At 42.3% G+C, this 144,179-nt stretch overlaps 1 protein-coding gene across 1 annotated transcript; it reads right to left on the reverse strand.

Moving 5' to 3' along the window:
- Positions 1 to 1,345: 1,345 nt before the first annotated feature.
- PARM1 (prostate androgen-regulated mucin-like protein 1) lies at positions 1,346 to 109,053 on the reverse strand. The gene is made up of 4 exons (XM_014865121.3): positions 108,680 to 109,053; positions 38,851 to 39,552; positions 16,566 to 16,644; positions 1,346 to 5,551 (listed from the first exon to the last, which is right to left on the reverse strand). The coding sequence occupies exons 1-4, from the start codon at positions 108,720 to 108,722 to the stop codon at positions 5,467 to 5,469; spliced, it is 909 nt and encodes a 302-aa protein (XP_014720607.1). The 5' UTR covers positions 108,723 to 109,053; the 3' UTR covers positions 1,346 to 5,466.
- Positions 109,054 to 144,179: the final 35,126 nt, after the last annotated feature.

A 144,179-nucleotide genomic window follows, 5' to 3' on the forward strand; every position in this document is an offset into this window, starting at 1 on the left:
CGAATGAATATTACATTCCTTCATTTTTATAGTAAATATTCAGTATCTTGCTTAAAATAGAAACACATTTGTTGACCCAAACTGATTAACGCTTTTTCAGCGTGGTAAATGTAGTCCATTCTACACCTGCCAAAGACTAGAGCCTTTAAGAGACGAGATCATTCCTCTCACAGGTTTGACCAGTGCTTTGCAGGCGTCATTTATGACTCAATACTTTCTGACAAAGATCAAAATATAGTTAACTATTGGTTAGTATATTGAATTTTAGGAGAGTAAAAGATTGCAGATAGGTTACTAAACAATCAAAGCAGATTATGATCTAACTTGGAAAAGTTATAATACAGGAGAAAAAAATCTTGATTTGGACCCAAAATTCATAATATGTAAACACTACATATTATTATTAGGCCTTTTCTTTCTATGCACATTTAAAGTGCTGACTGACCTAGTTCAGGCAAGGTTGGAATAATGGAGTCTTCACTTGCTTTTGTGCCCATGGCAAGGCCTCAAGAAATGACTGAGGGCCAGCTTAAGTGGTTAGGTTTGGTCTGCTCTGCTTTGGCAGCCCAGGTTTGGTTCTCAGGTGTGGACCCACACCACTTGTCAGCTGCTGTGGTGGCGGCTTGCATATAGAAAGAAGACTGGCACAGATGTTAGCTCAGGGTGAATCTTCCTCAGCAAAAAAGAAAAGAAATGACTGTAATCAGTGGGGAAGGGCCTGTTTCACGTTTGGTCCTCTTTCTCCATCTCAACTCTTCCTCCATGCTCTGCCCCTGGAAGCCAGGTAATTAAACTTACTAAATCTGACCTGAAGTTTACATCCACTATCAAGTCAATAAGCTCTAGGGGCCGGCCCAGTGGCGCAGTGGTTAAGTTCACACGTTCTGCTTCGGTGGCCCGGGGTTTGCTAGTTCAGATCCTGGGTGTGGACATGGCATCGCGTGGCAAGCCATGCTGTGGTAGGTGTCCCACATATAAAGTAGAGGAAGATGGGCACGGATGTCAGCTCAGGGCCAGTCTTCCTCAGCAAAAAGAGGAGGATTGGCGGCAGATGTTAGCTCAGGGCTAATCTTCCTCAAAAAAAAAAAACAAAAGAAAAATAAGCTCTAGTTTGCAGGTGGTTCCATTTCTCTCCTATGTTGCAAAACGCATGGGCTTTGTTGTTGCTCTTTTCTTCAGAATCAGAATAATCTTTGGTTAGTTTCTGGGGGTTGAAATTCTATTCCGGATGATTGAAACTCCTTGCTATTTAACAGTCAGATAAGCATGGGTTTGCTGAACTTAATTTTTGAAGAACAAAGTAAGTATCGAATGTTCTATTAATGCCAATATCCCTTAATATGACTTGATTATGTACCACTATTTATTGAATCAAAGTGTTTATTTTTACATCTATTTTACAAGGCATGGTGTATAGTTAAAATCATGCTTGGGAAGTTTCTTCATTTCTGACATCCTTCAATTCTGTTTCAAGATCAGAGAAACCTTCGTGATCTGCAGAAAATATTATTTATTGATGTGGGATAAATATTCTTTAAGAACAAGCCAGGGCTAATTAATACGAGAAGTACTGAGCATACCAACTGAATGGCCTCAATAACAAAACATATCAAAATGTGAATCACCACTGTCAGATGCAAGCTTTTAACAACTTTAATTGATATAATTATAATTAGTATGCAATGTCTTACGACAAATGTAGATACAGTGACATCAAATATCAAAGAAGTTGCACATCTTTCTATCTTTAAATGTCGGCTAACTCACCCCAAGAAAGCAATCTGGCATTGGTCTCTTGGTTAGCACAATTACCAATATCAACTAGCACTTTAAAATCAAAGTTGAAATGGTACATTCATTTGCCAAAAAGAGGTTAAAGGCAAAGAAGGTGAACCAACGTGCAAATTAGCATCTGGCCCCACTGAAAAATTTATTTCCCAGATGCGAGGGATTGAACCATGCACCCTTGCAAGCAAGATGAAGGGCAAATAGATGACCTCAAACCAAAATTAACCCCACAAAGAACCTAGAAGACTTCAGGATGGTAAAGGCCAGAGGTATACTGCTGTTAGTGTTCAGGTGTCAATACTGTGTTACTCCAACCTCCTGGATCCTAACTCAATAGTCCATGAGACCTATGTCCTGGGCCATCCTTTCATTTGGAGATGAAAACCATCCTTTGTGGTCCCAGGCTCGGTTAACCCTGCAGTCAGTCAGCTGTTCTGGCGGGTAGCCCAGAGTTGTAACAGCTGTCTGATGTGGCTACGATATAGCTGTTTTATAGATTTAAGTAAAAACAACACACCAGTATAACAACAAACAAGAAACTGAGATCCCTTATATATCTATGTGATACTTAAAATGTCCATAAATATTTTTCTCCAGAAACTGAAAACACTGTAGACATGATTTTATTAGTCCTCACAATACATTTGTGAGGTAGCATGGGGTGAGGTCAATATGAAGGCATCACCTCCACTGAAGAAATGACGACACAGATGTCCAGAGAGAGCAGGAGACTTCATCAGGGCCATGGGGAAAGACAACAAAGTTGAGTCCCACTCTCTCCTCATCTGCCATCTACGGTAGAGAGGAGGCGGCTTGCCTCCCTCCTGCTCTGACATTCTCTCCAACCCTCTAGGACTACTCCTATCCCTGCACGGCATGTCCTTGATTTAGATCCACTGGAGCCATTTCCCTTGAGGAGACCCGAACAGACTCTCTCCCTGAGGTAAAGGACGTGAATTATCGGCATATTTTTCGGGGGTGGGGGGCTGTGTGTGTGTTTTAAGCAACGTTTGTTGAATACAGTTAAAACCTTGTGGCCAACTCAAAAAACAGAAAAAATGCACTTGGAAACATACGGTTCAACCTATAGGTATTTTAAACTAACACAACAAAGAGTGTTAGAGTTTTTACGGGAAGCTGTCACCTTGCTCAGTATATCTGCTTTAGGTCCAGATCCCTCTCTTTGCCATAAGGATTTGGAAGTTAATAAGAGCAACAAAACCATAAAGTGCTCTTGCACAATAGCAGTCTTTAGTAAGGAAAGATGCTGAGTCTGTGGTTTATAATTGGCCAGGATTCCCTGGGAAGAGGCCGGTCCTCCACCCAGTGTTTCTGACTGAAGCAACATCCAGAAGAGCACCTCTCCAAAGGTGTTTCGTGGACATTTTGTCAAAATGCTTGTGGCTGAGGGAGAAAATATGTATGGAATGTCCTCCTTTTATTGAATTGTCCTTTGGGAAACTGAAGGTGTCTAAAGGGGGTGAGGGGGGGGAAGAGGGACAATTATTCAGGCCACGCACGACCAGAGGGGCACCCTTGATCATTCCTGGCTATTTTTCTGAGAGTGTCCACTTGTTTTGTTTTTTAATAATCAGATATATCAGAACTCCTGGAAACTGACTTCTTCTTCCCCACGCCTGTTGTGAAACACCTCTGGGGGTTGCTCACTCTCATTTGATATCTAAGGAGTTGAGGAATAATTTCTTTTCAGAGTGTGGGATGGCAGGTTGTGGAAAGTGGCACGGATCCTAGTGTCTCTGACACCAGGGAGGTTTAGAACAGCATGGCAATGGGGGTTTTCATGTCAGGACTTTGCTGGGCCACAGCGAGTGGAAGGATGAGCTGAGGGTCAAGTTTCTGGAAACTAAACAGAGTCATGGCAGCAGGTCCAAGTTTAGAAATAAAAATTGATCCAGTTTCAAGTTCTTTATGACACTGTAGGACAATATAACACATTTTGTAATAGGACCCAATATATGTTTCTATTCCATGAAATCAGGACATAAGACGCCAGTTGCTACTATCAGGTGTGACAGGAGGACAGAGTTAGAGCCATGAAATAAAGCTATCCAGAAAACAGAAATGAAAAGGCAACCATGCATGCCAAAAACAACCCATGAGCCAACAAACTAAATGCTTTTTAGATAGAAATTTAACAAATCATTTCAGTTAGTTAACATAAAAAATATTACTAATCTGGGAATGTCTCGTTTTGTCACAACGGGCATTGTAATAAATCAGGGTTTCTTAAACTCAGCACTATTGACGTTTGGGCCAGACAATTCTTTGTTGTGGTGGGCTATTCTGTGCATCATAGCATGCTGACTACACCCATGGTTTCCACCCACTAGCAGCACCCACAACCTGTGGCACTCAAAAACCTCACCGGATATTTTGAAGTGTCCCCTGAGGGAAGCAAAGTCGCCTGCTGGTTGAGAACCACTGCAATAAATGGATGCCTGCAAAGATGACCAGTTCTTAAAATTCGTGATGCAGAATTTTAAGACTATACCCAGGGGTGTTCATTTATTAAACAGCAGAATTAACATGGTAAGTGTATGGGAAAAATAAATGGATTAATCAAGGTATCTGTTTCCTTTGGAAATGCCTCACTGAGCAATTACAGATAGACTAGCGCTTTAAAAAATTTTTTTTAAAACAGTTTATAGCCATTATCCAACAGACAGTAAGGCAGCGAACCAGTTGCTTTGTGGGTATAAAGCCAGGATTCTGTGGGCTCGTCCAAGGAATGGATGTCTCCGACAGTTACCGAGGGCTGATTCCCACTTCTCTAATGAGGTATTCGATGCACGTCAGCTCCCTCATTTACCTCCCACCCCCTCCACTCCCCGCTCTACACCCACTCCACATGCCTCTCACTTCTCTTCTATAACTAAACTCATCTCATAGCCTTCTCCTGTGGAACCACAACTCCGCTGAAGGCTTGTGGGCTGGGATTCCAGCTGCAGTTGACCAGAATGGGCATCCTTAGCAGAGAAACGTGGCCTGGAGGGGAGCAGAGGTAGAGGGCACGCTGAGACCTGACAGCAACCTGCCTCTCTGCCCTCGGCCTGTGGCCTCCTCCGGGGCACTTCTAGTTTCTTCTTTCATTAATTAGGCAGCTAAGAAGCTGGGATCCAGCTTGTAGAGCCAAGCAGGCATCCTGTCAGACACAACCAGATAAACAGATTGAAAAGGAATCTGAGAAACCCCTGCTTCCTTATCTGTAGGGGGAGGTCCTCCCAGTACTCATTTCCTTTCCCCTCATTGAGATTTAATGTAATTTCCTAAATGAAAGTTTAAGAAACACCACAAACAAAAAGTTCCCCTGAAAGTAACCCCCAGCCAAACAGCTTGATCCCTCTTCCTCAGTCCTCTCGCAGTGGGTCCTGCGGTGGGTCCAGAAGCCTCCGCCATGGTGGTCTGGCCTGGCTGGCTCAAGGTTGGCTCATCTCAGCTGCAAATCAGCCTCCACCCACCTTTAAAGAATGATTCTTTTTGTACCAGAAAGGGGAAGTTGTAGCAGCCGGTGGAGAGGGAGGAAAACAAAACAACCATACCAACAAAACAGGGCTTAAGATTGTCGCTCAGTGTGCGTCAGGTACTTGTTATTAATCTACTGGATAAGCACTTATAAATAAAGGACAGTTCTTCCTCATCGCAGGCCACGTTCCTCTGTTAGGAGTCGTCGTACAGAGGGTTGTTGTAGTTTCCCCAGGACCCGTAGTCGTGGTCATCCAAAAGCCTTCCGTAGGAGGAATGCCTGGTGGGAAGGAGGAGAGGGTTGTGGTTATTTGGAGAAGTTGCCCATCTAGGTCAGCCTAACACCCTGCAGCCTGAACGGGGAGGCTCACAGGGCCCACAAGAGGCATGACATGATTCTTGCTAGGACAACCCCTTGGCAACAGACCCACCCACCGTGGAGCCCCCAGTCTACGAACATTCTGTAAGTTACAACCGATCAGCTGGGAGCCTGACGGGCACCTTCCACGAGATCAGCGTGGTCCTTGTCTCTCTCCTTGACCTCCAGTCTTGGAGAAGGAGGAGGCCCCACTTGCATGGCTATTTAATAAGGAGTGGGAAAGAGAAGGTTGCATTCCTGGCATTTTGACTTAGGTGCTGGATTTAATTTTCCCTGAAATAATGACACAACCACAACCACCATTGCTCTCACCACCCCTCCTCACATTTATATAGTGCTTTACAATCTACAAAGTGCTCCTATGTTCTGTTTTTATTTGATCCTTAAAATAAAGCCATGGGGCAGGTATTGCTCATCCTTATTTCTCCGATGAGGAAAATGGGGCTCAGAGATGTTAACTGGCACACCCAAAGTCACCCACTGGAGCTGTGAGTCAAATCCCCACCTCCTGGATCTACGTCCAGTGTTCTGAGCTCAGCTTCCCAGAGTCTGATCAGCACCTTAGTTTAATGGCAATATGGATTTTACAGGCTTTCGTGGGTCATTGTGGGAACCTGCTCCACAATTAATACTATTTCTATTAGAAACTGAAGTCAGATTGTTATTACTCCTCTGTTCAAAACCTTTGAGTGGCTCCTCATCTCACACAGAGTAAAAGCCAACCTCATTACTGTGGTTTGCACAGCCCGACAGGATCTGGCCTCTGTTACTCTTCTGAGCACGTCAGTCCCTCCTGCTCCCTCTGCTCCAACCACACTGGCCTCCTTGCTCTTTGCCCTCATGCCTGGCACAGTCTTGCCTCAGGGCCTTTGCACTTACCGTTCCCTCAGCATGGAACAGTTGTCCTCCAGATCTCCACATAGCTCATCCTCTCATCTCCTTCAAGTCTTTGCACAAACGTCCCCTCCTCAGTGAGGCCTTGCTTAAGAACTGTTTAAACTTGCAACTCCCAACCCCCGGCACTCCCAGTTTAATTTTTCTCATAGTATCCTCACCTTCTAACATATTATACAATATACTTATTTACTTTGTTATTGCCTCTCTCCCCTAACTAGACCATAAGTATGGAATACTTGCCTGTTCTGTTTGTTCTTAGCTCTATCTCCGGCACCTAGAAGAATACCTGGCACAGAGTAAGCCCTCAAAAAATGTCTGTGGAAGAAAAAGTGACTGGAAGAACAATACATCCTGAGAATCCAATCTGTTCACAGATGGGGAGAGTATTCCTGGAGAGTATTATGGTCATTTTAAGACTAAAACTAACACCAGGATTGGGAGAGCACCGCAAAATGAGCATCTGGTGCCGTGGAGGTTCATGCTAGCATGTGAACTATGACAGTTTGCCAGTGGAAATCCGGTGTGCTGTACAAACATGCCTGCTCCCCTTCATTTTTTTCTGAGTTAGATATGAAAATTAAACAGACTGAAAATACAGTCTGAGAGGCACAAAAAGCATTTGTTATACTTCTATCTGTTGCTAAAATAATGGCTGTCACTCGTCGGGAGCTCATTACATCTGCCAAGTATTTGAGAAAAGATGATCTAGTGTTTAAAAGAACCAGACCCTTGATGTACTGGTTTCAAACTCTTAGCCTTCAAAATTCTAGTTTCTGTCTTGAAGGCCGGCTCGCCTTTCCCAGTCCATACACTTGGAAACTGGAGGATGTCCTACAATATGCTTTGTTTTCTCTAAAGGCCCACATTCATTTCTGTGGGTGTGAGAAGGAAAGAGATCATAAACAGCACACCCCTGATCTTCTGATGGATGGGAATAAGGGAGGCCAGTTTTGGTAAATGAGGTCACCAGCGGCCATCCATCGCCAACTCTCCCCCTGCATTTGAAACCTCCAATTCCAATCAAATCCTTTAATAGGATGATTGAGAAATGGAAGCTGTAGAATAAACAAGTAAAAACCTGGGGGTTACAAGACTGGAGCTGGGCCTAAATGCAGCGTGACTTACTCCTGCAAGCCTGGCCAACAGCTACCTAACAACCATGCTCCTTTGTTGACAGGGCACTTCTGCCTCACCTTTGTATGGTAATTTAACTCTCCCAGCATTTTTATATCTAGGATATAATTTTATTTCCATAAAGTGTCAGTTGGGCCAATAAATGTATGTCCTTGAATGCTTTTAACCCCCTGCTTCTTCATCTATGAGATGGAGAAACTTAAAAAAAAAAAGGTGTGTTAAGGGTTGTTGGGAGGATTAAATGAGGTAACGGCTATGAAATGCTTGGCACATAGTAAATTCACAATAAATGTTGGCCGGTATTGCTTTTTAATTTTTATTGTAATGAAACTTACACAAGCACATGGCAAATCTGCAAACGGTAAAAAAAGGAATTGAATGAAAAGTGGGCTTCCCTCCTACCAGGAACACCTGAACCTACGCCCCAGGCATAGTTATAAAACCAGCGCCTTACATTATTGTGATTGGAATTTTTAAAAATTATTATCACGCTTGAGTGGGGTTAGAGGATTAAAAATCTTCTGGTCACCAGGTTTTACTGCTGATGGTTATTTTAGGCGACACGATTTGATCAGAGCCGTCCTTGAATCTGTGGTGTTATTAGAGCCGTCTAGGACACAAACACTAGTAAAATAAAGGAAAAAGATGGACCGTTCATTTTCTTTGCCTTATCATTTGAATGAACAGTGAGTTGAGCAAAATACTGATAAATGAGGAAAGCAAAGCAAGAGATACAGAAAAACCGCATCTGGGAACGTACTGAACTCGTAGGGCTTGTTTCAATATATTAACGAGTCTAAACAAGAAGAAGCGAGTGTGCTGGGATTCAAGCCAGGTTTGGAGAAATCCTACAATGCTGTAGAAAGAGTAAGACAAACACATTTGTGTGTGTGTGTGTGTGTGATAAGGGAGAATAATTAATGATCATTTTAAACTATTTCTCCATGCCAGAACTTCTTAAATCACGGTAGATGGAAATGGGGGAGGTTCTCAGATTGGCATTTGTGGAGTCTAAGAGGTGAAAAGGCTGCCACTCCCGAGATTAGGAAAGCGGGGTTCAAGAAACCTAGATGAGTTTTTCATGAGACTAAATAGTAGAGCTGATGTCACATCTAGGTCTCCTGGCTCTACGATGCGACGCTGCTTCATCGCATTTCAATCTGAACAGCAATCTCTAAGGATGACATCCTCATCAGACCAAAGCAGTTTTGTTTACTCAATTTCCTAAACACTGGCACCCATCCAACACAGCTCTGTTTTCTACTTGCTGCGCCTTGGCTCCCCTCGGATAGCAAAGCTCTTGGGGGTAGACCACGTCTTACTTTTCCTCTAATTTTCTGAACATCTAATATGTTGCTCTTGATGCAGTGGTTCATTTATAAATATTTGATGATAACTGCTCACATCCAGGAGTGTATAAATAGTATATATGGAGCTCGCTTGGTCAATACCAGCAGCGATCAGGATGGCCTGTGGTAATTCATTGAGCAATATAGCTGTGGCAAAATGAAAACATCTTATTAAAGAACACAAAGGGTCAAAGCCACCATTTTGACCTTAAAGATAGCAAGAGGCAAGAGAATTACAGCTGAGTCTCTCCCAGGCGATGCCGTGCTTAAAGCCCTCAGCACAGTGCTTACAGCCCCTGTCAATCGGTGGCACTGTGCTTATCGTCAAAGCGGTTCTACTGTATCGTACCATTTAGTTTGCTGGAAGCAGAACCTGTCAGGACAAAACAGGGAATGACTTATGTTAAGCCCCTGCCTCACCGCTTCCTTCTCAGGGGGCTTGGCTCTAATAGGAAGCTGCCCTCCCTACTCCTCTCGCCCCCTCATCCGAATTGCTGACGCCTTGTTGGTGACAACTGGTACATGTGGTGGAGACATTTGTGGTTTGAGGCCTTCTCCACAATGATGAAATGGTACCAATTTTAAGATAGCTGTAGCATTAATACTTAATGGAATGCAATTGTCTTTGAAAATGAATGAGGTGTTTTAATCTCCTTGTGTTGAAACAAACACATTTTAGAAAACACCTTCTCCTTTATAAGGGTCAACCCCAGTTCTCCATCAAGTCTCCAACCTTGTTTATTGCTACTCCTCCCAAAGTCCTCTCCTCGCGAGCCTTGCCGTTCAATCATGAGTGCTTATTACGTGCAAAGAAGGAGGGATATAAAGATGAATAAGATATGGCTTAGTGCTGGGAAAACACAGCTGAACTTGCAGCTCATTAGTCATTAGTAATTAAGCCTTAGACTCTTATCATACATTAGCAAAGCTACTTGGTGAAGCTGTCACTGTCTCCTTTGTTTCCAATGGTGGCTTTCTTTCTATGATTGTCATTTCTCTGCCTGAATCCTTTCATTTAACTATTCATTGAAAACTTAGCATCTATCAGGCTCTATTCTGGGGCCTGGGGGATATTTCAGTGAATAAAAAGAGCAAAATCTCTGTGCTAAGGGAGCTCACATTCTAGTGGGGACAGACACAATAAATAAGACATGAAAAATAATATGGCTGATGGTAACCAGTGCAATGGAGGAAAATAAAGATGGAAGGGGAAGTGAGGAATTCCCAGTGGGAGGTGGGGATTGTAATTTTGAAGATGGTAATCAGGGAAAGTCTCATTAAGATGACATTTGAGCAGACACATAAAAGAGGTGCAGATATACCACAGAGACAGAGAGAACAGCAAGTGTAAAGGCTCTGGGGCAGGAGCAAACAGCACATCTGTGTGGTAGCTACTGAACTATAATTTAAAAAAAATAAACTACTTATATTGGAATGATTTTAGATTTATAGAAGAACTACAAAGATAAATTTCCATATGCCCTTCACCCAGCTTCCCTGGATGTTAACATCTTACATAACTATGGCACATTTGTCAAAACTAAGAAATTAACATTGTGAGCTACGATTTTGAAGCTAAGAAAACTGTGACCATTAGGAGTGACTTTATTTGCCCACAGTTACCATAGCAAGTTAGTGGCAGAATGAGTACCATAATTCAGGAGTCCTCTCAGTTCTGTCTTCTTTCTACCAAAATCCCAATGATGGAATCACTTCCAAATATTCATTTTCAAAGTGCTCTTTCCATAGTCTGGGTTTCTTTTAAAAAGCAGTTACTTTCAAACTAATCTTTAAATAATCGCCTTTACTTTGAAGGGGCAGATAAAATTTATTTTGTTTTTTAAAATTATCTGCCAGATATCATATTGGCAGATACTCAACACGGAGAAGTCCTGCACACTGGAACACCTGTCTATTTGTAAACAAGTTCAGAGTTGTGGGGGAACTAGAACAAGTCTACGGTTTAACAGATTCCCATGGCTTCCCCTTCTCTGAACCTAGTTTCTCCAGATTTGGAATAAACAAATACTGCTGCCACACCCCAAACGTCCCTACCCAGAATCCTTCACTCAGCCAGCGAATGTTTATAAAGCAACGGTTATATGTCAGGTGCTGCTAGGACTTTATTTCCTGCTAGTGGAGGAGACTGGCTGAGAACACAGTGATTCCGGGACAGAGAAGCGAGTGGTCCAAAGGAACCCACTGTGGAGACGGTGGGAGGAGGCTCCCCAGAGGGTGTCTCTTTTGAGCTAGACTTGAAATTAGCCAGATAAAAAAGAGGCGAACCAGACACCTCCGGCAGAGGGATCGGCATGTTCAAAGTAACAGAGGCATGAACAGCTGGGCAGTATATCCGGGAAAGTGGAGAGCAAAGTGTGTGTTTGGAGTGTCAGGACTGACAGTAGAGCAGGGTTACTCAAAGTCTGGTCCTCAGCCCAGCAGCGCTGGCATCACCTGTGCACGGGCCCCATCCCCACCTAGTGAATGAGAACCTTTGGGGATGAATGAGATGAGACTCAGGAAACTACGTTCTTAATAAGCTTTCCCATCGATTCTTATGCACATTAAAATTGGAGAACCACTGAGGTAGAGAATCAAGTCAACTAGACCTACAGAAAGCTGAAAGCTGATCTGAAAAAGTCAGCCTGTAGGTAACAAATTCTGGAAGCTCTCAGCCTTTATGGCTGGCCAAGCCTACTCTTTAAGCCTAACTACCACCAGAAGGAATCCAGCTGTATAAAATGTAATCGCTAGAAGACAAAGCAAAACAGGTGACTTCTAAGAAAATGCCTTCAAAGCCAGGCTTTGTTGTGTCTATAAATCAAGGTCACATTTATTTTTGTGCAGGGAACAGCCCATGTTGTCTGTCTGAGTTACCAGCACACCTAATTATAGCAGATCCACACTGCTGGTGATAGCAGATACGATCTCCCGCGCGGGGGATTATCTCGTGGCTCAAACAGTTTTGAGCCCATTTAAACAAAACCAAACCGACTTACCTCATTCTTCAATCATCACTAATTAAAGACATCCTTCTCAAGAGGCAGGCAGGTCCTTTGCTTGCCTTTAAAGTTGCAAACAAACCCTGGAATAAAGACTGCTCAATGATCATTTCCATCTATGAATGGATAACACGGAGGCAGCTTCACAGGCCTTTAGAAATAGCACGGTTGAAACAGCCAGAATGGAACATGGAAGCCCGCACGTCAAGACATGATAGAAAACTGAGCTGCTCTGCCATCTTCCTCCTCCTCCTCCTCTCCCCTCTCCTTTGAATCCTGCTGAATGGGACTCTTGGTGGCTACCATCTTACTGAGCGCCTAAGTAGTAAGCACTGTTGCAACAATGACAACAGTAACAGTAGTTAGCTCTTCCATCACCCTCATCTAGCACCCAGCACTGAACGTTTATCTGTATCATGACTTAATCCTCATAACCATCCTGACTTAGGTATTCGTATTACAGTCCCATTTGACAAATGAAGAAACTGAGCACAAAGTGATTCATAAACTTGCCCTCAAGTATATATTTTTAACCACCATGCTTACAGTCCCTGCAGGTACGCTACGTTGATTCTTCCTGTCATCTTCAAAACAACCTTGAAAGGTAGGTGTTGTCAGTGCTATTTTGGCAGGTGAAGAAATTAAGGATCAGGGAGATTATAATTGGCCCAAGGCCACCTAAATAGTAAGTAGAAGGGTCGATATCGAACGTGACCGCAAAGCCCACGTTCCTCCCTCACACCACACTGCTGCTGGCTACAATGGAAGGCCGACAATTGAGAAGAGCCCCGGGAGGGTCAGGGCAGTTCATTTGTATACGCCGCATCCAAAAGGGGCTTAGGTTACAGAAAGATGTGGCTCTCCAGGCAGGGGACACTGTGACAAAACTAGGAGTCATGGATCCTCAAAGAACAGGAGTGTGAAAACAGAGTTTACCAATGCCTTCAGAGGGAATTAGAATTTGGGAGAAAGGGGAAACTACTGAGCCACTGCTAGCAGAGCTTGCGAGGCATGTCCTTTTCCTGGTTGTGAGGCTGCCCTTTCAAGCCGCCTCTTCTTTCACATTTGCAGGGATGCTGGCTGGGCCCGGCCATAGCCCGGGGTTACAGGAGAGAAGCTAATGGCTCCCTTATGGGCTGCTGAGTTCAGTCACTTGCCGCTCCAGCCAAATGCGGTAAAAGACCACAGACAACAGACCTCTTCTCACGTTATTGTTCTCAGAAATCTGGGATGATAGGAGCAGAATAAATTTCCAGCCAAGGCAAAACCCAACTTTAGGTATACACACACAGGGACACATGCATGCACGCGAGCACACACACACACACACACACACACACACGCGTCAATTGAGCCAAATGTGTTTTTAATTAATGATTAGTGGGGCTTTCCAAGAACCTGGCAAAATAACACTTGAAGGGGTTTTAGCATAGCCTTAAGATTCATGAGAGTGATTAACCTCCTTATGTTATCATTTTGCCGAAATAATTTATAGAGCAGCAGATAGGGGTTTTCCTTTGGGGGTTTCTAAACAGGAGTCTGATCGTTTTATCCACCCTTAAGTTTGTAATGCCAAGGATAAACAGCAACCTTATACCACTGGGGCCCTTTTACTTTTTAAGAGGGAGGACCTATATGGGGGAGAGAAACAGTGGCTAATTCAATTTAATCATTCACTGAATTGATCTAGTGCTGAGAATGCCTGGAGAAAATATACTTTAAATTTTTAAAATAAAATGTTATACAATTTTAATCAGCACTCATTAGAACCAATTTTAATGGCCTGCTAGAAAAATTTTCCAAACACAGTAAGTTCTGGGATGGCAGGACTGTGTCTCATTGTGATGTGAGCCCGATGCTGAGAGGAGTGCATGGTACATGGCTAACACTATCCATCAAGTAACTGCCCTGCTAGGGTCCCTTTCAGTTGACCACTTTGATGATGACAATGATGATGGTAGTGCTATGTACTTGGGAAGCAGTGTCCCTTAGACCTCCCAACAATGCTACCACGTAGCTAAAATTACGGCCCTTATTCTACAGGAGAGGGAAGTGAGGGTTACTGAGGTTCTGTAACATGCTCAGGTCACACTAGAACCTGCCAGAAAGTGATAGAGCTGGGATTTGAACTGAGGTCTCCCCGTTTCTAAATCTGAGTTCTTAATCACTGCTCTAGACTGCCTGACTATAGCCAGTGGAAGGTTTGAAGTGGTAAACTTCACTTCGTGCCCAGAGTTAAGGGGAAGAGTCCTTAGGCTATTTCAACATCATTTCTGATAAGTGTGTGGCAAGAGGGAAGTGTTCCTATTTCACTCTACACTCCAGGGGAAGTTTGTATTTTTGGTGACTTTAGCCCTTCAAAAATTCACCACAGGTGAGTCCAAAATGACTCTAAAGTTTACCCATAAGTTTCTTTTTTTTGAGCCTCCTTCTCCCCCCAAAGACAAAGAGAAACTCTGTTACCAACTGGCAATGAAGTTCCCGGACTAGTTCATAAAAGCCAACTTAACTCATAATTAAAATACAGTGTATCTGCAGTGATAAACTAGCAATTAAGACAGATGGAAAAGGGCATCATTCAGTAAGATACAAATCATAAAATTAAAAATTAAGTTTGCTGCTTAAGGAAATACAGACTTAATGAAAAGATTTTTTTTCTTTTTAATGTGAAGAAGACCTCTGGATTCCTTTTTGTTGTTGCTGCTGAGGAAGATTTGCCCTGAGCTAACATCTGCTGCCAGTTTTCCTCTATTTTGTATGTGGGTTGCTGCCCACAGCATGGCGGCCAGTGAGTGGGGTAGGTCCATGCCTGGGAACTGAACCCAGGCTGCCAAAGTGGAGCGTGCCAACTTAACCACTAGGCCACGGGGCTGGCTCCCTGGATTCTTTCATAAAGGCTTTTAGACACGGGTAATGTTGGCCCTTTAATTCCAATTTCTCTTTGAAATCTGGCTTTCTTGTTCTTTGCATCTTACATAATGGTGATATTACAAGGCAGTCTCATACTTGACACCATTATTAGATTGATTTGGTGCACATTTAAAACAAAAGAAGGAGGGAGATAAAAGGGAAGGCGGAGGGGAGAGTTCCCTGGTGGGTGCTGGTCTGGATTGGGGTGACTAGAGGAGATGAGAGGGCAGCAAAGTGGAGGTGTGCACAGAGACGAGAAGTTAAATACACGAGCTCCTGTGGGGAACCAGGACAGGAGGGAAGCACTGGGCGGGCACAGCCTCTTGAGGAAGCAGTATGGCGGTGGGGAAGAGAAATCAGTCAGGAGTGTGCGGGTATGCGCGACAGTGCCTGGATGAAAGTAACTGAGGCACTAAGAGAACAAATAACAGGGCACCAAACTGGACGGAACATCTCTTGGAGGACATGACATGAAAGTCATGAATGAGGGAAAGCTAGAAGAAAAGCATTTCATGGAGAGTGACCACCAAGAGCCAAGAGCCAGGACAGAAAAAGAACCTGCTATGTTCTAAGAATTGGACAGGAAGCCAGTGTGACTGCAGCTCAGCGGTTAAGAGGGAAAGAAGGATGTGATGAGTGAGAAGAGGTAGGCAGGGGCGGGTCCATGAATGAACTCCAGGGCCAACCTGAGGGGTTAATTCTAAGTGTGCAGGGAAGCCACTGGGGGCTTTTGAGGGAGGGAGTGACAGGGTCAGATCCGGCTTCCATAAGATGGCCGGTGAGAGGAGAATGTATTGAGGTCAGAGAGTGGCTGTCCTCATCATGGAGACACATGTCCTACTGTCCCTTGTTACAGGCAGTGCCCAGACTGGCAAATCAGACTGTCACTTGCCATTTGGCATTTTACAGCTGAAGCACACTCAGTGTGAGTAATGTGGCTTTGAGACTTTGGGACTTCACAGAGCAGTAGACAACAAAAGCGAGGGACTCCCAGAGTACTGCAACTTTCTATGTGGCTAAGGAAAGCAAAAACGCAGCTACCACCTGTGATCATCTTCACTTCATAAAATAAGAGATATTTGAGAACCAAAAATATAAGGACATAATCTCAGGCGAAAAATCCCAATTTATAGAAAATGCTACACTTTCCTTATATTTTCAAGATTTTGCCTTAGAACCAGTGAAAACCTTACAGACGGGATACACATCCACACACGGTTGTCCAGAACATCAGTAATCAGGAAGCACTGAGCCCAGGCCTCTCCCTCATACCATAGATGAGACAACTTGAGGTTCAGGAGGCGACTGGGTTTCTCAGGGTGAGAAGGTGAGCTAAGGGCAGATGGCCACGGCCTCGGTCTCCTGACTCTAGGTTCATTCGTGTGCCATTACATCATCATGCTGTATATTCCAGCTTATTTTTTTCTGCTTTGCCAATTTTCAGATACTGTACCATCTGTTCTTGTCCAGCGTGGAGTACGCTGGCCATTTTCTCTTCCCTGCCAATATTTCCGAGAGCTCAGATACTTATCAAGGAAAAAGCACTCGGCAAAACAGCTCTCAGCCTGGAACCCGACAACATGGAATCCTGTTCTTCATAAAGAAGAGTAAGGTGCATCTCACCTGATCTTCAGATACGCTGCGACTCCAAACACCAACAGCACGACGGCAATGACGGTCACCGTGATGGCGGCGATGCTGCCTGTGAGGGAGGAAAGGCATAGGAAAGAAGATGAAGGAAAGGCATACATTTGAGATCATGATGCATAGAAGTCAGAGCTAGAACGAAACCCAGGATCTTAATACTGTTACCAAAATGCTTCTCATGCTAAGTGAGGTTGAGTAAATGGCCAACATTTAACACCTTTTGGCTGGCCTGGAATTCAGAGAACAGTCCACAGTAATAGTTGATTATCTTTTAAGAATGACACCAATCTGTTGCTGCTGCTGCTATTGTTTGCAGGGGTAGTGGATTTAAAATCTTCTGATGTCCTGTTTTCTTCACTTATAGGCTCTGGCTCATCTTTCTACCACTTGTGAAATACTGGAAGACTTACAATGTTTTACCTGAGGGTCGTGACAAAGTAATGTGGTTGGTTTTTTAATAAACCAGAACCACACAGCTACATCAGTAGTGTCTACTTCAAAAGGGTTATCTTGGTAGGAGATGAACTAATTTTAATGATGTCATTAAATCAAAGCGTTTTTTAAAACTCCTCTTTGGGAAGTGTGTCCAGTTTTCATCCTTGAAAGGTGAATTTGATTTTGTAGAGAACAATGTCAAGTTTGGTGTGAAAAATAAGGTCAAGTCTGGTAGCTAACTCTATTTTTCATTTGTAGAAATAACCAGGTGCAATTATAAAGTAACAAGAATGTTTTATTGTGTAGTTTGAAATCTGGTTCCAAAAGCAACTATTAATGGGCAGTTAAAAAATACAACAACTGTTTGAGCACATAGCCTGGTAAGAATAACAATACTGCTTCCAAAGATTACTGCTTTGAAGCACAACACTCTTTTTGTGTGAGCTTTGGACTAATAATGTATATACTTCAGTTTTATTTCACCTTAGAAATACCAAGAATCAATTGGGCTCTTGTCCCATAACAGTTAAAGCTTGGGCACTGAAGCTGGTGTTAGGGTCTCCATTTACTCTTTCAGGCCACTGGGAAATTATTTACTACTTCAGCAAATGAACGGGACTCTGAAACACATTGGAAAGAGCATCAGAAATCTGGAGTCTGAATATGTGGATTCAGGTGTGGTTCCACCATTATTAGCTGTGTGACCACGGGCTATTTACTTAACCCTGTCCACTTGTATACCTCTCACCTGCAGCAACAGAGGGAGAAGAGGCACTCTGCCCTCTCATACAACTTGAGGAGGATTAAATGAGATGCCGTGCGCACCAAGCTAAAGTCCTATTCAAAACGTACCATCCTGGACCAGTGTCCATTTCTTGTGTACCGGATCTCAAAGGTATGGCTCTGCCCCACATTTTTGGAGACTTATCATTTCTAGATTATTTTGCCATTTCTTCTTTTATTTTTTTCCTTGTCTTACGAACGACTTTTGTCTGTTGTTCTTCTCATTAGCCCTTCCACCAAAGGAATTAGAGCAGAGCTAAGAAGCAAATCAGTCTACTTATTAACTCTAGTAACTCCCCAAAAGTTTTGGGTGAAAGAAGGCTGCATCAGACATACATGCTGCTGCTGGTTATGATTTCCAAAAGAGAAGCAAGGAGGTTCATTGCTACCATCGAGACAGAGACCAGAGCTTGCTCAGATACAGACCGACCATATAGCGCCATTTCAGAGCTTCCACACTTAAGGATACTCACATGCCCATCTCCTTGCTCCTGGAATGCTTTAGAGCCAGATTGAAATTATCAATTCATTTCTCTCCCTTTTTACTGCTGGAAAGATAGTAATGAGGATCAAGGCTGCCCCAGGGAGAGAAGCCCAAGGTGACCTGCCCTACATACTAACCTATATCATCCTCCCGGAAGCATAGCATGTCCTGACTTAATCTGATCTCATTCTTATCTGAAATTATAGGACCGCCCAATAACCAGATCCTACCTGCACTGATACCATTTTAACGATTTTTTTCATGATCTTTCCTGTGTTTTGTAAAGAAATAACTCACATACCTATGCCTTATAAATTTAGCTCTAACCCTCAACACATTGCAGCTCTTCACTGCCCATGGGTTCTGTCCCCATGCTACTCCATGCTATTCTCTGAATAAAAGAGCACTACCGCCAGACCTTGAGAGTCCAAGAAATCTTTCTTTTGACTCCTCGACTCAATGAGCCCGCATCAGATAGAATTATGGCGCTGAATGCTCAAATGTGCAGACTGGATCAAGTAGAAAAAGTTCAAGGTCAGGTCCCCTTGTGGAAAACCTCCACTCCTACGTTGAAAGGCTGCACTTGGCTTCTTGGCCTCTAAACTGTGTTAAAAATTAGAACAATTCATAGTTCACTGAAGCCTCTTAACAGCTCTTTAAGAGCTTGTGAAATGAGGATTATTACTGCAAGATAAGGTGATGGGGGTATTTCGAGATTCAAAAGGATACAGTGATTGTAATTCGGAGCAACTTTAAAAACGGACCTTTTAATTTAACTTTCCCCTTTTAAAAAAATGGCAAAGGAGGAATATAGTGGATTTTGCTATAAGACTCTTCTTTCTTGTCCCAGGGATAGCTTAATATAGGAAATCGTAGGGTTGACCTTTCTCAAAGTTTCTTCCCTTAACTCTAAGCAGTTGGATTTCCTCTAACTCTGCGACTTATTGAATTTATTTATATACCACCTCTTTCTAAAGGTAAGTCAGGAGTTCCCCATCTCAAGTGCTGTTCTTTTTTGCAAACAGCAAGTGATAGTGTGACCAGATTTCCCTCTGTGGGACTGGTGACTGTCTAGCTCTGAGTGTAACCCCAGCTTCCAGATGCGGCTGTTTAAGGCCACACTTTCCTGTTCACAGAGGACAGCCTGTGAGACCAGAGCTGGAATTAGCAAGGGATTTTTCACCTGATGGGCCCTTGAGTGCAGCTGAGCGAAGGGGCCCTTCTGAGGGTTGGTACTGCCCAATCTGAGGCCAAAACATGTGAGGTCAATAGATTGTACTGAAATCTTTGGACCACCTTATTCACGATTCTGCCACCCACGGGCTCTTCTCAGAGGGTGGCAGCATGGGATTCAGGGTCCTTTGAAACAAGATCTTTATCAGGCCCCATGCCCAGGAGGTCTTGTTTCCTGTGCCAGCTGCCACCTCTGCGGCAGCTGCTACCTTCAGAAGCAGCGGGGCACCTCACCCTGGGAAGTTCCACACCTCAGGGCATCACCGTTTGAGCATATGAGAGAGTTGCTGAGGCAACATTAGCACTTCAAATGGTAACTGAAAAGGCTGGATTTCCTCCTCGTGAAAACAAATGCCATTTCCTCCCGGGGTTCTGTGTAAGCTAGCCTGGAATTCCCCTTCTCCCCTGACTCTTCCTTTTTTCAAGGCGAGGCAAGGAGAAGGAAAATGAGGAAGGTGTGGCTGGGGCCGGGGAGGCTCTGCCCTATGAGGAAGGTGTGGACGCTGGGTAGGCAGTGCTCTGGGGGTGGGGGATGGGAAGGTGGCTCGCATTTCAGTTCCTCCTCCTTGGGATTTGCCAGTTACAGACTGAGTGTGACTCACAAGGCAAAGCCCTGGAGCCAGAAGAAATTAACAGAGAATTAGAGGAAACTTATCTGTATATTTTATAAGCCAATAAGCAAGAATATTCCACTGTGCTAGCACATTCCACTGTGTTCTGCCTGACTAGAGGGCTGCTGAAGATCCATGACCCAAAGCCTGCTTGAATTTTGGGCCTCTCTGAAGGCTGGGATTTCTGGGAGGCCCATTTCACCACTTTCCTAACAATCCTCAACAGAAAATGGGAACAGGCTGAAAAACAACCTATTCTACATTTGTAGGTGCTTACTTTGGACTGGAACTGTGCCAAGAGCTTTGCAGCTCTCATCTTGTTTAATTGTGTTTATGAAATGAGTAGAATTATTCCCATTTTATGGATGAGAAAGTTAAGGCTCAGAGAGGTTAAGCACTTGATTCAGGTTTTACAAACTGGTAAACCATTAAGCTAACATTTGAACCTAGGGCTGTTTCATTCCAGGGTTTGCATTTTTCATCACTACTACACAGGTTACTTCTCCTGGCCCTTTTCTCAGCTTGGCCAACTTCTTCTCTTTCTTCCTGACAAGTAAATATCAACGCTTCTGAGAAGTCCTCCTGACACCCCAAAGCAAATTACAGTGGTGCTGTGTCTTCTCAGCTCTGTGTCTGCTTGTTCACACACTCTGTGCTGTCTTTATGAGCTTCCCCAGGCAGGTTCTGATCATATTCATCTTGTTTCTCTTCCCCCTTCTTCCCACACTCTTAGTTAGCACCAGATAGTCTCTAGCGCATAGTGGGTACTTAACTCATTGATTTATTTAATGTTGAAAGAATAAGTGTAATATTGGCGCACACACACACAAAGGTAACTGGCAGTTTGGCAGTTTTTGAGCCCAATCATGTGCCAAGAAAGTTCCCAAGCAGCAGGCTCTCCGTCTGTCCATCTTGGAGTCCCTGCTGCAGGTCTTCCCTGAGGCTTCATTCCTCTGACTCTACAGCTGTGGTCCAACCACCGCAGCTGGCAAGTCCCCATGGAAGACCCAGCTGGAGGAGAGTTATTTAGGAATAAGTGTCTGAATGGATTCAGATAATCTCCTGGCAGCAGCCAGAGCAAACTCCCGGAGCCCATGCCCCTGGTCAGGCCTGGAGCACCACCTGAGGAAGGAGGTGCCCTGGAGGTCGCCACTTGCCCTGCCCTGACTGTGTTCCGTGTCCTGCGCAGCCTGGAATAAACTGTGGCATCATTTTAAGGGCTCTCTCCCCCCACACCTACCTCTCACGCCACAGACATGCCTCCCATCCCCCCATCACACTCCTACCAGCCCTGCACAGACTCGGCACGTCTTCCACACTCAGAAGGGGCTCTGCTCCCATCCAAACCACCGCCCCCTCACTTGACCTGGAGGCGCCCTCCTGTCTTCCTGGGTTTAGCAAGATTCCCAAACCTCAGATGTCCCTCTGGGGACTCTTCCCACTGGGGGACTTTCTTTTTTTCCTCACTTTAAACATGAAAGAAATGTTTCATCTGACCTCTTTGGCAGGATACTTGCCAATTGTATCCAAAATGAGACTATTAGCATGTGATGGGGATGAACTGGAACAGCCTCTGAAAGAAGGAGCTGCACTCGGCTCTTTAAAAATGTTCTTGCTCTGAGAGAGCCGGGGTAGACAGGCGATGGTGGGACGTTCTCAGGGGGCACAAAAACAAGGTGAGTGTCTCGCTCCTCTCCGTAGATGCCTCCTGAACTCCATTCTCCTTGGAAATTCAAGAGTCAGCTTATTTAGAACGCCTATGTAAGTACTTTGACCAAGTTGCTGGGTAGGGGTGTGTGTGTGTGTCTGGTCTATTTTGAGAAGTCTTTAACAAACCTCTTGGCTGTTTTTCAATATTCTTGCTCTTTTCTTTCCTCCTCCCGGTCCAGAGAGCAGGTAAGAATGGAGGAAGAGAAGCAGGTGGCCACTTCAGAGTGTGTGGTGGCTCCTTCAGTCAAGGTCACCAAGAGGAAAAGAACATTTTGTCTCAAAGGAATTCTTTCTCTTTAAAAGCATTTGTCTGCGTATGTGCTGGAGGAGAGAAGTGGGTGACGGGGAGGACAGGGGCTTGAAGGTGAGACCTCTGTGTGTGCCTGAACCTCTCTCATCTTCACAGCAATAGTCTCACATCACAACTCCTTCCTCTAAACAATGATAACAGTAGTAAGAAACAATGACAACAATAAAAATACTAGCAACTGACACTTTCTTGTTACTGACTCTGTGCCGGGGGCTGTTCTATGAGTTTCAGTTCATGTAATCCTCACGAAAACTCCGTAAGGTAGGTACTCTTGTTGTCTCCATTTTACAGATGAGGAAACTGAGGCACAGATAAACTAAGGGCCCAGAGCCACACGGTTGGTAATTAGGAGAACTGGGACACGAGCGCAGGCTCCAGAGTCTGTGTTACCACCCACGAGGCTTTCCCGCTGCCCTGGGGTCTAGCGTTAGATCTGAGTTTGCTTGTAGATAAAAGCTGCTGCTCTGGCACATGCTCTCTGCTTCTGTCGGCTGTCCAGGAATCAGGGCCTGGCTTGGGGCCGGGTGGTGGTTCGGGTCCACTTGTCGGTACTGGTGAAGGTGGGTCAAAGCTCAATCATTCAGATTAATTGGGAGCAGGACTAGAGAGAAGCAAACAGTCACAGAACAGCGACCCAAGAAGGTCCATGTCATTGGTTTTTAGCATGTGTTTTGGTCCAAAATAACTGCGGAGAGAGCCGCCAAACGCTGTCCATTGCGGTGTGTTTAGTCAGTCAGGGTGGGTGGCAACTGCAATTGCTTTGGGGAGTGGGTCTGTGTGTGTGCACGAACATGTGTGTAGGTTGTGATGGGGGAGGGGAGTGAACAAGAACATCTCAGTTTTGGGATCCTATCACCTAGGTGGACCCTAATGTTACCATTATTGAAGGTCACTTTGACTTCTGGCCTTGAATGCTGCTTGGATGTCACTCCCATGTTTCCTCCCACTCTACCCTGTACCAGAGAAGTTAAGCTTATCTTCCTCTGGCCCCAAATCAATCCCACAAGCTTCTCCTGAATGAGCTCCGCAGGTTCCTCCTGAGCGAGGACAGTGCAGGGGGTAGAGAACAACAGGCGGGGCTTGGAGGTTTCATTACCCAGCTGTGGACAAGTGTCAGGCCCAGGAACCAGACAGGGGAGTGCAGGATGAGATGGACAGACAGGCAGGGAGGTGGGAAGTGGGTGGTACCAAACTCTGTATTCCTGCCTCTAACTGGGGGGGAGTTTTGTCTATAAAAGCTGAAGCCGACTTGAGAAAAGGTGGGAATGAAGCTGTTCTTTGAAGGATGGGCAGACCTTGAACAGACAGCAATGCAGGTTTGGGTTAGGAACCAGCTAGAGGGAGAACAGACACCTAACACTGCCAGGCTTGAAGGGTTAGCACTGAGTTGGGAGACAGAAGCACCTCAACTGGTGTCCTTATGTAAAAAATGGGATAATCCCTGTCCTCTCAACTTCCTAGGGCTGTTGGGAGGATCAAACGAAATGAAGTGCTTTGTAAATGAGCACAAATGAAGGGCACTGCTGAGCTGCTTGCACAGCCCAGCGCCTTCACTTTATGGATTAGGAGACTGCCATGCTGAGGGATTCACTGAGTGACTTACCCAAGGTCATATAATTTACAGAGGTGACAATATTAATGCAACAGTCTACATAAGAGAGTGTAGTGGAAATTAATAGGGACCATGAAATGGTTGGGTACTCAGAACCAAATCATGGAGAATTCTGAGAGCAAGACACAGTGTTTGGGCTTGCCAGTGTGGCGAACGGGGACCATGGAAGGGTTTTGGGCAGAGGGAGGATTTGCAAGAGCGTTCTCCAGTCCAGTCTTCTGCAAATCATCCCCAATGACGTCTGCTCATAATGAGCACTCTTCTTCTAGATGTTTGCCCTTCTACTTTGTACGGCACAATTTAGTAAACTTATTCTAGTATATAATTAATACTGCACATGCATGGCTGTGGTGGTTATCCACAGGCATACAAGATACAGACGTCTGAAATACACTGTTCTACGAATGGTTTCAGGCGAGCACGTTCTGGCTGCTCTCTAGACTGAAGGTCCCTAAAGCCAGGAATACCAAGTATACTTCTTCACTTGTCTAGGCACAAAGTAGGTAATTCATAAAATAACTGATTTCTTCTGAAAGTATAGTTTGGTTTTTTTTCTTTTAAAAACTGAACTTTATGAGTAGTTATGATGCAAAAATAAAACTCCTTTATAAGGCATACAGTTTGCACACAAATATGCTACAGAAGTGTTTTTAATGAACACAACCCAAGTTCGTCTCCGGGAAGTAGTCCTTCTCGCTTCTGCCCCACCCCCCAAATCTTTAAGGCACTGAAGTACTGCGTAGTCATTTCTTCGCACAGAGTGGCAGAGGTAAACTTTATCAAAACTAGTCAAATAGTACCATAACCAGAACCTTTACGTCATGCTCTATACTCTTATCTAAAAGCTCGTAGGTGGGCAGAACTGGTCAGTGGGCAGATCTGGGACTCAAACTTTGGGACAGGATCACCAATGTCTATATTTTTCCACTTCCTGTAATCAGAAGACCTGGCTTGCGGCCTGGCTTTTCTTTATCTTAAAGCCTTTTACCTACTTAGGTAGCATGTAGCTAAGAATGTCTACTAGAAATATTAATCTCTGTTGAGCTAATAAAAGATTTGCACTTCCCCGAGCCCAGTGCCGTTCCTCTCCCTGCATTTCTCTCTCCTGCAGGCCCACCTGCTGCACTTTAAGGATGCAGGGAGCACAAGCTGACAATGAACTCGACCCAGGGCACACGAGTTGGCACAGCCCCCGGTTACCATGGTTTTCAAGTTTCTTCACTTCTCTTACAATTACAATCTTTCCCAACACAAATGAGGCCTCTTTCCTACCAGGAATTTATTGTAACTACCTGTTTAGCTTGCCCGGTCCCAGCTCTCCTTTGACACCTGTAATTGGAACTAGACTGGTTTCTAAGAATAGCAAACGGTGTTCCTCATCCCCTTTTCCCACAGCATTAGGACAAGCCAATTACCATACCACAGCTTCGGCAGGTCAATGGCCGGCAGCGTTCTTCTCATTGAGTTGACCTAACGCTCCCTAGATCAGGAGGCTGCAGGCGATGAGAATTCCTCCTGAAACATGGGCGACCCCTCCACCTGGATGCTGTTAACAGAATCTCCTTAAAGTCTGCTGGGAATTCAGTCCTGGCATAAGAACAGTTCTCAGGGGACATCTGTAGTATTGTGCCAGAACAGTAATAAAAGCATTAAGAAAAACACTCCTGGTCATAAAAGTCATAGCAGCCATCCTTTACTGTGGTTCCCCGTGCCAAGCACGGATTCAGGCAGGGCTGGCTAGGCATCTCCATTTTGGAGTTTAGGCAATAGAGGCCCCAAGCAGTTAACAAAAACCTGCTCAACTGGTTAGTGGGCAGAAAAGGGATTTAACCTTCAAGGCTGGATTACCTGAACCTATGCTTTTCTACTTTCTGTGATCAGAAGACCTGGCATGGAGACTGGCTTTGTATACGCACGAGCTGAACAGCCTTGGGCAAGCCACTTTATGTCTCCCCACTCCACGGCCTCTTTTGTGTCCGTCTCTCTCCTTGTAAAACAGGGATTCATTCAATCTTTCACATAGCTGATGTTTATTGCTTACAATATGCTGAACTCTGAGGAAACACTCCCTTCCTCTCAGAGTGCTTTTACAAATCGAATAGAGTACTGAAAATGCTCTGTCCATCATGAAGTGCGATACAAAGGTCTCACTCAGGCTCCGCGTGCCTCTTACCCATAAAAACTTTGGAGCCAGGAAGGAACTGTGAATCCAGAGGAGAGTGGAGCCAACCTGGGTATGAGAAATGACTTTGGATCTCAAGTTCAAGTTTCGCTTCCAGCGAGATCATGAGCAATGGGAATGACGTAATTTTATTGTTGAAAGGAAACTCTAAGAAGTTGAATCTGACCACTTCATTTTACAGATTAAATGGAAGCTTATAGAAATTAAGAGGTTAGGTTGAGATCAGACTGCCTTAGTGTCAGAGCTTGGACTAAATACCTTTTGATTCCTGGTTTGCATTCTTTTAAATTCTCTACCCTTTTGTCTCACCCCAAGTAAAAGCCTTAAAGCGTTGGTAGCTGAGGCAATAAATAAGGACAAGACCCCAGCCTTTACTTAGAGCAATGTTTCCAAAATTCATACATTCTCAGGTTTTTTGCCATGTCCACACCACCAATACTATTAGTTTCTTAACATGTGTCTTTAAATCAAGTCATAATTTTCTTTAGATACTTACCACATATAGCTTCATGCTAAACAATAATAGCTACGGAATCATGAATTCAATGTGCTATTTAATTCTTTTTTCAAATTCACATTAAAACAAAAATACAGTTTTTATTAGAATACAGAAGGTTCATCATCTTGCATATGACCCATGTAGGGACTATACTTTTGGGAACACTGTTCCCAGGACACCAGATTCACGAACAGCCTGGGGGATGAGATGCTGGGATGAGGGTACATCGGCTGCCCTCAGAGCCCCTGGAAGAGGCCAGGAAGAATGGAGGGCAGAGAGTCCGGGCCAGCAGTGTCAGTGTCAACACCTGCTACTGCTCTAGGGCATGTGGCAGATTCATGAATACTACTTCTTGATGAGGGCCAAACCTGGAGGAAATGTGGCACAGGAGGGTCAACTGTCCTGACTCACCCACTCCCAGGAGTAGCACTGCAGACATGAACAAGACTCCACTTGTAGGTCCCTGAGGCTAAGCCCTGACGTCTGTCCCTTCACATGCTCCATGGCAGTTTCTCCTCTTCTCATATCTCTCCTTTTAGGAGTGATTCGCAGTGTCTGGCATTATAAGCCCATCATAACTATTTAAAAATTACTTTATATAGTGAATATAATTCAGCCTAGGCTGCATTATAACTTCTACTGGGCTAAGAGAACCACACTTTGACATGGGTGGGCATCTCAGCTCTGAATCAGCCCTACCCCAGATCACCTGGGGGATGCAGGGGGCAGGGTTGGAGGGATTTCTGAAGAATAATTGAAAAAAAAAAAAGAAGAAGAGAGAATCCTTCTTTTTGTGTTTGTTTGTCTTGGATGAGGAGATCTCCTTTTCCTCTTGAAAATGCTGATCTATAAGTGTGCGTGGGTCAGCTGTGTCATTTGTCATCTCATTCCTTGACCGGAGGACATAGGTATTTCTATTCAGGAGTCAAGTCAGAAAGAGGAAAACAAACCCCTAAATCTCTCTGCTATCTGAGTATTCTTAATGCAATTAGCATTGAAATTATCAAAATTAATTCCCTGGGTTTTTTTTTTTTTTTCCCCCAGTTTGGGACAACTAACTGCATGGCAGGGCAGAAGGAGGTATGTGTAGGCTGAGAAGTCGGCCTTTGGAGCTTCTGACTTTCAACATGAAAGGCCAGGTTGAGGATCTCAAGTTCAAAGTCATCACTTTGTGACTGACGCATAGAGGGGAGAATGATGTACTGTGGGAAGCATGACACTGTCTTGCTCAAGAGCCACCATTTATCTCCATGAAGACTGAAAGAGGTTTTTGGTTGTTGTTGTTACTTCCTCCTTTATCTCTTTAATATTCTAATGATGAAAATGAGGCATGACCATGGAAAAAACAATATGGGAGGGCTGGGGGTGGGGAGTAAACCAGAAAAGTTGGCATATGCTCTTTTTGAGATTCATCCAGCCTGCAGGTGAAGGCTGTGCTTTCTTTGGGGTTCATCAGCCTTAGCATGTAAGACCTTAGTATTTTCTTCATTCAGAGGACATAAGCAAGAAGGAAGGGAGGAACTTCTCAGAGCTTGAGACAGAGTCCTACCTCTATTTGCCAAGTAGTGTTCAAGTTTATCATTTGTATCATGGGATGGGGGGAGGAGCAGAGAGTCACAGTTTCAGGTCACGTGTCCCAACACCTTGGCCAAGAACAGTGACATCAGTATAATTCCTGCAGCCCAAGGACTCAGAGGTCACCAGGGAACCATTAATGTAGCCTTGCCTCCGTGTAATTAATCAAGGCCAGGTAGGAGCCTGCCTTTGGATACTGTATTTTACCAAGTATTAATTTATCCCAGACTCAGGATCCCAAGGTTTTAGAGGTAAAAACTTGAGAAAGAAAATAATTTCCAAACTTTGATGCCAGTTAAGGGAAAAGGGTAACCTCTAGCTCTTCACTGTCCCCCCTTAGGGGTAAGTGGGGCCGAGGCAAAAATCCCATAGCTCAGCTTTCACATCCTCCCCATCCCAAGATTTCTTTTCTCCCAGCTAGAAAGCTCCAGATATTTGCACTCTTTAACCCCTTCCATCAGATTGCCCAAGTTTCATGAAAGGGTTACTATTTCAAATGCGAACACTTATTTGTCTCTTTCACACATTTTTGATTATCCTTTTCTGTACTGTGTTATAGGCAGTTTCTTAAATGGATAATTATTACCTAATACTTAAAGTAATAATCCTTTTGGGAGTCTTAAAGTATCTTACAAAACATTCTATTTTTACAAGTTAAGAAAATCAAAGTCCAAAAAAAAAAAGGAAAATCAAAGTCTGGAAGAGTCACGCTCTTGTTGGTATTCACATTGAGAGTTAGGTACCCAATCATCATAATAATAAGAGCTAACATTTATTTAGTGCTAACTATGTAAGAGACACTTTATAGCGCAGTACTTTTATTATCCTTATTTCATAGATGAATAAATTTGCCCGTGTCTCCCATTTAGCAAATGACATTGGTGAGATTTGAACCAGGAAGTCTGATGCCAAAGTCTGTACTCTTAGTAGGCTTCTTGCCTTTCTGGAGTCTGGCTTTGAAATGATCCCATAATTTCTCCAAACAGAAATATAGCAAAGTGTTTTTGATGGCCCATTTCCATGGACTTATTGAGATATTATGATTTTAACCTAAGTTCACCTTCATTTCTAAGCCTGTGGTCCACACCTGAAGGCTGTTAGTCTGATGATAAAAGCAAAATCCTGTTAAATAAAATGTTACTTCTTATTGGCCAGTATTTTTCTTTCCTAGGACCTGAGAAACAAGGCATGCTGAGGACAATATCAATTTAGCATCCATTACGTGTTCTCCTAATACAGTATTCCTGACTCAACATTCTACTGTGGGAGTTTTAGATCCTTCTCTGATAAAGATAATGGATTAGCACTGATCCATTCTCACTTTCCTGTTGTTCTTTTGTAACTAAAAAGACATGCTCTTCTGAGTCAGAAGATTCTGTTAAGCGTTCAGTCTGGGTATGGAATCAGGCATATTCCACTTTTCCCAATGAGCCAACAAGCCACAGATTCATTAATGATATCAGCTGTGATTATAAGTGAACTCCCACTTTCTCAGTAAGCATTTCTAAAGTCACTTTAGTTATAAGTGACTGGTGAAAGTATATGAAACAGAAAAAAAAGAAACTATTCCATGGAGACAGAAACTCACCAAATGTCATGAAAGGTGATGTTGAGACAATTAAAATATGTTGTATTTATGTTCTAAATATGCTGCATAGAGTTGTATTCTACTAGATAACAACATAAATGGTAACAAGTTGATTTTATTACCTCGACATATATTTTTCAAAGGATATTTTGGAAATATTTCAAAACTAGATTAAGATTTAGGTAGTAAAAATAAACCAAAGGAGAAATAAAAGTAGTAGAGATAAGATTGCAGAATAATTTTTACCCAAAATAAACTCTGACAGTTGGAGCTCCTTATGGGAGTTTACTTGGCTTTAGCAAAAACTGAGGGTTAGCCTAAGTTTAAAGCATTGGGCACAAAAGAAAAAATATGAGTGAGGGTTTATAACAATCCCAAATCTTGTCAGCCCTGAAGTCCGTGGGAACCAAAGATAGGATTAGGCATGATGGGAAAAGAGAGGTGTGGTGGTGGGAATGGGGGTGGGCAGAAACTCACAGTGGCAACAGAGAGCCCTTGAGGTGGCCTGTAATGACGTATTAGAGAGGTATCTTTGTGTGCACAGGTGTTATGGACTGAATGTTTGTGTCCCCTCCAAATTCATATGTTGAAATCCTAACCCCTCAATGTGACAGTATTAAGAGGTGGGGCCTGGGCCAGGCCTGGTGGCCTAGTGGTTAAGTTTGCCCCACTCTACTTTGGCAGCTGGGGTTCAGTTCCTGGGTGTGGACCTGCACCTCTTGTCTGTCAATGGCCATGCTGTGGTGGTGGCTCACATACAAAAAAAAAAAAGGAGACGGGGACTTAGGAAGGTGATTAGGTCACGAGAGTGGAATCCTGGTGCATGAGATTTGTGCCCTTATAAAAGAGATTCCAGTGAGCTCCCTCGTCCCTTCTGCCATGTGAGGACACAATGAGAAGACAACTGTCTATGAGTGAGGAAGCCAGCTCTCATCAGACACAGAATCTGCCAGTGCCCTGACTTTGGACTTCCCAGCCTCCAGAACTGTGAGAAATAAATGTTTGTTGTTTAAGCCACCCAGCCTATTTTTTTTTTTTTTAAGGAAGATTAGCCCTGAGCTAACATCGGCCACCAATCAGCCTCTTTTTGCTGAGAAAGACTGGCCCTAAGCTAACATCCGTGCCCATCTTCCTCTATTTTATATGAGACGCCTGCCACAGCATGGCTTGACAAGTGGTGCGTAGGTCTGCACCCGGGATCTGAACCGACGAACCTTAGGCTGCTGAAGCGGAATGTGTGAACTTAACTGCTGTGCCACTGGGCTGGCCCCCTAGTCTATGGTATTTTCATTATAGCAACCTGAACAGATTAAGACAACAGGTGAAGGTGTTTAATTTTTCTTCATTCTCAATTCAAAGGTCAGGATTTCTGAAGCTAACAAAATGTGAGAACTTATGGTCTAAAGCTTGATATTTAGTCATTAAAAGTCATTCATTTACTCATTCATCAAACATTTATTCAGCACCTTTGCTGAGCCAGGCACTGTTAGGTGCTGGGAATGTATTTGTGAGCCCAAACAGACAAGGCCCCAACCTCATGTACCTGCAAAAGCAATGCAAGCAATAAACCAAGAGCCACACTAGTACGTGTATAATCACACGCTGTGAAGAAGAGATAGACCTGAATTGTGACAATTGGTAACTGAGAGACAGGAGCTGGACTGGGGGCCCCGGGAAAGACTTCCTGAACAGGTGATACTTGAACTGAGACCTGAGGAATGAGTTGGAATTAACTGGCCGAAGTGATGTATTGTGGGTTCCAGGTAGAAGCGTCCGAATGAGGAAAGGCCCTGTGTCAAGAGGGAGACCAGTGGGTTCATGGAACTGAGAGCTGCGTGCGAGGTGCAGAGGGTGAGGTGTAGCAGGGTGTGATGAAGCAGAGATGGCAGGCAGAGACCAGATCCTGCATGGCTCTATGGGCTTGAGGATTTCATCACAAGAGCAGCAGGATGCCCCAGAGGGGCTGGGATGCTGGTGGCAGTGAGGCTATGTGTGACCTGATCAGATTTGTGCTCAATCATCACTCTGGCTGCTGTGGGGGAACCCCAAGGCGGGGAGACAGGAAGGGGAAGACATGACGGGACCAGTCAGGAGGCTATCACAGTGGCATTACGGCAGCTTTGACTTGAGAGTGAAAGTGAAGAGAAGCAGAAGAAATGGGAGCTGCTAAGAGTTTAGAATCAACAGTTGTCAGTGATGGAGAGGACCCTGGGAGTGAGAGAGGGAGAAGTGAAAAGATGCAAGCGTCATTCACTGTAAGAGGCCAGGCCTGGGCACATGCAATAATATAATACTTGTAAAACTGAGCCTAAGATACAATACTTTTAGGATTATTGCTTCCTGATACATTCTGGGCATTCCAAAAGAATCTGATCAGTAGATGTCCAACCTTCTTTTACATGGCCTCCTTACCTATATTTTTAAAATTAAACCATTTTCCCCTTTAATATATTTTTAATATGTCATCTCAGTATGATGGTTATAAACTTACTACAATAGGCATTCTTTACGCCTAAAATTTCTCTATGTATACTTTCAAAGTCTGTCGGTTGTCATACTGTGGTGGCTGTGTGTTGCTGTGATGCTGAAAGCTATGCCGCCGAGATTTCAAATACCAGCAGGGTCACCCTTGGTGGACAGATTTCAGCAGAGCTTCCATACTAAGACACACTAGGAAGAAGGACCTGGCCACCTGCTTCTGAAAATATTGGCCATGAAAACCCTTTAGATAGCAGCAGAGCACCATCTGATGTAGTGCTGGAAGGGGAGAGGATGGTGCAAAAAGACCGGGCAGGGTTCTGCTCTGCTGTCCACAGTGTCGTGAGGAGTCGGAATCAACTCAATGGCACTAATGCAACAAAAATACTTTTAAAATTATTCTTCCACCTTTTCTAGGAGTTGTCTTCTTTCATTCATCCTAAGAGTTAATCGGGAATAAGGAGACGTGTGGAGAAGAAAGTCCCTTGCAGGTGTAGACACAGATGTCTAGATGTCTGTCCCTGCTTAGTGCCCTTCATTTAAAGGAATTTATTAGCACAGTTCATACTGAATGAATCTTGGGGTTCAGACTAGGAATTTAAAGTTCAAAGGCCTTCGCCAATTTTCATAATTGTGTGTCCTTCTCTCTGTAATGGAAAGTATAGGATACATAAGGCCAGTGGACACTTAGAATTTACAGACAAAGAGAATGTCCACTTTGCAACCAGCAGGGTGACTATACTTTTAAAGCTTGCACACACAACAACTGATGACGTTTTGAGTGTCACTTGGTGCCCAATGTCAGTTAACCCCTCAAGCATTTGCTGGGCAGTGAATTGTGCACAGTACCATTCAGTTTAGTTCAGGGAGTTAAGAACATTCTGTAGTCATAGTTTCCGCCCTTGAAGAGCTCTGATTTAATAACACAAGGCAACTCAAATTTAACACATCACCTTTCTCTTTCTTTCTTTAAAAGCAAAACAAAAATTGAAAAATGAAAATCAAAACTCGTGTCTCCTGCACAGCTGCTTTCAGATGGCCGCTACTACCACCTGCTTTTCCTCCCACCAGGCAGCCCCACCCCCGAGACCCAGCCGGCAGCACGTGGCATCTGACTACACCTCATGTAGCTCATTTCCACAGTAGTTTTGTGGCCATCGGTCCTCCCCCAACTTTTCATTTCTACTAAATCAGGTAGGATGAGTGTAGTGGAAGGACCACTTGACTTAGGATCAGTCAGGAGAACTGAATTTGAATCCTGGCCTGTTCACTCAAGTAAGAACTTGAGTAAGTCACTTAATCTCTCTGGGCCCGATGTCACCTGTAGAACAGATAGCATCGAGCTCACCTCACTGGACTGTTCTGAGGATTAGATGAGGGGCCACCTGTGTCACTTGCTAGCCCAATTCTTGGAATATATATATTCTCAGTAGTCTTCATATGAGTATGAATCTCATTTCTTCTGCATAGGAGAATTGTAACAAACAATTTTCATGGTATGATAGCCAAAAGGATCTGAAAGATTGTCTCTCTTGTATTCAGTTTATAGCAAAGCGTCCTTCAAGTCAGAGTAGTTAAGTGACATGATCTCTGAGTGACAATGGCAAACCAGAAACCAGGTATAAACTGGTCTACATGTTTCCAGTCCTGAATTCCCTGCAATTTCCTGCCAGTTGAGCACTCTTAAAAATATAATTCTCAGCATTTTCCTCCCCCGATCAAAAGCCTTCAGTGACTATCAATTGCCTGTCAGATGAAGCAAATCATCTCATCCTGCTACTCAGGGTCCTCTAACACTTGTCCTGAAATCTTCCTTCCTGCTTCTTCTGCAGTGGCCCCCTCCACGTATCCTGGGATCCACCAAACCAGGCTACTTGCCGTGCTGTGTACATGCTACAGTGCAAACTCCATGAGAGAGGGGACTGTCTTATTCACGGCTAAATCCCTAGTGCCCAGCCAGATGACTGACTCATAGGAAAAGCTCAATAAGAGTTTCTTGAAGATGGTGGGCACTATGATAAATATAATAATAACAATAATAATAGTATTCACAATAGTGAAATAGTAATAATAATAATGATAATGAAAGCAGTAAATAATAGTAAAATAACAATCATAGGTATCAATTGAGCCATAGCTCAATAGCCACTAGGATGTAAATTTATCATCTCAACTAAACCTTACAATCCCATCATGTGGATACTCTCCTTATCCCATCTTACTGATGAGAAGACCAAGGCTCAGAGATTAAATAGCTTCCCTGTTATTAGCTGACTGACTCTTTCATTCATTTATTCAACAAATGTTATTAAGGGTCTACCGTGTGTCGGGTTCTGTTCTAGGGGATGCAGATGTAACCTACATCTTCCTCTTTGTGGACAAGTCCTTGCTTTCATGGAGCTGACAGTCTAGTGGCAGAAAGACACTCACTCACCAAATCAACGAGATAAAGTCAGAACGTGGTAAATGATCAAAAGGAAAACAAAGCAGCGTAAAGGAATCAGCCGTGATGGGCTTAGTATTTCAGACAGGGGTATGAGTAAAGGCTCCTAAGGAGATGACAGCAAAACAAAGTCTTGGTTGATGAAAAGGAGCAAGACATTAAAGCCCTGGCGAGAAAATATTTCAGGCAGATGGAACAGTAAGAGCAAAGGCCCTGAGGCAAGTGTCCTCAGTATGTTCAAGAAACAACAAGAGAGCAGTGTTTGCAGGTGAAAGTGGAGGAAGGTGAGAGCAGAGAGGGAGGGCGGGTTCAGATCATGCTGAGCGTGGTAGGCATGACACAGACTTTGGCTTTTGCTCTGATTCAGAAGGAAAGCAGTTGGAGTGTTAGAGCTGAGAAGCGACAGGCTCTGTCCCAGGTTTGAAAAGGATCTCTCTGGCAAGGCTCTAGTGAGATCAGTCACAGGAATATTAAAGTCATACACTGAGAGATGACAGGGCTGAGAGGAGATTGGGCTCTGATGGACTGGATGTGGAGTAGTGAGAAAGAAAGGAGTCTAGGATTAGTCCAAGGTTTGTGGCCTGAGGAATCAAAAGAAGAGAGGGAATGACTGTGGAGGAGCAGGCTGAGGGTTGAGGAAATCAGGAATTCATCTCATACATGCTAAGTGTGAGATGCTGGTGAGCCACCTACATGGAGATGATGAGTCAGTTGACAGCTGGCTATACATGTCTTTAGTTGAATGAAACAACACAGGGACAGAATTTTATATCTCAGAGTTACCAGCATATGGATGGCATTTTAAGTCCTGAGACGGGATGAGATCATCTCAGAAGTGAGTGTGGAGAGAAGAGGAGAGCGTGAGAGAGGAGGGCAGTGTTGGTGCAGGGCTGCTCCAGTGAGGAAGGTGAGGGGTGAAGTTAGGCAGCTGAGACTCAGAAGGAGCGTTCAGCCAGGCAGGGGAAGAACAAGACAGATACGTTCTGGAGGTCAAGTGGAGACAGTGCTTTAAAGATGAGGACAGTGACCATCTGTGTCAAATGCTGCCAATAGGTTGGGTCAAGCCAGGCCTAACAATTAACCCCTACACGTGGTACTGTGGAGGGCACTGGATACCTCGACAAGAGCGATTTCTGTGTTTGCAGCTGCTGGGTGGACTCTGAACCCAGGCAAGTGCAGCATTAACTACTTTGCCACTGGTTCCCAACCTTTGCATGCAAGTGGCTGAATCTTCCTTGCCCTGTCTCTCCTTAGGCTCAAATTTCCCTGCATCTCCTACAACTCAGCTCATGTGCTCCATCCACCGTGGAACCTTCCCTAATCCCTCTAGTTAAATTTAACTGCCATGGCATTTGCCTTGCTTTAGAATTATTCACTGGTGACTATGTATAGATTTGTTGAATGAATGAATCCTTGGATTAGTAGAAATATGCTATGTGAACTCACACAGAATAAGACAAAATGCCAAATAAAAGCATGGTATTATTACTGCCACTATTAAGGCAGCACAAGAATTTCTAAATGAGAACATCACCAAATAGTAATCTGGGAGCACAGTGTCCCAGGCTGCTGCTTGGTCTGCTGGGCTGAGCAAGGAGCAGGGCAGCAATGCTGGCACTCAGAGAAGACTTGACTGTAGTTTCAAGGATTTGGGCTCTGGGTCCAGCTCTGCCACTGGGCGGTGTGACCTTGGGTGAGGCACCCCAAACTTCTGGGATGTAATTTCTTCACTTTGAAATGAACAGATTGTTATCACATCCGCTCAAAGATCCTTCCACCTATGTCGGTTCATTGTCAAATTAGAAACTAACGAGTGGTACTGAGAGTTACTTGTGTCAGTTCTCTCTACTTAAACTACAAAATCTCAAAGAACACCTCTTAGACTTCTTATACCTCTTTGCATCACGCACAGGGCCTGGGTAGATGCACAATAAATATTTTTTGATTTAAGAGATCATAAGGGATAAATCCTCTTTGGCCTATGAGATTGCACTGGCCTGTGCTCAGTGATCGCCCTCTAACCTGCCACATCTCTCTCTTCTCGAGTCGTTCAATCATTCCTTCATTCATTTACTCTGGAGTTGCTACTGGGTGCAATATTGCCTAGAACTATAAAGGTTCAGGATCCAGCTTTGTCACTAATTTTGTGTCTCTCGACACACGGTCTAAAACAGAAGCCAGAACATTGGAACAGGACTGTCTTGGATAATCTAGCCCATGAAACTAGAGTACTTGTAGAAAGCAGTAAATTGCATCAGATTACAAAGATTTTCGCATGCCAAGCTCAGCATTTGTGCTCAGGAAAATTAATCCACCATGTCTAGGGTATCTTGGAGGGGGCAGAGAGTGGAGAAAGGGAGATCAGTTAGAAAACTAAAGGAGCAGTGCCATGTTGTTGGCGGTAAGGGCCTGAACTAGGAAACAAAGAAGCTATGGGGGTCACTGCCTGCAAGCCTGAACTTTGATGGCACCTTTGTTAGGGACCATCTTTAAGACACTGAGTTAAGTCAACACCCACTCTGTTCCAGGTACCTAGTCTATGCTAGAGATGTTCCCTGCATGTTGGGAGAACAGAAAGTACCAGGCAGAAAGTGGGGGCCTGGGGGTTGGAGTAGAGACAGACAGAAAGTACACATTTAAATGCAGTGTGATAAGTGCTGGCCGGAGGTATAACCAGGGTGCTAATGGGGATGGGGGCTGCACAGAGGAATCAGCATTTGAAGTAGGTGTGCCATATTTTTCCCTTTTGCCTCTCCAGATCCATTTTCCATCCTTCTCCACTTTGCTCTCTGACCTGCCCTCCAGGAGGCTGACTTGTATGGATCACATTAATGGGTTTCCCTGTCCTTGGCTTCTGGCTGCATATCTGAGGGAAGGCGGTGAGCGAGGACAGATATGGATTCCCTTCACTTCCAGGAGGTTAGCCTTAGGTTAGCTGTGCCCCTCAACCAAAAGTCACTATTCCTCTCGAAGTGGTGCAGTCCACAAGACTCTCTCCTTCTGGGTTCTGGTCACTATTCTCTCCTCCTAGACCTGACTCATAACAGCTCTGCTATTATGATCCCCTGTGGTTCCCCTCTACCCCAGCCATACACTTTGTAATTCATTCCTTTGTCCCAATTTGATTGTTTCCCTCTTTCTTGTTGGGACTCTCACTGATCTACTGGGCCTTTGCAATAAGAAAGTGCAATTCTTTGGGACTTTATCCCCTTGTAAACTGTGAGTTCTTCCGTGAGGAATCATGGCTTGTGAATCTTAGCGCTCTCTCTCCCCACCTCCACTGTCTAACAGAGTTTCCATTCATGGTAGTTGTTTATTAATTGTTTGTTAAAAGGTGTTAATTTCTCCTCAGTCATAGCCATTCCTTTGACCCCAGCTGGTCACGCATGGCTTTGTCTGGAATATTCCCCTCTCAGTCCACGGCCCTGGGAAGGGGCCACAGTTCCATTTTCTTCCTTCACCTTCTGGCTCTTCCCACCTCACTGCTTCTCAATCAAGAGGCCAAACGCTCCCACTCAGGCCTTTTCCTGCCCAATACCCTCAAGTCCACAGTCTTCACGTCAATGTTAGATGCATGTGACCTCAGAGAAGACCCTAAATCTCTCTCCACCATAATTTCCAAGATTGCAGGACCGAGATAAAAATAATACTAACTTCAGAGGATTGCTGGGAGAATAAAAACAAATGTGACGTCCTGTAAAATTTACTGTCTTTCCCATGAAATGTATCAGTGACTATAAGAATAGGCAAGTTCTCTACACCCCCGAGCCTACATGAGGTTCCATGAGGTAAACACCTTATTTCTACACTGAGCAGGATAATAATAACACGACATTTCCTGAACACTTACTTCCTGCCAGGAACTGTTCCAAGCACTCTATAAATCATCTCATTTAATCTCCACAAGATCTGTGTACGATAGAGCCTCTTTTGTCCCCATTTTATAGGTGAGGTAAAAAAATGGGAACAAAGAAATGAAGTAACTTGCCCAACGTCAGGAGTCAGAATTGAAACCTGGGAAGCTTGACCAAAAGCCACGCTGTTAATCCCTTTGCTTATATGGTCTCATTCGTTTACATTCCCTGTGACATATGTGAAGACAAATCATAAAGACTGGCCACAGTTAATGAGATAGTATGTGAAAATTGCCAAGTGACTAAAAATAAAGTTTACATTCTTGTGGAAATTCTCGTGAATTATAATTCAGCTCAGGTGTTGCACTCCAAAATTCAAACTTACTCAATTGATTTGGTAACTGAACTGCATTCTTAACAGCTCAGTGTAGTCAAGAACCCTAGCGTTCTAGACCGAGACTCACCTGAACTCAGTGCATGCTCCACTTCCTGCATGATCACCACAGAGGAGGTGGTGGTCTCCATGTCTAGAAGCACACAGGTCACTATGGCTGGCACAGTTGTTTGGGGTGTTGTCTCTGTGGGCACTAGCTCAGCTGTGGCATGTGAAGTGGGTGTGTGGCTAGAGCTGTGCTCCTCCACTGGGGACTCTGGTGTGGTTGGGCCTCCTGTGGGCTTCGTGCTGGTCTCAGTGGAGCTGTAGTTGGTGCTGATGGAGGCAGAAGGAACCTCTGGTGGTGGTGAGGTTGACAAGGGTGAGGGTGATGAGGCTGGAGCCTGAGGGGAGGTGGGTACGGGAGACTCAGTGGTGGACTGAGACCCTGTAGCTGGCACGCTCGCTTCAGGGGTGCCTGAAGTGTCTTCGGTGGACGTGGGTGTTAAGTGGACCCCACCACTTGTTGGTGAGGGGTCTGGGTTTGTGCCTTCCCAATTCGAGGTTGGGTTGGTGGTTTCCTCTTCTCTGGGCTCTATGGAAACGTTCTTGGGGAGTGGAGCTGTCTGGACTGATGCTGTAACTGGGGGCACCGAGTTGCTGGACGTGCCACTGGTAGGGGAGGCAGGAGGGCTTTCTGGAGAGCTGATCCAGACGGCTGTCGGTGGGGTAATCTCCTCTGGCAGAGAAACAGGCAGGCGAGCTGGTGTAGGCATACTCTGGACCCTCAGTCCTGTGGAAAAGCCAGTACAAAAGTGGTTAATGTACGGGAACCTGAGAGGCAAGGCTGTGTCACGTATTTCCACAGGTCTTTCTCATTTTGCATCATGCCTCTACAATTGTGAAGGTGACTTTTTAAATATTTTCTTCTCACTAATTGCCCTCTCCTCCCTTTGTAACTATCAGTAGGAACCAGCCTGAAGGCTCAGCAGGAGCAAATAGTGGGTCAGTCAACACAAGTACAGCCAATACATGGATTGAACTATCTTGTCATCTGCTTGCTTAAAACCACGCCCTTAAAAACTGAGACCCTCTGGGAACTGACTTTATGGGAATTTGTCTGGACTGTTGAGGGGCCTGCTTCACAATGCTGAGGAGATGCCCAGGGTATGTGTTGGGGGAGGGGAAGGCATGGCTGGTGAGTGTGTGTGGTGACTGGCAGGAGAGGAGGCAGCCTCTGCAGAGGTCCCTCAGTCCTGCCTCACTCCTGCCATTGCAAAGCTAGAACTGCTCACTGATTGGCTGTTCCCCATCAGGGGAGCTCACTGATTGGCTGTTTCCTAACACAGGTGCTCACTGATTGGTTGTCCCCTGCCCCAGAATTATGCACAGGGATGTGAGGGCTATGGGCTTGCCTTTATGGGATGAATAAACGTGTGATCACATTCCCTGTGGAGCAGGAAAGGAGGAAGGTCCCAGAATAAAAGCTGAGCGCAGGAAGAAATTTGAGGTTTGAACATATTTTCTGAGACTAGCACCTAGTTATCCCAAATTCTAGCCTGGGGACTTTACAATCATTTTGCCACATAGTCTCTTTTATATTTTATAAAATTTAGTTAGTTTCCTTCCTTTCTCCCTCCATTTATTCATTTAGTTTAATTAATTAATTAATTAATTAATTATTCAAGTATTTAATAAATGGCTTCTACATGCTAGCCCTCCGCTAGACACTGATTTTATGATTTCACTTTTTTTGTAACACATCTCTTGATTGCCTCCTCATGCCCCTGACCACTCTCCAACTAGCTTTCCCCTAGTCAATTCCATCTCAGAGGATGGCAACCCCTTTCACTCAGTTATTCAGTTAAAAACTGAGACGCCATCGTTGATGCATCTCTTTCCCTCACACCTCACATCAAATCCTTCAGCCAATCATGATGATTCTACCTTGACAATATATCCCAAACCAATTACTTTTCACCTCCTCCTCTATTATCTCAACTTCACTGGGCCACCAGTCACTCGCCAGGACAACTGCCAGTGCCTTTTAATTGATCTTCTAGCTTCCAGGTTTACCCCTTTCTGTCTGCTTTTTACATAGCAGCCAGTATGATCTTCTCAAGTAGTAAATCAGATCATGTTCTTCAACTGATCAAAACCCTCCAAAGGTGTTCTGTTGTACTTAGAACAAAACCTAAAACTACTGCCCCATGTCATCCCATGTTCTCCTCAGTGATCCAGTTGGTCTCTCCTCAACTGTCACCTCCTCCTCAGAGGAGCCTTCCCACACAATCCTAACTAAAATTATTTCTACCCCAGCCCCTTGCTTATTTTTTAAAATATTTTTTGGAATTTTTTGCTGTTAAAATACACATAACACTATTTACCATTTTAACCATTTGTAAGTGTACAGTTCACTGGCATCAAGTACATTCTCATTATTGTTCAACCATCATCATCATCTACCTCTAGAACTTTTTCATCTTCCAAAACTCAAACACTGTACCCCATCAAACAATACCTCTCCATTCTTCCCTCTCCCTAGGCCCTGGAAACCACTATTCTACTTTCTGTCTCTATGAATTTGTCTGCCCTAGGTACTTCATATAAGTAGAATCATACAGTATTGTTCCTTTTGTGACTGGCTTATTTCACTTAGCATAATATCCTCAAGGTTCATCCACATTATAGGACATGTCAGAACCTCCTTCCTTTTTAAGGCTGAATAATATTCCATTGTATGTATACACCACATTTTCTTTATCCATTCATCCATCGGTGGATACTTTGGTTGCTTCCACCTTCTGGCTATTGTGAATAATGCTGCTCTCAATATGAGTGTACAAATATCTGTTTGAGATCCTGTTTTAAATTCTTTGGGGTATACACCCAGAAGTGGAATTGGTGGATTGTATGGTTAATTCTATGTTTCATTTTTTGAGGAACTGTCACACATTTTGCTCATTTTGTTTTTCATAACAAAACCTGGTCTTATTCACTGCTGTTTTCTCCAAGCCTAGAACAGTTCCTAGGTCATAGTAAGTGCTCAATAAGTACTTGTGGAAGGAAGTGAGGAAAGAAGAGAGAGAAGGAGGGAGGGGAGGAGGGAGGGAGGGAGGGAAAAAATGAATTAACTTAAGAACTTGATTCAAAAATACTCCAGCATCTCTCTTCTACATATCACTTAGTATGACCACATTGCTAATAGCTGCCTCAGGGGTGGCTGCCTACTGGTGTTATCTGAGGGAGGAACTTCACTTAAAAAGGCAACCTCACCCTGTCATTCCACCATAACATATACCTATGCCTGATGTCTTGTTAGGTCTTCAACTATTGAACCCTCCATACTCTGAGGAGATTTCCCTGAGGGGAACATATAGGTAACAGCCAACCACGATCAAGATTCATAAAGAATAAAACATGGGCTAGATTCTAGCATGGAGGAAGGGGGAAAGAGGAATGGAGAGGCCTTCAGGAACTTAGGATAAACTGCTTACTTCATTCTGCCAGACAACCGATTCAGTAGCTGATGGAAAGTCTTGCTACAGAATTTATACTGGAAACATAGTTTTCTCATTACTTAACTGAATTTAACATTTGGATTGTTATCAAAGTAACTGGTTTTATTTTATTTAAAAGGAGTTGGTCTGGTCCATAAACTATAGGAGAGTTACTCTCCTAGTAAACAGGAGGATGGATCTCTCAAATCAGGCCACATAATAGTCCATGTTGCTCTGGTGGACTTTTGGCAGCTGTGAAGTGTCAATAATTTCAGGATGAATACAGATCAAGAGATCTTTGAAATATGGAAAAAACAACAATTGGGACAAATATTATTAAAACACCGGATCTTCATATGTGACCTTTGGAACTTTTGGACCTGGCTCTGCACCCTGGTAGCTCCCATGGCTCATTAAAGATTTGAGGCCAAAAAAAAAAATGATAATGTTTAACAGCTATTCATAGTATCAAATAATAGATGGGGCAGATGGAGGCGGCGAGAGCCTTAGTCGAGCAGAGGTAGCCAAGTCAGTCTTCGGAAGCCTGAGATGAATGAGGAGTGAATCATATACAAAGGAGCATTCATTCATTCATTCATTCAAGCTTTTATTGAGTAGCTTCTATGCACATGGCTTGCCCTCAGAAAGTTCACTATCTAGCAGGAAAGAAAGCACACCCGATTTCATGTCATATGATGTGATAAGTGCCTTATGGAAGTGAAAGCAAGTTTCATTGGGAGCTGTGAGGAAAGATGAATAAATTCTGTATGGAGACCATGAAATGTAAAAAAGATACAAAAGTCATTTTCAAATGACATTTAGAAAAGTCAGAGAAGAGATGGCATTTGAATTGGTTCTGAAAGGATGAGAACACACAAGATGCCATTAAGGTATATGATGTTCAGGGTGACACTTGCATTGTCATTTCCAGTGGAGCTAAAAGCTGTACCATAGAAATCATTATAGTGCTGAAAATGACACACTCCAGGAACTGGTTTTGTTACTGGAGACATCCATTTTCTTGTTTAACTCTAATATACCTTTATAACCTACCCTTCCTGCTTCCAAGGAGGTCTGGAGGTGGTCATTCATTTTTCATGGCTGCTTACAGGGTACTTAAAGTACTTTACAGTCTAGTTCAGGCAATTCCTACTTCTAACAAAACAAAAATGCACGAAATTGTGTGACAACACTGGTTATCTTCACTTGAACAAGGCATTAAAAGCCTCTGCTTTGCCTTATTTGATGGTACATTCCATATTGCTCTGGCTGCAGGAGAGTGGGTCTTCTTTCACGTGAAGCTATTCAAGGCTCAGGTGCCATGACTATCCTAGAGAATGCCTGCTGTCCTAGTTGGTTCAGGCTGCCAGAACAAAATACCATAGACTGAATGGCTTTAACAACAGAAAGTGACCTCTCACAGTTTGGAGGTTGGGAAGTCCAATCAAGGTGTGGGCCAATTCAGCTTCTGGTGAGAGCTCTCTTCCAGGCTTGAAGGCAGCTGTCTTCTAACTGTGTCCTCACCATGCATGCCCATGGAGAAAGAGAGAGAACAAGCTCTCTGGTATCTCTTCTCATGGTATCTCAAGGTTCATCCTTGTTCTACCATGACGGCCCCTTGTCATGACTTCATCTAACCCTATTTACTTCCCCAAAGCCCCATCTCCAAATACCATCATATTGGGGATTAGGGATTCAACATTCAGAATGACTGAGTAATAGTCTCAGGAAATATCATTTCTGCTTTCTTATATGTAGGACCTGTGTTTCCACAAGAAAACCAACTGAATAAGTCAAACAGGTAAGGATGTATACTTCCTCAGGATTTCAAAGAAATTTTTAGAGCTAGAGAGGGCCTAACTGATAAGTGAGTATAGCCCCCCATTTGGTAAATGAGGGAACAGACACAGAGAGGGGAAGTGATGTACTAGAATTTACATATCTAAGAGGAGGAGTTGGGCAGTGTTGCCTGGAAAGAATCATGTAGGGACAGAGTTAGAACTAGAAATTCCACCTTCTGACCCTCCCACCCCCACAACAATGAGACCCAGCCTCAAAAAGGCTGGTGGAATGTACTGTAGCAACCACCCTTACAGAGTAAGCAAGGAGGAGCCCACAGGAGACTGGACAACTGTAGAAGTTAAAATAATATAGTGCCCCAATCTGGTATCAAAATGGCAGCGTAGGTGGACTCTGAACTCACCTCCTCCCAATCATCCCTGAGAGAGAACTGAAAACTGGATAAAAAGAACTCCCACAATAAGAGACAGTGCTGACTGAGGTGGGAGAGGCAGAAATTCCTTTCTGGAGAGAAAAACACCAACTTCTTGCTGTGGTGCTTCACAGCCAGTTGGAGGCAATCCCAAGGTACAAAGTCTTCCCTAGAGGAGTGGGAGCTCTGAGGGGGGGAGTGTTACCACAATAAGTAGCTTTTGGACTCAGCACAACCAAGACAAGTGTCATAACATCTGGCTTTTCTGGCTATTAACAACAATGGGGAATACCCCCAGAAAAGTTATCAGATGTAAGAGGAAAAAAAGCCTGCTCTTAAGGGGCCCACACACAAATTCACCCATTTCCAAAAGCAACCTAAAATCACCAGAAAGAAAGGTGCACAGTCTTCTGGTGAAAAGAGACTCACTTGATAGGCCCTGGGTGCATCTTGATGAGAGGTGAGACCTCCCAAGATTGGGACCACCTCCCCAGGGACTGAGACATTGGTGGCAGCCATATTGTGACCTAGTATAGGCATGCTGACACAGATGCTGGCAGAAACCACTGGAGCTTTTTGCCTTGCCTGTTCAGGGGTCTGCCCCACCCACTAGAGCACTGATTTAATCCAGCTCAGCCAGGGCAGGCAGCCTGCCCTAGGGACTGGCTCCACCCAACAGTGAGCCATTGGGCAACTTGTGGGCCCACATAGGCAGGGTGCTTGGAACCTCTGCAGCTGGGTCAGTGGGTCCATGTCTGCAGGGCAGGGCATGCATGAGGGGTGGGCCTGCATTGGGACAACTGAGTCTGCTTCAGGGGGTTGGGGTATATGCATGGGGCAGGACTGTGTTGACTAGGTGTGCGGTGCTGTGGGCAGCAGGGCTTGTCTATTGCAGGATACTTGTGCTTCTCAAACAGCCACATAGGGGATTGGCCCTATCTTCCAAAGCCTGAAACAAGTGGGTATTCCCATGCCTGGGGCTGGTCCCACTCAACCGCAATCCTGAGAGAGCTGACAACAGCCTTACAGGCCAGAGGTGTACAGCAATTGCAAGCGCCTGAGCCTAGCAACCAGCCACAAGGGGGATATACTCACTTAACAGAAAGACTGCAACAGGAATGTGCTATTAGACCTTGCAGCCAATTGTTCTGGGCCTCTCCATGCCCAATAGTGACTGAAGGGATCATAGCAGCCACACACAGCTGAGCATTACAACCAGATGGCCAGGGGGACAGCCTAGGCTCCCTGAGCACCTGCAGCGAGAGCAACCCCGCCACAACAGAAGGATACATGCAACTCTCACAGGGGACACCCCTGGAATGTTTGGAACTTGTGACGAGAGAGAAGCACATTGCTGGGCCTCATAGGGTATCTCCTACATAAGGCCACTTCTCCAAGATCAATACATAGCTGACCTACCAAATAAATATATATAAGCACAGAGAAAGAGGCAAAATGAGAAGGCAAAGGAATACATTCCAAGTAAGGAAACAGGACAAAACCACAGAAAAAGAACTAAACAAAACAGAGATAAACAATCTACCTGACAAAGAATACAAATTAATAGTCATAAAGATGCTCACTGATCTTGGGAGAAGAATGGATGAACTCAGTGAGAACATCAATAAAGAATTGGGAAATACAAAAAAGAGCCAATCAGAAATGAAGAATACAATATGAGAAATGAAAAATTCACTAGAGAGGTTCAATAGCAGAGTAGACAATACAGACGAATGGATCAGTGAGGTGGACAAAAGACTAGAGGAAACCACCCAAACTGAATAGATAAAAGGAAAAGGAATTAAAAAGAATGAGGACAATCTAAGGGATCTCTGAGGCAACATCAAGCACACTATCATCCATATTATAGGTGTCCCAGAAGGACAAGAGAGAGACAAAGGGGCAGAGAATCTATTTGAAGAAATAATAGCTGAAAACTTTTCTAACCTAAGGAAGGAAACAGACATCCAGGTACAGGAAGCACAGAGAGCACCAAACAAGATAAACCAAAAGAGGCCCACAACAAGACACATTATAATCAAAATGTCAAAAATTAAAGATAAAGAGAGAATCCTAAAAGCTGTAAGAGAAAGACAACAAGTTATATACAAATGAAACTCCACAAGGCTATCAGCTGACTTCTCAGCAGAAACCTTACAGACTGGAAGGGAGTGACATGATATATTTACAATGCTGAAAGTAAAAAACCCATAGCCAAGAATACTCTGCTTGGCAAGGTTATCATTCAGAATGGAAGGAGAGAGAAAGAGTTTCCCAGACAAGCAAAAACTGAAGGAGATTATCACCAAAAAACCAGCCCTGAAAGACATGCTAAAGGGATTTATTTAGGTTGAAAAGAGAAGACCACAAATAGGAGTATGAAAATTATCAAAAAAAAAGCCAACCCCACAATAAAGTCACTGGTAGAGGCAAATATACAGTAAAGGTAGCAGATCAACCATCTATGAAGCTAATATGAAGATCAAAAGACAAAAGTACTAAAATTATCTATTTCCATGATAAGAGAGTAACAGATACACATACACAAAAAAGAGGTTAGATATGGTATCAAAAACATAAAATGTGGGAGGAGGGGAGTAAAAGAGTAGAGCTTTTAGTAAGAGGTAAAGCTAAAGAGACCATCAACTTAATATAGATTGCTATAGACATAGGTGATATATATATATATCACAAATATATACATATATATGTGATTACCTCATGGTAATCACAAACCAGAAACCTATAATAAATACACAAAAACTTAAGAGAAAGGAACCCAAACATAATACTAAAGAAAGCCATCAAACCACAAGGGAAGAGAGCAAGAGAAGAAGAAAGGAGAACAACTAAAACAGCCAGAAAAAAAAGTAACAAAATGATATTAAGTACCTTCTTATCAATAGCTACTTTAAATGTCAGTGGACTAAATGCTCCAACCAAAAGGCATAGGGTGGCCAACTGGATAAAAAAACAAGACTCACTTCATACCTAAAACACTCACAAACTTAAAGTGAAGGAATGGAAAAAGATACTCCACGCAAATGGCAAAGAAAAGAAAGCTGGGGTAGCAATACTTATATTAGACAAAATAGACTTTAAAACAAAAACTGTAACAAGAGACAAAGAAGGGCACTAAATAATGAGAAATGGAGCAACCCAACAAGAGAATATAACACTTGTAAATATCTATGCACCCAACATAGGAGCATCTAAATATATAAAGCAATTATTAACAGACATAAAAGGAGAAATAGGCAATAACACAATAATAGCAGGAGCCTTTAACACTCCACTTACACCAATGGATAGATCATCCAAACAGAAGATCAATAAGGAAACACTGGCCTTAAAGGACACATTAGACCAAACAGATACTAGTAGATATATACAGAACATTCCATCCAAAACCTGCAGAATAAACATTCTTTTGAAATGGACATGGAACATTCTCCAGGATAGATCACATATTAGGTGACAAAACAAGTCTCAATAAATTTAGGAAGACTGAAATAATACCAAGCATCTTTTCTGACCACAACAGTATGAAATTAGAAGTCAACTACAGGAAGAAAATCAGAAAAGCCACAAATATGTGGAGATTAAACAAAATGCTACTGAACAGTGATTGGGTCAGTGAAGAAATCAAAGGAGAAATAAAAAAATACCTGGAGACAAATGAAAATGAAAATATGACAGGCCTACCTCAACAAACAAGAAAAATCTCAAATAAACAATCTAATGGTGTGCCTAAAGGAACTGGAAAAAGAAGAACCAACAAAGCCCCAAATCAGTAGAAGGAAGGAAATGATAAAAATCAGAGGAGAAATAAGTGAAATAGAGACTAAAAAAGCAAGACTAAAAAAGCAAGAGAAAAAAAATCAATGAAATTAAAAGCTGGTTCTTTGAAAAGATAAACAAAATTGACAAACCTTTAGCTAGAATCACCAAGAAAATAGAGAGAAGCCTCAAATAAATAAAATAACAAATGAAAGAGGAGAAATTACAATGGACACCTCAGAAATACAAAAGATTTATAAGAGAATACTATGAAAACCTATACATCAACAAATTGGATAACCTAGAAGAAACAGATAAATTCTTAGAATCACACAACCTTCCAAAACTGAATCAAGAAGAAATAGAGAATTTGAATAGACCAAACACTAGTAAAGACATTGAAATAGTAATCAAAAACCTCCTACAAAATAAAAGTCCAGGAACAGATGGCTTCCCTGGTGAATTCTACTAAACATTCAAAGAAGACTTAATACCTGTCCTTCTCAAACTCTTCCAAAAAATTGAAGAGGAGAGGAAGCTTCCTAAGTCATTCTAAGAAGCCAACACTACCCTGATACCAAAACCAGACAAGGACAACACAAAAAAAGAAAATTATAGGCCAATATCACTGATGAACATCAATACAAAAATTCTCAACATAATAGTAGCAAATTGAATACAACAATACATTAAAAAGATCATACACCATGATCAAGTAGGATTTATTACATGGATGCAGGGATGGTTCAACACCTGCAAATCAATCAATGTGATACATTAACAAAATGAAGAATAAAAATCACATGATCATCTCAATAGATGCAGAGAAAGCATTTGACAAGATACAGTATCTGTTTATGATAAAAACTCTCAATAAAATGGTATAGAAGGAAAGTAGCTCAACATAATAAAGGCCATATATGACAAACCCACAGCTAATATCATTCTCAATTGAGAAAAACTGAAAGCTATTCCTCTAAAAACAGGAACCAGACAAGGATGCTCACTTTCACCCTTCTTATTTAACAGAGTATTGGAAATCCTAGCCAGAGCAATCACACAAGAAAAAGAAATAAAAGGGATCCAAATTGGAAAATAAGAAGTGAAACTGTCACTATTTGCAGATGACAGGATTTTATATATAGAAAACTCTAAAGAATCCACCAAAAACTTTTAGAAATAATAAAGGAATATGGTAAAGTTGCAGGATATAAAATAAACATACAAAAATCAGTTGCATTTCTATACACCAACAGTGAAGTAGTAGAAATAGAAATTAAGAATACAATCCCATTACAATTGCAACAAAAAGAATAAAATACCTAGGAATAAATTTAACCAAAGAAGTGAAAGATCTGTACACTGAAAACTATAAAACATTGTTGAAAGAAATTGAAGAAGCCACAAAGAAATGGAAAGATAGTCCGTGCTCTTGGATTGGAAAAATTAACAGTTAAAATGTCCATACTTCCTAAAGCAATCTACAGATTCAACGCAATCCCTATCAAAGTTCCAACAACGTTTTTCACAGAAATAGAACAAAGAATCCTAAAATTTATATGGCACAACAAAAGACTAGAATAGCCAAAGGAATCCTGAGAAAAAAGAACAAAGCTGGAGGTATCACATTCCCTGATTTCAAAGCTATAGTAACCAAAACAGCATGGTACTGGCACAAAAGCAGACACATAGATGAATGGTATAGAATCGAGAGCCCAGAAATAAACTCACACATCTCTGGACAACTAATTTTTGACAAAGGAGCCAGTAACATACAACAAGGAAAGGAAAGTCTCCTCAACAAATGGTGTTGGGAAAACTGGACAGCCACATACAAAAGAATGAAAAGAGACCATTATCTTACCTCATACACAAAAATTAACTCAAAATGGATTAAAGACTTGAATGTAAGGCCTGAAACTATCAAACTTCTAGAAGAAAACACAGACAGTAGGCTCTTCAACATTGGTCTTACAAGCATATTTTCATGTACCATGTCTGATCGGGAAAGGGGAACAATAGAAAAAGTAAACAAATGGGACTACATCAAACTAAAAACCTTCTGCACAGCAAAGGAAACCATCAACCAAACGAAAAGACAACCTAACAATTGGGAGAAGATATTTGCAAACCATATATCTGATAATGGGTTAATATGCAAAATATATACAGAAGTCATACATGTCAATGATGAAAAAACTAACAATGCAATTAAAAAATGGGCAACAGATCTGAACAGACATTTCTCCAAAGAAGATATGCAGATGGCCAACAGGCACATGAAAAGATGCTCAACATTACTAATTATTAGGGAAATGCGAAACAAAAGTTCAATGAGATATCACCTCACTCTCATTGAAATGGCTATAATTAACAAGACAGAAAATAACAAGTGTTAGAGAGGATGTGGAGAAAAGGGAACTCTCATACACTGCTGGTGGGAGTGCAAACTGGTGCAGCCACTATGGAAAACAGTATGGAGATCCCTCAAGAAATTAAAAATAGAATTACCATACCATTCAGCTATTCCACTGCTGGGTACTTATCCAAAAAACATGAATGTGTAAAGATATATGCACCCTTATGTTCAGTGCAGCATTATTCACAATAGCCAAGATTTGGAAGCAACCTAGGTGCCCATCAAGGGATGAATGGATAAAGAAGATGTGGTTTATATACACAATGGAATACTACTCAGCCATAAAAAAGGATGAAATCTTGCCATTTGTGACAACATGGATGGACTTTGAGGGTATTATGCTAAGCAAAATGAGTCAGAGGGAGAAAGTCAAATACTGTATGATCTCACTCATAAATAGAAGATAAAAACAGCAAACAAACACATAGAGACAGAGATTGGATTGGTGGTTACCAAAGGGGAAAGGGAGAAGAAGGAGGGCGAAAAGGGTGATTAGGCACATGTGTGTGGCGATGGATGGTAATTAGCCTTGGGGTGGTGAACGTGACGTAATCTACACAGAAACAGAAATATATAATGATGGACGCCTGAAATTTATATAATGTTATAAACCAATGTTACCACAATAAAAAAATAATGTAGTGCTCCATATACCTTCCCACCCAGAGGAGAGCCACTTTCCTTTCAAGAAAAGAATTACTTATAACATTTCCTTGAGGAAATGGCAGAGTAAACAAGAATGAAGAAATTGAATCCATTAATCTCTTAATTAGAGGTGAATGAGCCTTGTTCCAAAACAGAGTGACAATGCCAGGTATGCTGTGCCCTGCCTGGTCAGTGACAGACCCTCATGCCTGAAATGAATTAACTCAAGAAAGGAAATCTCTCAGACTTGGTCCAAATGAGAGGTCTAGGATATGATGGTCAACTTAATCTTAAATTCCTCCTTGTGAGTTTACAAATGGCAGCCTTTTCTGAAGTTTGGTCAAGTGGAAGCTCTCCTTTGTAAGAATGGCTGACGGACTGTTGTTCAGAAGAAAAGTAGATTCTTTGTTGGTTAGAAAATTATTTGTTTCTTGTCCTTTATGGGAGAGACCAATACCATTTCTATTTCTTTGATGTATGAAAGAACTGTGTCTGGCTTGACCCAGGTTTCCTGCCTTGTCAGGAGGAAAGATCTGGGGGCTGATGGCTGGGACAGGTAGGTGAGTTCTCCCAATGCTGAGAGGAGTTACAGGATATTCCAGGGTAGAGAGTCTGCATTCTGCACATGTGCTCTCGCTTCCTGGCCCGACTGGGTGTCAGGAATACAGGTCTGCAACACTGGCAGCCAGTGGACAGTGAGTGTCCTGAACTGTCACCCCTTCCTGGGTTTCCTGAGCAGCGATCTGGGCCAGCACCGGAGTCCCAGCAGCCTGATGTCCTGTGCTGCTCATCTATACTCCCCCCTCCCCACCAAACGTCCTTTCCCGCCCTTGGCTTGTCAAGGACCGGAGAAAACACATGACAAAGCTTTGGCAAATTCGGTGAAAATCAAATGCAGTCAAGCCCTCTCGTTGCTGCCAAGTCGGCTGAGTGTTGCCTTTGCCTGTGGTCTCTGTGGATCATGCCAGGCCTGCCTGGCAGAGGCCTCAGAGCGCTGAAGGTCTGCACACTGAGTGTTGGCTAAGGGTTCCTCCACACAGCCACCCTGGGAGCTTCTTACAAGGCCAAGTGGACCATATCGCTCCCCTTCGAGGGCTGAGGGGAGGAAAGCCTGCCCTGGCTTCTCCCTCTACTGAGGATAAAACTTCGAATCCCCACTGAGGCCTAGAAGGCTCTCCCTGATCTGGCCCCAGTCTGTCCAGCCTCACCCCCCGACCAGGCTTTTCCTTTATTGTATTCCTTCTGCCTAAACAGCTCTTCCTCTTTTCTCTGCCTGATTTACCCCATTCATCCTTCCAGTGACAGTTTAAGGGCCTCTGCTGCTTCTCCTGCTAAATCCATCCCCCGACCCCCAATCCCTTATGTGCTCAGAGCTTCTTGCATCTTAACTTCATAGCACAGAAACTGGCATGTAACTATGTAACTGCTTATGGGATGCTCGGTTAATGCATGCCCCCGCTTCAGACTAAGATTCGTGTGGAACAGGGACCTTGGTGGATTTGCTCACCATGTATCCTCATTGCCCATAGTAGGACTTCACATATATATATCTCTCTTAATGGAATGGGTGAGTAAGCTGAGCACCCTGTGAAGGGCACCGTGCTGAGCACTTTACGTGCATCATCTCATCTAATCATAATAACTGTTCTTATCATGGTTTCACAGATGATGAAACAGAGGATCAGAAAAGTTAAGTAACTTCCCTAAGGTCACATGGCTGTTCCATGGAACGGCTGAAACTTGAACCTGAAACTGTCTGGCTCCAGACTAACCTTTAACCACTCTACTGTATTCCACTGGGAAGTGAAAGGGTGTTTTTGAAGTCTAGGCCCCACGTTCGTAAGGCAATCAATCACCAGTTTTCCTCCATTTCCCCTAATAAATTCTCTTGTGTGGGCCACTACAGTGATCTTTAAAAAAATTAGCTGATATACGAACCCTTTTCCTTCCCTTTAATCCTGTTACAGGCTCCCTAAGGTCCTCAGGATAAATCCTAAACTCCTTGGCTAGCACTTAACACCCTTCAGGATCTCCTGACCACCCCCCCACCCACCCCCCACCATAAGCCCTGTGATTTCAGCAATCTGAAGCAGCATGTGTGTTCCCTGACTGTGCCTCCTTGCTTTTGCATCGCTGTGCTTCCCAGCTTGACTCCCTTCTCCTCAGCCCAATTCTGAGAACTCAAGAGCCTCCCCTCTATGAAGGATTCTCCAACTTGACCAAGCCCTTCCCTCTACACGGCAACAGCCCTTCATACAGACTTTAATTGTAGCCCACATTAGATTTAGTCATAATGCCTTTCCATGCTTGTCCCCCATCAGGCTGGGAGCCCTCACAATAGGGACCATAGCTTGTTTTTTTGTGTCTTAGTGCCTAGCACAGAGAAGGTGCTGAATAAATATTCATTGAGTAAAAACATGGATTTTCTACCCTTTGAAAAACAGAAATGTTCTCTGGCTTATACGCTGGGCCATGATAGCAGAAATGCATCTTCCCTTTGATTTGTCTGTAAGTTCCACAAACGCCACCGGTTAATAGGAACTTTTGGATGGGTTTCTAAACAGACTTTCGCTATTGTTGCTTGCTTGTTTCCACTTTGGAGACTGCAGGGGCTTCTCTGTCTGTGTGACACAGACCAGAGTCATCAGCTCTTGAAATGCTAGCCATCAACCAGTTGGCCCAAACACAGGCGGGCCTTACCACTCTTGCACTGAATGGATTAACCTTCAGCAAGTGTTTAAGAGAGAGAAAGAGAGAGAATTAGAAACAAATCTTAAAATGATATATATGTTTTTAATATCAGAGCTAGATCTTAGTGTTCTTTAGGTTGGGTGAAGCCACTGTTTGGAACCTGCATGCTTACAAAAATTTCCCATGTTGCCTTTGGTTGGGGCTGCTAAGGGCACCCAACACTCCAAAAGTTTCATCTAACATCTGCAAAACCATTACTAATCAGAGTCTGGTCCAACCATATGGTATCTGAAAGCTGTCATATGTCTAGACAGAATGTGTAAGCCCCAAAGCTATCAAACTGTGTTTAAGAAGACACTTGTTTGAAGTAGAAAAGCCATATTCTCCTGAGTGTTTTGTTTATGCAAACAAAATACAATTCTGGTCCAAAAGGAGGAAAAGCACTTCTGTTTTCCAGTTACCGAATCAGAACCTGCAGACCTGCTGTACCAACCAATTTCTCCATCCATAAAATCAGCACTAATGATATCACCAGGCTCCCTGGGGGTGCTGTGAATGCTAATGAGAGAATAACGTTTGTGAAGAATGCTGTACTTCCTGGGGAAAAAATATACCGTTTTCTTTCTTGTCAGTCAAATGCAGCCCAAAACTCATTAGGTTGAGAAGGACTGTAGTGGTGGCCTTAGGAGGTCCTCCTTAAGAGGAGGCGGGGCTGAGCAAGGATGCCAACAGGTGCCAGAAACCCTGCAGGTACCGTTTTTGGGTTTCTCAGGGTAGGGCAGTGGAGACAAAGAGACAATGTGGGGAGGGCAGCTACCTTCCCTTCGGCTGCTTTGTGTGTGAAGGTGGATACAGACACCTGCAGTGGGTAGTGGGATGGGAGGAGATGACGACCTAATGCCTTCTTCAGATAGCAAGGGATTTTTCGGAACAACAACGTCAAGTTCTCTGGTACTTCCCTTCCATGGGCCCAGTCCCAACGTTGGTGGGGCCCAGGGTAAGAGTACAGACGCATGTCCACACAGTGAATGTCTAAATATGTAACGGTTATAAATTAAGATGCGTCTGAGGCCCCGCCTGTGCTCCATCCAGGGCCCTGCAGCCCGCTCTCAGGGGATCCCTCTAGTGACCTCGAGACTAATGGAACCAGGGATGTGCTGGGCGGTGCAGGCCAAAGCTGGGCCTGGGCCCAGGATGGAGACTGACCTGGCCACGTTTCCCAGGCCGCTTTGGTAGGCAGGCTCCCCTTTGCCAGGCCTCACTCTCTGGCAGGATTTTCAGGCCTTCCTAAGCAGAGGGGAAGGAGCGGGTGCAGGGAGCACTCTGGGCGATTGGCAAGGCGACTGACTTTAAACAAAGGCAGCCACTCCTCGGTGACTCCAGCCCGGCTATGATTCTCTCCTCCCTACACTCACTCAGGTGCTGGGGGCCGCACCTGCTGGCCTGGGTGCCCAGTCAGCTCCTGTGCCTCTCCTGTTTGCTCAATCGGTTACTGAAATTTCAAAAGAATTTCTCATGGGATTGAAAGGAAAAAAAAAGTCTTCGTGCTTGAGTGTTTGTAAAATCTCTTGCCTGGTGGACAGGAAGCTAACCCCTCCTTCCACCCCAGATCTGAGATGCCTAAATCACAGTCAGCCCATTTCTCAAACCCTGCAGCCCCTGGAAATGATTAGAACTGAAGAGAGACCACAACATCGGCCTGCTCTGACTCTGAACCTCTTCCTTTGGAAGACCTTTTTTAGACCTAGAATTGCCCAAATGGCTGAGGCCACTCTGGTGCAGTTGCACCACTGCCTTCTCAGCCTCAATGTACTTGTCCACTTCTTCCCCCACTTTGTCTCCAGTTCAGCCAAGTGCACCGTCCACGACTCCTTCTTCACAAGGAGCTGGAGCTCTTTAGGTAGTCAGCTCCATGGCAATCTGCCTTTGCAAGGACGGATCTCAGGGGCATCCCAAGCTGATGCATCCTGGCATTCTTTTTTTTTTTTTGCTGAGGAAGATTTGCCCTGAGTTAACACCTTTGCCATTCTTTCTCTGTTTTATATATGAGTTGCCATCACAGCATGGCCACTGATAGGCAAGTGGTGTAGGTCCACGCCCAGGAACCAAACCTGGGCCACTGAAGGAGAGCACACCAAACTTAACCACTAGGCCACCGGGAGTGGTCCCATGCTGGCATTGTTACTGGTGAATTAGTAGGCAATTTGACTAGTCACAGGATAATGCCCACAAAATGCAATCAGATAAAGGAAGCTACTTGCTTCATAGCTTCTTAGTTAACACTTCTCTAATGTTTATTATAAGACAAATTCTGGGTACTTCACAAGTATGAAGTCACTTAATCTTCACAATAAACCTAAATATTGTTATTACCCCCATTTTGCAAGTGAGCAAACTGAGGCAGAAAGTGGTTAAAAAATTTACCAAGACATATAATTAGAAAGTAGTACAGCTTGGATCCAAACTCTAGAAGGCAGCCTATGTCAACAACTTGCCTTATTTTTTTTTTTTAAGATTGGCACCTGAGCTAATAACTGTTGCCAATCTTTTTTTTTTTTTTTGTCTGCCTTTTCTCCCCCAATCCCTCCGGTACACAGTTGTATATTTTAGTTGTGGATCCTTCTAGTTGTGGCATGTAGGAGGCTGCCTCAACATGGCCTAATGAGCGGTGCCATGTCCATGCACAGGATCCAAACTGGCAAAACCCTGGGCCGCCAAGCAGAGCACACGAACTTAGCCACTTGGCCATGAGGCTGGCCCCAACAACTTGCCTTCTTAACCATCTTGCTATTTATAGCTGTACAGCTGAGATTGATGGGACATGGGCTATGGACTTCTGGAAAAATTTTGCTTCCTTATAAAAGGAATATTTAAGAAACAGAAATTCTCTTGGTGCCTACTCTTTCCTCCTCCTTCCTGTTTTTAATGTAGATGTGATGTCTGGCACAGTGGCAGCCATCTTGTAAAGCCAACGATGAAAGGCAACCCACCAGGGATGATGAAAGTAAAAGAGACAAAGAGCCTTTCTCCTTGATGGTACTGTTGATCTTGCCAAGCCAGGCCTGGGATGTCTGTCTCCAGACTTCCTGTTAAATAAACAATAACTGCCTCTGGGGATTAAGGCACTGTTGGTCGGGTTTTCTATTACTTGCAAGATGGATGATTGAGCAAGTAAAAAGCTTATCACAATGCCTGGCACAAAGTAAGAGCTCAGTAAATATTAGGCTATTATGTTGGCCTCTGTCTATTGGAACCTGGACCCAATTGCCTTCACCTTCTTGAATCTGCTAATGATTTTCAAAAGATACTTTTTAGGCACCCTCACAGGGAGACTGTGGCATCAGCTGTGAGCCTTGGGGCTGGAGTGCTCTGCGCATCCTTCAGCGAAGCGATAGGCAGCTGGACCTGTCAGGGTTCCCAGAGATGCTCTCTAAACTGATGCCTACGAAAGCTCAGCTGCCTTGTACACCCACAGAATGCATCAGAAAGGGAAAATAAAAAGGGAAATAATCAGTTAAATGTGACGTATTTTTTCATCTTATTTAAAAAAAGTTCAGAAACTTCTGGGGCAGTTTTTACCATGAGTCTTGATACGACATGCATGAGGCCGAGTGGCTTCAGTACGCTGGGGACACAGGGGAAATAGCACTCAACACAATCGGGGACCTTGTTATTTTTAGGTGAGCTGGCCTGCCCTTATCAGTGCTGCGAGGTATAAGCAAGAACACACTCACTAGAATGGCATGCTACTGTTATTTTTAAATTTTAAGCATCACTTAGCAGTTTACTTTTAAAAATTTCAATTAGACTTTTGTTTGTTTAGGTCCAGTTCCACAAATATGTATTGAGTGCCTGCTATGACCAAGGTACCCAGGTATCTAAGTGATATGGAAGAAAGCATCCTGGAAGAGACACCAGTATGTTCTGTATTTCATATAGTCTTGTCATCGATCGCTGCAATTCAATCCTATTTTTCTCTCATGTTTATTGATGCTCAATGCATTTTGCATCTGATCTTTCTGAATGAAGATCTCTGATATCAGTACAATCATATTTCCTCCTCCGCCACCTTTTCTCCACACAGATTGTCTGTTTTGTCAAGTATGTTGAAAGGCTGGCGCTATGGTCTGAATGTTGCACCCCACATTCATGTGTTAAAATCCTAAACCCCAATGTGATGGTGTTAGGGGGTGGGGCCTTTGGGAGGTGCTTAGGTCATGAGAGTGGAGCCCTCACGAGTGGGATTAGTGCCCTTATAAAAGGGACCCCCACTGAGCTCCACTGCCCCCTTTACCATGTGAAGACAGAGAGAGAAGTTTCCAGCTATGAACCAGGAATTGATTTTGGATCAATTGTCTTGATCTTGGACTTCCCAGACTCCAGAACTGCGAGAAATAAACTTCTGTTGTTTACAAGCCACCCAATCTGTGGAATTTTATTATAGCAGCTGAAACGGACTAAGACAGAAGGGGATAAACAAGCAGGTGAAACGGTTTGGTATGTATTAAGTAACACACTAAAGTAAGGTATTAATTAATTACGATTTCTGCCCTTTAGCTCTCTTTCTCCCTTTTAAACTGTCTCCTAAACTACAGGTTTGAAAACTTCCAGTATCAGGATGTAGTTCCTAGAATCTGAAGATCTCTGGCCTCTATAGACATCTAAATGAGAATGAGGGTTGTGACTGAATGGAGCGTTCAAGGCTGGAAGTCTCTATCTGGCTTTGGTGGGTATTGAGGCCATAGTTCCTTGCTGCTTCTCCTCTTCAAGATCCAGTTTCCCTGTTTATCAACCCTTTTCTCCATGAGGGACCCTCAGTGCTGTGCTTGGCCTCTCTGAGAGAGGTCATTTTCAGAACTAGGACGGGGTGGAGGATGGAGGCTGTAGATGGAACCACACTACACAGCAAGACCTAACTCGGGGGCCAGCCCTGCGGCCGAGTGATTAAGTTCGTGTGCTTCGCTGCGGCAGCCCAGGGTTTCGCTGGTTCGGATCCTGGGTGCGGACATGGCACCACTCGTCAGGCCACGTTGAGGCGGCGTCCCACATGCCACAACTAGAAGGACTCACAACTAAAATATACAACTATATACTGGGGGGATTTGGGAAGAAAAAGCAGAAAGAAAAAGAAAACAAAACAGATTGGCAACAGTTGTTAGCTCAGGTGCCAATCTTAAAAAAAGACCTAACTCATCACCAGGGACTCCAGGAGAGGACTTTGTGTTTTATTTTCCCCTGGAATGTGGTCCAAGTCCTGATACATTGTCAAAGGTAGAGGAGTAAGGAACCATGTGCCCATTCTTTCCCTGAATAAAGAGAAGGGGCCTGGAGATTGGGAGCTCAGTCATTAGGAAGTTCTAGTTACATGTGTGTGCTTGTGGCTCCCATGAAATGAGGAACGTTAAGCTAAGGTGGGACAAATCTTATTTCCAATTTACATGTTATTAGGATAACCTATTAACTGTGTAGGAGTGAAATTTCTCTGCAGAAATGTTCCTCATCATGAACTAAATCAGCTGAAATCAGTATGAGGAACCATGCTTTATGCTTTATGCTTTATGTTGTGGGTAATGAATTTTAATCAAATACTTTAAGTGATGAGGGGAACTGGCTGTTTGAAGAAATTCCACGGTGAATCCTCATTTAATGCAATTAATTACTTCCCAACTTGTCGCTTGTGTAAAGACACTTTTTGATTTTTAATTTACCTAAAAATCTGAACTCTCTTATGCTCTTGCTCCCTAACACACTCACTACTCCAGAAGGAAGCAGCTTGCTCTCCTCATGGAGTTTGCATCTCTGCTTAAAATAACACAAATCACTACTCGGGTACACTCAGCCACAGAAACATCATCTTCAGGGTTTCATTTGTTAACCAATCTCCAACCACTGCTACCCTTAGTATCTCCTAAATGCCCGCAGGACAGCCACCTCTGTGAAGGAAGGTGTCACCAACACCAACTGGGGAGGCGCCACCGGCACTGTTATTGAGGACAGCATATCCTGATAAAAATCTTTGGGATCCATTAAAATGCTACTCCGCAGCCACTGGTGACAGATGCTATTAAACACATCAACCTGGAAGGACAGAGGCTGGTGACGTGAGCTAACTTGGGTGAAGTGCGGAAGCTGTATCAAAATTGGCTCTCTACGCTGGTAGCTCAACTTGCAGAATAATTTTGCATTTGGTATACTTATTTAGAATCAATTTATAAGCATTGCTGCTGCTTAGAAAAAAGTTCTTCAGAAAGTAAGTCTGCCCATTCTATATCTTACGAACCACTTCTTTAATATATTCCTATGCTCCCTCTGGCACTGTTGGGGTTACACAGCAACGCCCTAAATGCACGCAGGCTCAATGTGAGGCAGAGGCCACTCTACCTCATGGCTTTATTTTAAAAGTCATTTCCAGGTCTAAACATCCAGCTTGGCATTCTCTCCTGTGTCCCAGCCTCTGTCTCCAAATGCCTTTTGGGCTGTGCCCTCAAAATCAATAAGTCTAACAATGGGTTTATCTTTCCCCATCAAAGCAACTCCTCTGGGCTTATTTCTGTCATTTCCCTTTCTCTTATCCAGGTTCTTTTTATTTTATTTTTTAAAATAAAAATTGTATATATTTAAGGTATATGATAATTTGATATATATGTATCAAATACACAGTGATACACAATGAAATGATTACTATAGTCAGGCTAATTAACATATCATCTCCTCCCATAGTTACCATTTTTTTGTGTGACGAGAGCCCCTGAAATCTACTGTCTTAGCAAATTCCCATATTTAATACAGTATCATTACCTATAGTCACCATGCTGTACATTAGATCTCTAGACTCATGCATCCCACATAACTGCAACCTTGTACCTTTTGAAACATCTCCCCATTTCCCCACCTCCTGCCCCTGGGTAACCACTGTTCTACTCTCTGCTTCCATGGATCGACTTTTTTAGATTCCACATATAAGTGAGATCACGTAGTTTTTTTCTTTCTGTGTCTGGCTCATTTCACTCAGCATAATGTCCTCCAGGTTCATCCATGTTGTTGCAAGCAGCAGAATCTTTCTTTTTTTAAAGGCTGAATAATATCCATATACATACACTATGTATATTTCGAGAGATATACATATCTCAAATATATATATCTCTCTCTCACAATTTCTTTATCCGTTCATCCAAAGACACACAGGCACAAGAGGCAAAGCTGGGGTTTGGGCCCAGATACGTCCAACCATTCCAGGGTCCTTCAGGTCTTTGTAGGAGGATCTTATTCCTATAGCTATGGGGGCTACTAAGGGCAGCACTTGGTTTGCACTGTGGTGAAATATTAAGCTACGCATGAACACACACAGACACACATAGACACAGACACACACACACACACACACACACTCCCCCTTCTAAATGATCTATCAGAAAGGAAGAACTTTTTTCTGCCCAGTCAAACATACAAATTCCTCATAGATCTAGCCAGAAGGAAATGGGTGGGTCATTCTTCAGGCCATGGGACAGATGCCCACATGTCTTTTGGCAGGGGCTGTCTGCCAGCCAGACCACTGACACACCTTCTCTTTGGTTCCAAGGCTGCTTTTAGCATGACAGATTCACATCTCCCCCTAAAGCACTTATCAACTCTTCATCAAGTCTCTGCAGACCAGAGCAGAAGCACTTCAGCCTGGTATGGCCACGGGGCTGTAATTGCATTCACAAGTCTTCATCCAGAAATCTACCTTTTACTAAATCCTTATCAAATAATGATATATAGAAAAGCTAAAATTATTCTCTGCAAGATCAGAAATAGCATTTCTATTTGCTGGGTAATTGAATCAAGAACATTTCAGCTTTGGCTTCTCTCTCTGAATCTACCTTTTCGTTCATGACCTAAGCAAGTAACAGCAGAATAAACAGGATACAAGCAAACTTTCAGAACCATACAGAGAAAATTAATTCTCCTTTCTGTGTGTGATCGTACACACAACCCAGAGAGGAATATACTTGGTAATAATTTTGATTTCTGTTTCACTGTTATAAAGCTACAATCAGTTTAAGTAAAAACTACAGAGCAGAAAGGAAGAATGCAAAATTCTCTTTTAAAAAAAGTGGCAAACTCTCCAGGAATTAGCAAGTCTGAATCCCCAGCCTCAGAAATGAGCCCTGGGGCTGGCCCAGTGGCCTAGTGGTTAAGGTCAGGCGCTTCACCTAGACAGCCCAGGGTTTGGCGGTTCAGATCCTGGGCGCCGACCTATACACCACTCATCAAGCCATGCTGTGGCGGCGTCCCACATAGAAGAACTAGAATGACTTACAACTAGGATATGCAGTTATGCACTGAGGTTTTAGGGAGAAAAACAAACAAACAAGCAAACAAACAAACAAATGAGTCCTGATTCCATCACTCTAGCAGCACACAGGGCTTCTTGAAAGATATTTTATCACCATATTCATCAGCTCCCAGTCTAAAGTGAGCAATTCCAGAACGGTTCTCCTAAATGCTCCCTTGAAGCTGCCGAGAGCACTAGTAAGGTTTAATGTATTAGAAGAAAGCTTGATTTCTTTCTCACTTTTGTTTTCTATATCCTGTAAAACTCAACTCTCTTTTACCTTCAATTGGAAAAATTATTTAGAGCCCACTAGGTACCATGCTAAGTCTCAGGGATAAAATAATGAACGAGGTCATTGTCATCAGAGAGTTTAATATTCAGTAGAGGGAGCCCACTATTGAGTATGAGGTGAGGGTGCTGTGTAATTAGTGATGGTACATGGCGCTGTTCAAGCACATCAGAGGGGGCCTGAGGCACACAGGGGTCAGGTGTTAGAGCAGACCTTCTGAGGGAAGTGACCTCTCAGACTGGATTTGAGGGATGAGTAGAAGTTAGTCTGTGAAGAGAGGGGTAGGGGGATGAAAAGAAGGGGGAGCAGCATTTTAAACTGAAAGAACATCATGCACAAAATCCCAGAAATGAGAGAGCAGGAAGTCTTATGTCTGGAACCTGGAATGCAAAACGGGCAGGAGCGAGAGACAAGGCTGAGGAAATCCTCAGGGAGAAGCTCAGGCATGGCCTTCTAAGACATGCATGGGCTGTGGACTTCATCCCAGAGATTTTGAACAGAGGGCTGATGTGATCAGCTTCAGGTTTTTGGAAGATGGAGAACTGATTGGAGGCTGGTGAGCCTGGAGCCGGGGAAAGCAGCTGGAGGCTGTTTCAGAGAAGAGAAGATGCTGTGCTGGACTAAGGTAGTGGCCCTGGAGATGGAGAGAGGCGAATGCACTCAGGATCTCTTTTGGCCTGTGCTCATTTAATGCCACCCTCAGTACCTATCACGGGGCCCACACACGGTGAAGACTTGGGGGTCTGCAGAGCATAGGTGGAACTCTGAAGGGGATTGCCCTGTTCAAACCCTGACTGCTCCTAGTAGCTCTGTGAGCATGGGTAAGTTATTCCATCTCTGGTGCCTCAGTTTTCTCAAATGCAAAATAGGGATAATAATAGTCTACATCCCCTAGGAAATATACAGTAAATGCATATACATGCAAGCACTTAGCACAGTGCCAGGCACATAAGAAGCACTCAATAAATATTAATTATGATTATTCAATGTGCTTTGTATTGTATTGCCATTGTCTTTACTTACAATCTTATCACATCCTCCGCAGTCTACTCCATGATGGCATCTTACATAGCATTCCCACTTTATTCTTCCCTTATCTTACTCTGCTCTGTAGATGGCTTCTAGATTAATCTTCAAGACATCTTTCCTCATATCACTCCCCTTTTCCAGATATCATAAACCTCCCAATAAGTCCAAACTCCTTAATCTGATAATGAAACCCTCCCTTAACCTGGTCTTATTGACTCTTCTCTAAGCTCATTTCCCATTGTAGTTATACTCCAATGTTGCCCTTTTGGTTTACAAGAATTTAAATTTGAAAGGAGTTTCAGGTACTATCTGCTTTGGCTGATGATGATGCCTGTCTTCACATTTATGAGAACTGCTTTAGATGCTGTGGACCTCCCAGGGAGCTGAGCACCAGGAAACAGGAGCCCTTATGAGGTCATCTTCCCAGTGTTTTTGGTTTGCAAGTCTATCGCAGTGACAATCTTATGCACCATTTGCATTACTTTTATTGATTTATTTTGTCTTTTGTGGACTAAAAAAGGACAGTAAAAGTTTAAATGTATAGTATGCAATAGCCATAAATGAGCTGAATGACGAGGTTCAGCCATATACAGAGTAATTAAGGAAGGGAAATTGCCTTGGAAGTCCATGCCATGATAGCCAGTGCTGTCTACTGAAGTGACAGTGTCCATTTTAAGGGGATTTGGTGTTGTTTTAGTATAAGTGGCTTAATTTCAGGGCTCAGGAAGCATCAACATCTCCTGAAATTAATAGTAATTATGTTTTAGACATAGGAATTTGCCTTTATGGAAGTTTTCAGGAAGAAATTACCCTTGAAAGGTTGAGGAAGACTGTTTTCTTCTAAAGGCACATTGCTCAGTGTTGGGCACCAGCTCAGCCTTGCCCTCCACACTGTACCATGCCTGCTTCCTGGTCTCGCTGGTGCTCTGCCCTCTGCCGTAGGTCCCTCCCCACCTTTCTTCTACCATTTTACCAAAGCCCAACTCTATTGCTAGGTCTTCTGTCCTCTGTGAAGCCTTTTGTAATAACTACAACCCACACTGATTTTCCCTTCTCTAAACTTTTATTATCTGTTCCCTATTCTTTATTTATATCTTTTTTGAGCAAATAATGTATAATTAACGTACAATAAACAGCACATATTTAAAGTGTACAAAGCTGAAGAGATTTGACATATGTATACTCCTATGAAACTATCACCATAATCAAGGGGATGAACATATCCATTACCCCCAAGTCTCCTCGTGCCCTGTTGTCATCCCACTCTTCTGCACACCCAGCCCTGTTCCCAGACAGCCACAGATCCACTTCCTGTCACCACAAATCCAAAGATGTCATGCATTTCACTTCTTCACTTGTTATATATTATTTTTGCCTTAAACACTCAATTATCTTGTAAAGATATGAAAAAAATAAGGGAAAAAGTATTATAAGTTTATCCCCATATATATTCCATTTCCCTTCTCCTGGTGTCTTAGTTCTATATTCCTGCATAACAAATTACCACGGAACTGGGTAGCTTAAAACATGTATTATTTCACTTTCTCTGTGGGTCAGAAATAAGAGTGTGGTTTAGCTGGGTCCTCTATCTCCAGATTTCTCACAAAGCTGCAGTCAAGGTGTCCAGAGCTTCCGTCAGCTCAAGGCTCAACTGGGGAAGGATCTCCTGCTACGTTCATTCCTATGGTGATTGGTAGGACTCAGGTCTTGGGGGGCTTTTGGACTGAAGACTTCAATTTCTCCATGGCTGTTGGCTAGAGGCCACCCTCAGTTCTTCGCCACATGCGCTTCTCTATAGTGCAGCATCCAACGTGGTTGATTGTTTCATCCGAGTGGGGAAGCAAGAAGAAACAGAGATGGAAGTCACAGTCTTGTATAACTTAATCTTGGAAGTGACATCTCAGCACTCGCTGGATTCCATCCAATAGAAGCAAGTCTCTAGCTCCATGTTTCTTTTGTTTGGTACTTGTTGGACTTGGATTTCTAAGTTTATAGTTTTCGTTAAATTTGGAAAAATTTCAGCAATAAGGTCTTCAAATATTTTTTCTGTATTCACCCTTTCCTTTGAGAACATGTATATTAGGCCACTTGAAGTTGTCCCACAACTCATTGCTGCTTTTTCCATTTATTTTTTACGTCTTTTTTTTTAGCGTCTTACTTTAGAAAATTTCTATTGCCTCATCTTCAAATTTACTAATTTACGTTACGTTATGTCTAGGCTCTGTTAGTCCCATTCAGTGTATTTTTCATATTAGACATTGTAATTTTCTTCTCTATAGGTTTGATTTGGCTCTTTTAAAAATCTTCCACATCTCTCCTTAAAATGCTCATTTTTATCCCTCTATCTTCTTGAACATATGGAGTATCTTTATTATAATTATCTTAATGCTCTTTTCTATTACTCTATCATCTGTATCATTTCTAGTTCTGGATCTATTCATTACGTCTTCTCCTCATTATGAGTTGTATTTTATTGCCTCTTTATATGCTTAATAATTTTTGATTAGGTGATAGACAGTGTGCCCTTTTTTTTTTTTTTTTTTGGTGAGGAAGATTGTCACTGAGCAAACATCTGTGCTGATCTTCATCTATTTTGCATTTGGGACACAGCCAGAACATGGCTTGATGAATGGTCTATAGGTCTGTGCCTGGGATCTGAATGAACTCTGGACTGCTGAAATGGAGTGTGTGAATTTAACCACTACATCACTGGGCCAGCCCTAACAGTATGTCCTTTTATGTTGTTGAGTGTTACAACTTTTGTTTTGCATTATTTTAACTGTTTTTGAACTTTGTTCTGGGACACGGTTAAATTATTTGGAATCATTTTGATCCTTTCGCAGCTTGCGTTTAAGATTTGTTAGGTGGGATCACAGCAGCCTTTAGACTAGGGTTCATTTGGCCCCCTTACTTAGGTAACACCTTTCTGTGTACTAAACCTGACCCCCCCTGTATTATGAGGTTTCTCTCCTCTGGCTGCTGGGAACAGGCACCATTTCCAGTATTGAATGAGTGTCAGGAATTTTTCTGTCAAATCCTTGCTGGTGATTCTTTCCTCAACTTCAGGAAGTTTCCACACAAACATGCACTAATCAGTACTCAGATGAGGACTAGAAAGGAACCCTCTTCAGGTTCTGGAGCTCTCTCTGTGTGTAGTTCTGGTACCCTCTCTCAGGAATTCTAATTGTTTTATCTTCCCCTAAAATTCTCAACTCTTTCTCTCCAACTCAGGAAGACTGCCTGACTCTGCCTAAGTTCCTAGTTCCTCTTCTCTGCAACCCAGCCTGGAAATTCTGTCTCGTATCAAGCTGAGGCAATTGTAGGATTCATCTTTTTTGTTTCCTTCCTCTTAGAGATTACCACCTGTTGTCCAATGTCCAAAAACTGTTGATTCACATATTTTGTCTGCTTTTTCTTTTTAGTTGTTTAAGGTATAAAGGAAAACCTGGTCTTTGTTATTCTATCATGATCAGAAGCTGAAATCTGTTCCATATGCTTTAGCAACTGATAACACAGTTTACTCCCCCTATTTTCATATACCCCTTATGCCCATGAAAAAGTGCTCCCAAAGGGCAGAATCCACATTGTCTGACTTCTTTTGCACCTAGCACAGTGCTGCGCAGATGTTGGAAAGTATATATTTCTCTTTACATGGTCTTTTGGAAGAGTTGGATGTGAAGTGTCTTCCTTTTGCTTCCATAATAGTGCATCTTTGTGGTCCTTCTCTTATCTCTGTCTCCTCCATATTTATTTCCTCTTACCACTCCATAAATATAGGAGCTCCCCTTCACAATGTCACCCAATCTGATGGCTTCACCTATTATCTTTGTCAAATATTGAGTGGCAACTTCACAACACCAGAGGGCCTCAAACTGGAATTTATGTGCTAAATATTATAAAGGCGAACAGAAGCAAAAAACCTGCCACTTGGCAAAACTAATCTGATTATCCTAATTACTATGCTTGGTTAACACCCATTATTTTGGCTATCTTCCCACCTTCTGATCCTAAGCTCCCACTCTCTGCTGTGATTTTGAATGTCTTCCCAGCTCAGCTGGTAGCAACTTATGACTTTCCAAGACTTTCCCTGGATGGTCCTAAGTCCCTATCTCTCGGATCATAGACAGAGCCTGAGGTCCATTTGCTGTTTCTTCTACTGTTCCTGCATATCTAAGTTTCATCTCTGGCTAGATCTGTGTTGTGCTGAGGCCAACAGTATTCTGGAGGAGCTCCCTAATCCCTATTTATACTGCAGTTGCAAAATTATTCCTCCTTCCAGCTGGGAAAACTGGATTTGTAGATGAAGATATCAATGAAATTACTATCTCACAGGTGAAAGTCACTCCCTTCAGGACCAATGGCAGTGGGTCCCAGGCCTTGCTTGCTTGAATTAAAAACCCTGTCAATGGATGTGCTCACATTTCCATAAGGATACTCTGCTCTCACCTCAAGCCCAGTACATCCAAAATTCCACTTCTCATCTTCCCTGTCAATCTCATCCTTCTACTGTGGTCCCTATTTTCATCAGTGGTACCCTCAAACTCCTCATGAGGCAAGCTTAAAGCTCAGGAGTCATCTTTGACACCTGGTCTCTTACTATTTTCACCTGATCTGTTTTCTAGTTCCAACAGTTCATATTTATGATGCCTCCTGTATGGTATGGATTCTAACCCTCCAACCTTTCTTTTATTCATTGTTTTCCCTACATTCCCATGATCACTCCTTTGCTGAAGGCCTCATCCCTGATGCCCCCACCTCTACCATCACCAATCCATCCCACACAGTATTTCCAGGTAAATCCCCCTCAAGGATTGCCTGCTTATGTGACTTCTCTCTTTGAATGTTTCAACAGCTCCCCACTGTCTACAAAACTAAGTCCAAGCTACTCTTTCAGCACTAGAGGAAGGCCCTTTCCTCAGTGATTTTGGCTTGTACTACCTTTGTAATCTTAGTCATCCTGCCTCATCCCACACCTGTCATCTCCAGCCAAACTGAACTTCCAGCTTCTCTTGGAATTCGATCAGGCCCATTTATATCTATTTAAACCTGTGAATCTGAACTTTAAGGCCCAGCACACATGCAACTCTTTCATGTCATCTTCTCAAAGTTTCTAGCCCAAAGAAATAGCCATGTGCTTATGCTTAGAACAGTGCCTGGCGCATAGTAGGCACACAAGAAGTATTTCTTTGGTGGATGAATGACTCTTTCTCTTTTATATTTTCATAACATTTGGTACTTGTCCAATAGCACTTTCGTCCTCCTGCTTTGACGCACCAATGTGTTCATTTATTCAACAAGAACTGACTGACCATCCATGATATGCAAGGTTCCATGTTACAGAGTTCACTGAATAATGGTTGTCTTTCTCACAGCAGTGTGAATGTGTCTGCTGTATACACAGCCATCTTTCCCACAGCAGTGTGAATGTGTCTACTGTATACATGGCTGTCTCTCCCACAGCAGTGTGAGTGTGTCCACTGTATACATGGCTGTCTCTCCCAAAGCAGTGTGAATGTGTCCACTGTATACATGGCTGTCTCTCCCACAGCAGTGTGAGTGTGCCCACTGTATACATGGCTGTCTCTCCCAAAGCAGTGTGAATGTGTCCACTGTATACATGGCCGTCTCTCCCAAAGCAGTGTGAGTGTGTCTACTGTACACATGGTTGTCTCTCCCTCAGCAGTATGAATGCAACCATTGCTTACATGGCCATTTCTCCCACGGTGAGCTTCCCAAGGGAACAGAGCACATCTTACCCCTCCTGGCTTCATTCACAGAGCCTAGCATAGGGCCTTGCATGACACACAGTACATGGTGAATTGAACAGAAACGGATTCTTTTCTGAATTAATGAAATAAACACAGCTCAAACCAGAGTCAGGATACTGATGATCTGTTTATATCTCAAAGGTCACTTAACGTCCCTGGAGGAAGTGATATTAGTGCTGATTTAGTTCTTTGTGTTTGACTTTAATCCCTTTCAAACAGAACAGAATTCTGTCCTTAGTGATCAACAGTAAGACGATACTACAAACAATGCAAAATCTGTCAAGTTTAGTCTCTTCAAAGGTGATCAAGCTAATTGAGTGGCAAACTTTAAAACCTGGCAATTTCCTCTGCTGACCTTGACAAAACTTGGCTTAAATACTTTAACTTTTAATATACAAAGTAGATACTTAGTGTAGCTATGATTTCAAATTTAAAAGGAGTTTTTTACAAATAATTTTACTCATGATCCTCGCATATACCACTTAAAATAGAGTTTGATTTATACACACCTTTCCTTAATGTAATTACTGTTTATAGATAGGACAACTAGAATATTCACTCTCTCTCATTTATAACTATGAATATTTATAGTAGATGCAAAAGTGTCATGAAAATGCTCTTCTCTTCTAAGAACTAACAATGGAATAGGCCCTTGTGATCACACCCAAAGGCGGGGCTCCTGTCCTCCAACCACAGCTGACTGGACCGGGGTTGATGCAAGCTGGGACAACAGATCCTTCTTCCAGGAAACAAAGTGTACTGGGGACTGAGACATTAGATAGTCTGTCCGAATTAATGTTTAAATTGGGAGGGCACTGCCCATGTGCACAAGGAAGAAGGGGAAGCCAACTTGTAGATGAGAAAGAATGAAGTCACCATGAAAAAGGGGCACTAATAATATTAAGCATGTGGTATGGGTCAGGCACTTTCTCATTTAATTCTCATAGAACTCAACAAAACTCAAGTGTTTACAGTCAAGAAAACTGAGGCAAAGAGATTATTGGAAGTGGCAGAGCAGGGATGTGAGTCCAGCAGTCTGTCTCTAGGGCCCACCTTGTTGGCCTGACATGACACTGCCCCGGAGCAGCAGAGAGGGGGTGGGACCTGTGACTCCAGAGAGCAGAGCAGGCTGGCTTCCTTATCAAGAGATTTCCTGGGCTTGCCTGAGACTTGTCTGAACTTTCTGCCTTTGGATATTATAAGAAAGACCACTTCCTTTCATTAAATTCTCCCTCTTTGCTTAACCAATTTCAGAGGTCTCAATGACCGGCAACCCAAAAGTCATATACAACAGCCCTGCCCCCTTCACTCACACCCAGCATCAGGCTTAACATTGTCATTGAAGTTCACGTGCAGATGCTCGCATTCCCATTTCCAGCAACCTCCTCTGCTGCTCATGTTAGTTTCTACACCTAGGCACACACGCACAGTAGATCTTTGCACATGCGTCTACACTGTACATACAAATCAGCTACTTGTTTGTGGAAACAGAAAGAGTATCATGCAAAGGATTTGGAAGAAGATGTCTGGGACTTTGCTTAATTGGTGGGCCTGGTTAAATTATGAGGAAATATTTTATTGTGAGCTGCTATCTGTAATATCTGCAATTAATGCTTTTAGCATAATTAGGAAGTTCGAACATTAGCTGGAGAAGGGTAATTAAATCTGTGTTTTGCCTTTCATGCTGCAATGGAAACCTTTCAAAACAACTGGGAAAGGTAAAGCCTAGCCAAATCCATTTTTCACCAAGAAGATTTTTTGGCAAACTTTTGCTGGCATCTAAACGTACATAAATCTTCAAATGGGTTATGCATGGTAGGCCCTGTGAATTGTAAAAATGCCATCTCTCAGCATTATTGTTATTAAAGGAAGAGGCAAAACAATGGATTATTTTACCAGGTATATAATGTAAGTATATAATGTAAGTCTAGTCCTTGTGGTCTTGGCTTCCTGCTGAATGAAACAAGGCAATCATATGTTGTTTGGGCTCTTCATTCAGACAGATCAGAGTGAAACCACTGCTCACCACCTAGAGCTATGCAACCTTGGGCAAGTTATTTTTGACCTTGGATAAGTTACTTTGTTACATTCTTTCCTCTGAGCCTCAGTTCCTCCATCAGTAAAATAGGATAATCACAGTATCTACGTCACGGGATTGTGGTGAGGATGAAACAGGCACTCCATTGTTGGGAAAGGCAGTCTGCCATGGGCCCGAGCATCTGTACGCTTCCTTGCTGAGTGTGCCAAACTGCAAAGCCTAACTGTCCTCTGACACCGAGCCGTTTCTGTAGCTAGTCACACAGCCAATTAAGTAGGTCAGAGTGACACAGAGTGCCTCCCATCTGACTATTAGCTCCCTAGGGAGGGCCTGGCTTGTTCACTACTTGCTATAAATGGTGCTGAGCCCGTGGTCCTGGACTCCTCAGCTGCAGCACAAGCGCCTGCACGGGAGCCATCTGGAGCCATCATGTCATGTGATATTTAGTGGCAGAGGAACGGGCACTACCATGTGATGCTCCTGCTGTTTGCTGTACTGTAAATAAAAACTCTCTTGCTCTTATCCACTGAGTCTCATTGTCAACTTTCAGCAACTATGGAGTTTTGGCAAGCCAGTCTTCCTGCCTGCTTACTCATGTCCTCTGGATCTTTTTTGGAGTCTTGCTCCCCTTGCCATCTTCCATGATAAGGAGTTGGCAAACTTCTTCCATAGGGGGCCAGAGAGTAAATATTTTAGGCTTTGGGGTCACATATGATCTCTACCGCATATTCTTCTTTGTGCATTTTTTCTTTAACAACCTTTCCAAAATGTGAAAACCATTTTTAATCCACAGGTTGAACAAAAATAGGCTGAGGGCTGGATATGATCCCCACTCTTCTGAGGCTGGAGTTCTTCCCTGATACCCACACAAAGCTCTTACAACAGGATGTACTAGATTAGTGAAAATTCAAAATACATACGCTATTCTTACACTTCATGCTTTTTGTTTTGTTAATCTCTAAACCTAAGGCAATCCTGTTAGTACTCAAAATAATGTTCCTAAATTATGGAGAACTTTCTGGTACACATATAATGCACAGTGATTAGTTCTTTCCACTCCTGCAAGTGAGGTCTGCTTCTTTGGTAACAGGACAATTCTTTATGTTAGGCTTCTCAAGAGGGCACCAAGAACAGGTTATAGGGGTAGACATTGAGCCCCTCAGCCTTTGGGGCAGTGGGCAAGTGGCTCTGGGCACGCCCCTCTGTTTAGCTCAGTGTGCTGTGCAAATGTTGCCACTCCCTATGTGTGCCAAGGAATGATAAAGGTTGTTAACCCCTACTGCAAATCATTAAATTACTGTTTTATCAAGTACAGCTTAGGTGTATAATAAGGAGGTTTTACATTTCCAGACCACTATTTTCAGCTACATTATGGGAGATGTGGCACTCAGAGGGCCTCACAGGTCCCTTTACTGAGGCCAGGTGACTGCGGAATGGATTCTCCAACTGGACAGCTGATGATAATAAGTCACGCTAACTGGTGAACTCTTAATGATCCAGACAGCCTCTGAGGAGAAAGGGGACCTAAAGCAGCCAGGAGACACCCCTGACATAAAGAATAAAGACCAGACAGACTTGGAAGACTGCTGAACCGGAAGGTGAAGGGTTAACAGGGAAAGGGAAGCCAGAGGAGCTAATCATCTGGCATCCACAAATTTCTAGGCACTGGTTCTAGCTAAAAAGGTAAACTTTCCAGGGCCAAACCTAAACAAATGAAGAGAGGAAAAGCAATGGAAGGAAGGAGTAAATGGGAGAAGAGGAGGAGAGGAAACTGAAAGTAAAGAGCTGTGGGCTGCAGAAGCTGCAGAGGGGAGCAGAAACATTGACGGGGGGGATGGAGGTCACGTCCAGTGTGGTGACCAGCAGAGCCAGTTTTCAGGATGGGAGGATAAACTCCTACTGGTGTCTAATGGCTGGACCAAGTCAGCATCCCACAGCATCATAGGATCACTGAAGTTCTGTAACGATGACCTTGAGTCACTCAGGAATGCAAGAATCATGCACAGTCTGTTTTGTTTTCTGAGTCAGGAAAATATACATTTCATAAAGATGTCCCTCAAAAAATAGTTATGAGTTAAGACTTCAAAAATTCTATGCATAAAAGGATAGAGATTTTAGTTTTCTGATAAATCTGATTCCCAAACATATTCAATGACCAAAGCCATCCTTCAGTATGAATCTCATAGTATGGTGAGGGGTGGGGCAGATCAACGTTCCAAATTAACGTGTTCTGCTCCTGAACTGTCGTCAGTTCCTCTAGTTTTCCATCTGGCTGACGATAAGACTCTTGAGTTGTCATTGTAGATACATGACAGTGCCTGCTCCCTGAAACAATTTTTTTGTCATGTCAGAGGTGAGGTTTGGCAGTGGGGATCTGATTTTTTTCCTGTTACAGTGTTAATGGAAAAGTAGGGAAAGATGTATGAGACTAACAAGTGTACCTTCTGGGGTCAGAGACCAGAATCCTCTGAATACTGAGCTGATTGACTCAAGGGGTGATAATGATTTTCTGTATAAAAAGAATTAGAACTAAACTGTACGTGTCTTGGAATAATGGCAACTTAATTCAGGCACATCATTGGGGAAACTGCTTAGTATTTTTTCTTTTAAAGCTTGACTGAACTCCTCAGAAAATGTTCCCGAAGGAAGGCTTTCTGAACGTTACCCTGGAAATGGAGGGCCACTGCCTCTGGAGTAAGTTCACATTCACCAGTGGTGGACAGATTTCAAACCTTCATTCCAGGCATCCGCGACTTCATTTGAAAAATATACTCATGCACTAAGATTGAACAGTGGTGATCTTCGGATGGTTGGAAGAGGAAGCTGTTACTCGAACAAACCAGTTTGCTTGTCTGAATTTCTAATTTTCTACAATGCACATATATTGCAACTGTAATAATGCAAAGCTCGTTTGAAAAAAGAAAACGATACCTAAGCCACTTGGCGGTGGGGGGACGGGGGGGAGTACATTTACAGAGGTTGGTGAACCACCAATTCACTTATCTCTCTTAACCATATTCACCTAACTAATACAATGAATGGAGTCAAAGGTGACTCAACGTCAGTGTTTTACAAACTTCCCTGGCAGGTAGATGCCTGCCAATGTCTGGGAAATGTCAAAACCTAGTAAGGACTATTCCTTCCTGTGTATTCACGGGCATGCTAATGTCTTTCAGCTTCTCCTGCCCTCACAGAGCGGATCAAGGAAACAGATCACTGACCCACTGCTGGTTGGAGCTTTGTGTCCTATGTTTTTGTTTTGTTTTGTTTTGCCTTCTAGAAATAAAAACAAAATCATAATCTAGCAGGACTGGGAAGTGCAAAACTCTCATTAACTACATTGTCTGCTTATGTCTAATTAGAGCTCATTTAACTCTAAAGCTAGGCTACAGATTTTTTTTTTAAAGTGATACATCAGAATTTAATGCATCTAACTGAGGCTGCAATCTTTCAAAAGGCAGATGCCATGATACCCATTCTCGGTTTTCAGAGACTGCACGGGCATTCAAAGGCTAGGGGAGGGGAAATGTGCAAACTGTCTCTTGAGGGACATACAATGGTAGCATCAGCTTTCAGGGAGGAGCAGGGCGGGGTAGACTCTCACTGACCTGAGGAGTGACGTGGCAGGGCAGCTGAGTGCCCAGCGCTGTCCCTGAAAGTCATCTCCTCAGGTGGCCAAATGTCGAGAGGTCACAGTAATGTGTGCCTTCAACGTTCGCTTTTTTCTACCATGACTGCAACCATCCCCATATTCTGTGCTAACAAAGCAGATGGTGGAGGCAAACTTTCTGACAGGCTGGTATGGCCAATAAAAGCCTTATATGTCTCCGCGTCTCCTGAGCTTTATTGAAAACTATATTGGCATAAATATGGAAGTCTGAACATGTCCTCACTTGCATGTTATTCAACAATTCCCAGTGGCCCATCCTCCCAATGTATCTTTGTTACAGCAGGAGGGAGCAGGGGGTCCCAGTGTCCTGAACCCAACAGAGGTCGCCTGGGTTCCCATGGCCAACATCTCAAGAACTTGTGTCAGGAGAGAGGAGACAGCCAGATTCTGTACTGTGTGGGTAGCATGAGTTTTCCACACCTGAAAAAGGTACGTTCGACTCAATGGACAGCTTGAGGCTCATGCCACTGTAAGAGGGTCCGGGGGGAGGAGCTGAGGTTATCCAGACCCTCAAAGCAGAACTTTGTCTTCAGCTGGTACTCTCTTCCAGCACTCGGATGCAGGTGAGGAGACTCGACCCTCCAGTGGCCTCCAGAAAAGACCATGTTCCCAGCTCCACCCTTGGATGGTGCTGTAACACTGGGGAAGTGCCCTGGCTGTCTTCAGGATGCTGAGATCCTGACGGGGCAAATAGGAATATTTTATATGTGGAGATCATTTACTCTTTTAAAGTTTTTAAAAGTCTTTTCATATTTATTGGAAAAAATGTTGCTCTCTTCCACATATATTCTCCAGCATCACCTAAATGGCAGGTTTTGCTAATTGTTCTACTTCTACTTTATGGCATACAATGTGTACCACTGTGAAAACACCCAGATTTTATACTTTGCTGATTGAAATAAAAAAAAAAATCAAGATTCAGAACAACAAAATTATTAAACAAGGCTTCTAAAAGCAATGTGGAAATGGGGAAGAAGGGGTATGTTTAAAAACCTTCTGGGTGATCGGGATTGTAGTAGATCCATTCACATATTATTTTGTTTAATCTTCAGAACAACACTGTGAGGTATTATTGTCTCTTTATTTACAAATGAGGAAAATGAGGCTCAGAGAAATAAAGATCATGTTGCAGATAAGGGGCAGAACCAGTGTTTTGAACTGTCACTTGTGCCTCCTTCACCACACTGGCCCCCAACCCTCCTATGCCAAATTGTAAATTTTCCTTCCATCTCCCCACCTGGAAACACGCGGGCATCATCAAGTTGCATCATCAGGGATTGAACATTTAAAGTGAAATAATCCAGAGAACATAGTCACCTGAGAATAGGTTCAGATTGCATCTGTGTTACATTCTCGGGGTCACTGCTGCTCGGAATGAGATATCGTGGTGCACGACTTTGCTTGTTTACCAGAAGAGCTTGCACAAGGGTGTTAAAGCAGAAGACAAGTCCCCTAAATGTAACTCTTGATTCCAAGAAGCTATTTACAGCAGAACATTGGAGCTCGCATAATGCGACCAAGGAGCGGCACTGAAAGAACTCTGAGCACAGGCAGATTCAGCTTTTAAAAAGGCCAAGATTTCAGAAAGGTTTTCACTGAGATTTGTGCTTCTTTCTGAAGTCATCTTATTGTTATGAAACAAACACACAACTCACTGCCAAATGGAGGGTTTCTGAAAGAAACACACAGAGAGGTTTCAAAATCAAGTGAACAAATATGGTTGAAAGGGAAGTGTTGTCACAGGCATTTTGTTTTGTTTTTTTTTTTTACATTGTAGAAAACAAAACAAAACAAATCCAATGGTTAGGGCAAAGGGCAAGGATTTCTAACGGTAGAACAAGATCTTGTGGACGACTGGGAGATTCCAGGGCCACATAGCACTGGTTCAGCTCATCCTCCCTCAGTCTCTACAGTGTCCCCAGGAAGGTGGTGCAGGCAGCAGTGCCCCACCTGGCATGACTCAGGAATTTCAGTGTTTCCACTCCCTGCCCTGCTCAGAGACAGGGACACACACATTGTCAAGACCCCTGCTCGCCCTTGCACAACCCCAGTCAGGCCCCACTACCTGTGACCTCAAGGAGCTACATGTGAATCAAGAGCTACATGTGACATAAAATCATTATGCCCGTGGCTCTGCTCTGCTCCTGGTAGGGGCTGGCACCATCCTGGTCGGTGCTGCAGGAAGAATGTGTTCCAATACTTTGGACTTAGAAACCTTGAGGACTATCTCTTGGAAAGAAGAGCCTAGATCAGGCTTGGAGAAAATTAGGATCAGGGGTAAAGTCATTCAAAGTGAAAGCCAGCTGCTCAGGAAGCCCACCAGTGGAAGAAGGCGACGGAATGGACAATTCAGCAACGCAGAACTCAGAACCTCAGAGCCTGCCTCCCCAATGGCTCAATTTTCAGATTAGCAAACCCAGCCTGGAAACGTACCTAAAAAGTAGCAATTATCAGATGCACCGTTATTTGATGTACCACTAAGAGAGAGGCAAGATGCTGCTGATAAACTTCGATAGACCATCCAGTTTCAGAGGAGATAAATGTAAAGGGAAAAAAGGGGAGTGTCTTAGAATTGATGAGATGCAGTAAACAACTTATCCCCAAATGCTCAGTACTTGGTCCTTAGGTCTCTTTTTGTTCTCCACTACACTGTGTGCCTGTCATTTCACAGATGAGAAACCTAAAGTCCAGAGGTTGGGAGAATTACTCAAAGTCACTGAGCTTACAAGGAGCTGGGGGCAGGACTCCAGTTAGACCCGTGACTCCTACGAGTTGGCTGCCACGACTCTATGTGGACTTTACTTGAAGGAATGATCTTTGGCTCTGGAAAACAGAAGTAAATTCATTTGCAGAACATTTGCTTATGGTCATCTAAAAATTAAACTGCTGCCTTGAACACATGCGGACAGGTTGGGAGCAGCTTGGATAGGCAGTTGCCAGTGGGGAAGTCGGTGCCTCAGGATTTAAAATGTGCTCAAGAAAATCTATAAAGTAGTAATCCACAGGCCCAGGAATTAAAGATCTACTTATAGCTGTTAGACTTGACACCTTACTAGATCCAGACTTACTGGAAGGTGGAGGGGGTGAGAACAATCGATTCTATATTCCATAGGCCTAGCACTTCCCTCCATCCCAAAGCTAGTGTGCTAAGATTCTTCCACAACTCCTGTGCCACTATATAAATGATGGAAGTTTGCCATGCCTGTCACTAAATGTCCAGCCCCAGGTGGCCCAGAATCCCCTCAGACTTGAGAAGAGGGACAAGGCCACACAAGAGGACAGCTCCCTCTGCCATGCCTCCTCTGGCCAGGCTGGCATCACGACACAAATTAGGCCTTGAAGAGAATGATCTGGAATGTCTCATTTGGCTGGTGCCCCAGGAACCCCAAATACTATGCACCTCCTGTCCACCTACTAAGTTAAGCTTAGGGAGGCATCGACTCCAATTCCTCGTGTGGGAACAGGTTTCCTTTCACTCAAAGCATAACAACCCCTGAATTACAGGTGAGCGGACATAAGGACTGTCCCCCACCCTGCACCATCCCCCATTCCCTGGGCTGGTCGTCTGGCTGTGAGCTGCCTTGGTTTTCTGAGTAGGCCAGTGACTTGGACAATAGAAAAAGGTTGCATCCAGACTCTCTTGGCTCCTGTAGGAGCCCTGGGAGCTCTGCCCGCAGATCGTCTCAAGATGAGAGCGCGGTGCACTGTGATCTCAAAAACAGTGGGAAACAAGACCCGGCTGCTCCCTGGCCACCCTCTTGGTGCCCATGACCCGACACAAGACCTTGAGGAGCGCCCGCAAGAGAAGGAGCCACGACACTGCCCGCCCTGGCGGGAGCAGAGGCCCACCCTGCTCACAGGATGCCCAGTGCCATCACCCCATGCCGGGCTTCTGGCCTTTATTTTCCTTGCTTCCTCTGCCTCATGAAGAAAGGAACCACTTGCAGAGATGTGCCTTCAGACCAGTAGCTTAAGAAATGCATCACTCCAATGGAGACCCTGACTGTGTTCACAGGCACCACGGGCACGTCAGCTCTGTTGCTGGACCGTGAGGCCCTCGGCCCTCCCTGTCTGACTCTGGCTTTGGAGGCCCCTGCTTGAGTCTGGAAGGCAAGCCACGCCGGCCAGCGCCAGCTGAAAGCGGGGTGGAGACTGCATTCAGATCTGCTGCCTGCCCGTCAGCGACTTGGATGACACAACACTCTGAGCGCTGCGCTACACTCCCTGCGTTTCAGTCCCCTCCTGGAGGTGAAGCAAGAGTTTAGCCTTGTGCTTTCCCTCCGAACGCCTGGAAACCCTCTTTAAGCTTCCTCTCAGAGGGCTCGCTCTCTGTGGGCACTCTGGAAAGTGAGACAGATCAACAGGAGGTGTCAGCTGCTCTTGCTCGTCATCTGGAGAAGCCCTATGCACACACCATGGCCACCCTGACACTCTCTACCTGTAACGAGAGACTGGCAGCCAAAGCACGGGGTACTGCATGCCTGCAACCAGTCTAGTCTGGTTCGCTGCCTGGAAGGTTATTGCTATTTCTGAACATGAACAGCTTGGGCAAACCAGCTCATAATCCACTATTGTCTTTCACAGCATTTCTTTTTTCTAACAAAGAAATATTTTTACAACTGTGGTTTTCACTTCTGAGTTGTACATTAGAACCATACGGTGATATTACAAAATCACCAGCATCTAAGAGTTTCAGGTTAGATGGGGCAGTGACATTGGAACGACAGGAAGTGTCAAATCTCAAGACGTTAACCATGTGATTGGCGACATTCTCAATTCATCACAGCGCTTCTTAAACATGGGAAAGCACCACTACTCTCAGAATGAGCAGAACCCAAAAATCCTACAGATTTGCTTGTATTTCTAGCATACCATTTTGACACTCTACCAAACTTAAGCTTGGTTTAATTCAGTCCAATGAAATGACATCATTGCATTTGGCTATCTTTGAGTAAGGAGGAGACAGAAGTAAATGATCAAAAGGAAAAGTTCCTTCTTTTGTTCTGGAAAAAAGAAATTGGATGCAAAATTGGTCAAAGAAAGCACAATAGACAACTGATCCTAAGCTGCCTTTTCTCTCTGCTGTCAGCAGGACCACGCCAGCGACATGGACGCTGGTTTCACAATCAATTACTGTTTCAGTTAATTTAAGTGCCAGTATTATTTTTCCCTCCTTTTTCTTTTTCTATGCACACTGACAAATAATCAGGGTACAACGTGAAAATTTCAAATCTCATTTGAAGTTGAGATGGTATAAAATTCAGGAAGGACAAAAGTCTTATCACAGATACAGCCCCCATATAAAGGGTGAGGCATAAAACCAGAATAGATCGACTTTCTTATTTCCTGACCTGTACAAACTTAATTATCTAGACCTGATGTTCTAGTAATCTGATTTCCAAATGATGCAATGTTCTTTTCCTTAATTTTTCTTGAGACAAATGCTCTAATTTTATTTGTAGCATTTGGGGGAAAGTAAAGTTCAATGCCTAATTTTTCTGATACATTTAGAGCTATTTTCTTCTGCTTTCTAGGAGACAAAATAGAGAAACAGAAATGGGATCAAATTCCATAAATAAATTATGGTTGGTTTCTCTTTAAATATCATAAACTGCTGAAAAGAAATGAAGTCATAGACATATATTAATTTTATTTTGAAAGCTGACTAAGAGATGGCATTAAAATTAAAGAGTTTTGCAAGAAGGAAAATGAAAGGAGGGGAAAAAAAACCTGTGAAGACTTCAGAAATAATGAAACACTTGTATTTCCTTTCCAGCCTCTCCCAAGACATCAGGATCCTGCTTTATCCTGCTATTTTTTTGCTGCTTTATCCACCATAACGGTGAGATACTTAAGGAAACACCAAAATGTTGGTGTATTAGCTGACAATCTGTCAGTGTGTTGCTTAATAATGGCTACATTTTGCCCAATATTCTAGCCACTGCTTCATCTTCTCAGTATATTAAAAATCCCCCAAGGAAAAACCACAAGTTAAATAACAGCAGAACAAGAGGACCTTACAGGTAGACATGGATTTGGCTGGATTTTATGACCTTCTTTTATGTCCTTTCAGAACTTATTTAAAGAGTTAGGAGAGTCAGAATGTGTTAGCTCATGACATTTTTTTGGAGCTGAAACCAACAAAAAAACCAACTCTGAACTTAAGTTTTCACCAGCTCAGCCCACGTGCCAATGTCAACCTCCGTTGGCCCTCCCCTTAAAGCCCTCCCCTCTAGTGCTCCCCATGACACGGTCTGTCTCCCTGCAGACAGAGCTCTAAGGTGGCCCCGCAGCCAAAGCCAGGTGGAGAAATGGGGTTATTGTGAAGATAATTTTAGGTCAGAATACAGCGTTCATCATAGCGTTTCTTAAATATGGGAAAACCAAAAACCAAAACTGGTCCTGCTTGAAATTGCTTGGCTGTCCTCATTTCATCACTTTGTTTTACATGGACAGACACTGCTCCAGGACTTACCCAGATGACAAACAACCACGACATTTGACACCAACAGTAATGCAAAGTGGAGACTGAACTTAACAATTTTTGTAAAGCCCCGCCCACCTGGATATGTTAATGTGAATGAATGTGATGGACCGGCACAGACGGAAATAAGGCCCTCCTGCAGTTCATCTTCTTGACCTACACTGGCAGATTTATGGGATTTGGGTTTGCACTATATGTAAAGTTCTTACATCTGCATAAGGATCTTTTGACTTGTAAAAAGGACGCATGCTCTGGGAAAGAACTGCCTGGTGGATTCTAGGTACCAAACCATCTGCAAAATTACATGCCAAATCCTCAAAGCTTGCTGTGTCCAGACCCACAAGCCAATCAATTTGGGAGGAAATTGGCTCATATAACATCAACTCCATAATCCCAGTGGCCAAGATCCAGATGCTGGATGTGAAATCACAGGTGGAATCTGCTCTCAGGCTGCAACATGCCAAGATGCAACCAAATGATCTGGATAGGAGTCAAGCAAGGTGAATGTTGGTAGTATGGGAGCCACTCAAATTGGAATCACATGGTATTAGCATGACCCATGATGATAAAGACTGTCCTTGACCAAACTTTACTCAGACTTCTCTGAGCCCTCTTCTTGACTAGGTCTCAACCTTGGGGCCCCCTCATCCCCCTCTCCATTCAGTCTTTGGCCTGCCTAGCCCAGTCTTAGCAAGAACTCTACTAAGTCAGTTTAACAAGAATCCCCCTACCTTTGATGTCTGATTACCACTGATACCTGACCAAGTTCCTCATCCGCCACCTTTGATGGGTAAGTCCTTGACCTGCATTCAGCAAGATTCTTGTTCAGTCGGCTTATCAAGAATCCCACAGCCTTGATGTCCCCTCTTAGTGATTTTCCCTCCACTGACCCCCTCACCCTGCTCTTTGGCTGTCAATCCCCACTCGGCCTGTTGTAGTTGAGTTGAGCCCCATCTCTCTCCCCTATTGTGATAGTCTTGACGCCTATTTCAAAAGTCTTGAATAAAGTCTTCTTCCCCTTTCAACAGGTGTCAGAATAATTTTTTCTTTAATAGTGGTGATTGTACTGCAATAGGAGCCAAAGGTCAAGGCATTTTGGTGACAACTACAAATGTCACTGTCCGCATAGCAGGGAGCTTAAGTTTTTCTTTTTGTGATTACTAAGATTAAATAAACTTTTTTTAAAAACTTTAATCATTTATTTTACTTGTTTCCCCTTCTGGTGTTGACTATTTTAGTTCTGAGGCTTTGTCTTTAAGCAAACTTAATTTTGGAATAAGTTAGATATACAGAAAACATTGGCTATTTTAGTTATGAGGCTTTAACTTTTAAATTAACTGTTTATTTTGGAATAATTTTAGATTTATAAAAAAATTGCAGAGGTAGCACAGAGAGTTGCCACATACCCCTAACCCAGTTCCCCCCATTGTTAATATCTTACTTTTGTCAAAACTAAGAAACTGTCATTAGTACATTACCATTAATTAAACTTTAAATTTAATTAAACTTATTATTAACTAGACTTCATCCAGATTTCATTAGTTTTTTCATTAATACTCTCTTTCTGTTCCAGGATCCAATCCAGGTACCACATTGCATTCAATTTTCATGTCTCCTTAGTATCCTCTGGTTTGTGACAGTTTCTCAATCTTTCCTTGTTTTCATCACCTTGATGGTCTTGAGGAATATTGGTCAGGTGTCCAGCAGAAGGTCCTCAGTCTGAATTGGTCTGCTGGTTTTCTCATTAGACCAGGGTCATGGAGTTTTGGAAAGAACAACACAGAAGTGAAGTGTCTTTTCCATCACATTTTTTCCATGATCACATTTTTGTGATTATTTTGATTGTTCTGAGTATTGCAAAGATGGAAGCTTTGGCTTATTAACTTTAGAGCAAGACTCTTAACATTCCATAGCCATCCAAAAGGAAACACTACCCAAGGCATTAGTGAGGAATTTTGCTCAAGATTTCATGGTGGAAGGTGGGAGAAGGTGAGGAGGAGAAAGTTACATGGCATAAAGCAGAGCACAAGGTAACGAAAATCCCCACTAATATCAGTGTTCTACCTTCTTATATAGGAAGGTCAGCCCATGTGGCCTTCACTTGTCCAGGCAGCTTCTGGAACCCACCAACTTCAATCCACCTGTACCCCAGACCCCCCAACTCTTTTCTTATGTCTCTGTACACTCATAACCCAGTTCAGTAAAGGTGATTCTGAAGATCCACCTGCACAAAGGTCACCTAGAGACAATAAAGCTATGGAAAATAGTTTGGAGGTTCCTCAAAAAATTAAAAATAAAACTACCATATGATCCAGCAATTCTATTTCTGGGTATTTATCTGAAGAAGACAAAAATGCTAATTCAAAAGATATACTATGCACTCCTATGTTCACTGTAGCATTATTTACAATAGCCAAGATATGGAAGCAACCTAAGTGTCCATTGATAGATAAATGGATAAAGATGTGATAAATGTACAATGGAATATTACTCAGCCATAAAAAAAAATGAAATCTTGCCATTGCAACAACATGGATGAACCTAGAGAGTATTATGTTAAGTGGAATAAGTCAGACAAAGACAAATACCATATGATTTCACTTATATGTGAAATCTAAAAAACAAAACACACAAACAAACATAAAACAGAAGTAGACTCATAGGTACAAGAAACAAACTAGTGTTTGCCAGAGGGGAAGGGGGTGAGTGGATGGGTGAAATAGGTAAAAGGGATTAAGAGGTACAAACCTCCAGGTATAAAAGAAATGACTCACGGGGGTGTGATGTACAGCATAGGCAATATAGTCAACAATACTGTAATAACGTTGTATGGTGACAGTAACTAGACTTAGTGTGGTGATCATTTTGTAATGTGTAAAAATATCAAATCTCTATGTTGTACACCTAAAACCAATATAATATTGTATGGCAATTACACTTCAATGAAAATATAATAATTTTTTCAATCACAAATAATTTTTTTACATGAAAGGTTTATTAAAATAATTTCTACCCACAATCTATCAGGTGAGAAGTGACTTCAACACAGTGTCCACCTACGCAAGACGAACTGGAGAGTTGTGGCAAGTTGTCCCAGTCCTGGCACCTGGGGGGCAGGATGGGGGGGGGTAGGAGCTTATACAGCCTCAATGCCAATACTGGCTTTCTTCACCGTCATGTTCACAAGGCCACCAATCACTCATTACTTTGCTTTAGTTGTCAGCCACTCACTGCCCCCTCCGTTCGTCCCAAAAGGTCTTTAGAGAAGACGACCCCTAAACCTCCCAGAGAAGTAGAAATGAAGCTATAAATCTCAGGAGTCATTCATTCATTTATTCACTCACCGAAAAAATTATTCTTTGTGTTTAGTTGCTAAATCAGCTAGTCCCTACCCAGAATACAGTTTTTCTTTTATTTACTTATGTTTTGAGTCAATAGATATTTTCTAAGCTCCCACAAAGTGTCTGGGACTGAACTAGACACAATCCGTGCCCTCATAGAATCTACAGTCCAAGGAGATATATAGGAAACAAATAATCATAAAAATAAAGTATTTCAAACTATGACAAGAATCATAAAGAAAATATCAAGGAAGGATGTAATGAGAGCTCCTCTGTGTGTGTGTGCACATGTCATTTGCAGCATGTCGGGAGGAGCTGATTTGCTTTTTCAGGGTAGGGGCCAAGGTATGTTTATATGAGGGAGTAACTTTTGCAAGAGATCTGATGAATGAGTAAGAGTTAGCTAAGCAGATACGAAAAGTGCAGTCCAGGCTGAAGGGAGGCCCTGCTGGAATATTCTAGGAACTGCAGAGGACAGTGTGTTCGGAGCATAGAGACCTGTATGACCTCAGCAGTTGTGCAGGGCCAGGTTAAGACCACACTGGAGATTGTGAATGCTGCCCTCCATGCAGGCAGCAATGGGAAGTGCTCAGGAGGGCAAGAGTTAAGCACCTCCTTCACTGCATGGAAGAGCACGGTGTGAACTGTGACTCAGTGCTGACTGACCTGTCCCTGCCTCCCTTAGCTACCCACCCTGCTCCTTCCACGCCCACACCCACCTCCTGCTCAGGAAGCAGGAGAAGGAGGCAGCAAACCCACAGGTCAGCTCCAGGGCCCTGGGTGCCCTTCCTAACCAGGGTCTGCTGCGGATAAAGGCTGCAGCTTTCCTCTTCAGAGGAAGGAAAGAGCCACCCCGGTAGATCAGGAACCACAGCAGCCCTGTCAGCATATTTGCCTCTGTGCTCGAGGGTCACCACCTACACTGGTTGTTGCCAAGCCTTGTGTCTGCACCTGGTCAGCCCTCCTCGACCGACGGCTCTGCTCAGTGGTTCCATCACCTCCGTTTTCCAGTGAGAAAGAATCTGGGCTCATGTTTTGTAAATAGTATAAGAAGGACCATATTTCTGTTGATACTTTGGTTTAATAACCAGGCAAAGTAACAGAAAATGATAACAGTGTAACAACAACAAAAAAGTACTAGTTATGAAAACAGTGGCACAGGGCATTTTGTACTAAATGAATTGCTGCTGATACACAATGTTCCCATTAGTGTTTGTCAAAACCAGGAACTAAAAGACCTGTCAGTGACTTATGGAATATTGGGGGTCTAGCGGGTACTGCATGTGTATTGGAAATAAAAGGAGCAGAAATGTGCATGGTGGAGGAAGCAGAGGCAGTTGAAAGGGACATCAGAACCCAAGACGCTTGGGCAATAGCAACTTTCTAAAGTGGAAAGGATAATTCAACCAAACTTCAGGATAATAAGAGCTTGTCCAGGGAGCCAGAAGACCTGCTGGGTTCTAGCACCAAGTCTGTCATTGACCATCTGCGTGACCCTGGGCAAGTCAATTTCTCTCTCTGAGCATCCATTTCCACATTTGTAAAACGTTGGGGTGGGGAGGGAAGAGGATGAGAAGAGTTTATATCAATCTTTAAGGTTTCTTATAAGTTAAATATTTTATGATTCTGCAACTTGAGACCTCCACTGTCTAACGTAGTAGGCTCTAGGCACTTGTGCTCATTTAAATTAAGTAAAAGGAAAGTTGCAGTTTCTCAGCTGCACTAGTCACATTTCAAATGCTCAATAGCCAGATGCAGCTCATGGCTAGTGAACTGACCTGGGCAGAAAGAGAATCTTTCTATTATCACAGAAAGTTTTATTGGACAGTCCTGTTCTAGACATTTTTCTTTAAAAGAGACCCTTGAGAGGTCTGATGTGAACACGACTCATATTCTTAGTCATGGACTTTATTGTAAAATGAACTATTGCCACCAAGAATACTACTGAGAGTTGACATTTATTGAGCACTACTATTGCTAGAATTGTGCTAAGGGCTATTTTGATTTAATCCTCACAATAACCCTCTGAGATAGGTACTGTTATTTTCCCCATTTTACAAATGAGGAAAACAAGATTCAGAGCGACTGTGTGAGTTGTTCAGAGCCACAATCTACAAGTGACAGGGCTAGGACTTGAGCCCATTGACTGCCGTAATCCAGAGACCCTGAGGTTTCGCCCTGGCCCCATGCTTGGTCTCTGGTCCTGTTGTCTTATGGCCAAGCTTCAAAAATTCCTCACAATCACCCTGTTGTGGACACTAGGCCTTTGCACATGCTTTGTCTAGGATGCCCTCTCTCTCTTGCTTTCCTTTGCTTGGCAACCTACTATTTGTCATTTGATAACTAACTCAAATATCACTTCTCCATCGGGCAAAGTAGTTACCTTGTCTGCTTGGGTTTCCACTACACTCCATTCACACCTCAAACACAGAGCCCACCAGGCTGTGTTATACTATCTGTTTGCAAGTCTAGTCTCCCACCAGACAGTTAGTGCATTCAAGATGAAGTCTGTGCCTCAATCATTTTTGTATATCCTCAGTTCAAAAAGGTGCTGAGTCGATGTCTGCGGAATGAAAATATCAAAATATCTTTCTAAGATTAAGAGTCACCACCTTTTCCAACCACTCCAGCTTATCTAGATGCTTTCCACTTTCCCTGGACCTTGCAGTTTTGACACTTTCATTATCTGCAAGCAGAGGGCTCCAGGGTTTGCAGACAGGGAGCAAAGTTAAATACACACATGTACAGATACATAGATACCTACACACATAATCACTATTTCAGAGACAAGTCATTCTTCCCAAGTCTCTCCGCAAGCAGGCTGTCATTTACAGGCAAGGAAATACTGCCTCTTCCTACCAATTATGGTGAAGTTCCGTCCACGTTTTCCACCATGCACCAGGCCTGGGCAGTTCTCCGGGCTACCTGCCTACAGTGACAGCACCCACTCAGAAATACTGAAGGCCTATCAGGGTACAGCTTGGCTGCTGTCTTGCTTCAACCCCTTGCCAAAACAGCAGGACTGCAGCTGCTCTACGAAGGGATGTTAAAGTTATTCACAGGGGCCTTGGTGCACAGCTAAAAAGACCCCGGTAACCCCACACATCTTCCCTGGGAGCAGAACAGCGCCACCCCACTGCCTGCCCTGCAGCTCTTCACCTCACACAGAAAACAGAAGACCAAAAATGTACTCCTGGCATCTCTGTCCTCTAAAGTTATACAAGCACTTCTATTTAGAGTCATCTGTTTGCTTCTGCATTTTAAAAAGAGCGGATATAGGTCCAAATCTAACAAAAACCCAAAAAACTAAACTAACCAATCAACCTAACAAACAAACAAAATCAGAACTATTACCAGAACAAAACATGGGAGGAGAAATACTATTTATCGAAGACCTCCTGTGTATCAGGATTGTTCTGGGTAAATTAATCTCTTACAGTCCAACAATCCTAAAAGTATGTTTAACGATCACATTTTACAGATGGAGAGATTGAAGCCCAGAAAAGAAGTGCAGAATAAGTGAAAGAGCATGGGTTTAAGGGCAGAGAGATCTGGGTTCAAATGTGGAAGCCACTAGCTCCGCGGCTTTGGACAAATGCTTGGACCTCTTTAAGCCTCTGCTTTCTCACTCAGAAATAGAGACCAGTAGCACCAGCACTCCAGGGCTGCTGCAGAGTCAGATAAGTAACTGTCTGTAATGTGCCCACCATGATGGCTGGCACCTTATTAGATTTAACGTTAGTTCTCCCTTTGCTTGTCTGATAAACGGCAGAGTTGGAATTCAAAAGCAGGGTCAAGGACCCCAAACCCAAGTTCTTTGCAGATCTGTCATGAGAGCTTGTCTGAGCTGCTCCTCTGCCACTGTGGTGACAGAAGCAAACTAGCTGAACCTGAGTGGCTCTTTCCTTTGTATTATTGGCAAAACGCTATCTATTTTTTAATATGTCTATGCCCAGATGTAAATCTTTTAGAAGTCAAAATCAAAACACATAAATCATGCATCTCCCAGTGCATTATAGTGTGGCTTTGGAGCAGCCTGATCATAAAAATCTCTCTGCCAGCCACTTAATGTCATAGAACTACTTAGGAGAAAGGCTGAACATTGGCAAAAGATAATAGAATTAATTACCGGGTTTCATTCCTGGGGAATTTTCAAAAAGCCAGTAAGACATAAGGAGCAACAATAGTCTTTCTTGTCCTAAACCTCTCTAGCAGTACCTCTGCATTGAAGTAGGCTGTGTATTCTTCTGGAAAGAAAAAAACATGCAAGTCGACAAAAGAAGTTCTTGTCAAAAGTTGTAAGCTGCGTTTAGAACCTCAGCAGTTTTCTTGCTGGTCACAGATGTATTTGTCCTTTGCTTGGTATGGAGAAGGACCCCGAACTTTTAGAATAACCCTTTAAATCTAGACTGCAGGGAATGCACTGTCCATCATGCCATGGAATTTCTTTTGCAGACAGCTCCCTCTCCAATGCATAAGTCTGTGGAAATGGCCTCACCTGACAACATGTTTCCCGGTGCACCACTTTCCTACCCTCAATGCCCTAAGAACATTGTAGAGACAGCTGTGGTACAACGAACAGTGCAAAGTTGGCATCATGAGATCTGCATTGGCTCTGCTCCTTTCTCTGTCACTTTGGACGTACCACCTCACTTCTCTGAGTCTCGATTTGTCTCATCCATATAATGGGGGTACTAAGTGACTGCCAACAGCTTGTGAGGATTGAGTGCCATTTTTCACCTGAAAGCTCTGTGGAAACCACAAGGTGCTATTTGAATGTTTTATTAGAATTTAAGGAGCAGGAGCCTGAAGAACTATATGCTTAGGGTAATATTTTCCATTTTCAAATTGAAATTCATACCTGCCACTAGTCTGATTAAATTTAGATCAGTTTGGGGGGGGGGCCTAGAGTGTGGAGACCTTAATTACATAAGTGGCTTCCAAGATACTGAGAGCTGTGTGCATTAAAATGTAGCTTTTATGGCATTCTACACAACAGAGTGTAATGGAAAGAACAGCAGACCAGGAAGTCAAAACACCCATGACTGATTCTCAAGGCTTTCACTGACCGCCTCAGTGACACATCTTGGAGCCATTCTGGAGCCTCCCCCCCATTTCCTTATTGTAATTTGAAAGGACAATCTCTGTCCTTGTGGGTGATCTGAGGGTGAGATGAATACATGCGAGGGTAATCTGTGTGTTGGAAGCCGCGGCCCCAGTAAATTGGAGCCAGCACTCCTGTTCCTATAAGGACACCCTCAAGCATCAGACTGGCCTGAGGAGCTTTAGGAATCTTCAGAGAAAGAGTAAATCATTTAAGAGTCAAATTAATTGCAGAATGAATGGTAGATGTTCTTAACGGTATTGGGGATCTGGAGTTCAAGTACTGGATACAATCTATGGATCTTCTTCCAAGGCAAAAAAGGCACAGAAAGTTCAACACCGGATACAATTTCAGGTATTTCATGGACCTCCTGGTGCTGATTTATGGGTCATCTAAGTTTTGGTGGAGCTTAGGTTAAGAATCTGTTTTAGATCAGAAAAAGCAGATCCTAAAGCTCATCTCATTTACACTGTTATTTAACAAATGACAAATGTAGGCACAGAGCTTTTTAGTGACCTTACCACAAACTAAAATACAGTTTTAAATACGTTTTTTCCATTTTAAAATCTGACAACTTACATTATATAAAGAAAGCTCAGTTATTTGGAATATTTTATTTACCTGAAAATTTAATTTATCATCCCTGTTAAATCGAGACAAGCTTATGCATATCTTAAGCATTTTCCATACCATAAACTGAATTTATACCTTGAAATGATGCCGTGCAGCAAGGAAGCACAGATTGAATTAATCCAATGTCCCATTGAAAGCCAAACTGCTAATGCTTTTGGGATGCTTTACCTACCAGGGCTTAAACCTAAATTCTTAGATGAATTTTGATCTCACTGTTAATCAGGTGTCCTGAATTTACACAGCTCCTAGCTAATTGCTGATGTTCTGCTAGATTCTTCATCAGAAAGAAAAATCAAGTGTTGCTTAAATCTGATGCAAGGAAAAGTGCATTTTTATAAAAATAAAATCAAGCAATTGCTTTAAGAGTATAATTTGCACATTTAGGAGTCCGGGTGATGAGGGCCAACATTCCCCTTGCGGATAAGGATTTGTGCCTGTCACTTATTCACTGTCATCACAGCCAGCAGAAATTGCTCTCCTGCAGGTGCAGTGGAATTGGTTTGTGCTTTCTGAACACAACGCTAGAAAAGGCCAGAAGCGTCACAAGTGAGAAGAAAATGAGCATGTAGAAACATTGAGTTTACAGCAAGCTCCAATCTACCCATTGCTCACCATGTAATTTCAAAATAGCAGCATTTTTTGTCGGGCGTTATGAATCAAACATGGGTCGCATTTGGGTTGTTAAAAACCTTACAGTAAGTGCTCAGCAAAGAACAGAGGTGCCCTTTCAAATCTAAGCTGCTCCTGTCGGTAAAGTGTGACCAGAACAGGCACAGCTTAAGAAAGAGGCTACATGACGTTACTTGGGCTGAAAAAGACTTGGTCAGGCATCAGCTGGCACAAGTCAATGGACCTTGTCTCTCTAGTTCAAGTTTTCTGTGCCTTCCTAGAAACCCAACCCTGATTAAATCAAAGGGAAACTGGGTCTTTTCCTTAGGACTCCTGTCCCTTCACACACCATCTCAGAAGGTTTTTGTTTTTTCCTGGGTAGTTCTTGCTTAAATAGTGAATGATCTCTTCCCACCAATTTCAAGAAGAATTTATTGTGGGCATCGAGCCTTAGAGCTTCAGAGGATATATTTCAGATCCACTCCTAGTTTCTGCCTCAAGTGCCACACAGGCTCAAGCAGGAGCCATGCTGGCTTTGGAGGTGGCCAGGCCAGCCCTGGTAGAGTTGGTAGCCTCTAAACTGGCCAGCTTGACTTGCCAAGGGAGACAAGCTGTTTCACCAGACGTAACCCACTTTCCTTCCTTTTCCTGTCAGGCCCTTGGGGGTCTGAACCCCAGCTCATCTGCTTTCCTCGTTCAGATGCCTCTGGAGAGGCCAGGATGTTCTCAGATGTCGGTGACCTGGGGGTGGGGTAGGGGTAAGGGAGTGGATCACTTTTCAAACTTTAATGTTTCTAGTCACTTCTTTCATTCTGGAAGAATTATCATAAAGTACAATCTTCCATGGAAAAGTTTGGTCATCTTAAGCATGTGCCCCAAACCAGATATATGAGCTGGTTGACCTGCTCACCCCTTATATAACCTCAGATTTCCTGATTAACTCCTTTAATCTTAATTGTTTTAGAAAAAAATTCAAAGCTTCTAAAGCTCTTTGCTGCCAGTCTCCTGGGCACTGATGTTGGGTCCCAGGCTGTCTCACCACATTGCTTTGGCAAAACAATGGCTCTCCCTGGGATTTTAAAAATATAATGAGGCTGTTCTCTTGCTTTGTAACTTTTTATCTCAGCATGAACTCAGTTCTCATCAAGGAGCTTTGTTCCTAGTGTCAGAGCTTTAAATTTTTTTATTCGCTTAAGAATAACCCAAATCAATAAAGGCTTTAGACAGGAGACCTCGCAGAATATTTCTCTTGTCTATATAAGCAAAACTATCTAAGTAATTAAATCTCCTATAAATGAAGTTATATTTTTTTCCAGGGAAAAGAATTTCAAATGTTGATTTTCACTCTGACTTATGAGGAAAACAATGATTCCAAAAACACATCGCATAGGTAGCTACAGAACCAAAAAAATGTACATGTTCTACCTAATTAATATCCTATTTACTAATCAGAAGACATAGATGTATATGATTTTGGCGCTAAATGTATAGAATATCCTGCTTTTTTTAATGGGGAGGAAGAGTCAAATTTTAGATATTACAGAAAACGTATGAACCCACTGAATATTAATTTTCCCTGAAAATGACATTCTTTCCAGTACTACTTGGTCTCCCCATTTTTAAATTCTTCTAATTATGTTAGAGGAAGAAAGTAGGTAAGACAGGAGGGAAACACACATCCTATCCACAAAGACACACATACACACATTATACACACACATTTTCATACTGGAAGAGTGAAATCCACTGTTCTAGAATACCATGATTTCTACACTTTTCCATGAAAGATTCCTGTGACCTCCTCTGTCCCACATGCAATAATACATTACATAGAACTGAGGAACAGATCCTTTTTAGGGCATGGATCATGCCCTCCCTGCACCCAGAGGAAAGGCATCATATCTACAAGCAATGAGCTACCCCGAAAAGGAACACAGCTACTTCACCTCCTGTAACTTTCTGCTCTTCTGTTCTCTTCATGATTTTACCTCAGGCACAGTGTCAAAAATAATACAGTATTAAACACAGTAGAGAAGAAGTGAAACAGCGCCCTCAAAATCTGCCACATACCTCTCAACTAGTACGCATGCTACTAGCCATGTCCATGTCAGAACATTCCAGAAGCGTCTAGAGGCCTCTCACAGTTAGCAGACTGGCTGAGTAAGCAGAACTGCTGTTGCTTAGTGCAACCCATTCTGTGTGGGGCTCTAAGGAGGGCCATTAACAATCTCATTAATTTAGACTGTTGGTTTTCAGTGAGTCTGATAAATTTAGAAACATGTGAATGCATTTTCTCCTTCCTTCCTTCCCTCTCTTCTTCTTTTTTTTTTTTCTTCTATTTTTCTTTTATCTCGCTTGTCACATTGCCTGTGGGGTACCATTGTTATTCAGTGGTCAGGGGCCGGGGATGCTGTGTGTACCTGTTATGTCCCTTCCAAATGCATACAGCACTATTGTTGAGAAACACCTGGTTTAAACAGTCTCAACCATCCTTCTACCATCAAGAGCAATAAATAAATAAGTAAACAAAAAAAAATACTCTAGGTGATAGCAGCTGCTGTCATGCACAAAAGTAACTGAAAACTGATTAAGTTATTACCTGCTTCTTTTATTAGCAGGAGAGAGTCTTTCATAAACATGGCTTAGATGTGACTATAATAGCTGGAATGGATTGAATCGTGTCTTTGCAAAAAGATATGTTGAAGCCCTAACCCCCAATACCTGTGAATGTGACCTTATTTGAAAATCTGGTCTTGGCAGATGTAATCAAGTTAAGATGAGGCCATCCGGAATTAGAGTGGGCCCTAATCCAATATAAGGAAGATTGGTGTCCTTATAAGAAGGGAGTCTGGACACAGACAGACTCAGAGGGAAGAAGGCAGAGGCAGAGATTGGAGATAATGCTTCCAGGAGCCCAGGAACACTGGGGCTACCAGAAGCTGGAAGAAGTAAGGCAGGATCCTCCCCTCGAGGCTTTGGAGGGAGCACAGCCCTGCTGAAGCCTTGATTTCAAGCTTCTACCTTCCAGAACAGTCAGAGAATACATTCCTCTTGTTTTAAGCCATCCAAGTTTATTTTAATTTGCTGTGGCAGCCCTAGAAAACTAAGACAATAGCTAATCTATATTTATCCCAAGCTTGGCAGGTTGGCATCATCCAAGGGAGCAAGCAGCTCGCAGCAGCCTGGGGGGAGTAATGTTTGGGGACAGGATGTTTACTTGCTGGCAACTTTTGAGGAGACAGAAGAAGGTTTTCTCTTTCTACCCAGGAAGGCATACTTCCTTTTACATTCCTCTATGTACGGATCCTTTAAAAGAAAATCCTTATTGGATTCACTTACCTAGAGTGAAATTTTATTCCATAAAGATGTGCAGGCAAGGGTGGATGCCCAAAGATAGCAAGCTTGTCTGGAAAGCGATTATAATTCCTTTCCAAATTTCACACGCTGATGTGTGATGGTGTGAAGCAGGCTGACTGCATCTCCTCTCCTTTTTGTGCTTCTGCTGGGGCCTTCCGGTGTCCAGCGCACTCCGGGTGCCTCTCACTGTGCACCTCCTCGTCCAGGTTGTATCCCAGCTCTCAGGCCACTTTCCACCATCAAAACTTACTTGTCCTACAGGCCAGCCCCTCGGGGCCCTATGCTCTTCTACGAGCCAGGGCATGGCAACAGATAACATTCAGCTACTCTAAGCTAATGTGCTACTTCTCTCAGAGACCACGAAGCCTTTAAGTCATGACTCTCAAGGGGAGGAGTGCTGATGAGCAATGTTGAAGGGGCTTTGGAGTCTCTGAGGTCAGGACTTAGATTCTTAAGTACATGAGATTTTTAGTCTAAGTTCAGCCACTGATGATCTAGCAGACCTTGGAGTCCACTTTTGAACCTGTTTCCTCAGTCCAATTCAACAAGTACTGCGCACCCACCATGTACGAACCCATAGATGGGAAAGAGGGGTATAAAATGAAGATGGGATCTCCGCTCTCTGAAGGCTGAAAGTCTAATGGGGCTAACACATGCGAACAACTTAAGGGGAAATTTGAGCTTGAAGGATGAAGAGAATTTTGGTTGGCAGAGAATGAGGAGTATGGCATTCTAGAATGAGGAACTGGCACGGACAAAGGCCTGAAGCTACATGGCAGGTGTTTCCATCTTGGGGAAGACTTCCCAGACAAGAATGATCCACTTGCTTCTCCGGCCTCTCCCACCACAATTACCTGCACCCCCTTTCTTTTGTTCTGCCTCTAATTCAGATCTTAAGCCTCTTGCTAAGGAGTTTGGACTTGTTTCTGTAAGAAACGGAGAGTTCTGGAAGATTCTTTCTAAAAACATTTTATAATGGAAAAATTTAATCATCTACAAAAAGGGAGAGAAGAGTATAATGAACCCCTATGTTCCCTTTGTTCACTTTCCAGAATTATTAACTCACAATCATTTTTTTCTATGTTACCCCTACCTTTTTTCTCACTCCCATATTATTTTGAAGCAAATCCTAGGCATCATCACATTTCTTATGCAAATATAACAGTATATCTCTCTAAAAGATAAGGACTTTTGTTGAAAACATAAGGGGTATATCATTATCATGCTGAAAATAACAATGCCTTACTGTCATCAAAGATTAAATTCACAATTGTCTTATAAATGTCCTCGTTTATTTTTAAAGTTTTGGTTTGATTCAGGATCCAAATAAGGTCCACAGTTGTGATTGGTTGCTATATCTCTTGTCTCTTTTTAGGCTATATAAATCCTGTGCCTCCACCTTTCTCTCAGTCTCTCCTATTTTTCCTTGCAATTTGTTTATTGAAGAAACCAGGTTGTTTGTCCTATAGAGTTTCCCACAGTCTGGAGTTTGCTGATTTCTTTCCTATGGTGTTATTTAAATCTTTCTTGGTCCTCATATTTCCTGTGACTTGATTGTTGGATGTGGAGGCTTGATTAGATGTAGGTTCCTTTCAATGTGGCAAGACTATTTCACAGAAGGTTCTGTGCTCCTCCATTAGGAGATATAGTATCTGGTCGTGTCATGCTTCATGACGTTGGCAGCCACTGATGGTCAGCGCCAAGATCCACGAACTCATTAAGTCATCCAATATGGTGATAATAGAAAAATCTATTATTTTTCAAAATATAATGTGTTGTTTTTTTGGCATCCTCCAGTGGAGATCAATGAAGTTTTGTGTTATCATTGTTTTGTTTTTGGTATCATTGTGAACTCATGAGTTTAAACACGACTCAATTCATTGCAATTACTCTTACTGACGTTTAAATTGTTCCATCTTTGGCCAGTGGGAACCTCATTAAGTGGTTCTGAGTCCTTTCGACAGGAGCCTGGTAGTCTTTGATAGCATCCTTGCTATCTGGTATAACAAGATATTCCAGGCTCATCTCATAATTTTCCTAATCCAGACCTGGAATTAGCCACTTCTCCAAGGAACCTTCATTCCTTTTAGTGGAAACGGAATTTAACCACCACAATTGGAGCACCTAGAAGACTCTTAAGCAGATACAGGTCTGCTTCTCCACGCTTGGAGGGGACCAGGCAATTTGGCCTGGCCTGAATGAGTCCCAAAAGAGTAGCAAGATACTGTGAGAAGAGAAAAGATACCAGTGACCACTAGGAGTTACTGTAGCAGTCTAGGAAGAGACGATAAGGTTCTCAACCAAGGCTATAGCAGTAGAGATGGGAAAGAGGATTAGCACTGGGAGAAGTCTAGAGACTAAATTTATACAAGAGGATTTATCAACTGTCTTGACAGTTCAAGGCAGTAGGGGCCGGGGTGGGTAAAAGATAACAGACCTGGGTTCAAAGCCTTACTCTGTCACTTAACAATTGTGTGATCTACATCCCAGCACTTAACTTCTGAGACTCAGTGACCTGAACCACAAAATGGGAGCAGTACAGCCTGTCCCACGGGGTTGTTGGGATTAGATGAAGTTGCAGATGAAATGAACACAGTGTACTGTGTGATATCCAGTACAACCAAGAATTAGAAATGTGAATCTCTGCCCCCCCAACATGTCTAGTTTTATCTATATAATGAAAGAGTTGGCCCAGATCACATCAAAGCCTCTTCCAGTTCTGTCTGCTCCAGCCCTCCCTACTCCCACTTGCATTGCTCTCTGATAATGCCATGGAGCATTAATAATGGATCCTCCAGCATTTGCCTAAACCACATTTTATTGATTATTTTATTGAAAAAACGATATAACAAATTTAATGTTGCCAAAAGAAAAACAAATCATAAATTCTTCTGAGGGCTGTTTTTCTTATTTGACATCGAAGTTGACCAATTCCATTTTACAAAAGCTTAGAGTAATCTTTTAATTTAAAATTGCTGCCATAAGTGACAAATGCCGTTTGTTTTTAAGATGTTAAAAACTAACAAAGCACCTTAAATACTGATCGGTTAACTCAGAGCCTCTTAAAACACTATCCAAGATGGTCATCCCGATCAATGATTTACATAGCACTCTGGTTTTAGAAGATATAATATTACTTTAAGTCAATTCCTTCCCAGAACTTTCCCTGCCTGTTACATTAGGAAATGACGTAGAGATATATAAACCTTTCTGAGAAATATAAACCTTTCTGACATTATTTGCTTTTCTAAGATCTTATTTTTGAGGGCTCTGTCAGAAGGATTTATGAATCAAGATTTTAAGGGTAGAAATAGCCATCTACCAGTTACTATAGTCACACTAACTGTTGATAAAGAGGGATTAAAATATTGATAATATCTTTCCTTTTTCCACTGCGAAGGCAATACAAATTATTTTTAAAAATTTCAGGCAAGACAAAAGAGCATAAAAACTGAAACTGACCCAAAGCTCACTTGCCAGAGATAACCGTGGTATCCTTGAGATCACCACTGTATCCTTCTAAACTCTTTTCTCCCCAGGCACTTGCATTAGCGTAATGTTTTCAATATTTCCTCACAATGTACATTTTATTCCGTAGCTTGCTTTTTCAATATATTGTGAAATAAAAAGTTACAATATATTAGTTCAATATATTGTAACCATTTTTATGTGTCAGTACCTAAATGAACCACCTCATTGTTTCAAGCGGTTGCTTAGCATTGCCCAGCTGAATAAACGTAGACATGTGCTAGTTTATCTGACTAGCGCTTTATTGTTAGGCATTTACATTGTTTCCAGTGTGTCAATATTTTTAAAAGTCCTTAACCAAAACAAACAAATAAGACTGAATCAGGTCTGGAAGGTGATAGATACATTCTTGTCAATTTCTCTGCATGTTTATAGTTTCCATAATAAAAAAAAGTCAGTGCTTGAGTGCAGCTTTTAAAAACTGTTATAAAATAACAGACAACTGTCCCTTACTGATATTTAATTTTTTTTTTCTTAAATTTAGAGTCCTGTCTGTTTTTTTTTTTTAAGATTTTATTTTTCCTTTTTCTCCCCAAAGCCCCACAGGACATAGTTGTGGATTTTTTAGTTGTAGGTCCTTCTAGTTGTGCCATGTGGGATGCCGCCTCAACATGGCCTGATGAGCAGTGCCATGTCTGTGCCCAGGATTCGAACCGGCAAAACCCTGGGCCTCCGAAGCAGAGTGCGCGAACTTAACCACTCAGCCCCGGGGCTGGCCCCTAACAAAAACTTGGTTGTAAATTTCTGAATCTCAAAACCCACATCTCCCCTCTTTCTGGTAACCCTCCAAACTGAAACCCTACTCTCAGTGATGCAGCAATTTTCGCTCCTTCAGCAGCCACACTGGCTTTGAGATTTTGGGTACCACAAGCCTTCTCTTGTCAATCTGTGTTCCTTTTCCTTCAAGCGAAAACTTAGGCCTTGCTTTTCATTTCAATCAGGAAACATGGTACCTCCCATCGAGAAGATATAGGGGAACGGTCACCTGTCCTCCAGTGTCACATCCACAGCACTAGACACAGTCCCCTGTTGGTCCTCCAGCACAAGGTCAGGGTGACTCTCCTCCGCCCCTCCTCTGTGTATAGTCAATGCTGCTGTACCTCAAGAGGGCTGGGTGCCTTCCCACCTCAAGGGTGAACAAGTGGACCTCACTGAACCAGCAAAGCACATGTTTGTAATATAACATGTCATCTTTTCCCTTCTCTGGTTTGTTTCTGGGTGTTCTTGAAGTCAATATAATCTTAAGCTTTACCATCATCCCTAAGGCTTCAAGAAGAATCTATTGTTATTTTTGAAGCTTATGTTCTTTTTGGCAACTGCTAAATAATTAAACATTCCTATTTAGGCCAGAAAGTACCATGAGTATTTGCTGGATGATGAAGCTTGGGGATGTGCCAGTCTGGGTGATTTTTACCACCAGCCATGTCAAGGGCTGTTAGCCCTGCAGGGTTGATAACAAGTGTTCACAGGATCCAGGTTTGATTTTAGTCAGGACTTCATGTCACTTCTATTTATTGCTTGGACTAGAACATAGTCCATATTTCAGAATCACCAGTGAAGGCAGAACACAGAGTCTGCAGGGTCAAGAAAACACCCATGCCATTCTTCAGTTTATCAGTGACTGACTTATACCCTCCACACTCAGAGTCTGAATGTACTTAACTTTCTCAAACGTTACTGGGAAATTAAGTTGTGCTTTCCTTAGACTCAAATCACTTTTTATTATCAGGCTATTTTTAGTTATTCAGAGAATTCTCAAAAATGTTCAAATAGTGGCGATATCTTTAACTTCTCTAGCGGAGCTCAAAGGTGACATTTTCTTAATTGGCCAGAAAGTTTAAGAAGTTTCAGCTATTTCAAAGTGATACCCATGGGGGAAAAAAGGCTTACATTTTAAAAAGAAGTGTTTTATTTGTGCACAGTTCAGAAAAAGGGCTGATTTTAAAGTTTTGCTTTTGTAACCCCCAATGAAAACTAAAAGCCTGACTCATTTTTTTAAAAAGCTATTTGGAAACGCTAGACATAAGCCCCTGATCGTAAGGAAGTTCGCCGATGTCTCATTTTTCAGTGATCCAAGGCAAACTTTGAATTAAGTCTTCATTTTGTCTGCCCTCAAAAATATGTCGTAAATAGTCAGTTCAACAAATATATTTTGAAGAACCCCTAAGTGTCACACAGTATTTAGCACTAGTGATACCACAGTAAACAAGAGGGACAAAATCCCAGGGAGGTGGGAGGGGTGAGGGATGGAGGGAGATAGACATTAAAGAAAAGTGGAGGCAAGAGGCAGATAAGGGCACTGGGAACACGGTGTTGGCAGGTGGAACAGACTGCAGTTTTAAAGAGTTGGTCAGGGTAAGTCTCATTGAGAAAGTGACATCTGAGCAAAGGTTTTAGGGAAGTGAGGGAATTAACCACGTGGCAATCTACGGAAAGTATGTTCCAGACAGAGGAACCAGCCACTGCATGCTGTAAGGAAGCCAGTGTGGCTGCTGCAGGGTGAGCAAAGGAGAGGAAGAAGCCCAGGTCCAAGAATGAATGAGGGAGCAGCCCATGCAGGTCTTGACGGTCACTTTAAGGACTTGGGATACACGCTGTGTGCAACGGGAAGCCACTGCAGAGCTGTGAAGAGAGCCACGACATCATCTGATCCATTTCCACTGGATCAACTGTTGCTACGGAGAGAACAGACCTTAGAAGGGAAAGGGCAAAGTTGGTGGACCTGAGAGGAGGCCACTGCCGTATCCCAGGAGGAAGATGATGGTGGCCCACACCAGAGTGACAGCAGTGGAGCTGGAAAAGGCGTTTGCCTTCTGTATATATTTTAAAGGTAGGGCAAACGGGATTTCTGGAAGGATTGGCTGAGGGGTGTTGAGAGAAAAAGAGACTCAAAGATGACACATGATTTTCATCCTGAGCGACTAGAAAGTTGGAGTTGCCGTTAATCGAGATAAAGAAGGCTTCAGCTGGAGCCTCTTGGTGGGGGGAAGTCCAGGAGCTCAGATTTGGACATGTCGGGTGTGAGACGACTATTAGATATTTACTACTGATTTTCTTCTGACCAAGTCAAAATTCATCACCCTCAAAGAATATAAGTTCCCTACGGGTAGAGTTTTGTCCTTTGTGCTCATTGCTCTATCTCCAGAGTCTTGGACAGTGTTTAGCACATGTAGGTTCTCAATTAAATATTAATTTAACAAATATTTGCTAAGCACCCAGTGCGTGTCTTGATCTGTTCTACATGCTGGGGACACAGCAGGGACAAAAAGGCTAAAATTTCTGCTCTCGTGCACCTTGCGATCTAGTAGTGAAAGGCAGAGAAGCAAGCAAGTAAAATAAAATAAATCTTCTCTCTGCTGGTGCACCTGCTTAATAAACATTTGTGGAATAGGCACTCACGTGGCACTTGATGCACATTGTCATAACCTTATAAGGGAAGAAACTGAGATCCAAGGGATGGCATTCCAGGCCAGCCTGTCATACTCCCAAACCCCTTCTATTGTGGGGTTTCTCATATGGAGCAGCACAAATCCCATCCTCCCTGGATAAATAGGAGGGCTGCATTTCTCTTTGTACAAGCGCTTAGAGCAGAGTCTGCTCCACATATGCCTCTTTTCGAAGTGTCGTTCTAGGAAGGTTGCCTGGAAGTGTGCAAACCTGGGCCACTCAGCCCTCCCTAATGGATCTGAACCACGCAGCTGAATTGCTCTTGACATCTCAGGGCGTGTTCTCATATTTTGCCCCCTTTCACAATGGTGAGGGTACCTTCCCCACCAGCCATCAAGGGGCCCCACACTGTTTCATCTGAAAGGCTCAATTTGCAACCTTTCACAAAACTAAAATGGTGTCCTAAAAGAGCCTTTATATTCATATAAATTTGAGGCAGAATCTCTTATCCCTCCCCCCAAAATGAGACAATGAATTTTCCATTGCTAGCAGCAGCATCAAGGGAACGGTTTGGTCTTTACTTGCCTCAAATAATTTTAATTATGCCTGTCATCCAGCTATCTGATATTCCATCAGTCTCACGCAACAGACCATCCTCAACCTCTCCCATATATCCTATGCAGAAAATCTGAAATAGCCTCGGCACCCTCCTCCTGTCCATTTCTTATCCAGTTCCACATGTAATTCAATATCACACTTCCTTCTCCAGCAACATTTCCTAGAATGTAAATGATGAAAGATCACCTATCCTGAAAAACTGATATTCTTTCTCCTGCTTAGACCTGTCTGAACAGCTCTTCAAAAAGGAGAAGTCCAGGGCTCTCTCTTCTTGGATGCCATCTCCATCACCATTGTAATTTTTAAGACACAGCATCTAGGGTTCCCATTGGTGGGTGATGGTCATATTCATCTTGATGCTGCCTCTCATGCAGCAGATCCATCAACAGCAAGAATTCCCATGACTGGCAGAGTGTGTGATCTGCCAATAACTTGCCTGTTTTCCCAGCCCAAGAAAGAGATGTTAAGTCCCTCTGATGAACAACTGGGCATGGAGACCCCCTCATGTTGTAATTCTGACACATACTGAAATCCTCTCATAATATGACACCTTGTGTTAACTCAGTAGCATGGCTGGAGTCTTAAATATTTCCCTAAATACATATAGACAACGCATTGTAGCTTTTGCATAGTGAATAAAGAGAGCATCCTTTTATCCTTACAACAATTGTTATTGTTCTTCCTAAAGAATCCAAATTACAGTACAAAGCAAGAATCATATATGTAGTGTGAAGTTTTTAACAATGAAATAAATGTTCAATGCCAGTATAATGGAATCATTCTGCGGTCTATCTATGGGATCACAAAAACTTTTCCATTGAAACCAAAAAGATTTCATAAGGGGCAGCCAGCACCAATAACAATCCATCTTGGACACAATAGTGAGAACATCATAATTTAAAAGGTAACATATATCTTAATAACTCCATATAAGCAAATAGAACGTGTTCTAACCAATGGGAAGTCCGAATGATAGCCTTAAGATTACAACCATGGCCAAAAAAGCAAAACAATTAAACTCTTCTCTCCTCCAATTCTTTTCATGTTCAACACCTGCACTAAAGTTCTCCCATCCTTATTTCCTCCCTGTTGGAAAAGAAAATCAGGTGTCAGAATTTGGGCTGTACGTGGAAGATATTATCATCAAAGCTGTATTCCACCATGCATCCTATTTTGTATTGAATAGACATGTTCTCTAAATATCACATCTGGCAACTTCCCTCAATTTTTTTCCACTTAACATTACCTATTCACGGATTTTGCCTTAGGTATAAAAGGTGCAAATTTCCACCACAGTTCAGTTGCTTAAAGGATTTTTTTTTTATCTGCCTTGAAATTCTGTCTAATACGCTGCTTCAGCTCTATATAGCCACAGCTTTCAAGTGATACCAATAGACCTATCCTGCAGGAATTATGTAAACCTTACATAATTAATATTTGTGAGATGTATTAAGATCCTGGCACAGAAGAGAGCATTGAAATCCAAAGCCATTCTATAACTTTCTTTTTTAATCAGCTTCCAGCTGGATTCTAGAAGGCTTCTAGTTCCAGCTCCTAAGCAAGAACTTTGTTATCACTTAAATATACTGTTTTTTTCTAAAGAAAAGGTCACAAGGGGGTCAGGTAAGGTAGCCTCAGGGAGGCCACAGAAATCCCACCAATTGTTCAGAAACACACAATAGTGCACAGTTAATGGATATGCAATCAGATTCAAAATGTTTCATGGGAGGGCTGCCTCTGAATCCTAATCTTTGTAATTGCCATCCACGAGAGACAGGCTCTGAATTCTCCCTGTCTTCCCATGAACAGATTGTTACTATCAAAATGGCGCAGGACAACTAAAGCTGGCTGAGGCAGGGTTCAAAATAAAGTTAATCCTCTATTAAACCCATTGCATGGATGAACTCCAGATGAAAGGGAGGATTTCTAAATAAAATACAGGGTGCCCAGTTAATTTGGAATTCAAGATAAACAACAAAGAATCATTCCATTTAAGCGTGTCCCAAGTATCGTGTGTGAGTTATTAGAATTCACTGTTTACTTAAAATCCAAACTAGCCTGGGCAACTCGTATTTTTATTAGCTAAATCTGGCCACAGTAGACAAAGGACAATTAAAACAGCTTATTTTCAACTGACAGTTTACCATCCTGCATCAATGAAAAACACAAAGGAAAAGAATTACAGGATTGTATTCTGTTTAAATAATTTCTATTACTTATAAAATGGCAAAGGTCTCAAGGTTTATAAACAACATTCAAACAGGTAAAAGAAATGGGCTATGTTGGTGTAAAGGATTATGATGAACAGTGAAGGACCCACTCATCGGAAAATCTGATGTTACAGCAATCCCTGACATTTAAATAATTTAAGCTGTGGCTTCAAAAAGTAATGCCATGAATTAATACACAAATCAGTCTTATCTTATAATCACCCTGCTTGCGCATTAACTGGATAACCTATTAGCCTTACTTTTGCAAGTAAAAATCAATCATTGCATAAGGCCCACATTCGCTACTTGCTCATCTCCTTTTAGAATCGTCACTGTCTTCTAAATGAAATATTAATTTTTCCAAGCACTTGTTTCATTCAATATCTTATTAACAAAGTAAATATTTGATTCCTAAACTAATATGTCCAATTTCAGTGACAGATGCTTCCCAAAGGAAGCAAACTATTGTAAATGCTATGGCAGGATGCCTGTCATTTGGGTGTTAAGACAGCCAATTCCTTTAGTTTTCAAATGTTCCTCTCTATTGTTTTCAGTGGATGATTAACCCCCTCCCCACCCAAGGAAAATTACTGCTTAAAAAAGTCTGTTCAAACAGTATAAATACTTGGCCAATATTTTCCTTATAAAAACAGAAGCATAATTAGACCAAGCCCAAATGCTCAAGTTAAATTAGAGATCTGGCCATTATTGATGATGTTGAGTTCTGGAGAGAGCCATTCTGGATCATTCAGACACCAGGAGCTAAGCTGTTTGATCTGAATTATACAAAATTTGTGGCTCTGGGAACCTGACGTCAAAATTTAGCTGAGTTGGGCTTTTGAAATATAGCAGTTTGCAAAAGACTTTGTGGAAGAAATAAAGTCTTTGGTGAGACTTTACTTCTATTTATTACTGAGCATTTTTTAGACTGTTGTGCTAAATCTGAGCTGGCACATTATTAACCTTTTCAAGTTAGGCATTTAGGAGGCTCAGCTGAATATCTTCTTCATTTGCACATTAGGGTTTAACAGAACAGTTGGCACATTGCTGGAATATTAGTTGAGATCTTTGATTTACGTTGGCCAAGCGCAAACATATAAACTCTGCTTTTGGCGAGGATGACCTAATCAGTGCTGAAGACGGTAATAACTATTAAGAAGAATAAAAGGGACAACAGGTAACACTTACTGAGCGTTTACTACGTCCCAGGTACTGTACGTATATTCAATCATTCAACACTTTCAACAACCTTATGAGGTTTTATTCTCCCAGTTTTGAGGATAGGAAAACTTAGAGCAGTTCAATTACTTGCCCTAAATTACACAATTGATAAGTAGTAAAACTTGGCTTTGTACCTAGGCAATCTAGCCACAGAATCTCCGTGCCACTCTGCAACACTGCCTCAGTAAATGTATCTGATAGCAATGAAGAGCTTCCATCTTCTCAGGCTGGGTTTCATGTGGAGCAGGTGTCGCTTTGTGACACAAACTTCAGGGGAACAGGAGGTAACTAGGTTAAAGGAATGCAAGCAACCCTTCACCCCCACTCCCAACCAACCAGAGGCCACCTGGCTGTTCCTGCAAACGTGCATGCATTTTTGGTTTAATTTTAATATGATTATGATAGGGTTTATAATGCTTACGATAGGGCCCTGACGTATATCAGGACCTTTAGTAAGAACAGAGCCATAAATGCGTAGGGAGGGGTTATCCTTCAAGGATAAGGCCATTCTAGATGTTAGTCACCTGGAGAAGAGCTATGTGACAGGCCTAGAACACAAACAGGATCTCTAGCTGGGTGGCAGACTGTAACCTCGCTCTCCTGGTCTTCATCACCCAGGGGCCAACGGGTCGGCCTGGGTAATGGGGTGGAGTGTGGTACTCTCCCTAGGAGGAGAGCAGGAAATGCTATGTGTATACTGAATGGATTTACCAAGCTAAAAAAACTCCCCTGCCAAACCCCACTCCGGGCTCAAGAAATTATCATCTTAAGAGATTTACAGAAATTTTCCTGAAGCCTCTAAAACTGGAGAGGTGTAAAAAAAAAAAAAAAAATAAAAAAGGAAAAAAACAGAAAAGAAGCAACTACCTGGTGAAACTAATAGACCTTTGCCAAGGGAGCTCCGGATAAGCCACTGAAACGCATGCCACTTTCATGGCAAGAGCCCTCACCTCTCTCCTTTACCAACACATCTATTTCTTTTCTAGAAAAATGACACTTTAGTTTCTGAAAACACCCTTCCTTGGGAAGCAAAAAAATCTCATGAGGTATTTATGCCAATTTTTATATTATTTTCCTAACAACTTATTGCAAGCAGTTCTGACAATACACTGGCCCCTAAAGAGATTCCTTCGGAGGCACAAAGGTCAGAGAGAAGGAAGAACCTTCAGGACTCTCTGGAAGACGTACACAGAAACATAACTATGTCTTCCCGGGCTAGAGGAGCTCAAGAACTGGGAAGCTATGATCTTCTTGGCTCTGACCCCGAGACACGTGTGCACGGATGGGAACGAGGCTCCTCAGCTGGTCCACCAGCCGCTCGTCCTCGGTGAACGATGGCAATATTCCTGCCCCTGGAATAGCGGGCCTAAACTCTCAAACTGACCAAGAAGATAAAGTCTTGAGCTTCTTAGAAAAAAATGGTACAACCACTGCCCAGTGGGATTAATCTGGGTTTTGCCTACTGTGAGAGCTGTCAAAAAAAAAAAAAATTAAAATTAAAAAAAGGACAAGCCACGAAATAAAATTAGCACAAATCTACCTACTGACTCACTCAAGGCTTTCTGAGCCTCGAGTCTTATGAAAAGATTTCCAGAGAGGAGAAAGCAAAGGCAGCTTTCATGTCATTTCCTAAACATTTCTTGCTTCGAGAATTACGAGAATTGCCACACATGGCAATCCCGGGTCTTAGAAGGCGCCTGTTACACCTGCTGGGATCCAGGCGCTCCCAGCCCGGCGAAGGTTGTGCAGCCAAAATCGCCCAAGAGTGTTCGGGAACAGTCTGCCGACACGTCTCCAAATCGTACAGACACCAGAGCGAAAACGGAGTTTTCTCAGACGTTCAGCAAGAGGAGGAAAAAAAAAAAAACACGCTATAGCCTCAAGTTGGGAAAGTTTTCCTCAAAACAGCATTATCCTTTGAAACCCCTAGCTTCTTTTCAAGGGATTGTAACGACTTGTCCACGATTACAGGAACCCAAGCAATTCAGGAAAAAACAAATACACGGACTGCAAGCGTGAATCAAATCGGCGTGTGCTATGTGGCTTTAGAACATTCTTATCTAAACATGACAGTGTCCGCACACTCGGGCTACTTCTTCCACCGGTGCTGTATCCATAGTCACTTGTCCCTTGTCGGGCTGCATTTTCCGGAAAAACTGGGTACCCCAACTCCAGACTCAAAGCATTGTTCTGATTTTCTCTCCTGCTCCCCACCTCCAAGCCGAGCTCAACCCTCTTGCTCCCTCCTCCCCAGGCCCCTGCCAGAGGCTGCCGCCGCCGTCGGTGGTCCCGAGAAGCGGGAGCCGCGCTTGGGGAAGCCGTCCCCAGGAAGTGTGTGTGTGTGCGTGTGTGTGTGTGTGTGTGCGCGTGCGTGTTTGGGGGGGCGAGTCAGGGGATGCTAGTTGTAGCCAAATTCCCAGTTTCTGAGATGGCACGCAGTTTTGGAGGGTTCTAATCCACAAGATACAACTGCAAACTCCCAGCGGTGATCGCGAGCTTGAGCTGGGTCGGGGCAGCTGCCCTTGTGAGGGTTAGAGTAGCATCGTCCCCAAGCGTAACTAGGAAGGGAAGCCGGGGACCAGAGACCGCCAAGTCTCGGGGAACGCACAGCCATTGCTTGAAGCCTTCCCAGATGCGATTCCCGCTACTTCTCCCGCGTTTTCATCCCTTACCGGGGCCAACCGCGCCAAGAAGTCCTGTGTTCGTCCCTGGCAGGGAGTGCTCGGAGACCTGAGAAGCCTCGAGTCGCAATCAGTGTCGCCCACCCGGGGTTCGAACGCATCGCGCAGCCACCTGTTCCACAAAGCCCAGAGTTTGTGCAGGCGCGGGCTGCGGCAGGAAGGACCCTGTCATCCCCTTGGTCCCGCACCGTCCAGGATCTCTAAGGGCGCACATCACCCCAAAAACAAGTGCGCACATACCTTCGCGCAACCCCGGAGGCTGGCACCACTCTGGCCACCCGCGCGCAGCGACTTACTTCCCGTCTCCCCGCTTCAGCCCCGGCCCCAGCGCTGGCCGCCGGGGTCCATACCGCGCCCGGCCCCTCCGGCAGGATGGCGCCCCAAAATACCTGCTGTGAAGATGCAGAGAGCGAAGAGAGTCTTGCAGCCCATGGTACCCTGGTGCTCGATGCCGAGCCCGACTCGGGCGGCGGGAGAGTTTGCCGGGACTGACGGAGCGCACGGGGCGCGGGCGGCTCCTCGTCCGCCGGGCTGGCTGCGGCGGGAAGCGGGAGGCGCGGGCGGCTCGGGCGGCGGGAGGGGAAGCGAGGCGGACGCGGCGCGGCTCCGTCAGCTGCGCGTCCTCCGGCGCCCGGCGCGCTTCTGCTCGGTCCCAGCCGCCCGACCGGGGCCGCCTCCGCCACCGCGCCTGCAGCGGACAAACCCCTCCCACCCGGGCCCCGCGGCGATGACAAGGCCACCCCCTGGCCTACCCTCTCCCAGCGGTCGGGTCCCGGGAGCCCCGGCCCAGGGCGGCCTCTGCTGGACAGTCAGGGCGCGAGATCCGAGTTTTCACTGGGTTCAGCAAACGTGTGGAGCGTCTAGCATGGTGCTGGAACTGAAGGGATGCAAGGAAGTGTGAGCAGATCTCTGGCTCAGGAATTTATCTCAGCTTTTCTTACATGAGCTTACAACCTCTGAACAGGTGATCATATGCCATTTTAGGCGTCACCTCGAAGAGCCAAGGTCCCACCTTTGTAAGAGAGCATGCACGTTTCTTTCCAAGTACGAAAAACTTTTCATTTCTCCCAATGTTCCTGCGTGTGAATTAAACTCTCACACACATTCAGCCCCACTGCCCTCCCTGATGCCTGAGCCAAGATGTCTGCTATCCTATTCAGCTTCTAACTAGAAGAAATAGTACTGATGTCAGGCAACAGTGATCCTTGAATAACTACGAGCCAGGCACCGTTCTAGGTGTTGTATCATGACTCCTTCTAACAATCCTGTGACATAAGAATTATTGTTATTCCATTTTACAGATGAGAAAACTAAGGCACAGAGAAGATAAGTAATGTGCTCAAGGTCCCATAGCTGGTAAGATCTGGACCCCATAATTGAATAGCTTTGCAACAGGGCCATAAGAACAAAGTGATTGCTGTGTGCTGGCCAACTGTGGGGTACAGGTATTAACCAAGTCAAGTCCTCACAGCACAGCAATCTTTTGAGGTGGGCACTATCATATTTTTATTCTGAGGGAGGAAATGGAAGCACAGAGAGGTTTAAGTACTTGCCCAAGGTCACACAACTAGTAGAGGTACAGGTAAGACACCTGCCCAGACATCCTGGGTCATCCCCTGAACTATACTCCTTCTTCAAAGCCCACAGTGTTTGTGTGTTGGCACAGATCATAGCTGGCCTTTCACCTAATCCTCCCACCACCTTAGACTTGCCTGTTTCTCACACTTCTATCAGACCAGATGCCAGATCATCTCCCAATATCTGTTACTATGAGGCTAGTGGTCCCCCAGTCACTGGAGCTGAGAAGTGGCAGGAATTAATGAGCCTTCCTAAAGAATTGATTTGCTCAGGACCATTAGTAGCGCTGGAGAACAGCTCTCTTTTTCTGTGACTTCTTTCTCTTTTGCCAGAGCCTCAGATTTTATTTTCTCATTCTTTGGGGCCTCTTCACTTTATTTGTGACGACGTCAGTTCCTCTGCCTGACCCCACCATTACCCCTTGTAGAGCTTATCACGCTTCCACAACCAAATTAAACTGGGCTCATAGTTTTTCTTTTGTCTTGGTAAATTTATTGGTTGTTGTTGGAATAAGAAGTAAAAGATATTATGACCAAGTGCCCATCTCCCTTTTCTCCTCCCCAGCCAGAGAAACTGCAAATTCAATTTGTTAAACAGGTTCAAAGAATGTGCTTTGGACCTTGAGGTTCTTCCAGTTTCTACTGTAATCTACATGATTATGAAGAGTTTCTGCATTGGGGCTGTGGTTGTCATGGGGGCAGGGACCACACACAGATGGAATTTTACAGGGATGTTTTATAAGGCACTGGTGCTTTTAAATAGGGCCATTTAAGTAAGTGACTCTATGAGAGAAATACAGATTTTTCAAAACTACTTCGCAGAAGAAATTATTCCATTGGAATTCAACAAAACCTTAATGGAGTCCCTCTGGAATGCAAAGCATGTGTGACTCCAACCTTGGTATTAAAGATGGTGGTTCGGTACCCACAGAATGGTGATCCCCACATACGAATCAGTTGAAATCTCCAGAGCTTTTCATTGTACACACAGTTGAGTTGAAAATAATTTCTTTAACTAAAATCATGCATTTTTATTAATGATTGAAACTTTTAACTTGCTAATTTAGTGAAAACATGTTTGATCACTTACCGGGTGCCAGACCTCATGCTAGGCTGTGGGAATGTAATAGGTTGTAATAGTCAGGATAAGCTGGGTTATGTGGCTGTAACAAACCACCCCAAAGTCTCAGAGGCTTGAACCATAGCGGTTCATTTCTTGCTCATCGACATCTGCCGTGGATCCAGATTACTCCCTAGAGTAGCTATCCTCTACATCACAACTCAGTGTTGTACCTCCATATCAAAACCTGCTTCCCTGAGACAGGGAAAGAGACATGGAGAGTTAAGTGCAGCATTTAATTCTTCCACCTAGAAGTGACACTTCTGCTTGTGGGTTAAAGCAAGTCAATGGCCGTGTTCAACTTCAAGAAAGTGAGGAGGTACAATCTTCCCATGTGCCTAGATGGAGAGGAGAATTGGATGGAGCAGGCAACAGTTGTGTTGAGTGCCACAGTGGTTAATTGTCCCTGCCATCAGGAAGCTTATGTTCTAGTGGCAGTGAGTCAAATTCTTGCATATATTTTCATGATTGTTCATTCAATGTTTATTACCTTAAATACGATGAATAGTAATGCCCACTAGGGGCCAGCACCGTGGCAGAGTAGTTACAGTTCCATGTGCTCCGCTTTGGCAGCCCAGGTTCTCGGATTCAGATCTTGAGTGTGGACCTACTCCACTCATCAGTCATGCAGTGGAGACATCCCACATACGAAATAGAGGAAGGTTGGCACAGATGTTAGCTCAGGGCTAATCTTCCCCAAGTGAAAAAAGAGGAAGCTTGGCAATGGATGTTAGCTCAGGGCGAATCTCCCTCACCAAAAATAAAGATAAATTAAAAAAAAAAATCCACTAACATTTATTGAGCTTCTGCTCTCTGTTAGGAATTGTTTCCAGCATTTTATGTAACCTATTTAAACTTTATGCTCTATAAAATTATACCAATTTTACAAATAAAGAAACTGAGAGATACTTAAAGAGAGTTTAAGTCTGAAGGAAATCAAAAGACGCTACGAGATATTATAGCCCGGGGATTTGCACTCCTTACTAGGGTCAGGGGTGGAATTTGCATGTAACCCGTTAGTCACACCTTATAGCAAAAGCCAGTTTCTCCACAGAATTCTCTTGGTTCTTTCATCATGCTCCACTGGGATAAAATCTAAGCTAAATCTGCCTTTTACTGACTTCCACCATTTTTTGATCACTGTTGAAATGAATTTCTAGGATTGTAGACTTTCAACATCTTTAGAAAACTGCCCTTGGTTGATTTAGTTTTCGACATCCTGAATTCGTTATAATTTGTAGATAATGTCAGATAACATATGTCAGATGATATAGAAGTGTTAGCCCTGGACTCTCGGATGCATCATGGCCGGGGAGAGACAGAATAACTTGGTTGAGAGCTGAGCCAGGCAGCCTGGGCAGTGGTTACAGGCTTAGTTCTGATTCTAGCCCATGGCCCCTGACAGCTGGATTCTAACCCGCCCTCTGCCATCGACTGAGGGGCTCTAATTACACAGCGTCTTTACGCCTCAGTTTCCTTCTGGCATGATTGGGAAGATTGAATGGATTATATATGTGAAAGGTTTGGCATGTTCTGAGTGCCCGTAAATGTTAGCTATTATCAGAGGAGAAACTTTGAAGCACATTTGAAAAACATTTTTGGATCTAAAGTGTTAGGAGAATCGTTAATGTCTGCGGCAGCTTGTTCTTCACACCCGCAGTTGTGTGACTTGGATTCTGCCCTCCGTAATCCTGCAACAACCGAGCTGCAGGGGAAAACTCTAAACTGTCTCTGACAGCTCCTGCCCCCTCCCTCTGCCCCAAAGGCAGGAATGCAGCAGCCTGGAGTCCCTGATATATTTTGCATTGGTTTCATTTCACTTACGGAGTTGCACAGCAAAAACATCTCCCTGGGTTCCACTACACCTCCCTACATCAGTTTCCTCTTCTCTTCTTAACTCTGATTCCCTCTTTTTAATATTAATGGCAAAAAAGATGAAAGGCGGTTATGCAACATGTGCGTGAGAGTAAATCTGGAACTTTACCAAGAAATATCTGCCTGAACAAGGGCAGTTTCAAAAGAGTGTGATGAAACTTGGTTGTTTCCCTGATTTAAATAAACTTGTTTGAAGCTGTATGAGCTCTTTGAAGACACTAAACCATGTTGCTAATTTTTGTTTTAATTAAGGAGGAAGCCCTTAAAATATTTCAAGAAGGAAGAAACCGGCTTCTTGGAGGTGATGCACATAATGAAACCTGTTATTTAAATAAGTCTAGAAGTTGACTAAGTCAGTCAGTACTGTAGATTTGAATTGTTTAACAGAAGTAAAATACAAGTCACATATGTAACTTTAAAATTTCTGGAAGTCATATTTTAAAAAAGGAGAAAGAAACAGGTGAAATTAATTATAATAATGTGCTTTATTGAACCCAATATATCCAAAATATTTATCATCTCAACATGTCATGAATATAAAAAATATTAACGAGATAATTTACTTTCTTTTCCTCATTCTAAGTCTTCAAAATCCAGTGTATTTTTTTGGAGGGGGCCGGGGTGGGGTGGGGAGGACTGGGCCTGAGCTAACATCGGTGCCCTGCAGCATTAACCTGCACGGAGGTCCGTGCTGGCATACCCCAGGCCACCAAGCCAAGCACGCAAACGTTGCCACCACTGGGCAGACCCCAAAATCCAGCAGATGTTTTACACTTATACGTCTCAGTTCAGACTAGGCACATTTTTAATACTCAGTAGCCAAAGGTGGCTGGTAGCTGTCATCAGGGACTGCGCGGCTATAGAACATTGACCCAGTCTCTTGCCTTGCCTCGTGGATATGTTCTGTAAACGTACACAGCAGGCTGGTGGGGCTTTCTTCACTGACAGTGGAGCAGTTGGAAGCCTAAGACTTGCTGACTGCATGGCCTCTGACCCTCATTAACCTCTCTCTCTGATTCCTCTTCTATGAAATGGAGATGATGATGATAATAATGAGACCTTGCTTCAAAGGATTATTCTGGGATTTAAATGCATGGCAAGTATTTAGAACAGACCCCAGACAGAGCAGAGCCTTGATAAATGGTTGCTGTTATATTTGCTAGGAATAATTACAATGATGATGAAAAATGATTATTAATAGTAAAATCTTCCCAACCGTCGTTGTAGTATTAGACATTCCTCACTACTCAGAGGATCGGCGATATCGCTTGGCCTTAGAAGTCTATGTATGCATAGTTTAGAGCAGCATTTCTCGAACATTTTGGTCTCAGGACCCCTTCACCCTCCTAAAATTGATTAAGAACTCCAAAAACCATTTGTTTATGTGAGAGGGGCTTTTTAAGGGCCCTTTCAGATAATGGTAGTTTTTATTCTTTTATATTGCACCAAAACTCAGCAAGCAGTACTTTCGTAAAAGCTAGCAAGGATGTGGAATCTAAAAGCATCTCAATGAAATTTTCATATTCTATGACATTAAAATTCGTTGCTCTATCTTGCACTCTGAATGTATCTTTTACTCATGTATGATCCTGTAACATCATGCATTGGTCATATAGAAAATATTAGTTCACTGAGTTATGCAAATCTTCCAAATTTTAAAACATCTCAATGTACAACGTCAAAAAATCATATTTGTTAATATATCCACCTATATCATCAGAAAAGTCTTTAAATATTGGGAAACTGTCAAGTTAATGGTGGAGGATACAAGTTTGGCAAAATTCTAATTTTCACTAGAAAGCCTTTATCTTATCATTGGCACCAAATACTATTGTTTTCCTTGAAGTGACAAGCTAACTTTGTGGAGAAAATGTCTTACAAATACCAAGTCTGAATAACCCTAGTTTGTCTGTTAGTTGTTCTTTCAAGTAAAAATTGTATTTCACAAAAACAAGTGGTTAGTTCAGCTTGTGACTCTGGTCATCACATAAGTGCATTTCCTTGAGACAATCTTCTCACTTTGGCTACAAGCAAACCTGCTTTATGCATCCTTCCCATTATTTACATAAAGTATGAAAAAGGTATGTATGCAAGATCAAGATTTAATAAAATTAATGATTTTTACTACTTGTTTAAGGACATTCTTAAGTGAAACTTGCTTTTTTTTCCCCTTTAACTGGACATGCTTGGCGGTTAAGAATACAGTAACTATTGGTATAGTTTGGTACCACTACCTTCATTTATGCTGATACCGGAAGTTTCACCCACAAATGCTTTTGTATCATCAATGAAAACGTTAAAAAATTTTAAAAATATACCAAAAAATAAAGAAAGGTAAAAAGTATCTTAATATTACTATGAAAATAGTTTTGACTTTGCAGACCTGAAAGAATCTTGGAGACCTCTACGAGTCTGTGGACCACACTTTGAGAACCGCTGGTTTAGTGAAACATCTTAGAAAATTGCTAAGGACATCAACTGTTTGATCTGTCCAGAGCAGCCTTTCTTCAGAGAAATGCTCTTTTCCCTTCCCTAAGCAAGTGGTTCTAAGGGCGGTTGCATCTTCCTGTGGAGCCTGCCTCTTTTGTCCCAGTGATTGGTATAGGATGGGCATCAGACCCTGTTTACCCTACTCAGTGCACTTTCCCAGGATTCTTAAACTTGGGACCAGAAACCGCCGTGATAGTTGCTCTCTGGAGACGAAATTATGGGGCTTTGGTACTTTGGTGTACCACTCCAGTATGTGGTAGGATCTGGTCTGAATTAGGATACAGAAACCTGATTCTCCGAGAGAAGCAGAAATGAGAAAAAAAGACCTGCTCGCATTCCAGTGTCTAGTCACACTTGTCTCTGAGGTACAACCACACTTTGCCTTTCCCACCACACTGTGAGCATTTCGGTAAATTTCCTCTTTTGGTCAAGCTAGCTCAGATGTGTTTCTGCTGCATGCAACCAAAAGCAATTGACTAATGCAGAGGGCAGCAAAAGCTAGTTTCCAAAGTCATTCAGTGGTTAATAATAGTGATTGAAAACAGGTCTTCCCATTCAGGAAAATTTCATTCTCAGCTCTGAGCTAAAAAAAATCATAATAAAACCATACCACTGCAAAGTTATGGAACTGATATGTGGCAGAGCAAGTCAGGATACTCAGCTTCTATTTCTGAAAAAATTCACATAACTGAAAATGCTTAAGTCCATCAAAGCAAGTGAAGATCATCTTTGACACTACAAGTTTAATAATAAATGACAAATTCCAATAATTTCCACAAGTAGTTGTAATGAAAAATACAATAAATAACCTGGGCTTTAAACACCTTACATTTTCACAATACTTGTAAATTTATCCAATTAGACCTTTTTTCTGCTCTACACATATTTTTACCACCATCATTGCAACACATCCTAGTAGATTCCACTTCAGGTTGTACTGATTTCATGTTTTCTTAGGTTCCTTGAAAATAGTCTTGATTCTAATTTTATTCAGACTACTCATAGAGTCTAATTTTTCAGCCACTTCAAACTTGGTATTGAATCCTCAAATAAGTACAACTGAGCAGTAGTGGTGACATCTGTTGATGCATCAAGAGCCAAGGAAAACCAGTAGAAATCATTTTTCTTGTTTTTAAGTTGACTGTTAATGCTGCTCCTAATGTCCTCCACTCTTTGAGCAACTGTTCTCACGGAAAAGCCAATTGTCCAAACAAGTTCATTTCCTCTGGACATCTTTTTTTGGCTGCTGCAATCAAATACAATTTAATTAACTCATAATTAGTAAACAGTTTTTCTTGCTTGGCTAACAAATGTGCCACTTGGAAAATTACTTTGGTTGCAGCTTCATTTTCATTTTTAATTTTTGTGGAAAAATTCTGATCTAATGTGACATTTGCTTTAAATTTTCTAATTTTTCTGACTGTTTTGGGAATACTGTGCACTGGCCATTGGCAAAATAATCCACTTTCCATTGTGCCTCAAAACTGTCATACTTGGAGTCTACTTTTCTTTTTCTTTTCTTTTTTCTTCTTTTTGATAGGATGGGTGTACTATAATAAAAACAAAATAAAATAAAATGTGGTGGTGTGGTGATATGTGTGGCTCTCAAAATGCTGCTCAGTGATGTCTTCATCACCATGAGTTTTAGTGTGAAGCCTTGAGGGTGCCACACACAGTCTTTGTCACAACTACTCAACACTAACACTGCTGTTGCGGTGTGAAAGCAGTTATGGGCAATTCGTAAGCAAAGAAGGGTAGTGTGTAGCAGTGTTCCAATAAAGCTTTAGTTATAGGCACTGACATTTGAATCTCGTATAATTTCCGTGTCATGAAATATTCTTCTTTTGATTCTTTTCAAACATTCTGAGGTCACAGGCAGTACAGAAACAGATTTGGCCTGCTGGCCACAGTTTGTCCACCCAACCCTTGCTTTAGAAAAGATTGCATTTGATTCTGCTAGAGATCCTGGATTGGTTCAAACTGATATCAACTTCAAACTATTAGTCTGGGGTTTCTTTCTTTCTTTCTTTCTTTTTTTTGTTTTTGAGGAAGATTAGCCCTGAGCTAACTACTGCCAGTCCTCCTCTTTTTGCTGAGGAAGCCTGGCCCTGAGCTAACATCCGTGTCTATCTTCCTCTACTTTATATGTGGGACGCCTGCCACAGCATGGCTTGTCAAGTGGTGCCGTGTCCGCACCTGGGATCCGAACCGGGGAACCTGGGCCTGCTGAGAAGCCGAATGTGCGAATTTAACCACTGCGCCACCGGGCTGGCCTCTGGCCTGGGGTTTCTTGAACTGAGGGACGTATATTCAGACTGCAAATCCATGTGACGTTAGGGCTATAGTTCTGACTTATGAGGGAGACTATTTCTCTTATTGCTATTTTTATTCTTTTTTCACGAGGAGCTGAGCTGAGGCCCTTTACCATCAGCAATATTTTTTTTCCAGCCTACCTTTTTATTTAAGTTGTAGCCACTCTTCAAGTGCCCTCACTTTATGCAAAGAACCTAATCTCATTACTTCAGTTCATGCAAGCCGGGCCCTGATCTCTCGTTCTCCATGTGGTCGTTAAACCTGGGGCCTCTACGGCTTTAAGAACTGGGGCCACTCTCATTACAACTTTATTGTTTTCTTTTTGTCTGTGTGTGTGTGGGCGGGGGAGTGGGGATTTCCTTTACTTTCTTGTGAGTCCAGCTATATATTTATAAAAAGTTTATAGTAGTTTATCCAGCATTTTAAAGATATTTTGCATCCGGAGGGTTTTTTCTTTTTTTTTAAGAATAACTAGAGCTGCATTTCAGCAAATGTGAAAGTGTCTTGCATTTTCTTGGTCTTTTTTCACTTCTTTTCTTTTCTTTCTTCCCTTTACTTTCTCTAACTCAATTTCTATTTTAAGCCTCCCATCTCATTAGGCTGGTAGAAAACTTTAACCCTAGTCCTTGTGATTTACCCCCAACTTTCTGGATCTTTTGGCCATAGTTCCAGAATCTTACCCAATGCTAAAGGTTGGAGGAGGGGTGAGAGCCCTAGTTACTGAGTCTTTTGTCTATTTTGAAAACCAGGTTACTACTGAGAATCAATCACTCTCTTCAACGTGGCTCTTCAAATCTAGGGTCTCTCCATCAGGGTGGGGGTGTAGGAATTTTTGCAAGGCTGCCGAGGTTCCCACGAAGGTAGTCATTTCATTCCTGAAGTCTTCCGACTCCTCTGGTGGCTTTGCCTAGGAAGTCCCCTCTGCATTTAGACATCAGACCTCTCTGTTCTCTCTATTCAACTACCCTCTAAAGTCCTAGAAATGCTCTTGTTTTAGGGATATCATTTCCCTTTCATGATTCCGACTGAGATACTTTGTCTATACCCTAATCTTCTCCCAGCTTTAGCGATTCAGTCTTTGGAAACAAAGATTACCAAGCTACTTCTGATTTTTTGTTCTGCACGGTCCTTCCCTCCCTGTCTCTTCTCTACCAAGCTGGTGATGAAAACTGGATTGAGGGCTGGCCCTGTGGCCAAGCAGTTGAGTTCACATGCTCCGCTTTGGCGTCATGGGGTTTGCTGGTTTGAATCCAAGGCATGGACCTACCCACTGCTCATCGAGCCATGCTGTGATGGCATCCCACATAGAAGAACTAGAATGACTTACAACGAGGATATACAACTATGTACTGGGGCTTTGGGGAGGGAAAAAAAAAAAGAGGAAGATTGGCAGTAGATGTTAGCTCACCAAAAAAAAAGCAAAAAAAAAAAAAAAGAAAACTGGATTGACCACTTGCTTGAATGGGGGCAGGGGAAGAAAGAAGTACAGCAATAATATTAATAATGAAAAGATTAATAGTTTAAAATATTTTCCTGCCACACATTTCAGAGGTACTGGTTCTGAAAGGAAATAGTTCTGATAAAAGCTAATGGTGGCTGGAGTAGAGCAGTGACGGTCAAGATGGAGAGATGAAAACAGATTTGAAATACATTTTGGAGGTAAAAGCAACAGGACTATTGACTGATAACATGATGTGGGGATGAGGGAGTGGCTGGAATCAAGTGTGACTTTCAGATTTCTGCTGGACCAAACTGGGGCCCCATTTACTGAGCTGTGGAAATCTGAAGAATTAAAGGATTTCGAGAACCTTCTCATATCCGTTTTTCTACTTGAATATAGGTTCATGCCTCAGTTGTCTAAGGTAATGAATAGAATGCCTAACAGTTAAGGGTGTAAAGAACTACCCCTTACTGCTAGCCTCACTGTCTCTAGTCCTCCACAGTTACCTTAACAACTCGGTTTATGTTTCAACTGAGCAATATTTTGAGCCGCATAAAAGAGATTACTGAATATCCTTTAATTAAGGAGCCCCAGGATGTACACTTCTGTTTGTCTTGACTATTTTACAACTGTGTGGAATTGTAAATATCTGTAGAAAATGCAAATATTATAATTTTAGTCCATATAAATGCAAATTTTGTTCATTGAAATACAGTTAACTACCACTCTGTGGATATTGAGCAGTTTTGCCGATTTTGCATCCATTTATAAATTCATTTCAGCATTCCTTGTCTGGCCATAAATGTATGGTATTTTGAGTTCTCTGAGTCCGTTGTAATATCATACTGGTTCCCTCATTTATGAAGGAGTTAAATAAAATCTTTGATATGTATTCATTTTATGAGTCATGATTTTTCCTTTCAAAATAATTTTTAGCAGATTAATCACATTTTATGATATTCAATATCTTTAGTCTAAATTTTTTTGAATAATAGAATAATTATTAATATAATTAATTAATATTATTAGTAGTTATATTGAAGTTGGGTAAAAATCTTGGAGATTTTTGTCTACACTGTTCATTTCACAGATGAGGAAATTATAGCACAGAAAGGTCAAGCAATGTGTCCAAAACTCTAGTCAATCAGGTTCAGAGACAAACTTAACCCAGTTCAAACAACTTCTAGTTCCGTACTCTTTTCATTCTACTCTGTAATTGAATGTAATTTCTTCTCCTTCTTGTCTTTGTGAACGTAGGCAATCCATGAGGCTTTGTAGAGCAGTTGCTTCAGGAGAATACATTTAAGCTCTAATCACTGTATGTGTGTCTTCAGGAAAAATCATGAATTTGGAAAGCACAAGAGCCTCATTTGAGGCTGAGAAAAAAAAAAGACTTGCTCAAATAATATGTTTTCATTGTATGTAACACTTATTGTTAACATGGCCAACACAACTGGCTTCGAAACTTAAGGGTATTCCTCCTGCTCCACCTATCCTTCTGGATTCTGTCAATGTGACTTTTCTTTGGTTGTTTTGAGGGTGAAAATATTATTCTATTTGTTGAAGTTACAAATGCTGAAACTTTTATATTCAGCTTACAAATTTTATTCTATTTATTAATTAGTCAAATTTTATATATCATTTTTAGAGTTTTGGATAATAGTTAATCTCCTATACTACACAAGTCAAACATAAGACATTTTAAACTACAATTAAAAATTTAATGCTTTATTTCCCTTTTAGGTGTTTCTGTTGTCAGGCTTAAAGAACAAAACCTCTCTGAATTCTTGGATAATTCTTTTAAATCTAATAAATTAAATTTGAAAATAGTGACTCTTAAGTTCTTTTATATATTCTGGTAATTTATAAACTAAGAAATTTTCTACTTAAAATCACCAATCTAGGGGTTGGCCCATGGCCGAGAGGTTAAGTCCTCGTGCTCTTCTTCAGCAGCCCAGGGTTTTGCTGGTTTGGATCCTGGGCGCGGACATGGCACTGCTCATCAAGTCATGCTGAGGCGCCATCCCACACAGAACAACCAGAGGCACTCACAACTAGAATATACAACTAGGTACTAGGGGGCTTTGGGGAGAAGAAGAAGGAAAAATAAATTAAAAAGAAGATTGGCAACAGATGCTGGCTCAGGTACCAATCTTTAAAAAAAATCACCAATCTAAATTACGCATTTATATCTTTTAAAATAGAATTATAAAATGACTATACTAATAGGCCAATTCTCTGAAATTGCACAAGTACATAAAATACAAAATATGTAGACATTTCTAAACCACAATTATTATGATTATTATGGGTGTATTATAGATATAATTCTCTCAAATATTTTAAAACTTAACTCTAAATCTTCTTGGGTTTAAAATCTATTTAACTACCACATAAACATTTATCAAATCCTAAGACATTTTAGGGAAACCTTCTCACATATGTAGTGACTAGAGGTATTAGCTGAGGTGATGACTGGATTCTTGTCTGCAACCCCAATTACTAGAAGGACTTCTTAATTTAAAGAGTTTGGTCTCCTAGTCCATGTAGTTCATGTCTCTCCTCTGCTCCTGAAAATCTTTTTTCCCATCTAGATGGCTTGACTGAATTTGGCATCTCTTTGGCTCTTAACGTAGTTGTAAATCCTTTAAACTTGACAGACTTTCTTTCATATGCTTCTATTTGGTAGGACCTTCAACTCCTAAATCTGTAAAAATGACATCCAGTCAAATCCTGGAAATCTCGTGTCCTGGGGTGACCACTTGATCACAAATTTTAAAGTCTTTCTATTGTCAAGTTCTTGGATTTCAAGCCACAGAAATTGATTCCAGCTAACTTAAGACAAAATGAGTTTATTTGAAGGATATGGGCAGTTCAAAATGGGAGGGAAAGTTAAACATCAAGCCTCAAGAACCAGGACCCTCTTAAGTAACAGGAACTAAAGGACTTTTCTTTAGCAATCCCCCTCAGGAGGTTCAGGAAGAATTATCTTCTTCCATTTTTAGTTCTTAAGACTATTCATACAGGATTAAAAATCTTAGGTGAATGAGTCTGATTGGTCAACTCATGTCAAGTGCTACCACCCTGGGCAGGGAGGTCCCCAAAGGAAAACAGACGCTACCACCTGAGAAGTGAAAAACTGAAACTGAGAAGGCTAACAAAGATAGCTCTACAGTCTTTGGGGATAGAAATTGTTTGGATAGCTCTGATTCCTTTCAAGCCAATAAAAATAGACCCTTTTGGGTAATCACTGGAATGCCAGTGGTATTGTAAACCTAATCTCAATAGTTAACCAATTTTGATGTTATTACCATCCTAAACAGAACTCATCCTAGAAAACAAACTTGTAGCAGTGTAACTTTTCTACTACAATTGACTCTTATATCATTTAATCCTTAAATTAGTAAGAAGTCACTTGTGTGGAAGGAAAATAAGGCCATATAAATTATTGGGTCAACCCAATTGCCTTTGGCTGAAGAGCATAATAAATCTATTCCCTGAGGCAGCGAGTGTGTGATAGGTTGCCAGAGATGACATAAATAACTGCTTCTTCACTCCGTCAGAAACCATTGGATAAGAGCCTATTGATTATTCAGGAGAGTAGAGTCATCAAGGTAGCCACCATCACAGAATCAGCACCACCTGCTTTTGACAAAGCACCGCACATTCAACTTGTTAAACCAATGTGACCTCACAAGAATATTATCCTGTAAAAATATGGTTCTATTGGCATTTGCATTAAAATAGGAATCCATTTCCCTCTAGTATATCCAAGTGGAGACTATGATTTTCAACAAAATCATTTTGACTTTACTTGCAATATTTTTTTCTGTTTATTCCACTTGGCGTTGGGTATACACTTGCTATTATTTCAGAAATATTCTGTGCTTATAAAACATCCAGAGAGACTAACTAGTAATTCTTGTCTTTAGATGTTCACTGAAATCAGTTAGAGACCCTAGCGCTATTCCTTGTCTTTGACACTAATAAAAAAACATACTGAACTATAGTTTAAAGTCCAGTGCCATATTTCAAAAATTTTTTTACACTTTAAATATTATTTCAAAGCGATTTACGGGTATGCAGTCATGCTACCCTAGGTTATGATGCTGATAATTAACTAAGGGTAGGTTTGGTGATTAGAAGAGGACTTTGGCAGCCAAGACAACGTTAAAAACACTTAGGTCATTTTTGGTATATGTAAAATTTCAACACATTATAATAACTCTAACAATAACACAGTAAAGCTACAGTAGGTTCAAAGAGAGCTTTGTGGATGTTGCTCTTCATAATGCAAAACATCATAATGAGGAAGGCCTTATTAGGGCCATGATTCCACGTGCAGAATGAAGCAGAAGTTTGTGCAATTAACTAGCAATGTGCAGACCAGAGAATTTGGGCTGTGATGCTTTTGGTAGGGTGGGTTGTTTTAGCTTGAACTGTCTGATTGGTTAATTATGTGTTTGTGGTTAGTTGTATGTCAGTTGTCCACTTATCATTTGAACTCTCTTTTTCACATGTGATATTGTCACTGGGAGGAGGGTGACCAGACAAGGACTTCATTTCTTGGCACCTTCTCCTTGTTTCCAGGTGTGGCAAATGATTACTCTGTTTGAATGGGGTGCGACCAGAAGTGATCTCTGTCCCTTCCAGGGGGGGACTTTTAAGAAATAGATGTGGCTTCTCTCCTGCCTCTCTCTCCTCCCTTCTCAGGATAGAAGAAGCTTGGGGTCTGAGTCACCATGGAGGAGATCCCCTCTCCCCAGCTAGGAACACCTGTATTAAACTATTTCGTGAGTGGGCAACCAACTTCCATTGTATTATACCATTGTAATGTTAGTGCTTTTATTATCAAAGCTAGGATTACCCTCATTACTATGGTATCTTTAGCAGGATACTTGTGTGATCTTCTCCTTTAATCTGTCCTTTTCATCATCCATCCATTTGTCTATCCATCCATTCATTCAACAAATATTTATCGAGTGTATTATTTGCCAGGCACTATGCTAGGTATATAGTAATGAAAACATTAGCAGGATCCTCTGCTGTTTACAGTGTAAGGAGTGGATTCATTGGAATGAGTAAGGAAGGGAATGGGAGAAGACAGATATTAAAAAAACGTCAATTGTGGGGCTTGCCCGGTGGCACAGTGGTTAAGTGCACACGTTCTGCTTTGGTGGCCCGGGGTTTGCCGGTTCGGATCCTGGGTGCGGGCATGGCACCGCTTGGCAAGCCATGCTGTGGCAGGCATCCCACATATAAAGCAGAGGGAGATGGGCATGGATGTTAGCTCAGGGCCAGTCTTCCTCAGCAAAAAGAGGAGGATTGGCAGCAGATGTTAGCTCAGGGCTAATCTTCCTCAAAAAAATAAGTCAGTTGTAAGTGTGATGACTGAAACGAGAAGCATAGGCTGCTCTGAGAGCATATATGCAGGGGAACGCCATCCAAACTAGGGAGTCAGGAAGGCCTTTCCGTGAAAGTGACCCTTAAGCGTAACTTAGAAATTTGAGTAGGAATGAACCAGACAAAGCCCGGGAAGTCTGGGGGAACTGAGAGAGACAGCATTCTAGGCAAAGACAATACCGTGTGTGAAAGCCCTTAGCTTAAGGAATATGTCTGGCATTCAGTCACGGAAAGAAGATAGTGGCTGATATATTACTTCACTTTTAGCATCCTTTGGTAGACAAACAAATGAAAGCATTAACATTTTCGAAGGTGTTTGACATGATGGCTCTTCCAATTCAAACACTGGCTTTAGTGTTATCTGAAATGTGAAGCTAATGAGAGCAGTTAGTATGGCCTGATTCTGTTTTTCTTTGGTAGGCTGTCCTGTGGCTCCATCAGCCTAGAAACAAGCCAGCTGATTATGAACAGACTTTAGCAGCTGTCCTTTATCGGTGTGGCAGTGATGCGTTTCTGATACCACAGCAGTATCTGTTTTAAATATTTTGTCCTGTTATTTTTTTTATATGAATGCACCTCCAAATCAGCACCTAAAATTGGTCAGGCTGTGTTGATCCCACTCTATTCTTTTTACTCTTCCTCTTTTCCTTCTCCTCCTCTTCCTTCTGAAAGACAGTTAATTATATTTCTTTGGGTAAAAATTATGATAGGCAAAGAATATATTACATTATTGTATTGTACATTTATAGGAACTCATGATGAATAAAAAGCAGTTAATGATGAACCACAGAAGCCCTTATATCACCTTGTATCAAGAAGCCATGGTTAATTGTGTCCTAGAAATATTTATCATATCAAAAGTACTCCTTCTTGAGCTCTCCCCCTCTGCTCCTCCGGTCGTTGATTTCCTCAGGTCTAAGACAGGCATAGGACCCAAGAGGAAAGCAAATCAATTTGGCAAACATCTCTGCTGAATCATACTATAATTTTGTAAATCTATAAAGCACAAAGCAGCTGAAAGATTTGTCTCTCAAAAGAGAGTCAAGACGAGTTTTATTAGACTTGGATTAGGTTTAGTCGTTCGGGAGAAACCAATTGAGTACCTCTCAGCCTAAGAGAGTATTGCTCACCAGAGAGCTCTCCTCTATTTCCCTCCAGCCTTTTGCGTATAACAAAAACAACTGTTATAACAGCTATCAGCGATTACATCCTATTACGTTCCAGATCCTGGTCAATTTATTTTCTCCAACAAAGCAGGTTGTTTTGCCAGCCCTGTTTTAACTCAGCCCTGCTCAGGGGGAGGCTGAGGGTTAGTGACTAGATGAGATCTGTTGCTCTAATTACTACAGACAATCAGACAATGAGATTATTTTATGTTGGATGAACAATGACTTGTCTGGTTTTTATTATTTCCATTTTATGGAAGACACTAAGACTCACAAATGTTAAATGGCTTTCCCCAGAGTCACATGTCGAATGAGTGACAGAGCCCAGAAAGTTCCTAAGCCCTTACTCTTTCCTTCAGCAGTGCTGCTTCCTAAAGCTGCCGCTCATCAAGGGCCTCCCAAGTCCCTGTCCCTCTGTTATGTACTGTATACATCTGCCATCTGACTTAATTCCTCCTCATCTGGAACCGCAATGTATGAACTGAGGCAGCTCGTCCCTTGCCGGCTGTGGACTTAACTCCCTCTCCATAGGGCCCCTTTGCTGTCCTCCATGGCTTTTTAATCGACCAACTTTTTTCAATTTGGCTGCTTCAGGTTTCTCTTGCTAGGATTTGGCAACTCAGCTTCCGCTTAAGCTTCTTTGCTCTTGAACCCATGGTGTGACTGATTTGATTTTGGTTTTGGATTCTCCACTGATGGGTTGGGCCACCTGGCCTCACCCCATAACTTGGAGACAAGACTCCTGGTTCTGACTTCCCAGCCCCAGGACACCATCTGATCTGGCCTCCTGCTCACCAACCCCAACCCTGAAATCCACTCACTGCTGTCCCTGCACTAACCAGCAAGGGAGCAAGAGCAGGCTGATAAAACAAAGAGAGTGAGCTTGGAGTCAAGGTGCTTAATCTTTCCAGAATTCCACTTGTTACTTGTAAAAAGAGAATAATAATAGACACTCTACAAGATTATTTTGAGGATTAAAGAGGTAATAATTTTAAATGGACCCAGCACATAGCAGGCACTGGACAAATATCATTATTAGAATCACATTAAAGGAGTTTACCTTTTAAAGCGCTTAGAACTGTGCCTGGCACATGTTAAACTTTGCATGAAGGTGAGCTATCAAGTAAACTCTGAAGGCTAAAAGAGATCACCAAATTTGAGGTCACCAAATTCAACCCTGTTTTGTTATACTAAGAAATATTTTTTTTGTTTAAATCTAACTATACCCTTTACTTCCCTGTTTTCATTTGATGATTACAGTAAGAAAATGTCTACATTGTTAAATAGTATATTTACCAACTTGTGGGACTTACATTTACTTTAAGTGTCATAGGACTCAGTCATCTCATTAGAAACTATTAACCACACCATTAACTGTTAAATTCATATGGAATTTCACACTGGCATATTATTTTCCTTTAGGCATAACGTGTCATGTTTACAGTAAGTCCTCTTTTGTTCAGACTAATGAGGTTGTGGGACTGATCAATATTAGTAAAAATTTTAATTAATGGCTTATTGGAAAAGCAGATTTTTTTGGCAGTAATGTCATCAAGATGGCAACATAGGTTCTTCCCACTTCAGTCTCTCTCAAAAGACCAACCAGCAACTATCCATAGACAAGACACCAATGTGAAAATCCTAGAACATCAGGGTGAGGCTGAAGCACACCCTTAAACCACAGAAACAGAGAAGAACAAAATTAGAAAGGTAAGAGAAACGGCTACGCTCTGACTTCATTGCCCCTACCCCAGGAGGGCATATCTCCACACTGACAGGGGCCTCCTGGAGGCTGTGATTTCTTCAGAGGGAAGAAGAGAGCCCAAGGTGGACATCCAGCTCCCTCAGCATTGTGGCTTGCTTCCCTGGAGGCCCACTCAGGTCTTGCTTCACAGGGATCATGGGGAATCAGTCTTGACCATTGGAAATCAGACTGGGATGGAGAAGGGGGGGCGGAGTTATACCAACAAAGTCCCTACATTACAAGCTCACAGCTAACATAATTCTCAACAGTGAAAGGTTGAAAGCTTTTCATCTAAGGTCAGGAACAAAACAATCGTGCCCACTCTCACCACATCCATTCATTATAGTTCTGGAAGTGCTAATCAGAGCAATATGGTAAGAAAAAGAAATGGAAGCAGCAGAATTAAAAAGGAAGAAGTAAAATTGTTTCTATTTGCAAAGGATATGATTTCATATATAGAAAATCCTAAGGACTTCACCAAAAAACTGTTAGATCTAATCAACTAATTCAGCAGTTGCAGGATACAGAATCAACATACAAAAATCAGTAGCATTTCTATACACTAGCAACAAATTACCTGAAAAAATATAAAGAGAACAATCACATTTACAGTAGCATCATAAACAATAAACTATTTAGTCATAAATTTAACCAAGCAGATGAAAGATCTCTACACTTAAAACTATAAGACATTGATGAAAGAACTTGAAGAAGATACAAATAATTGGAACAATATCCTGTGTTCATGGATTGGAAGAATTAACATTGTTAAAATGTCCATACTACCCAAAGACATATACAGATTCAATGCAAACCTTGTCAAGATCCCAATGGTATTTTACAGAAATAGACAAAACTATCCTAAAATTTGTTTGGAACTAAAAAAGTCCCCGAAAGCCAAAGCAATCTTGAGAAAGAAAAAAGCTGGAGGGATCACACTTCCTGATTTCAAATTATATTATAAATCTATAGTCATCAAAACAGTATGGGATTGGCATAAAAACAGACATGTAGACCAATGGAACAGAATTGAGAGCCCCGAAATAAACTCAAACATATATGGTCAACTAAAGTTTGACAAGGAGCCAAGAATCCTCAAGGAGAAAGGACAATCTCTTCACTAAACGGTGCTGGGAAAATTGGATATTCACAAGCAAAAGAATGAAACTGTCCCCCTATCTTGCACCACTCACAGAAATTAACTCTAAATGGATTAAAGACTTAAAGGTAAGATGTGAAACCATATGACTCCTAGAAGAAAACTTGAGGAAAAAGCTCTTTGACATTGGTCTTGGCAACAGATTTTTGGATATGACACCTAAAGCACAAGTAACAAAAGCAAAAATAAACAAGTGGGACTACATCAAACTAAAAAGTTTCCGCACAGCAAAATAAACAATCAACAAAATGAAAAGGCAACTTATGGAATAGGAGAAAATGTTTGCAAACCACATCTCTGATAAGAGATTAGCACTAATTCAAAATATATAAAGAACTCATAAAACTCAAAGGCAAAACACCCAAATAATCCAAGTAACAGTGGGCAAAGGACCCGAATAGACAATTTACCAAAGAAGATATTCAAATGGCCAACAGGTGCCTGAAAACATGCTCAACATCACTAATCATCAGGGAAATGCAAGTAAAAATCACAATGAATTATCATTTTACACCTGTTAGGATGGCTGTCATCAAAAAGATAGGAGATAAATGCTAGGGAGGATGTGGAGAAAATGGAACCCTTGTGCACTGTTGGTGGGAATGTAAATTGGTGCAGCCACCATGGAAAACAGTATGAAGTTTCCTCAAAAAATTGAAAATAGAACTATCATATGATCCACAATTCCACTTCTGGGTATATATCCAAAGACAACGAAAATTACTATATTGAAGAGATATCTGCACTGCCATATTTATTGCAGCATTATTTACAATAACCAAGATACAGAAACAACCTAAGTGTTCATCTACGGAGGAATCAATAAAGAAAATGTGGTATATATATATATATATATATATATATATATACACAGAATGGACATATTGAATATTACTGGATATATTGAATGTATAAATGAATATTATTCAACTTTAAGAGAGAAGGAAATCCTGCCATTTGTGACAACATGGGTGGAACTTGAGGGCATTATGCTAGGTGAAATAAGTAAGACAGAGAAAGACTAATACTGTATGATCTCACTTATATGTGGTATCTAAAAAACTCAAACTCATAGAAATAGGGAACAGACTGGTGGTTACCAGAGGTGGGGGCAGGGATTGGGGTGAGGGCAAAGGTAGTCAAAAAGTATAAACTTGGGGCCAGCCTGGTGGCGCAGCGGTTAAGCACGCATGTTCCACTTCTCAGTGGCCTGGGATTCGCTGGTTGGGATCCCTGGTGCAGACATGGCACCGCTTGGCAAAAAGCCACGCTGTGGTAGGCATCCGACATATACAGTGGAGGAAGATGGGCACAGATGTTAGCTCAGGGCCAGGCTTCCTCAGCAAAAAGAGGAGGATTGGCAGTAGTTAGCTCAGGGCTAATCTTCCTCAAAAAAAAAAAAAAAAAAGGTATAAACTTCCAGTTATAAGATAAATAAGTCCTGGAGATGTAATGTACAGCATGGTGACTAAAGTTAATAATATTGTACTGTATATTTGAAAGTTGCTAAGAGAGAGATCTTAAAGTTCTCATCATAAGAAAAAATATTGTAACTATCTGAGGTGATGGATGTTAACTAAACTTACTGTGGTAGTCATTTGGCAATATATACATATATCGAATTATTATGTTGTACACCTTTAACTTATACAATGTTATATGCCAATTATATTTCAATAAAAAAGGAAAAAAACATAAAAAGACAAAAGAAAAGTAGATTATTTTGACTTTCAGGAGTACATAATAATTTACTTAGCAAAATACTTTGTGAGTAAATAACTTCAGTATTTCCTTATCTGAATTATCACATATTCTGAATTTAAGAAATCAGCTAATGAGATTTTGTTATATATTTTCAAAGTTCTTTTTGCTGTGGCTACCCCAAGTTTTGGCAAGCATAAGAAGAGCTTTAAAAATCAAGAGCTTGATTTATTGAATATCATATTAGATGAACATGATATTACTTGTAGTTGGCTTAAAGGCCAACCAACCTAGTTTTTACTGGAGTAACCAGAAAAGAGCATCTCAAAGTTAAAGATCTGTCTTTAAAAAATCCCATTTTATTCCCACTTTAACTTATCCTCTTAACAAAATGTCCTCTCTGCTTAAATGTTCTATCTGCGCGCCGTAGATTGAAAGTTTGTGAACAATGACCGAACCAGATATGACAATAGAATTCTGACCCACAAGTTCTGCAGCAACCAGTGCAGAATGGTCAAGACTTGGTCAATTACTGGCAACTTCCCTATTTTTTGCCCCTATTTCCAACTCAGGACCAACCAAGGAAAGCTAATGTGATCCTCAAACCGATCGCATAAGATGCCTTCTTCTAGTTAGGCTCCCTCCAGTTTCCCCACCCAGATAATCTCCAAACATACCAAACTTAAAGCCATCCCTTTTTTTTCTACTATAAAACTTTCACATTCCCTTGCTTGTCTTTAAATCTTGCCCAAACACAGGTGATGGTGTTGACTCCTTTGCTACAGCAAGTTTTGAAAGAGTAGCCTATGTTTGTTCTCATTTAATGGGTCTTTGTGTGTGTTCCCTTTTTTTTGAGGTCCCACCAAGATACAGTGTGCGCTACTCAATACTGTGGATTCCAGCCTTTAACCTGGTGTGGTACCCACAGAGACCCCTTGTGCCTTGCTGCTCACGGCTTGTCAAGTCCACACCACTATCTAATAGTGTCATTTGTCATAAGAAGAAGAATCAAAAGGTAGAACACAGGCGTATGCCCTACAAGCTTGTTGTTCCAGATGGCTGCATGGACAAATGAGTTTGAAGTTTGCCCGGGACTGGTGTCCATTTGGAGAAACTTTGCCGTGGGTCACCAGTAAAATTCAATAAGGCTCTCCTTTTGTCTTGAGTTTTGTCCAGAGAACTTGGCTTTTATCCAGAGAGAACACTGTATCTAGTTTTCCGCCTGCCAGTGGGAGGTGAGGGAAACACAGATTGTCAGGTCTGCATTCAGAGGTGGAAAACCAGCAGGTTGGAGACCCAAGACCCAAAGTATACAAGTATTACTTCTGGCCAACTGTTGCCAGCTCTCATTGAATTGTCCAAATCTAGTCTCTGCTCATCCAGGAAAGACTCCTGCGTGTGATATGTTCTCTCATTATCATCATTATTCATGCTGCTGTATCTCTAAATGGCACAACTTCAGCAAGGATGCTTTGGGCCTTCAATGACCATTCTGGCGAACACTTGACTTGAACAAAATTGTTCACTTGAGAAGCCCCTTAGAAAAGAAAGGGAATGAGATTTCTCAGGCCCAATGGGCAATGGTTTTTATTTTCATGCAGAGGTTTCCAAATCAAATTCTTTTTTTAAAACAAAATAAAATCTCTTTTTAATAAATTGTCCCTGAGGGTGATCATGGAAGAATAACCCTGAAATCCGCAAATTAGAGCACTGAATTCTCTGGTGACTCGGTTTACATTCCCTCTCACATGTTTGGTTACAGGCCACAAAGGTCGTTATCTCTGGAATCCTTGCTGAAGACCCATAAGGCCTCCACATGCTCCATTCTCACGGTGAATGTTCTTCCTTCCCCTGAATGTAAACTTTATAGCAAAAAACAGATTCTGATGTTGCAGATAAAAATGCTTTAGTGACATAGAACAACGTTCTCAATCAAAACATGTTGAAAAGAAAAAGGCAAGTTATTGCAGTTCATATTTAGATAAAATAGATTACATTTACTACCATAAAGTAGTACTTGTTTGATGTTGAATGTTTCTTGAATAAATTCCAAATGCCATTATCACAAATGATGCTTGAGAAACAGACCTATTAGTGCTGACAGTACATTTAAAATTAATTACAATTTTATTTTATTTTTTCGTGGTAAGAACACTTGAGATTTATCTTCTAAACAAAATTTTAAGTGCACAGTACAGTATTGTTAAGTATTCCAATCAAATCCTAATTCAAAAATTGCTTCACCAAAAGATTCTTTGACCAAAGCTAATGAACAATTTGACAAACTTAAGCAACAACAAATTAAACTCCTTTCCCTAATTAATCCTCCCCTCTTCTCCTCCAAGTGCCTCCCTGTATAGCGCAGGGTCTATCTAAGGATTGAAAAACACTGTCTCTTCTGATAAAGACTATGCAAACTTATCCCAGATCCCTCACAAAATGACAGTTGAGAGGATTTCTAGGTTTAACTGGATATCGCAGTCAGTGGGTGCCATTTTTCCTGAATTATGACGTCTATTCATGACTTGACTAAGTTCTCAGTAAAAGACGTTCTCCTCTGGGAAGCCAAACATGAACAGGTCTTCTGGAACCTAAAGAAGGCTCTTCAACAACCTCCTTCCCTAAGGGTCTCTGTCAGTTTCGTATGGCAAAGTGCCGTAAACTGGGCGGCCTAAAAAAACAGAAATTTATTGTCTTACAGTTCTAAAGATTAGATGTCTGAAATCAAGGTGTTGGCAGGGTCCTGTTCCCTGTAAAATCTGTAGGGGAGAATCCTTCCTTGCCTCCTCCTAGCTTCTGCTGTTTGCCAGCAATCCTTGGCATTCCTTGGTGTCAACGCATCACTCCAGTCTCTGCTTCTGTGGTCAGATGGGCACCTTCTTATCAGTCACATTAGAGTAAGTGCCCACTCTACTCAGTATGTCCTCATCTTAACTAATGACATCTGCAATAATACTATTTCTAAATAAGGTCATATTCTGAGGTATGGGAGGTAAGATTTCAATATACCTTTTGGGGATGGAGGACACAATATAACCAAAAACAGCATTCCTAACCATAAACAGCCCTTTTGTCTATTTATAAAAGAACAATATGGACGAGCCCTTGTGCTTTTAACTCAGCTACATAGGAATCATCAAAATCATTACTTAAAGCCTCAGTCTTGACCTGGTTGCAAAGTCCCTCTTGTCGTAGGGTAATGGCCGCCACTGCAAAGTTTGTTGATGCTTCTGCTGAACCCGTCCTAGACTCCTTGCTTGGTTCCTCATACGGTGTAGGTTACTACTGACTGAGAATACACAATACTTTTCAGCCAGCCAATTAAGCTCTTATGAGATCTTGTTACTTTCACCCTCTCACATTACCATTCACTGTTGCAACACCCTGAATCCTGCCACTCTTCTGCCACTACCAGAAGGGGCATCTCACAATTGTTTTGACTCACTAGGGAACTTTCTATACCTCATTCAGATTTATTAGAGACTCACATTGAGAACCCTGACCTGATATTATTTGTTGATGGATCCTACCTCAAACCTGAAACTGGAGGTTATCAAGCAGGATACGCTATTATTAACTTAAGCTCTTCTTTGGAATATAGTCCTCTATCTGAGGTAAAATTAGATCGGATGGCAAAACTTACTTCACTTTCTGGAGCTTGTCAACTGCCCGAAAACTAGAGAGTAAACATATATACAAACAGTAAGTATGCTTTTGGAATAGTACGTGACTTTAGGATGCTTTGGAAGCAATGGGAATTTCTCACTTCTGTTGGAACCCTAATAAAAAATTAATAACAATTAAGGTACTTCACACTCCTTCTTCCTAGAGAGGTGGCTATTATAAAGGTTGAGGCCCATGTCAAAAGAGATAACAGATAAGCTGAAGGAAATGCTTTAGCAGTTTATTATGCCAAACAAGCAGTCTTAACCAAGGTTATGGTCTTAACTAAACCTCCAAAGAATAAATCTCTGGAAGAATTCAAATAGTCCATTATGAAATATCAACATTTAACTCCTGGATTTATCTTAAATCAGCATTGATGGGGAAACGTTAGAAAGACAGCTGCAGGTCATTTGTCACCTACCAATAACATAATCCCTGCCCAGAAACCAAGCCTTAAGGGCCCTTTGAACACCTTCAGATGTTCCTCTTAGGATGTGAACATGTTATAGCTTTTTGGGGCTTTTTTTTTGATGAGAAAGACTCACCCTGAGCTAACATCTGTGCCAGTCTTCCTCCACTTTGCATGTGGATCACCACCACAGCCTGGCTGCCGACGAGCAGTGCAGGTCTGCTCCTGGGAACCGAATCCTGGCTGCTGAAGTGGAGTGTGCCGAACTTAATCACTAGGCCAGAGGGCCAGCCCCTGTTATAGTTTTTATATGTCTATTTTAAGGATGGGTTGAAACATTTTCTTGCCAAAAAGTTACAGCCCTTACAGTTGCTAAAAAGCTGCTAGATTTTGTGTTTTTAACCTGGGATATATCGACTTTTATATCAAGGGATCAATATACACACTTCATAGGAACTATTATAAAAGAACTCAGTGAGTCATTACCTGTTACTCAGAAACTGCATTGCCTTGACCATCCACAATTTTCTGGAAAGATCGAAAGAACAAAGGTCATTTGTAAATTGAAATGAACAAAGCTTTCAGAAGTCCTTGAGCTCCCATGGGCAAAGGTATTCCCTATAGCCCTTAGGGCCATCTGGTCTACTCCCCTGGGGACACATTGGTGATCTTTCTATGAACTGGTAACTGGAAGGCCCGTACATCTAGGAATTTCTCTTCTCATACTAGACTTCCTTCTCGCTGTGAACGAACATGGTAAAATATTGCAAGGGGCTTGTATATTATACTCAGTCCCATCAACAACAGGTTAAGGCCACCTTCCCACAACTTCTTCCCAAAGAGCCTCTTCATGATCTTCAACCAGGAGATTTTGTCTATGAGAAGAGATGTCAGACAAAAACTGGTCTTGAACCTCATTGGACAGAACTTTGTAAATAATAAATATAGCAGTGAAACTACAGTGAGTCAATCCTTGGGTTCACGTTTCACAACTGAAAAAGTAATCAGAATCGCTCACAATTAAAAGGCTACTCCAACAGGAAATCTGAGACTAAGGATTCTCAGAGATCCTCTAGAAGCCACTGATCTTCAGAAGTAGACCTCTGACCCAAGACCTTCACAATAAGCCAATGATCTCAGAGAGTGGACAGATTCACTGAAGGTGTCGGACCAGAACCCCTGAATAATTCCTGTTTTGCTCTCCATTGCTTCTTTATAATCATTTTCATTTTCTATAGATCTCTGGTTGTCATACACTCATAACAGCCCCTTTTCTCTTTTCTTTCCTCTTTAGGATAATTATTAGATCAGAACAGAATCATTGTAATGCTAATATTAAATTATTCCCAAAAATAGTCACTGCCCCAAATTTTGTTGACTGCTGGGCATTCCATCCATTCCTGGATCCTCATGGTAAAACCTCTGGTAAATTCTGGTTTCATTAAATGGAATCATAGGAATTATAACCAATAGCATTTCCACATGCACTTTAAACATGGACCAACTACCTTAAACAAATCAACTTGTGACTTTGCTGTGTCCTTCTCTTCTAGAAAGAGGACTAATTATTACAATTTACTGTAATATCTACTTACAGTACTTACAAATTGTAAGTAGATTGTAATCTGCTTACAATCTAAGGTAACCAAGGTTACTCTAAATTTGAACTCAACAACCTTCATAGGGTGGTGGACCAAATACTCGCTGTCTGTAAGAGATGAACAGAGATCCAAATATGAAATGCAACTAATGTAGGGCCTTGGTTCTGACCTTCTGCCGTGAACACTCCTTTTTTCCTGGCCCTCCAAGTGCCCCTACTGGATACGACTTCCTCTGTGTCCAGGATGCCTGGTCCTGTTTACCTCAGGCTAACACCTCATGTACTTTAGGAACAGTCCTCTGAGACTTGTCTGTACATAGAAACCCTAATTCTATAAATCATCAATCTGGAAATTCTGATTCAGACACAAACTCCAAAACAATGCCACCTTTGATTATTCAGGTATTCTACCTGGGGGAATTACTGACTCATTGTTTATGCAAACAATCAGAGCAGTGTTCTCACCTGTGGGAATCATACAAATGGAAAAGATTCTAAGAAATTTATCACTAGCTTTGGCAGAAGTTATTAATGATACCACCTCTGCTTTGGATGGAATACAGATCAATCTCAATAGATTGGCATGAGTGGTGATAGACAACCACATCACTCTAGATTTCTTGTTGGCTAGTCATGGCGGCATCTTTGCCGTTGCTAATTCTTGCTCTACTTGTATCAATGGTATAACATGGTAGAACAAGCTATATATCACCATAATAAAAAAGCTACTTGTATTTCTAAAGTTGATCCTCATGGTCTATGAAATTTGTTCTTGGCTTGGGTTAGGTGATTGGAATTCTTGATTCTAAGTATTTTACAGGAACTATTAATTACTCTTGGTTTTCTCATAATGCTCCTTATGTTGGTCCATTGCATTCTGCCCAGAATCACCACCCTCTCATCAGATGATTACCATGATGGCCTAACAAAAAGTCAACACATTCTTGTCATGCAGTTGATTATGAAGGTGGTGGGATAGTCCCTGAGCAGTGAAGGTTGGATATCTAGCATTCCATGAGTTAGTTAACCTCTCACAGGTGAGATACTGACCAAAGAGGGAGATGAGAGACTGAATATACAAACAGTGGTCAGACCATATCATTCATGACCATGGAGCTCTGACCCAGTATCTCTGCAGCAAACAGCCTGGGAAGGCAAACTACCACCTCTGCAGCAACTGGTCCAGGAAGTCAAAGTCCGACCTCTCTAGCAACTGTCCCACAATGGGTAGGGCACGATCAATCGCTGCCAACTTCCCTACTTTTTGCCTCTGCTTCCAGCTTAGGAGCAACCAAAGAAAGCCAAATATGCTCCCCAAACCAATTCATTTGATGCCCTGCTTTTCATTTGCCCTCCTCCAGCTTCCCAATGCCACAACCTTCAATCAGATCATATCTGAACCCTTCCCTTTTTTTCCACAATTGACCTTTCTCACTTCCCTGTCCGTCTTCTAATCTTTGCTAAATGCAAGTGATAATGTCTAACTTTCTTGCTGTAGTGAACTGTGAATAAATAGCCTCACTTGTTCTGATTTCAGCAGTCTTTGTTTATTTCTACAGTTTCCAATCAATGACTTAGCTTTGTTTTAGGATATCTATAACAATGGGGATAAAGATAGTAAAATTGTAAAGTCAGCATCAGACATGAAAGGTAACTGTGAGGGATAGTGAGGGAAAGTTCTCTTGTTAAAATGAAGGAAGAGCAGTTTCTGAAAAATTGCCTAGAAATCTTCCGGAAAGTATGAAGGGGAAGAAAATAAGTGATTTGTTTGGCTTTGTAAAACGACTTGATGGGCTGGATGGAGTCCTTATTTTTTTACAAGAAGAAAAGAAAGGGAAAAAATGTTCAGCACTTTGAATCTGAGAGCAATCTTCCCCAGGTTCTAAAAGCACTTTGCAAAAATTCTTTGGTGTCAAGTATTATAAATCTGTGTGCAAAAATGAGAAGTGGGAGCATCGTTGATTTTTCCAGGAGAGTAGAATAAAGATTTTGTACTTTCCCGTTAAACATTTGCATAATTATCCCAGTACCATATTATTCCATAAGCTAGTCTGTGCAACAAGCTTCTATATATTATGTATGTTATGTCAATTCCTAACAATAAAAAAACCAAACAGTTTTTGACTTCTAAATTTAGTCTGTTTCTCCCTACTATGTAAAGAAAGCTGGCACTGAAGTTACATATTTATACGGAGTGATTTTATGGCATGAAGTAATCCTTATACCTCTCCTCTACTCTGTTGACAACACTTCCTAGTATCTTGAATTTACTCTCTGTGCCTTGATTCTATAAATAAGGAAGGAAAAAACCCCTTGCTTTACTCTTCATTTTTCTGCTTTAGTCTGGAAGATCGCTTTAATATTATAAATGTGGCCTGTAAATCGAATTCTTTGAAGCAAGGTTCATTGCTTTAGACTCCATCAGAATGGTATGGAAAAAATGATTTAGGTATATGCAATGCAAGTTGCTATATATTATTTTTAAATTGCAATTTACTACTAATATAGTCAGTCTTATTTTTCTAGAATGCCTCCAGTGTTATCTGAAAATTTCCAAAAGGTTAATACTTAAAACGACAGCAAGTGTCTGCCAGATGTGGTTCTTTTAGCAGAGAGATGGGTAGTGAAATAAAATACCAACAGGACTTTACAATTCCAGGGAGGTTGACAGAGAGTCTTCTGATTTTTCAAACTGGCCTTTCCTTTGTGGTCTGGGCTTCGTCCCTGTCAAGGTCAGAACAGGAAACTGGGCTTTGGACACTGCCACTGACTTGTGGAATCTTATAGCCCACTTCAATCTGACCTTCCTTTTTTTTTTTTTTGCCTATGTTTCCTGTCGTATAGGTGTTGCTGCAGTCCACCCTGCACAGATGATACAAAAATTAATTACCTCAGTAACGCTGTACTGTTGAGGTTAAGCTTGTCAATTTGTCATTCTTTCTTTCTTATCATCTTTGCACACTCCTATACTCTTTCATAAGGATTTCATTTCCCCTTACGTTTTACCTTCTCTCATTAACTGTGTTGTCCTCCTAGTGTTACTGTTCATACTTTTCAAGAGTAGAATGTGATACGTAAATTTGTATTCCTTTCCTATTATAGGTCTTTGAACATGAAACTTAAGATTTACTTTCCTGGTTTTTGATACTTTTCTCACACCAACAAAAAACGGTTTGATCTTCTTGCCCTAATAAAATAGAACTGGCATTTTTATCCATGTACGTCTATCCATGTGTTTAACAAATACTTATTGACCACTTAATATATGTCATACATTGACGTATAGTATCACATGCACATCCCAGATGGCAGCTGGGATCCCCTTTTCTTGGACATTTAAGAAAAATTATTCACTTATTGCGCATCCCAGAGGAAGCCCATCACCCTTGGCAAGGTTTTATAGTTATTGTTGTTGTTTTAGATTCCGCAGGCTTACATTCTCCTGGTCACCTCACTCTAATTTCCTGATGACTCCAATGACTCGATTTTCCTTGTGTCTTGCCTTCCATGGCTATTCTATTTTCTATGCCCTGAACAGACCCTGGGGTGGAGTTCAGCCCCTTTCCTTGATTTCCTGCAGACCTAAGACATTCTTGCTTGTAGTACTTTATTAAAGATTTGGGGTGATGGAGTGACAAAGGACCATGTAGAAAATCATTAAATGTGAGTGCTTCCCTGCTCTCTTTTTAGAATCTGTTAGGCCGCCTTCACTACAAAGCTGGCCAGTTTCGCCCCCCGGCCCACTATATATGCAGGCTGCTTGTTCCTTTGCTCTCTCAGTAGTGTCCTTACATTTCCCCCTTACCTGCTTCCAATTCTCCCAAATTCCTGCTCATTGTAAACATAAAGCAATTTTCTTCTCTCTTGGTTTCACTGGACCATTTCAAATCATGCTCTGGAGGTCACAGCCATAGTGGACTGTGAATCTTTTTTGTTAAATAGAAGACTACTCGATAGAAAAATTTTGCCACTCCCTGCGGGGCAGAAGTGGTTGCAGTTGGCTTTGGTTTTAAAAAGCAATGGAGTTTTCCCCTCCCTGCCACGTGTAAACAGCGCACTGTGATGGGGATCACTACGGAGATCTAGACAGAATGTGGCACCATTGTTCAGAGGGATACCTGGGGAAGGCAGGGAAGCCTCACAGAGCTGAGGCTTGAACTGGTTTTAAAGCATGAGAGTGAATTTGCCAGTAAGAAAATTAGGAAAAAAGACAAGAAAATAATTTATTCTAGGTTACTATACAAATACTGGTGTAATTAGAGGAACTTATTACTTATAATTAGTAAAAGTGTGATAAATCACTTTTTTATCCCTCATATTTAAAAATATATTGTTATTCTTTCTCAACTCAACCTCCTATCATTTCATGTTTTCAAATCCTTACTCTCAGTCAATGTACTCTTTATTTCACCCTCTGCTCCTTTCTGTCTTCTTCTTGTGTTTGGACCCTGTGCTGCCCTGACCTGCTTTCTTACCCTCTGCTTCACTCTATCAACTATGTTCTCTTTAGCAGGCTTGACTATGTCACCTCCTTTACCAGTATCTTACACAACTAGTCAGTTCTTCAATCTGGATAACCCCACATTTTTCCTTTTACTCTTGCTCCTTTCTTGTTAAGAATAAGAGATAAGTATGAACTGAAGGCAATATAATTTCCTGTCCCTATGCTAAACAATAATTGGGTATACTTTCTTGTCCCTTTGCTAAATAGTACTGAAAACAAACACAAAATAACCTAGCCTCTTGTTCCAGGAAATAGTTGCTCTTGAGAAATAAGACTGACAAGTCGATCACCAAGATTTTCTTCAAGACCCTTGCCTCACTGCGCATGTCATTCGAAAGCTATTACGTCACAACTCTGCATAATCTCAACCAGTTTCTTGCCCTTCAAGACCTGCCTAAAAATCACCCAGCTAGGTTCTAAATCCTATAAATATCTTCCTCTGACCTCCCTCTTCCAAGAAGCTACTAAGGCTCTATCAAGATGCTCTTCTGTCTTACTGAAGTCTAATACTTGGCTTTGCTTGGTAAAGACATTTTCCTGTGGCTTTTAGGGGAGTCAGTAAGAATTATTCCCACTTGATGTCCTATAGCTTCATGCTATAATTTTGGCTGCATCCTCTCCACTGTCCAGCAATCCTTTTGATGTGGATCAAGGCTGCCCCAGGTAGAGAAGCCCAAGGTGACCTGGCCTACATGCTGATCTATATGACCTGATGGATTTTATGGTGTGGATTAAGGCTTTCCCAGGGAGAGAAGCCCAGGGCATCCTCACCTACATGCCGATCTGTATGAACAGATTCATATCTAAAGTTATACGACCACACAATAACCAGACCCCATCTGCACTGAAACCATTTAATGACTTTTTACATCATCTTTTCTTTTTCCAGTAAAAATAAGTCACATACCCATGCCGTATAAATTTAGCCCTACTCTCAACCCATGTTTGCAGCAGCAGCTCTGACTGCCCATGGGTCCTGTCCCCAAGCTATTCCACACTATTCTCTAAATAAAAGAACACTACTGCCAGATTTTGAGAGTCCAAGAAATCTTTCTTTTGACTCTTCAGCTCGCCGACCCCGCATCATTTTCACTGATCTATTATTCTTTTTCAAACTTTTTTGTCCTAGATGTCAATAGCAACACTATAGCCCTCAGTTTCAGCAAATGACCTGACTTCATCTTCTCTGTGCCTAAGAAGACAGGAAATGAACTATAAGAACACTCTCCATGTGGTCTTCTTTCTTAGATCTATCTTCTCCATTGATTTCTATAGCTCCTGTGGTCTTCATCTCATCACTGCTCTTTTTTTCTCTTTCTTACTCATCTTTTGTCATTTGCTCCTTAAATATGTAAAAGTGTCCTCAAGGTTATCTTTTCTTTCTGTCCTCTCTTTGAGGCCAATCTCATTCAGTTTCATAGCTTCAACAGTGATCTTATGCAGACAGTTTTACTAATCTGCATTTCTAACTCTAACCTCTTATATGAACTTCAGACATGAAACTTTCAGAAGAACTAACCTCAGTTTCAACAAAAATCATGCTCTTTCCTTCTCCCACGTCTGCTCTTTATCCTGTATTTCCCATCTCAGTTAATGACCATCCGCATGACCTTTCTCTAACAAGGAAAATAAACAAATAAAAACAAATTAAAAAAAAAAGCAATATCTAGTTGTGGCAGGATTTCCGGTTAAGTGGAGCTCAATTTATTTTTCCTAGCAAACATAAAGCGAAGTCTCAAATTTTCTTACTCTATCATTCAGATGTGCAAAGGAAACAGAATTTCTTTGTATTATATTTTGGATTGGAAGGAATGAGAGGTAACACTCAGATGTATGTGCCTAACCTCACCATGAGCCTTAAAAGCCAACTTGCTCCTTTTCACAAAATCACAGATGTCTTCTTCCTACACATTCCCATCCTCTGTCCTCTCACTGATGAGGTACAGAAAGACAGCCACAAGAGATCAACATGATAGCCCTGCCGAGGAAGACTGACTGCCCTGCCTCCTGCTAGAGGGAGGAAGAAAGGAATTAGTCTTGTGAGGCTTATTTATCTTCCAAGGCAATGGAAACTTTTCGAATGGCAACTTTAGCGGATGAATAAATTAGGCATGGAGGGGAGTCAGGGTAGAAAGCTATCGTGATGGGTTTCTTGGATGGGGAAGTTGGGAGTGGAGAGGAGCTGTACCTCAATTCAACAATGGCTCTGAGGCTGTATCCTGCAGCCCGGCAACTGAGTTTTATCTTAGTCCCCTCTGCAACATGAGAGGCTTTGGCTTAGAACCTCTCTGTATCTCTAAGAACTCCATCCTGTCATTTTTACTTCTCTCTGTTGGTATCATGCTACTGGTACCAGGGGGCCACACTACACTTTGGTTTCCTCCAGAATTCTAAACAGAACGTGGTACAAGAATCTTTTAACCCTCATTTTTCCTGTTAAACCTATTAAATTATATGTTTTAACTACCATATTTTCTGCCCAGGATGTTGTGGGACCACCACAAGGCATGTAAGGCTGACTCCTGCTTACTCTTCTGAACATCCTCCTTCTCACACATCCCTGGATTGGGGCTGGATGGGCCTTCTCTTTACTTCCCTCCTCATCTCTATATCTATTTTTATTCATTTTCAAAGTGGAATGCACTCTCCTCTCCCTTCCCTAAGATATAATGTAGAATGGCTACTGGAAATCATACTTTATGGGGAAAATAAAATCCATATCAGTTTGATACATTCAGATTATTATCCCTGCTACCACAAAAGTTATTGATATTGTTAAAGAAAAAAAATTCACTGACATTTGTCAAAGATGGTAAGACAGACTTTATTCAAAAAGAGTTAGATGGGTATAGGGCCACTGCAATGGGCTTTCACAATATGGAGGGACAGGCTGGATTCAACTCTGTATATAACATGGGCAAGCGAGACTTCATAGCCAAGGAGTGGGATGTGGGGGTGAGTGGACTGAAAATTACTAAGAGGAAACATCAGGGGTAAGGGGGATTCTGGCTAAAATGACCTAACAGGCTTCTTGCTGAAGACAGGCCAGGGTGGTCAGACATCACCTGGGGAATGGTGGAGGATGAGGAAGCTGATCAGATATCGGGGGTGGGGTGGGGGGTGGGTTCTGGTTGAACTGATTTAGCAGGGTTCTTGCTAAAACTAGATGTCACAAGGAAGTGCACAGATGGGCCTAGAATAAGGTTCAGGAGTCTAATTAAAGTTCAGTCAAGCCAAGAATCTTTGTCATATATAGAAATTTTGGGGTCAGGGGATTGGCAAATTTGCAAAAAGATCCCTTTTCTGGCAGAAAAAGGACTGAAGCTCAATCCTTTCAGCTTGAATGTAAAGGCAGAGATATTTGAAAGGGTGGGAGGGATGTTTCTGACCAAGACCTAGTAGCAGAGGAAAGCAATCAGGCCAGAGTTGGGGTGAGTGGAGAGAAAGAAGCTAGTTCTTTACTGAGGTGTGTGACTGATGACAAATGTGATCTGGGACCGAGAGGCAAAAGACACTGGACATATCCCAACCCAGGCTTCCTGGGACATGCAGGTGCTCTGGGAGTTGATAATGCCTGGAGTCTGGGGCCCATTTTTCCACGGTGGGAGAAAGGCTGACGCCATCCGCCTGCCTCCTGGCAGCTTCCCTGTGGCCTGGGTCAGGCTGGCAAGGCTGAGACAGGAGGCAGAGCATTTCTTGAGTCCCTGCTCCAACACTGGTT

Source organism: Equus asinus, chromosome 3 (assembly GCF_041296235.1).
Source record: "Equus asinus isolate D_3611 breed Donkey chromosome 3, EquAss-T2T_v2, whole genome shotgun sequence".
Lineage (NCBI taxonomy): Eukaryota > Metazoa > Chordata > Mammalia > Perissodactyla > Equidae > Equus > Equus asinus.

Coding starts and splice junctions, on each gene's coding strand:
- PARM1 (XM_014865121.3), bottom strand. CDS start 108,722: ATGGGCTGCAAGACTCTCTTCGCTCTCTGCATCTTCACAGCAG. Junction 16,645..38,850: donor GGAGCATGCACTGAGTTCAG/GTGAGTCTCGGT, acceptor CCTCCCTCACAG/GCAGCATCGCCGCCATCACG. Junction 5,552..16,565: donor GCAGCGTATCTGAAGATCAG/GTGAGATGCACC, acceptor CCTTCCCACCAG/GCATTCCTCCTACGGAAGGC.